At 39.5% G+C, this 121,606-nt stretch overlaps 4 protein-coding genes across 17 annotated transcripts; 3 read left to right on the top strand and 1 right to left on the bottom strand.

Annotated features, from left to right (window-relative positions):
- Positions 1-2,362: 2,362 nt before the first annotated feature.
- On the top strand, positions 2,363-20,737 carry kcng1 (potassium voltage-gated channel modifier subfamily G member 1). 2 transcript variants are annotated; one of them, XM_008115604.3, is made up of 3 exons: positions 2,363-3,009; positions 13,984-14,798; positions 16,476-20,737. In XM_008115604.3, the coding sequence occupies exons 2-3, from the start codon at positions 14,040-14,042 to the stop codon at positions 17,244-17,246; spliced, it is 1,530 nt and encodes a 509-aa protein (XP_008113811.1). In that variant the 5' UTR covers positions 2,363-3,009; positions 13,984-14,039; the 3' UTR covers positions 17,247-20,737. The 2 variants fall into 2 exon arrangements, with proteins under 2 accessions (XP_008113811.1, XP_062835819.1); XM_062979749.1 differs by having other exon boundaries at positions 2,649-2,778.
- A 19,661-nt stretch (positions 20,738-40,398) lies between these two features.
- Positions 40,399-41,808, bottom strand: mocs3 (molybdenum cofactor synthesis 3). Its single transcript, XM_003223985.4, has one exon. The coding sequence runs from the start codon at positions 41,806-41,808 to the stop codon at positions 40,531-40,533; it is 1,278 nt and encodes a 425-aa protein (XP_003224033.1). The 3' UTR covers positions 40,399-40,530.
- On the top strand, positions 41,807-61,344 carry dpm1 (dolichyl-phosphate mannosyltransferase subunit 1, catalytic). The gene is made up of 9 exons (XM_003223991.4): positions 41,807-42,033; positions 44,290-44,389; positions 46,957-46,990; positions 51,188-51,264; positions 51,359-51,384; positions 52,394-52,489; positions 54,317-54,385; positions 54,724-54,838; positions 61,023-61,344. Exons 1-9 carry the CDS (start codon positions 41,807-41,809, stop codon positions 61,125-61,127), a joined length of 849 nt encoding a protein of 282 aa, XP_003224039.4. The 3' UTR covers positions 61,128-61,344.
- Positions 61,345-75,296: 13,952 nt separating this feature from the next.
- adnp (activity dependent neuroprotector homeobox) lies at positions 75,297-120,815 on the top strand. Of its 13 annotated transcripts, none has more exons than XM_008115607.3 (9): positions 75,297-75,646; positions 80,770-80,842; positions 82,341-82,440; positions 96,782-96,882; positions 105,160-105,305; positions 105,996-106,107; positions 112,431-112,543; positions 113,798-113,890; positions 116,638-120,815. In XM_008115607.3, exons 6-9 carry the CDS (start codon positions 106,002-106,004, stop codon positions 119,770-119,772), a joined length of 3,447 nt encoding a protein of 1,148 aa, XP_008113814.1. In that variant the 5' UTR covers positions 75,297-75,646; positions 80,770-80,842; positions 82,341-82,440; positions 96,782-96,882; positions 105,160-105,305; positions 105,996-106,001; the 3' UTR covers positions 119,773-120,815. The 13 variants fall into 13 exon arrangements, with proteins under 13 accessions (XP_008113814.1, XP_062835811.1, XP_008113813.1 ...); XM_062979741.1 differs by lacking the exon at positions 96,782-96,882 and adding an exon at positions 76,806-76,932; XM_008115606.3 differs by lacking the exon at positions 96,782-96,882.
- Positions 120,816-121,606: the final 791 nt, after the last annotated feature.

Below are 121,606 nucleotides of genomic sequence, written 5' to 3'. Positions count from 1 at the left end.
CTTTCAAATACTGTATTTCAAATACCAGATTATCTTTGTGATCGCATTTCCTACTACGAGCCTGCCCGATCTCTGAGATCTGCTGAGGAGGCCCAACTTTTGCTCCCGCTGCCATCTCAAACATGGTTGGTGGGAATGAGGGAGAGGGTCTTCTTGGTGGTAGCCCCCTGGCTCTGGAACTCCCTCCCGAGAGAAATTAGACTAGCCCACATCTTGGCCACATTCCGTAAAGATCTGAAAACCTCGCTATTTCAATGTCTGTTTGACTAATTTGGGATAAATTGATGGTTGTCCCTTCCACCTATACCCAGCTACTGCACTTCTCCTGGTCCATTCAGTAGAGGTTACAAGATATTGTACAAAATTGGAGGCCTTGCCTCCAATTTTGAATATGCTCATTGCGCCTGGCTATTAGTTATCAGTTCTGAGTATGTTTTTTATGTTTTTTATATGCTCTATGATTTTATGTCCATATGTTGTGAATGTATTTATGTGGTTCTGTTTTATTGTGTATCGCTGGGGTTGGTCCCCATATGAGCCGCCCCAAGTCCCTTTGGTGAGACGGGGCGGAATGCAAGAATAAAGTTATTATTATTATTATTATTATTATTATTATTATTATTATTATTATTATCTGTGGCTATCTCCTCTCCTGCCAACCTAGCAGTTCGAAAACCTGCCAATGTGAGTAGATCAATAGGTACCACTCCAGCAGGAAGGTAACAGCGTTCCATGGAGTCATGCCGGCCCCATGACCTTGGAGGTATCTACGGACAATGCCGGCTCTTTGGCTTAGAAATGGAGATGAGCACCAACCCCCAGAGTCAGTCACGACTGGACTTATTGTCAGGGGAAAACCTTTACCTTTACCTATCTCCTCTTCACCTTCTTTTCTCCAAGCTAAACACTCCAGCTCCCTAAGCTGTTCCTCATAGGGCTTGGCTTCCAGACTCTGGATCAACTCTGGAATAGACTCTCAAGCTGGGTTGGCGGGGATGAAGGAGAGGGCTTTCTCGTTGGTGGCTCCCTACCTCTGGAATGTCCTCCTGAGGGAGATCAAGCTAGCCCCTACTCTCCAAACCTTCTGCACACAATTAAAGACCTGGCTTTTCTGTTTAGACTCTCTTATAATACATATGAGGACCATTGACTCTTTTTTAGCACTTTACAACTCTGAGATCAAATACTGCTGTTCTATCTACAGCAATTGCTGTATTTTATTGTTTTTACCAGGGGGTACTGTGAATGTAAAAGGAGCCCCGATGGCAAAGTGTGTTAAAGCACTGAGCTGCTGAACTTGCAGACCGAAAGGTCCCAGGTTCAAATCCCGGGAGTGGAGTGAGCGCTCGCTGTTGCTCCAGCTTCTGCCAACCTAGCAGTTAGAAAACATGCCAATGTGAGTAGATCAATAGGTACCGCTCCGGCGGGAAGGTAACGGTGCTCCATGCAGTCCTGCCGGCCACATGACCTTGGAGGTGTCTACGGACAATGCCGGCTCTTCGGTTTAGAAATGGAGATGAACACCAACCCCTAGAGTCAGACATGACTGGACTTAACTACAGGGGAAACCCTTACCTTTTACTATGGCCCCTACATTACCTAATATAAGTATTAATCCCAAAATAATACAAACATTGTTCATTTTTATGGGAAAATGTAGTGTTAGTGAATAACACTAAAAATAATGTCTCTTGAGAATATTTATTTATGCTTTTCTAAACTTAACGTCAGGGGAAACCTTTACCTTTACTGTGAACGTATGATGTTGTGTTGACTGTTTATTGCCTATGTTTTGTTCTGCACTTGTTGTATTTTGTGTCACACCTTAAGTGTTTTGTGAGCCGCCCCAGTCCCTTCTGGGAGATGGTGGCGGGATATAAATAAAGTTTTATTATTTATTATTATGATGATGATCATTTGGCCGCCCTTCCAGCCTGAATGGTGCTGCGCAGAACTGGACACGGTGTGATTCCAGGGGAGGTCTGACCCAAGCGGAACAACGCGGGACAGAGGGTGACTTCTAAATCCCTCCATCTAGACACTGCAGCCTTGGCTCGCATTGGCTGTGGTCCACGGGGGTGACACTTCTAGAGCTCCCCAGCCCTAGGGACGCCCTTGATGCAAAGGGGGGGGGGGGGCACGACACTGGCGCGTGGACTTGTTGCAGGAGCCCGAGGGCGGGCGGGCGCCTGTTGCATGGAGGACGCGCCCTGCAGTCCTTGCGCTGCCGAAGAGGGATCCGGGAGGGCTGTGGGCGGCCGGGGTGTGTCTCTCTTCTCCCTCTCCACCTCCTCCTCCCCTTCCCCTTCCTTCCCCGACGGCTGCCTGGCCTTGCCTCCCGGGCGGGCCATCTCGCCTGCCTCCGCTGCTGCCTTCTCCTCCTCCTCCTCCTACAATGTCCGCGGCTCCCTCCCTTCCCAAAGGGCAGCAGCAGCATCCGAGCCCCAAGCCGCCTTTGCCTGCGCCGGAGGAGCGGGGAGGGCGCGGCGTGCGTCTGCTGGGCTCCTGCCTCCCTTCTTCCTCCCTCCCTCCCTCCTTTCCTTCCTTCCTCCCTTCCATCTCTCCGGCGCTCCTCCTGCGAGTGAGTGGGTCTCTTCTCTGCCCGTCCCGCTCTTCCCTTGCCTGACTAGGACGGGGCATCCTCTGGGCCCCTGCCTTCCTTGCAAGTTCCTGACAAACTTTCCTCGCTACTGGGGTCAAGATTTGGATGAAGGGCTCGAACCGTCGGAGGCGGGTTTATCCGTCCCCTCCGTCCCCTCCTCGGCCTTCCTTTTTAGTGTGAGTCCGACTTCTTTCCTACCCCTGGGACACGCGTTCTGGTTGGAGAAATTCCCCTCCATTCCTGTTCACTGATGGCGCGATCTTGCCACCTTGAGGCATCCCTGGGCTCATTCTCGCCTTCCTTCTGAACTGCCGGGCTGCTGGTGGCGATGGTTTCCATGCCATCGAGGGAGAGAATCTGCTCCGGATTTGACTCTGAACTTCGAAGGCGCTCTCCAAGGCTACAGAGTGAGTACCGGCACCTTCAGTGACTTCGGGTACATCACTTGGCAGAATTAATGCATTTTGACACCACTTTAACTGCCATGGTTCCATGCTTATTGGAAAGGTGTTGAAGTCTGGTGTGCACCACAACCTTTGGACAGAAAAGGCTAAATACCTTGTAAAACTACAACTCCCAGGATTTCATAGCATTGAGCCTTGGCAGTTAGAGTCCAGTTACATTAATTCTAGTGTAAATAGTACACCCTTCTTTAGAGTAAAACCCAGAGCAGATAAACCATCATCATAGTGACACCACTTTGAGAGGAGTCCTGCGATGTCCTTATTGTTATTATTGTCACTGTATTGTCCAAAGCTTTCATGGCTGGAATCAACTGGGTTGCTGTAAGTCTTTCAGGCTGTATGACTATGTTCCAGAAGCATTCTCTCCTAACGTTTCACTCATATCTATGGCAGGCATCCTCAGAGGTTGTGAGGATGCCTGCCATAGGTGTGGGCGGAATGTCAGGAGAGAATGCTTCTGGAACATGGCCATACAGGCCGAAAAACTCACAGCAACCCATTACTGTCATTGTTTCTACTGTTTCTAACCAAGTAAATATGCCTTGGATTTTAGAAGTGATTTTATGCTACAGTACTCATTCCTTTTGCTTTTTCAGTTTACACCAGCAGCAAAGCATTTGTCCCAAGTTAGAGTTGGATGGGGATTCTTTGATGGAGCAGGAGTGCTTTGGAAAGAGTGGATGATAATTTTGACATTTGCCTTAACATGGTGTGTGTATTTACATATTTATTCGTGTATATAGTGCCATAACTGTCCATGGCACAGTAAAACTCCAGCGCCCACTTTATTTTCTCATTGATTAAACTGACAAAATTGCATTGATCTTCTTTGCTTGACAAAAAAGATGAAATACTTTGAAATAACTGAATATATGTCCCATTTGGCTGCCTTTGGAGCTGTCCTGTCCTGTTTGCCTTCAAATGCTCTAACTATGATTGACTGGTGGCTCTATAGCACAGTGATGCACTTGACATGCTGTTGACATCTGTTCTTGCTCCTCTGGTATTCTCCTTCCTTCTTTAGTGGAGTGTTTTCTCTCAGTTTGAGGAGTGTGGTGCATTGAAGAGAGTTTTCATCTTCCTCCAATTGTCCTTTACCTGAACAGTGGGGTGAATTTATTTTTACGGTATTGATGTCTTATTCTAGTCAAGGTTTACCGTTAATTGTGACTTCACAACTTATTTTCATCAACGATGCATTTCAATTTCCTCTGTTTAGTGCAGTATCTATTGCAATAAACATGCCCTTGAGTTGCTTCTCTTTAGATGTATCTGTGAGCAGCTGCTTAAGGGCTTAATAATAACTTTTGCAGAATATATTATATTTAAAATTAATTTACAGGGCATGTATATATGCACAGATACACACACCCCTTCTTATGTGTACACATGTACACACGTATACAGCATATATTTGCCCCTTATAACATCTATCAACTCCCCCTTTATCACTTTTGAGAGATAATAGCTAAGCAAATCCCCTTTAATTACAGAACAGTCTATAACTTGAGAAATAAAGTAGCATTCGTGTGGGATTTCTTCTGCATAACAATAGAGGTCATAATAGACTTTCTGCAAAGCTAAAACTTAGAGCGGCATTGAATTGATTTCTTTCCCTCAGGTATAGAATTGTTCAGTTGCAGTTAACAGCTGCATTATGCGATAATGAAGGCTCATTTTTATTTTCGCGATATGCCAATAATCTCATGGTGCTGTAGCTTCCGGTTCTGTTTGATAAGGCAGTGTGAAAGTTTTGAGGTGACCTTGTCTACACATAAACTAATCTGCCACATCAGAACTTGGACGATGACTTTGGGAAGAGAAAGGAAGAATGATGTCCAAGGTGTCCTTCAACTAGAGAGCAATCTACTGAACTTTCCCAGCCCCTGCTGATGTTTTAATAAAAATATATAGGTTATCCAAATAAGTAGGACTGCATATGACGAGCCCTACTGGATCGGGTCAAAGCTTTGTCTAGAGAAGCATCCTTTATCCAATTGTGGCCAGTGGGGCCCTTTAGATTTGCTCCCCAGAATATTGTCTCTGCAACTTAGAGGGGACATTTATCTATTACTACTAATAGCTATTAGTAGAATTTTCCTCTAGTTGGAAAGGTCAGTCAATAACAGAACTCTAGAGTGCCTTAATTTCTGGTAGTAATGCCACATTTTAGAAAGGCCACTGGTTATGTTGGTTCTTATGCTGCAGAGGAAAAATAATGAGTGTGGAGGAGTTCCACCGTATCAGGAGTCTGTTTAGACTCTTTTTTTACAGCTTGTTCTGTTCAGCTCTACTAGTATGTTATTACTGCTCTCATCCAGGGAACAGCTCTGAGATTGCCTGCACCACAAAATGGTAGCAAACCCTTTTTCACAGGATCTCTGATGACATCAGAGATGCATTGCAGAAATCAAAATGCTGCAGAGGAAATTTGGAAGTGGCAGGGAGAGAACTGGGATTTTAACACTAAAGTTGCTGGTCCTCTTTCCTGTTTACAGAAGGGTGAGTTTACCTGATCCATTCACCCTAACAAGGTCTTCAAGAATTCTTGCAAATAGGAAACCCATCATACGGCGCCCAAAATTTGATTTGGTGTATAGAATGAACAAGAGAGAAAAAAGTATGTCGTGTTACTATGCAAACTTATACAGAAGTAAATCTAATTGCATTCATTGGGCCTTACTCTCAAATACATGTGCATGCATTTTCTCCTTTATTAAGTTTATTTTTCAACTCAGCTACTCTTTTTGTGGTGTTTCTATTTTTTGTTTTTCTCTCTTACGGTTATAAACAGAAAAAATAAGGGAGGACTATTCAGTGATATTTTGTCTCAGTAAAACAAATATATATGCCAGCCTCTCCTAAACAGGTACCCTTCAGATGTGTTGGACGAGAAACTTTAATCACCTCACCCAGCATGCCCGTTCTGGTTGGGAATGATGGGAATTATAAAGAAATACAGAAAGAGGGCATTTGATTGAGGAAAGCTGTTACATATTACGTTTGAGTAACACCTATCCGAAGTATTTAGGATTAAAATTGTTTTGGATCAGATTTTTTTTTCAAATTTTGAAATAACTGCATTTGCATATGTGCACATGAAATATCTTGGAGATGGGACTCAAATCTAAACATAGTTTATTTTTGTTTCATATACACCTTATACACATAATCCAAAGGTAATTTTATACAATATTTTAAATAAGTTTGTGCATGAAACAAAGTTTGTATACATTGAGCCATCAGAAAGCAAAGTTGTCACTATCTCAGCCATCCATGTGGACAGTTTTAGATTTTGGGGTAACCCAAATTACAGAATTTCAGATGAGGGATTCCCAGCCTGTATTTTTAATTTATTTATATAGTGCATTTAAAACTGGTCTTTCTACTAAAAATGCTACTGAAGGCAGTTAAGAAGAAAAATGAAATGGCATTAGATTTAAAATTGTTAGCACTCTATAAAATAGATGAACAAGAAATAAATGGCAACACAAAACATATTAAAACAACTTCAAGGTCACAGAAACCCTGTTATGTGAAAACTTCAAAAATGTTTTCACTTCTCTTTCTATACTACTAATAGATCCTGTAGATATATACCCCTGCTTCCACATAGGACTCTTTCCTTCCTGTGCGTACTACTCTCTTGTAGCTTCCTACACATTATGACATTTCTTTTATCTTCAAAGATATTCATGTTATACATTTGGATTTCTTTTTTCTTTCCTAGCTTAGGTTTGTCCAACTAGGATCCAGAACAAACCTTGAAAGGCAGTAGTATTCTTCCCCTCCTTCTCCCCCCATGCATTAAGTGGCAAAGGATTTAAGAAGAAAAATAAGATAATAGGTTGTTTGGTTGATGTTATTTTTCCTCAGCCTACCGGAGGTGGAATTCCAGAAGTCAATGGGTCAGAGAATCTGTGGCCTAACTAGTCAATTTTCCTCTTCTTTATGTCAAACAGAATATTTCATAATAAGTAAATTCATTCACCATAGTTTCAAGAAAGAGATCTTCAAATCCTCCTAAGGAATATTGCAGTTAGTTATGTATTGATTTGGTTGGATTTGTATCTTGCCCTTCTTCCCAAAATGAGTGCACTCCCAGACAGTGCCAAAACGTGGGATTAATATGTGGGATAAACAAACCCAGGACCTCAGAGCAGGTCCCCACACAGACCTACCGGTCCTGGGCTTTCGTCCCTCGCTGTCTTCACAGCCCTTCTGTGTCTCGGGATAAAATGGAAGGTGGACGAGGGACATCCACCAATTTTTTAAATCACTCAATTATGAGTTGATGCTTATATGCACACATGTGAATATCTTAATACAAATATGGAGATGTTCCTATGTGCGCATATACGCATCAATGCATAGGATAGGAATTTTTTTAAATGCCACCAGATTTCCCTCTTTCCACAATTGTTTATTTAATATTATAAAGTTTAAAATGTACACTTTCATACACCTCTAATGGCTGTCCGCTTAATAGCTGGAAATCAGCTGTATCTCCGTGGGAGCCCGAACAGCTGATAAGCTGTTTCGGGGTTTTTAAAACCAGCACGGGTGGGAAGCTGTCTTCACAGGGGAGACAGACAATCATAGGAAAATCCACTTTTTTGCCTAGAACTGGGATAAAGGAGGGCCTTTTTGAATTGAGTTTTCCCTCCGTTGCTGAGATTGAGAGTGCATTTAGAACAAATGTAATCTGGCCACTCCACTTTTAACTCGTTCTTTCATAAATTATGGGTACTGTGTGGAAGCACCCTGAAGGTGTTAATACAAACAATTGAAGCTGAACTTACCATATATATATATATATATATATATATATATATATATATATTTGGGGGGGGGGAATACCCATGCCAAGTTCTTGCTGTTTTTTAATGGATTTCAGATACTCACTTCAACAATACATTCCCATGGTAGGATTTTGGTTTATGTCCCCTGTTGTGTGCCTTTAAGACATTTCCAACATATGGTGACTCTAAAGCGAATGTATTGCAGGGTTTTCTGAGTTACTGACTTGTCCATGGTCAGTATGTTCCAGCACCCAAACTGGAGCCCCCAGATGGCGTAGTGGACTAAGTGACTTGAAGGTTGGGTTGCTGACCTGAAAGCTGCCAGGTTCGAATCCCACCTGGGGAGAGTGTGGATGAGCTCCCTCTATCAGCTCCAGCTCCATGCGGGGACATGAGAGAAGCCTCCCACAAGGATGGTAAAAACATCAAAACATCCGGGCGTCCCCTGGGCAACGTCCTTGCAGACGGCCAATTCTCTCACTCCAGAAGCAACTCCGGTTGCTCCTGACACGAAAAAAAAAAATCACCCAAACTACTATTGCAAATGTCATTCACTTGTCTTGATGCCTTCTGCTATTTTGTTTTGGAGTTTTTTGTGGCCTCACTGATATGTGTTGAATAGAATGTGACTTTTGCTTCAAAAGTTTTCAGCTGCCCTCCCTCCATTACATTTCTAGTTATAAGGTTGAACATTTCAGCTTTACTGCTTTGCATCAATGGCAAGACCTTTATATTTTACCTCCTCTTGCTAGAGTTACAGTGCTATAGCATTCTATACTTTTTGCAGCTACATTTTTAAAAAAACAAACATGTAAGACAAGGAAGGTGGGTACAGAGGGAGGACCACTGAGGAAGAGGTGCTGAATTCAGGGGGGAGATGTTGAGGATGGAAGGAAACCAGGCCTCTTCCTCAGTTTAATAACACACCTCAGGTGGGTGAAAATAAGAGACAAAAAGAAGCATGAAGATCGGAAATAGCACTAAAATGTCCTACACACCAACAATAAACTAGGGCTTAAACACTGGAATATTTAAGGAGTCTAAGTATGAAAGCAACTATTTCAAAATGTGAAATCCATAACAGAATGCCCTGACATTTTCTGGAACTGTTGGGCAGCATGTGTGTTAGCTTCCTACTCAATGCTTCATTGTCTGAGGACAATGTTATTCCTACAGTGTTACGGTGAGAGGTGGCATGGGGGTGAAAAATAGTGACTTTGTTTAGACCAACTAGTGGTATTTTTAGTTGAAGTGAGATTTGGCCCAGTGACTTCAAAGGTTGAATGTTCAAATTTAGCCAGTTGCACAGTGCCATATCTCAAAGCAAGTATCTTTTGCAAAAAAAAAAAAAAGCCAAATCTGCCCATATCAGTTACGAGAGGCTGATCTGTGGTAGCCTAAGACATTTCAGGAGGATGCTTGTGAGTGCCATGAGAGTACATGGAAGCTCTGTTTATGTGAATAAAAGGTTTCGTGTAAACCAAGCTTGAAGGGGTGCCATGGGAATAAACAGTTGTAGTAATTCATGTGAAAAACTCTAGAACAAAAAGAACTTTTCATTGATGTTTTGTTTTAAAATTGATACATTCAGCTATAACTCCTGTCAAATCTTGAGATTTTCAGCCATCATGGAAGAGTTCAAAATGTGGAGCTCTCTGATTCTGGATGCTTCACTTTATTTATTGCTGTGCTTTTCATTACCTCCAGTTTCACTGTCTTTTAATACAATAATTCATGTAGTTGGGTTTCACAGTCAGCCCTCTGTGTCCGCAGATAAGATAGCCAACTTCAAATATGCAATAGGCTATCACTTAGCTGATGAATCAAATTTGTGTTCCTATGCTCCAGATGGTAATAAACCAATAGGTTCAAATGGCATGAATATTAAGAAGAGCTTCTTCAGATTACAAGGAAGGGATCAAACTCATCTTTTTGAGTGGTTTTAAAGCAGAGACCAGATGGCCATCAATCGGGGATAGCTTGTGAGTGGACTTTCTGCAAGAGAGGTTTGGCAAAAATGACTGGATCACTTGGCAGAATGCGAACTGATGAAGCAGACATTTCCTTTACCTGGTTGTTACTCACAGTTTCTCATTAGTCTCAAATATATGGCTCCATTCTTACTAACCCTGCGCCACACCAGGAGTTCTTGACTCATACCTTTAAATGGCATTTCAGTGGAACACCTGCTGTTTTCGAGAGAAGACCTCCAACATAAAAAGGTCATATCCAAGCTGGAGGCAGCTCTTTCCATTACAGGTTCTCCCACATCCCAGCTCCTGGATCTTCATCCAGAATTGTCAGTGGGACTCTTGCAGTTAATGAGAGTTAATGGAGAGTATGCATACAGGGATGACTGAAATCATTATTTTGTTCATTGCCTAGTCACTATGCAGTTTTCCAAATGATGTTGGAGAATGTAAAGAAAATATAAATGAAGAATTCAAGAAATGTGAAATCCTTTCAAATTGGCTTATAAAAATAGTAACTATTGAATAGCCCAGACATACCTGGGGGGTCATGATAGAAGTTTCACCAAAAACCATCAGAAAACACATATTTCTGATGGTCTTAGGAACCCAAATCCCTCCAATATTTTCTGTTGGTCATGGGGGGGTTGTGTGTGGGAAGTTTGGCCCAATTCTATTGTTGGTGGGGTTCAAGAGGCTCTTTGATTGTAGGTGAACTATAAATCCCAGCAAACTACAACTCCCAAATGCCAAGATCTATTTTCCCTAAACTCCACCAGTGTTCACATTTGGGCATATTGAGTATTTGTGCCAAGTTTGGTGCAGATCCATCTTGCTTGAATCCACAGTGCTCTTTGAAGGTGAACTACAACTCCAAAACTCAAGGTCAATGCCCACCAAACCCTTCCAGTATTTTCTGTTGGTCATAGGAGTTCTGTGTGCCAAGATTGGTTCAGTTCCATTGTTGGTGGAGTTCAGAATGCTCTTTGATTGTAGGTTAAATATAAATCCCAGCAACTATAACTCCTAAATGACAAAATCCAGCCCCAACCTCACCAGTATACAAATTTGGATTTATTGGGTATTTGTGCCAAATTTGCTCCAGAGAATGAAAATACATCCTGCATATTAGATACTTACAATTCAATTCACAACAGTAGCAAAATTACAGTTATGAAGTAGCAACGAAAATAATTTTATGGTTGGGGGTCACCACAACATGAGGAACCATATTTAGAGGTCGCAGCATTAGGAAGTTTGAGAACCACTGCTCTAAAAGCCCTGACAGGTTCCTGTGGGTGTAGGACTATTGCAGAGGTGTGTTTTAAATTGTGCAGGAAACACTTGATAAGATTTTGGAAAAGTTACTAAATAAAGTTACAAATGGCCCATGGATCAGGGCTTTATCATACCCGTCTATTTTCTTTTAGCAATTGTGTTTTTTAAGCAAAGAAACATCAGTATGGAAGCAATCACTTTTACACCTTATCCCCAATATTGCTATTTCAGCGATACCCAGTCCTTCACACTGCTTTGCTTGATCCCACTGTCTTACCCATGTCTGCCCTACATATACCTTAAGGTAAATGTATTCTGAGTATTCTGGGTTTTCTGAGGCATGCAGGATGTTAATTTTCTTCTTATGCTGCAATTTTACAATTGCAATTGTGCAAATAAAGGTCACTGCTGTAATTTTGTAATTGCAGCTTACCATGGCAGCGCAATTGTGAAAAAACACAGTTACAGCAAAATCAATTTTTTAAAAAAATATAATAAAACCTGGGAAACTGAGTAAAAGCTGTGTTGTGCTTGTACATCATGGTGTCCTCTTTCTGGTGTGATTGCACCTTGAGTGGGAAGAAACATGCTCATGGCCACCACATTGCATTGGCTTAGGGAGTAGCAAACTGCAGCTCTGCAGAATCTGCCAAGTACTAGTTTACAGAATACATTTTGCATCTCTTCAGGACTATTCTCTCAGCTCTTAACAAGCTCGGATTGGCAGTCTTTTTCCTCCAGAATGTGGAGGATCACAGATTTCCAACAAACTGAACAAACTCCTAGTTCTTTGTTAAAGTACAAAGTACAAATATCAACAGTATTCTGTTGATATTGTTTTTCATTCAGACTATTTGTGGGCAAGGACTAGCTCTAGGGTATTTGTACTTCCTCCCTTTAGTTCAGTAGTTCTCAACCTGTGGGCCATGCCCAGCAGTGTGCCATGAGAATGAAAATCCAGTCCGCAAACCTCCTTCCTCTTTATTTATTCATTTTATTATTATTTTTATTTCCACTCCTTTTCACAGAGCTGACCATTGCATTGGATAGACCACATCAACTTTAGATTACGGTTTTTTGTGGGCGAGCAGATGGCGAATACTGGATGGCATATGTTTGTATCACAAACTGGAGCTGATATGGTCTATCCAATGCAATTTTCTAAATCAGCACCCCAAATAACCAAACTGAATCTAAAGTTGACCAAAAACTTATTCGTAACCCTTTTGGTACTAATGTTGGAGAGTGGCCCCTGGTCAAGTAGGCCCTGGTTGTGGGCCCTGGTCAAAAACAGATTGGGAACTACTGCTTTAGCTAATATTCTCTTATAGATTTCACTTCAATAACAACCCTGATTAGGGTGAATATATCCACATTCACTCCTGTGAATCACAACTCCCCCAAACCATAACACAACATTAATAGAAACATTAATATTATGCATTCACATTCACACTTTCATAGATGAAACAAACGCAAAACTTGAAGCATGCAAATTGATTCCCTTCTGGCCTTCTCCCCCTTACAGGCTTGGAGATTTTTCAGTTTTCCACTTGTTGCTCGGCTACAATTGTCAGAGGTTCTCACCATGAGTTTTGTAGAGCAGGGGGTTTGGGAGTTTCAATTTGACAACATTTGAAGGGCTGTGCAATTCCCACCCCTATTCTACTTGACAAGACCCAATCTGTTACTGAAGCAGAATGAATAACTGCAGAAGAAATTATGCAAGAGAAGTCAAATTAGGCACAAAGTATTTACTCTCTAAAACCTATGCCATTCGTAGAATGCAGATAACCTTGCTGCAACATTGTCATGATGTGATTTGAGAACCAAGTACAAAATCCTGCTTAAATCAGATAGCATCAGTTTGCACGCCACTGCAGTAGAAATTGAAGATAAGTCATTCATATACTGTGTGTGTGTGTGTGCCTTCATGTCGCTTGTCAACTTATGGTGACAAAATGAATTTCATGGGGTTTTCTTAGGCAAGAGAAACTTAGAAGTGGTTTTGTGAGTTCTTTCCTCACAAATAAAATTGCCTATAGCATGTGATATTCATTAGTTTGTCTGGAAGTATTTACTTATTAAAAGTATTTAAATAGGCTGTCAGTAATTACTGACTGTCGTGTTTAAATTTACAGTGCTCCCTCACTACATTGCGGTTCACGTTTCGCGGATTTGCTGTTTCGCGGTTTTTCAATGAACTCTAAAATACTATTATAAATCATAAAAAATTACAATTTACAGCCTAAGGAAGGGAGGAAGGAGAAGACAAAGGGAGAGAAAAGGAGTCCAAGCGGCAAAGAGAGGAGAAGGAGGCAATTTATCAACACACGATTGGTTGATAAAGACTTAAAATAGTGTATAACTACTAAAATAAAGTATATATATTAAAATAAATATAGTGTCCCTACTTTGCGGATTTTCACTTATTGTGGGTGGTCCTGGAACCTAACCCCCACAATAAGTGAGGGAACACTGTATTGTTTTTTCTAATGTGGAATTTTTATTATAATGTGTATGTTATTGTCATTTTATACTTTTGATATTAATGAAGAGATTGTGGCATTGAATGTTTGCCATTCATATGTATTTTAACCACCCTGGGTCCCTTTGGGGAGGGAGGGAGGTCTAGAAATAAAGCATCATCATCATCATCATCATCATCATCATCATCATTATTATTATTATTATTATGACACAGCAAACAAGATAGACATGCTGGATTTCGTATCACAAAATCATCATCATCATTATTATTGTTATTGTTATTATTATTGTTATTAGGCATTTTTCCTCTCCTTCATCTTAATGAGTGAAAGAAAATGAACACACTCTAATCCCCAAATCCTTTTCCCTCTTTACAGGTGGAGAAATCTATATCTGGAGTTCCACAGTGATGTGAAGTAAGCTGGTGACCAAGATGACTCTTCTACCAGGAGAAAACTCAGACTATGATTACAGTGCATTGAGCTGTGCTTCAGATGCCTCCTTCAACCACCCTTTCTTTGCTGAAACAGAAACTCTCAAAGGTGTATTTTATCAGAGAGCAAAACTCATTCATCCGGGGGAAGACCTCTATGAATGCATTCACCCTGAAGACCGGAAACACCATATCATCATTAATGTGGGGGGCTTTAAGTATTTGCTCCCATGGACCACTCTTGATGAATTCCCCATGACCCGCTTAGGACAACTAAAATTTTGCAACAACTTTGATGACATCCTCAATATTTGTGATGATTATGACGTCACTTGCAACGAGTTCTTTTTTGACCGGAACCCAGGGGCTTTTAGGACCATCTTGACTTTCCTGCGGGCAGGAAAGCTTCGACTCCTGAGAGAGATGTGTGCACTTTCATTTCAAGAGGAGCTGCTGTACTGGGGCATTGAGGAGAACAGTCTCGAGTGGTGCTGCAAGAGGAAGTATCTGCAAAAGATGGAGGAATTTGCCGAACTGAATGAAACGGAGGATGAGTTCATTGACAGCGAAAACCAGTCTGATGCTGTGGTGGAGACCAAAGCTGGCCTTTGCATGAAAAAGCTCCAAGACATGGTAGAGAGGCCACAATCTGGGATTCCTGGCAAAGTGTTTGCCTGTTTATCGGTGATCTTTGTGACTATCACTGCAGTCAACCTGTCCATCAGCACCATGCCTGGTTTAAGAGAGGAAGAGGAGAGAGTAAGTTGATTCTAAGAGGGGCAACTTGCAGCAGGGTTGTGCTTGTGGAGAAGGAAAATCAATTTTTCCATTTCGAGTCAAAGTATTTGAAGATGAGACAATAGTTCGACAATAAAATACTAGCAATTCTCAGACCTTCAGCATTCCACTAATAAGCAATGTAAATATATGATTTACACAAGAATTTAAAAATTAACCCAGCTCGTATCATTAATTCATCTTCAAGGCTCTTCTCTTGCCACAGTTTAATCAAGAGCTGATTTCCATTACTGCGAACTTTTGTTTTATGTGACTAAAAAGCTCCATATTTCCAGATAGCATGCCCAGTGATGGGAGCTATAGTCTAGTATACTTAAAGAACACTCGGTTGGGAAAGTGCTTTCAAGCTATATATAATGGAAACGTTCTACACTTTGGTTCTTGATTTCTCACTGAATTCAAAGGAGCTGCAACCAAGCCCTACTCCCTTCTTACCTTCTCCGATCCAAATTAAAGGGTCAATTTTGACTGATTTTATAAAGTATTTTATAGAGTATTTCCTTTGACTAGTCAGATGTATTGATGTAAATGATATGTGACTTTGTAGATTAGAACCTGGATCTCATCAAATAGAATGAAGTTGAAAACTATCTTTCCTTTCTCCCCAGAAGTGTAGATTTCCAGAAATTTTGAAACCATAGGGGTCATAAATTTGTAGATATGCTAATTGTTATAATTTGGTAAATGTTTTCCCCTGACATTAAGTCTAGTCATGTCCAGCTTTGGGGGTTGGTGCTCATCTCCATTTCTAAGCCAAAGAGCCAGCGTTGTCCATAGACACCTCCAAGGTCATGTGGCTGGCATGACTGCATGGAGTGCTGTTACCTTCCCACCAGAGCAGTACCTATTGATCTACTCACATTTACTTGTTTTTGAACTGCTAGGTTGGCAGAAGCTGGGGCTAACCGTAGGAGCTCACCCCGTCCCAGGATTTGAACCACCGATGTTTCGGTCAGCGAGTCCAGCAGCTCAGTGGTTTACCCCGCTGTGCCACCAGTTATAATTAACTCAAGTCCTATAGATTTAATAGTATGAAGAACAGCTCTCTTCCTTTATGTATTGCTACCCAAACCCTACACTACAGATGTAGATTATTGAAATGCCCAAATTGTGAAACATTTCTATGTAGTCATTTGTGAATCTTGATCTAATCACTTCTGAATATGTATATCCTTTCTCTCAATTGCATATGAGTAGTATTTTTTAAAGTTTCTGTTTCTAACATTCAAGTACTGCCTACTGGTTTTGCAGGAGTTATTAATTATGATTCTAAAGGATGTGGAAATTCTAGCCTCCTAGATGATGTTGGATTTCATCTCCCAGTGAAGAATGATAGGAGTTGCCATCCCAAAACATTTCAAGAACCACAAAATAACTTCCTTGTATAAAAGAGAACCTCTTGAGTCTGAAGCAGCCTTCTTCTGACAATTGGGGGGTGGGAATAATCGATCACTTTCATGTCCATCCTGGCATTTGGGCTCCTTGGGGCTATCTGGCCTCTGCTGGAAATAGGATTGCTGAATTAAGTGTCCTTTGCACTGACCTATCTGACTGTTTTTCTGTTATCAGTGGAACTTTGCTGTATTTTTGCCAAACTAACTTTATGAGCTCATGCACTATTTTTCTCTCTTGCTCCAGGGTGAATGTTCTCAGATGTGCTACAACATTTTCATAGTGGAATCAGTCTGCGTAGGATGGTTTTCCCTGGAGTTCATTTTGAGGTTCATCCAGGCACCCAGCAAATTTGTCTTTCTGAGGAACCCCTTAACCATGATTGATATAGTTGCCATCCTGCCCTATTATATCACTCTGTTTCTAGACACTGCTTCATTGGGCAGTAATAAAAAGCCAAGCTCAGGCAACATCTACCTGGACAAGGTAGGCTTAGTGCTTCGCATACTCCGTGCCTTGAGGATTCTCTATGTCATGCGGCTGGCCAGGCACTCACTAGGCCTGCAGACTTTAGGACTCACCGCTCGAAGGTGCACTCGGGAGTTTGGGCTTTTGCTGCTGTTCCTTTGTGTGGCCATTGCATTGTTTTCACCACTCTTGTATGTGATTGAAAATGAGATGACTGGCTCTCAGGAGTTCTCCAGCATCCCTGCTTCATATTGGTGGGCTGTCATTACTATGACAACAGTCGGCTATGGCGATATGGTACCCCGAAGCATCCCAGGCCAAGTGGTGGCTCTGAGCAGTATCCTGAGTGGCATCCTTCTTATGGCCTTCCCTGTCACATCCATTTTCCACACCTTTTCTCGCTCGTACATTGAGCTGAAGCAGGAGCAGGAAAGAATTATGTACCGGAGAGCACAGTTCTTAATGAAAAGCAAATCGGAGTTAAGTCATGCCTCACAAGGGAGCGACGTATTTCCGAGTGCCTCATCAGAGACCAGGGAACATGACTGAAAACTTTCCATGTCCGCCTGTTGCTGAGCAAATAGTAACAGATTTCATCTTGGCATTCACTCCTGAAGGCATTTGGGAGATGCATTGTACAAATGACATGCAAAAGGTTTTTAGCCATTATGCCAGCTGGGGGCTTATTTATCATGAGGCGTATTAGCATTATTATTAGGGATGGGGAATTGGAGCCTTGCTTTCCAGTAGACTATGCAGTTTAGATGCAAGATCATGACATGAGATTTTTATAAAACAACGCAAGTATCATTAACTAAAAGGAGGACAACTGTGCGAAATTCCAACTCGGCAAAGTCATCTGTTGCCATTTGTAACATGAAGAGGCAAGCCATTTTCCAAGAAAACAACTGTGAATGTCAACACTTTCATCATTCATTTCTTTGACCTTTTTTGTTTATTTATATCAATACTTGTGATCTATACCACCCCAGAAAACCATATTAATCCTTGTGTACACAACTCCGTTGTTTGTATTGGAGTTAACCGTGTGCAAAGGAGTGTATTGTTTTATTTGATTGTTAATTGTTTAAAGAATAATAATAGTAATAATAGTAATAAAGAAGCCTCCTGGTCCATCTCTTTCCAAGCTTCTGAAGTATCCATTCCTTTTTCATAGATTCAAAAATAGAGATCTCCAAGCAGCTTGAGCAGGAACTTGAAAGTATTATATTTGGGGAGCATTATACCCCAATTGTAATGGCCATGCTGGTTGGAAGATTTCCATAGCGTGCAAAAACAATATTTACAAGCTCTGTCATAGATTATTTTCTCGACCTGGAGAACCAAAAGTAGCATTTCCTCCTCTTTTGAGTCATAATTTAAATAATATAAGAGCTTGATTCTAAGGCATCCTTTTACTTGAGCACCCACTTGTTTATGATGGGTGAGTAGCATTTCATTCTAGGTCATAATCTCAGTGCGACTGCATGTAATTTTCTGGGAGATCCTTTTGCTGTGAAAAAGGAATTGAGGCTTCAGTGTATTCTGTGGCAGTCTTTCTTTCTGAACAGGAGCTCACAATTTTCTCTACGGATGGTTAAAACTAGGGATGAAAAGACTATTTTTAAAATGTAATGATTAAAAAACATGCTTTTTCAAGTGTTGAGAAACCAAAATGAGAGAAATCATGGACTGATGAGAATCTTCACAGTTCAGAAATTATTCTGTACAAAATTTACACACTGTTATTTTACACAGCATTTTATAAGCGGGAAATAATATTTCTGCATTGAAATCCAGGCTAAGTATTCCTTTTCCAAAACATTTGGGATCAGATATGTGTGGATTCTGAAATACTTTTATTTGCGCATTCACCCGCACACACTGAAATGGAACCTAAGTATCAATATGTTTCATACACCTTATGTGCATAGACTGAATTTAATTTTGTACAACATTTTAAATAATTTCTTTTTTGCATGAAACAAAGTTTGGGTGCGCTGAATCATCAGAAAGCAAATATGTCATTATCTGAACTACCCATGTGAACAATTTTGGATTATGGAGTATTTCAGATTTTCCACTTATGAATAAGGAATTTTCAACCTATATTATTTTCTGTATCCAAAACAAACATGTGTAAATTTTGCACAGAGTAAATTCTGAATTGTGACTAACATTTCTGACAGCAAAAGGAAAATTGATAACTCATTCAAGAAAACAATGAAGAACTGCATCCTTAGTTAGGAGTAGGCCAAAACCTTTATGCCTATCCTCTGGTTTCTCATGTACGTTGTCTTTTTAGTGTTTACATGAACGCACAGGGTAATCATTTTCGGTCTCCTAGATACTGACTGCTAGATTGACCTGAAATGGCTGTCCTTCTGTTCTCTGTTCTCGAACATTAATAGCAAAAAGGTAGCTAACTGCAAATCAAACATAATATGCGCTGAAATATCACACCATGCCAATCATTGCTTCATGGTTCTTTCCTCTTGCATCAAATAGAAAGAAATAAAACTCATGTGATGAGCTTAATTGCCAGAATTAGTAGCGTGATCGTTTATAATATCTTGTGGACATCTGGCTCCTTGAAAGGAGCAAAAATTATCAAAATGAGTGGCCAAAAACATAGAGAAGAAATTAATGTATCAGATGAGTCATCGGAAACACAGTAAGCCTCCCATGAGCAAAATCGGGAAGGTGTAAGAGCCGTCTGTTAATTGCCTTGACTTTCCCTAGTATGGTAAGCTACATTGCAATCAATCAGAGTGCCTGCAGAATGGCAAAAAGCAACCTCAGACTTTATCCCTGTTCATTCAAATCTAATTCACTTTAATATACTAACTGAGCTTGTTTTTCTCTAAACCTATGCACGAAACAAACCACATGCTTACTGAACTTTGGTAAATGTGTTTGGCCAAGCTATGGATATATCCCCAGTGACGAAATTCACATGGCTAGATCACACAATGTTTTACCATTCAGGTTCACTACAGACAGTCAAGTAGCACAACTCCTATACTGTATCCAGGTGCTGTCAGTCTAGGCAAAGAAAGGCAAAGAACAAAGGTTGTTTTGCAAATGTGGGGTTATTCCTTTGATATCAAGATCATAGCAACACACTATTTATTATTTATTTATTTCAAATAGTTCTATCCCGCCCTTCTCACCCGGAGGGACTCAGGGCGGCGTACAATTGGCTTCTACAATAAGATCGACTCTGGCAGATGAGAGTTTGCATCCAATTTTGCTCTACTGCAGGAGCACTAGTGTGCCAATCTCTTTTTAGATGTACAAAGATAATAAGCCATGCCTTTATTTATTGTACAATCAATTATTCAAAACAATTCCTCAACTGTTGTATATTCAGTTCCACAACCCCTTGTGTAAATTCATGCACAACTGATTGTCTGACTAGATCCACAACCTCTTGTGCTTTCCACAACACCCAGACCAGCACAACTATAGAGAGGCATTGTTCAACCAATGAAGTTCTGCCCTAAAGAAAGATTATCTAAAACTACTGCTCTGTGATCCACTAGATCTCCAGCCCTTTGCAATGACAGTAGACATTGGTACAATGATGGGACACAATTTGATATCCCAGCCCAAAATATGAAGCTTTCACTAATTTCCCTTAGACAAAATACCAAAGGCTTTTATGCTAAATTAATACAGTGCAGTTCTCAACTGTTTTAGTATTTGTCTTGAATTCCCATGTCCTGTCACATTTTATTCTCTCCCCCATTCCGATATTATATAAATTTAGCAGCAGCTGAAAAGATTTTATGAAAATATGCTGTTCTTTTGTGAAGTTACAATACAACAATGGAATTACCACTGATAAAACATGACAAGTGTGAAAAAGAGTTATGCCTTGCAAAATGTTATGAAGTGACTTTTTTATCAGTGGCAATATAGAGACAGCTGTCTAGTATCATTATATTGTGTATATGTGCAACAACGTGCATAATTTCAATACAAACAGTAGCAACCATGTTCATTTTCATTAATAAAAAGAATAGATTTGCTTTTTATGTTTATTTGTTACTTGTTATGTTGATATCATATTTGTTCCTATGGACACCTTAATGTTGCACCTAATGCTCCAAGACTAGAACAATCCAGACCCAATCTTTACTAAGTTCATGTTGTTATTACTGTTTTATAATCGAAATCTAGTAAATGCTGAAATGGAAAGCTTAGGGTGCTTCTACACAGGCACTGTAATACAGTTTAGAGATGGAGTAAAAGGAATCAGTTCCACTGTGGAGCACCTACACAATCATCCAAGAACTGGTTTGAATCAGGGATGGTGGCTACAGTATTCTCTGAATGTGGATCCGAAACAGGAACCACAGTATCCACAGCTAGACAGCAGTGATAAAATGCTGCTTTTCCCCCATAACCAGTTCACAGAGATGTGCTAATGCGATTTCCATGGCCATTCAAGATAATCACAGGAAATGAGAACAATAGTATTCCCATGGGAATGATGTGCTTCCTCTCCCAAGGGAGTAATTGTTTACTTTCTAGCCAGCTGTGTTTCAGCATTTTTAAAAGTGCTTCATTGCTAGCAGCATCCTGACAAGTAATGTGCATTTTGGCCTTGGATTCTAACCTTGAATAGAATATACTCTGATTGGCTTCAGCGTAGTATCTGGCTTATTCCAGACTTTCTGGTGAGCATATTTTGATGTGTTGTTTCTAGATTAATGCTTGCTACAGAGTGAAGGGGGCCCTACTGAAAGCATTGTTTCATGACATTGTTTCATGACTTGGAAAAAACAAGTGTGAAATCATTAGTAAAATATGTTTGTTTATGCCTATGGCAAAATCTGAAGATACCATATTTATCAATATCATTTGAACAGGTCAAGGCCATTGCCACCAGTGAGATTTGTTGGAACCTTCCACTGAATAAAATTCAAATGATTCTGAGGATTTTCAGTTCAGCATTATTGCAGTAGATGAGCAATGATTTCTGGCTATCTTTTGCTTTAACATTATCAGCAGAAAAGGGTTTTCTCCATACTCTTTAATTAGGACCTAAATAATGAGGCCTGAAAGTGAAAACAGAAATGTATCTTTGTGTTGGAAATACTATTAGCTCAGTTCTAATAAGGAAAACAAGCATGTGCTCAAGAGCTCTGATTCTTATTTGTAAAGGTATGTCCTTTCCCTTGAGCTAATATTCTGCACTAGCCTTTATTTGGCAGACCTCATTATTCCATTTTCAAAGATACCTCTCAAGTCTGAAAAACTGCAACAGGAGCAGACAATTGCATTGTGTCCAAGAGTCAATTTTCTGCCTTTGGGACCCTCCAACAACTGCATAGATCCCTCCCCCAAATGCAGGGAGGGAAACAATCTAAAAGAAGTGGTGAGAAGTCCATGTCCGGTTTTTTAAAATGATTATTATTTGACATTTGAACAATCACAGGAGAGTTTTCTATAAGCTGAATTGTCCACTGGGGGTTCTAAGACAGAAAATTCATCCCATTTGGGAATCTGAAAAAGAGCAATTGTGAGAATATAGAGGAACTGAAGATTACAGAAAGTGAATTTGGGAGCCACATAAAGCCAGAAGACACAGTTTGCCCATCCTTTGGAGACGAAATAGTATCTTTTGTCCAGTGACAGTTCAGAAAGCCTCCCCTCCAGTTATTAGTTCTTGTTGAATTGTTTGTTTTTTCAGTTTTGGAAGGGTGGATGAGACAATGTTTTAACTGTATCACTAGAGCATTTGTGCAAAACTGAGTTACATTCATTCAGGATATTCAATGGTCACAACAGCAATGGAAAACTGGCATGAATTGGGTATGTAAAATCTATGTGGGCAGACTATAGAAGAGTGTTCCAGTCTGCATGAAACCAGGGATATCTGTGGAGAACAATACTTTTCTCCAGCTTTTTCCTCCTGCTGAAGAGTTTAAAAGTGTGTTAGAAATTTGTGTCAGGTTAATTTCTCAGCACTCAAATACAAACTGCTCTCTATATAATAAGCACATGTTCTTGTTCTTCATTTTCCCATTGTGCTAATGCTAGTTATATTGAAAACTCACAGGTTGACATCCAGTGACATTTTTCTTAGTCCCAATTTCTACAGAAAATTCTTCAGATGCTTCCAATTTTGTACTTTAGATTCTTCATGGTATACAAAAGAAACCAGAAACACATCTCAAGCTGCCCAAGTGATTGTATGTTTATTAATAAAACAACTGAAAGCATTTTGTGTTATGGGTACTCTTAAGGCTTTTTAAAGGAGTTATTTCAAATCATCCAAGAACAGCAAATGCATAGTACATTGCATAAAATTATTATTAAACAGTCTATAGCCTGTACATATCTATTTAGAATCGGACTTCAGAAATCTCCGAACCTGGAATCCTAAATCATTTGCTGGACAAATTAAAATGTGCAAGCCAAGTCTTTTTTAATTTTTAAAGCTTTTTAATAAATATATATTGTCAGCAGATTAAAAATATACATAACATTCAAAGGCACATGGATGCATCTGGGATGAAGGGAAAGGGACTATCCGAAAACTATGAAGTGTTTTACAGATTTAGAGGGAGCTCTAGGTCCTTGTTTAGGTTGCTTAGGAACAAAGATTTTAATTCTAAAATCCACATCTATATTCAACAAAAAGCTTCTTGTCAGTAGTGCTATGCTCTTTGGCCCCAAATCTGAAGTCTATTGTGAAATGCCCCAGGTACTGACTCACCAAGAAAGTACCTGTTTTGTTGTACTTTTTTCTCTTTTTACAAATGTGTTCCAGTAATTTCTTGAATGAGAATAAGGAAGCACACATAGAATATTAGATTCCAAAGGAATTCCAAAGGAACCAAAGATCAACTAATCCAACCTCTTGCCAATGCTGAGTCACAGTTGGGACTGGAGACAGATGGTGATCCAACATCTGTTTGAAAGCTCCTGAAAAAATGTCCATCCCCATTCTGTTCTGAGAACAATCCCTTAAGATAGGTGCAGAATTAATAATAATAAAATAATGAAACATTAAGAGATAGATAAATAAATAAATAAATAAATAAAGCATGCATATCTAAAGTCTCCCAATGAGTTTCCTAGCTGAATGTCGACTACAATTTGGATCTCCCAAATTCCATGCTCTAAACCCTTCACTACAATTCAAATTAGCTGATATGGTATGTTCAGATTCTATGGGAAGATATTGAAGGAGTTTGATATCCTCTATGCCCTTGTATCAGCATCTCATTTCCTTTAAAGTACTTAGTGCAGAATTCAAATGTAAACATGTTAATTTGTGCATTGTTGTTCTCATATTGCTCTCAAAAAAGCTGAGCCTGCTATTCAGACTGAATAGCTGCACAACTCAATATCATGTGCTGCATCCCTTGTATTTCAATTTATTTTCTCTCAAGACCTACAGGAATCTTTCACCAGCTCCAACTCTATGAAAAATAATTGATAATTATAGTTGGTCCTCCACATTTGCATGATTAAGTTTTAAATATTTGATTATTCGCAGATTTCGTTAACAGGGTCTCCATGGTGTAATAATATGAAATAGCAGCATTCTGTAAGCTGTCAGGGCTATTATCATACAACTTACCTAAGGCCATATCAATACTTCCCTAATAAACCAAAGTTAAACCACTCTGGATTTGTTATGCTGCAGCCTGGGAACACTCCAGGAGTCCTTTGGCCATCCACTGAGATGGACAGGCCAAGGGCATATTGGGGCTGCCACCATTACATCGCCATCAACAAGCAATTGCCTGACAGATACTTGTCTCAATGTCACGTTTCTGGGTCACATGGTTCTCACCCATCTGTGACCTCATCAGAAGCAATGTCACCAGCAAGCCTCTGGCAAGGAGCTGCTTGTCATCAGAAACACATTAGTGGATCTGTTGAAACTTTGGACAGTGGATTACAGTTTCTCAGCTGTCCATACCTATGAAACTCCAGGAGTGCCCCAGAGCTTCTAGAGTAAATCCTGTTTCCACTTGAACTGCATTACTGACTGGATAGAGCACATCTGCTCTGAGTCCAGCTGTGCATTCTCTGGACTCCCCGCAGTAGCTGAAAGGTAAATCCACTTTATGTTGGCCATGTAGTCATGGTTTAAGACTGCTTGATGAGTTTGTCGCAGGATCATGATTGAAAACTAGTGTCTTAGCCACCAGATTACATGCCAGAGAAACAATGGGGATGTTCTACATTGGAAAACTTCAGCCATACTTTGCCTGTAGGAAAACAATGGGATTCAATGCACATCTACCCCGAAATAACTTCCATTAAGGGCAGAGCTTAATGTCAGGTAAGTGTATTGAGGATTGCAGCCTAAAAATGGAAACTGTTATAATGCCAGATGTGATCTATTAGCAAACTAAACAACAATCTAACAAACACTCTGTGTAGTATTTGTTTTTGAAACACAGGATCTTTAGTTCTGGAAATGCATTGTATCATTACATTTTCTCCTTCTACAAGCTGTCCCAAGTGCAGCCAATTATGTGGAGCACAAAAAATAAAACTGAGATATCATCACATTACAGTTTACTTCAGGAACATCAGTGTTATTGGGAGAATTGGGGAAACAAGATGCAAGGCTTTCCATTATCAGGGGTAAGTGTTTTGGACATCAGAGTGCTTTCTGCTCCCAGGGCCATTTAGTGTATTGCAGCAGAGTGCATAAGGTAATAGGAAATGAAGAAGGTTGCATTACAGATGAATAAACTCAATCAGGGAAGCCATGACCCTGAGCCTGCAAGACCCGACCTGAGGAATTAATGATAGGGTGGCTTAGAGGTATCTCATTTATAAGGTCTCCATAAGTTCAAAGCCAACTTGAAAGCAATTTACAAAAGCAACAGTAAATGAGCAATGAAAAGCAAGTACTCCAGTATACTTGCTCTTCCACATTCTACCTGAAAGAGGGGATGCATAAAGTTTTTCTTACTTATTACAAGAAATGACGAAAGGAGTAGCAGGAGAAATACTCATAAGTGCTAAGTGGAGGGCAATGCTGTTTGTGCTGTATTTTCAAAAAAACAAAGTAGTCTTGTTCCTAGTCTGCTCTTAAATGTCAGAGGTGTTGGGGGCTGGTAGGGATGCCCTTCCCTGGTGCTTTCCGAGTGTTTTGGACCATATCGCAATTGCTTGTTGGGAATGATGGGAGTTGTAGTCCAACTTATCTGAAAACCATCACATCGTGAAAAGTAGTTTCTCAGAAGAGCAGTTTTCTCTTGACCTCAGAACATATGAAAATTAAAACATCTTCTTGCTAGTATTTCCATAGCTCTTTCCACATCTCTGTGAGATGTATTACATCTGTAAGATGCATAACATGTTGATTATGACATAATATCAAAATACAAAGAGAGAGAGAGATATCCAAGGTCTGCTCTTCCATTGGGATAGAGCAGTTGAGTCATACAACAAATGCTGGGGAAAATGGTGGCACCTCCGAGTGGCTCTCTTTTACTGGAGCACAAAGCAAAGTATGTCAGATATGTTGCTTTGGGTGCCCTTGACTATGCTTTTGAATCAGATACAATGAAGATCCCAATGCCGTCACTAGTACCAAAGTGATTTTTAACTGCTAGTCTAACCAGCTTATGTATCTGGCATAGAGAAAGAGGCAGCATATTCTCAGTGCCTGGAAAGGTTATTTTGAGAACTGTTAATAGAATCTTACATGACCTATTACGTTACGCTAGTTTACAAATAGCTACGTAGCAAAAGTGCTTGAGAATCTCATTTACTGAACTGCAAAGATTAGTACCCAATGTGCATCGGGACTGATGCAATACACATTGGTACTATTGTGCATATGTCCCATTGAACATCCCTATGCATCAGGCACATTGGTACTATTGTGCATATGTCCCATTGAACATCCCTATGCATCAGGCACTTGCAGTTGTTGGCTCTGCTACATAGTAACGTAACATCAATGCTTTACTATATATGAATGCCACACAACTGCACAGTTCTAATTCCTGCATACATAACTCCCCTTATGAAGATGTACATCCTCAAAAGGAATTTTTGTTCTACATCCTCTAACGAACCTTGCTGGCTGTCAAGTTGCTTGGAGTATTCTCGGAATCAGGGTCCAAAGAAACAACTTCCCCAGGTTCTCATTATTCTTTGCCTTGGGTAAATCTCACACTAAGAACAGCTGGGATGATGTGGGATGGGTACATAGCTACATAAAATTGTACTTAAAAGCCCTTTGAAGATGCAATCCTACATTTATCAGCCAAGGGCTTTTGGATGCAGAAGAAGTCTCTTGTTAATTATTAGAAGTGTGGGATTGCTGCCTTCCACTAAAAAAATATGTCCATAAAAGTGCTACTAAGTGCTTGAAGAAGGGCCCAGTCACAAAGTTCTGATCCCAGACCCTACAAATCGTGAAGATATTTGTTGGCAGAACTTTGGCAATACCAGAGGGATATACAGATTATCAGATTTCTAAACCTCCTCTACAACTTGGAAAAGTTACTTTTTAGATTACAGTTTCTCAAATTCTCATGCTAACAATATCAATACATGGGAATTCTGGAACTATGATGGGGGGGGGGGGCTTTCAGACTATACAATTATAGTGCCATAACTGCACTTTGAATACCATGGTTGTGTCCTCTGGAACCCTGGGACTTGTAGTTTGGGGAGTTACTAGAGCAGTGGTTCTCAACCTGTGGGTCCCCAGATGTTTTGTCCTTCAACTCCCAGAAATCCTAAAAGCTGGTAAACTAGTTGGGATTTCTAGGAGTTGTAGGCCAAAACACCTGGGGACCCAACAGATTGAGAACCACTGCACTAGAGATCTCTGGTTGGGCATGGTAAGCACTTATCCCTAAACTGTACTTCTTAAGATTCCATAGAAAGTAAACATAGCTCTTCAAAATATTGTCATAGTACTATTACTATGTAGCATGAAACATTTCTGGTCCTTCATTATAATAAAGTATTATATTACACAAATGCCAATGGGGGATGCATTCCTAAAATTACCATGGAAACAGAATAATAGCGAAGCCTACTGAAATAAAGGATTTCTACCAGTTGTTACCATAAAGTCTTGCTGGAGAACCTAGAAAGGTATAGAAACATACAATAAATTTATATGAAAGATGTAAAAAGGAGTCATATTTTGTTAGATGCAGGTAGGTGAAACCATAGGAATCAGTTACAATAACAATTATAAATTAAAACATCAACATTTCAAAGGGTGTTTCTTTTCTTGTTTTCTATTTTACCAGTGCTTGCTGTTCTTGTTTCTGGAACAGCAGTTTGTGCTGCAGGCACTCAAATTGCTTATCCCCATGCCATGAAGAGCTTTCCCAGCTGAGTTCTGGACATCACACAGTTATTACCTATTAAAAGTGCAGGAACAGATGGGATTGATTATTTCTGGCCAGTTGACAACCCAAACCCACCTCTGGCACACACTACTGCAACAACCGGACAAAATGTTTTAAGAATGTAATGGTTTCTTGTGCCCATTTTGTTTTTCTTCCTTCCCTTTCATAAAACCAGCATCCTTTACAGAAATCAGTATCAATGTCTAAACCAGAGACATACCTGCTAAGCTGTAAACCTGAAAGACAAAGTGACATGTTTCGCTCATGTGGGGCTGGTAGCAGCTGTGTCCTCTCTTTTCCTAATAGAGCTATTACTTCCTTTCTGCTTTTCAGATCTGTTCCACATAAAGAACATAATCTAAGACAAAAAATAAAGACTCCAGCCTTGCTATCTATTGTACTCACAAAACTTTCATTGCAGAACCAGGCCCAGGGCTTCCAGACCATAAGCAAATTTCAAAGCTGTGAGTTCTCTATCATACATCAATTATCCAGATTTACATAAGCTCTAACATGACTGTAAATGAACCTCGGCAAACAAATTATACCCAGGGGCCTATAAGAGCCTTCATTGTACATGCTGATGATGAACTGTCAGAGCTTCTTCTGTGCTCTTTGAAAACCTTTGTTGCTGCTGAAAGCAACCATTCTTTTCCAGCTTTGTCTTTTATGCAACCAAATAGTGGCTGCAATAATGTGACTGCACCCCTTTGTGCTTGAACTCATCCCCGACATCTTGTTTTCAGAGATGAAGGTCAAGATGACATTTTAGGGACAGCTGAATCTTACTTCAGCTCTAGATTACATTGCCACTAACGACAGCAGGGGCCACAGAGGAACTCATATGCTATATACAGCTTGACCCTTTCCATGCCACATCAACATCTCCTACCTGAGATGACAAACCCATGGTAGAGCTGGCCCTCAAATGTGTCTATGATTCTATGCCAGAGCTGAGGTCACTTTCACTACCACAATAGGACATACCTGTATGTCTAATGATAGCACTTCCAGTTTTGCTTTCATGTGGTTTGGCCCATTAAAAAATAAAATATATGTGTAATTGGGAAGCTGTTTTATCCAATGTTTTACAGGTTTGAATCAAAAATTACCTGATGGATAATATATGTGTGGGGTAGTTAGGGAGTAATTAACTAGGGAGCCCTGTGAGCTACAGCCAAACCATGGTCCACAATTTGCCCATCCCTGTTCTATCCACATGACTATCAAAAAAACCTAGAGGGTTAAAACCAGGAGGCTCCAGAACATAGAGATGCTGTAAAGATGTTTGCGAACAAAAGTATCAAACAATTTAAGTGGGTAACTTTCTAATGGTTGCAAAGTCAACAAATGTGCATCAAAGACTCCTAGGAGGATGTTTCCCTTCTATATAGTTCTACAAGGAACAATAACTTCAAGTAAAATTACTTGTTTGAGCATCCTATAGTGCCATCTACAGGTCTTCAAGTGTTTATTTAGTACTTTCATAGAATCATAGAATCATAGAATAGTAGAGTTGGAAGAGACCTCAAGGGCCATCTAGTCCAACCCCCCGCTAAGAAGCAGGAAATCGCATTCAAAGCACCCCACTATACTTTCTTATAGTCCCATTCCATTTACTTTTCTGAATGAAGTAATGGCTTGAGAAAGTTTACACATAGAGAGAATGTTCCCTAATTTTATATGTATTTAAAAGATAAAAAATTAACTGAGTGAAATAGCTACTGCTTAGAAATATGCTCAAAATGCAGTGTCATATAGCAGAAAATTTCACAATCCAAGAATATGAAGGCTACCTTTATCAGTAAGTTAAAAGATCTGAGCTGGTTACCTTATCTTATATGTAAACCTTTTTTAAAAATCAACTGCAGAGACCAATAAATGAAAGTATAGGTCAAATTCCTGCTTAAGAGTGTTCTGAACTGAAGTTTAAATTTTTTTTTTACTGATTTTATTTATAGTTATAGTGATACAATAAAAAGGCGAGAGTCGCATGTGATTACAAAATATTAACGGACAAACAATAATTGGGAAAGAAAACTGGAAAAAAAAAGGAGATAAGGAGAATATATACGACCCTGCTTTCCCTCGACCCTCCCTCCTCTCTCTGGATTCCCTTCCAGATCCCCTGCTCAACATTTTTATTCTTACTTTTCCAAATTCTTTCCCGAACCCTTTTCTAAGAACCTGAGAGTGTCATAACCTTTTCTACTTCTACATTTCCAGTTTTCTTTTCTTTTTCCTTAATATATTTATTTAATTTATCCCAATCTGTTTTTGTGTCTGTTTTTACTGAAATTATCTGTGTTAATGTATCCATATTTTTTATATCCATCAGCTTCAAAAGCCATTGTTCTAATGACGGCGTTTCTGCTGTTTTCCAAATTTTCGCAATCGAGATTCTAGCTGCACTTGTCATGTATATAAACAATCTTTCATTATTTGTATCCTTGAAAAAGTCTGTTAGCCCTAGTAGAAAGTATTCCGGTTTTAGGGCTAATTTTGTTTGTAATATAATCTCCATTTCCTTCTGTACTATTTTCCAAAACCTTTTTACTTTCTTACATCCCCACCACATGTGGAAGAAGTCTCCCTTCTCTTTCTTACATTTCCAGCACTTATCTCCATTCTTGTTTTTATTGATTTTTGCTATTTTTTCCGGCGTTATGTACCACCTGTAAAAGATTTTGTACCAGCTTTCCTTTAACTGTGTTGAGTATGTATATCTTATTTTTTTTTCCAGCACCTTTCCCATTCCTCCATACTTATGGTATGTCCAATCTCCCTAGCCCATGTGCTCATGTTTTCTTTTACATAAACCTCTTCTGTTTCCCAGATCAATAGCTGTTGATATAACATTTTAATAATTTTCCTCTCCATTTTTAATATTTTGTCCCATGTTGTGTCATTTCTCTCAAATCCTGTTTGATTATCTATTTTAAAGCCTTCCATGATCTGCCAGTAATTTAGCCAAGTTATGGATGGTTCTAGCTGTTTTACTTCCTCATATGTTTTTAGTCTTGTTCCGTAATTATCTATTTTTATTAATTGTTTATATGTTAGCCATCTTTCTCTAGGAATCTCCCTCATGTGCTCTGACTCTAAGGGAGAGAGCCATAATGGTGTCTTGCAATAGAATCTGTTTTTATATTTCTCCCATGTTGTTATTAATGCCTTTCTTAGGTAATGATTGTTGAAGTTTTTTTCTTTGTAACCTTTCCTTTTCCACAAGTATGCGTGCTATCCTTTGTTTAAGTCTTGGCCTTCTAATGCCAATATCCTTGCCTTCCGTAGGCAGGCCCACTCCTTTACCCATTCCAAGGCAGCCGCATCATAGTACAGTTGCAGATCGGGGACTCCCAGCCCTCCTCTGCGAATATCATCTTTCATATATAGATACTTAATCCTTGCTCGTTTTCTGCCCCAAATGAACTTGTTAATTTCTCTTTGCCATTCGTCCAAGATTTTTTTGTTCTTTAGAATGGGTAGATTTCTAAACAGAAATAATGCTTCAGCTAGTATCTTCATTTTTATGGCGGCAATTTTTCCTAACATGGAGAGATGTAAACCATCCCACCTTTCCATTTTTTTTTTCATTTCTCTCCATTTCTTGTCATAATTATTTTTTTGCAATTGAACATTACTCGCGGTTAACTCGATCCCTAGGTATTTAATTTTTTTTACTATTTCTATCCCTGTTTTTTGTTGCAACTCCTGTTTCTGCCCTTGTGAAATATTTTTTGTCAAGATTTTAGTTTTACCTCTGTTTATCCTTATGCCAGCTATCTCCCCAAACTTCTCAATTACTTCCAACCATGTTCTAATTTTGTCTTTGGGCTCTTCTATGATACACACAATGTCATCCGCATATGCACGTATTTTGTAGCTGTTATTTTTTGTTCTTAGCCCTTTCAGCTCCTTGTTGTTCCTAATTGCTTCCAGCAGAATTTCTGATGTTAATATAAAAAGTAGAGGTGAAAGTGGACACCCCTGTCTTGTCCCTTTCTTTATTTCTATTCCTTCTGACAGTTGTCCATTTATTATAATTCTAGCATTTTGATGGGAGTAGATATTTTTTATTGCATTTTGGAAATAGTATCCTATGTCCATTTCTGTAAGGATCTCGAACATGCAGAACCAGTTTACACTGTCGAATGCCTTCTCCGCATCCAAAAATAAGAAGGCAACTTCTTTTTGCTGGTTTTTTTCGTAATATTCAATTGCGTTCAACAGTAATCTTATATTTTCTTTTTGTTGTCTACCGGGCAGGAAGCCACATTGATCTTCATGTATTCTTTCACTCAAAACATTTTTTAGTCTTTCTGCTAGTATACTAGTGAATATTTTATAGTCAACATTTAACAGTGAAATCGGCCTGAAATTTGAGACTTTGGAGTTATCTGTATCTTTTTTTGGTAATAGTGTTATATTTGCAGTCTTCCAAGTTTGTGGAGCCGTTTTACCTTCTAGGATTCCATTCATTACCTTTTGTAGAGGTTTACTTAATATGTCTTGAAATATTTTGTAATATAGGGTGGTAAGACCGTCCGGTCCTGGAGCTTTGTTGTTGGGCATCCTTTTAATTGCACTTACTATTTCTTCTATCTCTATTTTTTAATTTAGATGTTCTCTTTGATTTTCTGTTATTTTCTTTATCTCCTGCTCTCCTAAATATTGAACTACTTTTTCCTTTGGAATATTATCTTCTGAGTATAAATTCTTATAGTATTTGACGAATTGATTTTCTATTTCTTTCTTATCAAAATATATGTTATTCTCCTCTTGAATTTTGTCAATACATTGTAGTTGCTTTCTCTTATTCAATTTCCACGCTAGCCACTTTCCCACTTTATTTGCGTTTTCAAAGTTTTGTTGTTTTATATATTTCATTTTCTTTCCTATTTCCTCCAAGTATTGTTCATCAACACGTCTTTTCAGAGCTTCCAATTTGAAGATAATATCTTTGTCTCTTGGATTCTTCTTTACTTTTTCTTCTAAATCTTTTGCTTCTTCTTCTAATTTTTCCTTTTTTGCTCTTTTATCTCTGTTCTTCCGTATGTTTTGTTGCATAAAATGCCCTCTTATGTACGCTTTGCTTGCCTCCCAAATAACAACTATATCCGTGTCTTCTTCCCTGTTTAATTGAAAATATTCTATCAATAAATCCCTGTATCTTTTTTGTTCTAAAGGACTTTTTAATAGCATTTCGTTTAGCCTCCATCTATATTCTCTATTTGAGTTCTTTTTATCCTCTATTAAGACTTCTATAGGTGCATGGTCGGAATGCAGTCTGGGTAAAATCTTGATGTTAGTTACTTGTGATGTTATAAGTTTTGTACCCCAGATCATATCGATCCGTGTCCATGATGAGTGTCTATGTGAGAAGAACGTGTAATCCCTCTCCCTAAAGTTTCTGTGTCTCCAGATATCCTGCAGACCGAGTTCCTCCTTTAGCTGCATAAATCTTAGTGGTAGCTTTCCCCATCCCCTTTTTTTTGCTTGTCCCTGTTCTGTTTGATTTGTCTATCTCAACATCCAAAACCCCATTAAAATCTCCTAACAAAATTAAATCCTCATATTCTTGTTCTACAATCTTTTGTTGTAAGTTATTTGCAAATTGTGTTTTGCAACCGTTCGGCACATATATATTACAAACTAATATTCGTCTAGCCCCTATTTTCGTCATTATACCTGAAGTTTAAATTAAAACAAGAGTTCATTAACTACACATAAGCTTGGTCTCTCTAAGGGAGGAAAGTATCAATTCCATCTAATCTGAAAATTGTGGCTGCCATATCATATTACTATCTCCCTGAATGAAAGCACTGAAGTAATCCAAGATAACTACCAGCATATGCTCAGAGGAAGAGAGCACCACACATATGTAATTTTTTGCTGATTTTTTTTCTTTAAAGAAGCAATAAGTAAAGTTAGCAATTTTATTCTTTCTGTAAGAGTCTTTGAAAATAGTGCTCTTTTCAAAAACGTTTGCAATTTGAGATGTATTTGGCACAGACAAAAATGACATGGTTGCTTTGTTCCGAAAACAACATTTTCTATGCAGGGAACAATTATGTGCAGATATAGGCTGCATTTTCTGTACACAGCAGGGTATGCAGAAAAGATTATTTCCATGCAGAAGCAAAGATTTATTGTGCAGAAAAAAATGCAATTTCAGCACTCTGCACAAATTTTGCATAGAATAAGTCCTCAGATGCAAAGATTCTTATCAATCCAGGGTTGATATCAGAAGCATTTTTCAATGTGTATTTTCTACCATTTTTCAGAATAATTTGAATATACCTACATAAAATGATCCAAGGTCTGGAGACCATGTCCTAGGAAGAGCGTCTTAAAGAGCTGGGTCTGTTTAGCCTTCAAAAGAGAAGATTGAGAGGAGACATGATAGCCATGTATAAATATGTGAGAGGATGTCATAAGGAAGAGGGAGAAGGCTTGTTTTCTGCTGCCCTGGAAACTAGGACTCAGAGCAATGGTTCCAAATTACAGGAAAGGAGATTCCACCTGAACATTAGGAAGAACTTCCTAACTGTGAGAGCTGTTCAGCGGTTGAACTCTCTGCCTCTGAGAATGGTGGAAGCTCCTTTCTTGGAAGCTTTTAAATAGGCTAGATGGCCATATGTCAGGGGCACTTTGATTATGCTTTTTCTGCATGGCAGGGGGTTGGACTAGATGCCTCATGAGGTCTCTTTAAAACTCAAGCAACAGGCAAAAAATGAAGAAAAATACTTAAATAAAAATAAAATTAATTTTAGCAGAAATGTTGCATTAAGTTTATCTCTGTCTTTATTTGCTTTTAATTACTGTATTTCAATATTAATATTAGGTCAGTATAGATTTTATGGCATGGTAAAGTATGGGTGTGGCATTAGTTCAGCTTATTTTATTAGTATCTACATTTATCCGGCATCTACCAATCCCCATGTGTGCTAGTTAACTGAAAGTCCACTGTACATAATTACATACACATATGCAAAATACGGGGTGGGGGGTGGGGTCAAAATCCAAGAATAGTCCCAAATATTTTGGACAAGGGCTACTCAACCTGTGTTATTTTTATTAATTCTTTATTTAACACATTCTACATTGTTCTTCACACCAAACATTTTCTAGAGTGAATGATAAACAGCAGAAATCACATCTATGCAAAAGGAAAAGAGATTGGGAGCAGGAGAAAGTATGTCTTGGCTGTAAATTCTTGATTACTAAATTCAGTTGGTGATATTTGAATCTAAGAACAGTGGAAGGGCTATTGCTGCTTCTCTGATTTATATCCATGTCAGTGACAAGTAGAAGCTAGACCAAGGGGGATCACAGCTGGAAATTGAGTCAGATCTGATGGAGTGCTTCTCAGTTGCTGTTCTCTTTCTGATCCCTATTTGACCTTCAGTTTGATTATGTGCTCCAATTTTCTACAATATTTCCATTTGATCTGAGGCTAGTTCCTCCACGGGGATGCTTTAAACAATGTCTGGTGAAGAGATACATATGGAAAATATAACATTGAAATGAAAGCTCTGCATAGGAGACAGACAAACCTAACCTTTTAAGTGTGTCTTCGGCTGGATTTACACTGCCCTTTATCCCAGGACCTGAACCCAGATTATCTTCTTATTCCAGATTATCTGGCAGTGCAGTCTCACATAATCCAATTCAAAGAAGATAATCTGGGATCAGCTCCTGGGATATAGGGCAGTGTAGATCCAGTCTTCATTTTGGTGATGAATAAGCAGCCACTCCAATTGCACCCACATACAGGAGGTTACCCCCATTTAGATTACTCACAAAGATTCAGTGTCTGAGAAGTTTCTACATTTTTCACTCTGATACATCAAAGAAGGTAAAACTGCTGTTTCCTAGCTTTCTTTCTATGTAACGGACATGGAAAGGGAAGGCCCCTCAAACAAAAGGGTACTTACAGTAAGCATCTTTGGTAAGATACTTCAGGATGTGGAAACTGGGTAGCCAAATACAACAGAGATATGAATCATGCAGCCATACATTTGCTGGACTGTCAGTCTGCAAAATAAGTAATGTGGAATGCTGACTTGCTGTTCAATAATAGGTCACATTATTTTTACCCCAAAATATGAGAGCTCTGCCCAGCTAGAGCCTGCATTTTCTTCATTCAGTTGATTGAAAGCCACCCAGTATGCTTTGTCCCCACCCATCTACATGACACAGAGCTACAGTAGCATCTTCACTATACCGGAAATGCCATCATCTGTATACCAGTCAAAACAGAGCACTTGCAAAGGGCAAGCAATTTCTATTTATGAATCCCACATATCTGCTTGCACAAAAAAGATGGATTATGTCAAATGGTGCCTTCTGGATACTTTGATGAAGGGCTTCTTACTTGGGTCTAGTTCTTTTCAAAATAAGTTCAGATAATGAGTCCTGGTCAGAAGCATTTATAAACTAGGTGGCAGCAGCAGATATGTATGTTCAAATTGAATTTCTAATGAATGATACAGTCTAGTGGAGAGAAAATAGTGATGTGAGTGTATTATCTTTTGTGACAAATCTGAGGAATAAAACAACCAGTCAATGAAGCCATCATGATTTAGTTTCAGATATCTTACCACAGTATTTGTTAGGAAATATAACATGCCATCAAAATGTCCATTATTGTGAATAATGGGGCAATGTTAATATTTCACTTTGATTATATGTTGTAACTAATTCTATTCAATGATCCTTAACAGGCTAAAATCACAAACATATAAGTGAATAAAATTATATTTTTAAATTCATTTCCCCCCCTTTTGTCCAATATGATTCCCATATTCCATTTCAAACTCCTCTTATAATTTATATCAATGAAAGAAGAATCCATATATGATAAAACATCATGTTGATAATTAATCTGAACTCTATCCTTTGAAAGCTTAGGAATACTCATGCATTCAACTAATTATCTGGAAAGTGCATCATTTATTACCCTACAGCGCCACCTAGTCCCTATTCATTTCACCGTATACATTTTTAAAGGGTGGATTAGCCCAATTGATTCTAGACTTATTTTATGCATTATTCCTATACTAAACTTTTGCTACTTGAAACAACATTTGTTCTGAATCCTGTTGCTAGTCCTAATTAGAGTAAACTCACTGAATTTATGGAATTGATCTATACTTTGACTCACTATTCAACAATTGATTCAATGTGCAGTCTAGCTGGGATTAACCAACAGGTTATCAGAATTTGTGTATAAGTTCCAAAGCAGTCATAATATAAAAAGAACCACCATATAGGTTTACTGAATTACTTCATAAATATCAAAGTCAGTGCTAGACATTTAAAAAAAAGTTTCTGCTGCATAGGTTTACTTACACAGTATGGACCTCGGGTCCCCAAACTAAGGCCCATGATGAATGTGGCCCTCCAAGGTCTTTTACCCACCCTACACCTTAGACTTAGGGTCACCCTGAGTCCAAAACAACTAGAAGGCACACAACAACTATCTTAATTCCCTTGACTATCTTGTCAGCCAAAAGCAGGCTCACACTTCCCATTGAAATATCAGTACAATTTATGTTGGTTAAAATAGTTCATTTTAAATATTGTACTGTTCTTTCAAGTTTTGTACGGGTTTTTTGGCACTACAAATATGTGTGTGTGCCCCCTCCCCCCCAAAAAAACAGTTTGATGCACCATGAACTTAAAAACTTTTTGAGGATCCCTGCTATGGACATTCTCTGGCATGAGCATGTTATAATTATTGTGTGACGAAACTGTCTCCACATGGCAGTCAACAAGCAATCTAATGAGTATAAAAATCTGAAGAACTATACTGAAAGCTAGAGACAAAAAACAGAGATTCAACAATTTTTTAAAGAATGTAAATCTAGTGACATAGCATCATAGAAATAGAAGGGTCCCATAAGTTGAGTCAACTCAATATAGGAACTCCAGCTACAGCATCTGGAATAGGTAACTGGCCAGCCTTTTGCTGAAGACATACCAGAGAGGATGAGAACATCAACTCTCTAGGTTATTCTATTGCCTAAATAACTCTTGCCAATATTTTTCTAATATTAATTCATTCCGTATTTTAAAGCCATTACACCTGGCACTTCTCACTGGGACACCAACATACAAACGTTCATCCTTCTTTCTGTGACATCTTTTTAGAAATATAAAGAGTGCAATAATGTGAACTGTCGTTTTTCTTCAGGCTGAACAAGATAGACTCTCTCAGCTTTTCCTTGTTTTACCCCAATATCTATTATCATCCTTGCTGCATTTTACTGAAACTGCTTCACATATTTATATCCTTCCTTCTTAAAATGAAGTGCCCAGACTGAATGAAAGATGTCTGAATAGTACAGCATATGGACAGACAGAAGTATGCTTGCAGCAGTCATTTTGGTTCTTAGGCCAATTTAGCCATACTCCTATTTATACTTTCAATACAGTAGAGTCTCGCTTATCCAACCTTCACTTATCCAGTGTTCTGTATTATCCAACGCAGTTTGCCTTTTAGTAGTCAGTTTTTGTAGTCAATTTTTTAATACATGATAAGTGAAACTCTACTGTATATGTATTTGCTTTATTTTTCTCAGACATGGGAGACCCCAGCTTCCATCCCCAATCATGAACTTCTGAGTGACTTTGGGGTAGTTTGCCTCTCTCTCTCTCTCAACTTGAACGACTTTGCACAATTGTTATAAACAGGGGAGCTGGAGAGCCAAAAATGTATGTCTACACATATATGTGTCCCCAAATGATCTGTCAATTTAAGAAAACCACATGAATTGCATAGGATTTTCTTAGGCAAGGAATACTCATACGTGGTTTTGACAGTTCCTTCCTGTGAAATATAGCCTACCTGTTACATGGGATTAAATCCAAAATTGAGCTAGGAAAATTTGCAAGGGCAAAGTGTCCTTCTCTCCTGCTAGCTTCTACCCACTAACATCTGCTCTAAAGAATCTTCCAGCCCTCTGGAACACATTCTGGAGATACATGAGAACTGTATGTGAGTGGCAGGAATTCTCTTACTGGAATGATACCATTGTATGCAACCCATTCTCTTGATAATAATTAATAGCACTCACACACCTCTATGTTCTGTCAGCATAGTTTTCAGATCAATCTGTTGTTCAAGCTTATCTGATAGTCTACTTTCCTATGCCAAAGAGATTTTTACACTGGCACAGAAAATCTAGCTAGATAAAGAATATAATGGAAGTTTACTAAGTATTGTATTATACCAGATGGTAGTAGTCTTCCAAAAAAAAAGCTGCATCATGAAAATACAAGAAACCCCCTGCATATGATATGAATCAGAAGAGTTTCCCTTCAAATTCACTGTACTTTGTTTTAATTTGTCATTTGGGGTCCTGTGCTGGGAGAAAGGTGGATTATGAAATGAATAACTTTCAATTGCCTTATGCACTTCCATATGCCTCTGCAGAACATAGCTAAACAGAGCATAAAGAAAAGATGGGTATGTCTGCTTGTGATAACAGGAAGGGATATGGTAAGGCAGTGGTTCTCAACCTGGGGTCCCCATATGTTTTTGGCCTATAACTCCCAGAAATCCCAGCCAGTTTACCAGTTGTTAGGATTTCTGGGTCTTGAAGGCCAAAAACATCTGTGGACCCCAGGTTGAGAACCACTGTGGTAAGGGATTTGAATCAATAGTGCTGTAATATAAATTCAGTGCAGATACATAGAAGACACAAATGACACATTGAAATCAGAATTACATAGCTGAAGTGTAATGCGAAAGATGGTGGTATCCATGTTGGTAGTGTAGGATGTAGTGATGAGGATAAGGAGGAAGATGACTGAAAACTGGTTAGTTCGCATCTTCAAACAGCACAAAGTAAGTGCCAAGGGCCTATAACAAGATGCAAAAGACAGTAGGGAATGAAAGGATTTTAAGCCTCCTTCCACACAGCTGAACAAAATCCCACATTTTGTGCTTTGAATTGGGGTATATGGCAGCATGGCCTCAGATAACCCACTTCAAAGCAGATATTATGGGATTTTTTGCCTTGATAATCTTGGTTATATGGCTGTGTGGAAGGGCCCTAAATCAATCATTGATTAAATGTTGAAAGGCTGTTATGACAATACTGTCTGAGAACTTGGAGTGTGTTATAGCTAAATCACTCGAATTCAGTAGTACAAAGCATATTTAAAGATGCATATAGAATGTGATACATAACTTTGGTCAGTGTTTTGAGTTAAATATTCTTAGGCTTTTGTAGTTCTAAAAGTCAAGATGTAAGCTCATCACATTGCTATGAAAATGAATGTTTTTCTGGAGCCACATGTCACTTCAAGAAGCTTAAGTGCACACACATATTTGATTTTTTATATATAAAAGAGGTTTCATTTTCAATAGAAACAAATCTCTTACATGTTGATTTCTCAAGAAGTTAATTATCAAACTAGCTTCAGATTAAGATCACATTATTACTATTAACAGAGCATTAATACTGAGGAAACTCTGGGTCAATTTTGTTAGCCCAAGCCACGAGTCCTCCTTTGATATCCTTAACAGAGATTGTGCCTAGTCCATCACAAGACAACCCTTGTAATAGTCTCACAGCCTTCTGAGAATCATTTCCTAATTTGCAAACAACATAAACTGGGAAAGACAAGCCATCATTCGTCCTCTGCTTGGCCTCAGTAATTGTCCGGCACAGAGTCTTCAAGCATTCTTCGTCTTTCCCTTCCAGTTTACTTAAGGGTACACTGAAGGAGTGTGAAAGGCGGCATATTTCCACTTCCACAGATGGGCGGACGTCAACCAGCACATGAAGAGCTTGGCCGTCGAGTATCTCTTTATACTCTTCAACAGAGATGCGCTCGTCACCATTTAAGAGATGCAATGTGCGACACTTGTCTGTCGCTGAAGACCCGCAGAAGGCTTCGTAGTCCTGGAGGGCCATCACAGAGGGATGCTCCCCACATACGGCACAATCTGGATTCCTGGGTCTTAATTTAATGTGCCGGAACCGTCCTTCGAGGGCATCGAAGAGCAGCATTGAGCGGTCAAAGGAGGTGCCCATGCCCGAGGCGATCTTGATCACCTCCAACGCCTGGAGAGACCCCAGGATGCCGGGAACAACCCCCAAGACGCCGCCATCCGCACAGTTGGTGACCGTCTCAGGCGGAGGTGGCTTGGGGAACAGGCAGCGATAACACGGGCCTCCTCGGTGGTTGTAGACCACCAACTGCCCCTCCATTTTCAAGGCACTGGCGGACACCAAAGGCTTCCCCGCCATCACACAGGCATCGTTGACTAAGTAGCGGGTGGCCACGTTGTCGGAGCAGTCGGCCACAATGTCGTAGGCCTCGACCAGCCTAGTGGCATTGGAAGGGTTGAGGGCCAAAGTGTAGGCCTCACACTCTACTGAGGAGTTCAGCTCCCTCAAGGCGGAGGCCGCAGACTCGGCTTTGGAGAGGCCCAGGCGGCTCTCCCGGTGCAGGACCTGCCTGTGGAGGTTGCTCAGCTCCACCACGTCGTGGTCCACCAGTCCCAAGCGGCCCACTCCGGCTGCGGCCAAGTACTGGGCCAGCGGGCAACCCAGGCCTCCACAGCCCACCACCAGGACAGAGCAGGCCGAGAGGCGAAGCTGGCCGCGCATGCGCAGCTCCGGCAAAACCAGCTGGCGAGAGTAGCGCTGGATGTCCACTCGGCTCAGTGTCGGCGCCTCTGTCTCCTTGGCAACAGTCGAACCTTGAGCGCTCCCTCCTTCCGCCATGGCTTCTTCTCCCTCTAAGACAGTTAGGCCGCGTTCAGCTCTGCAGCCGCCAGTGAGCAGGAAGCCCCGCCTCTTCCGGGGTCAATGTGTTTGCGTGCGCGGTTCCGCCTTCGTCGCCATCATGGCGGCCTCCAGGGTCAAGTACTCGGTCCTGTTGCCGACCTACAACGAGCGCCAGAACTTGCCGCTGATTGTGTGGCTGCTGGTGAGGAGCTTCGAGCAAAGGTGAACCGGCGGAAAAGGCGGCGCTGCCTTGCTTTATTTGTCCGACGTGGATGCCGCAAAAGCCTGTCTGCAGGGCCTCGTCGTTGTGTTCCTTCCTTGCCGTCGCTATGGGAACCCTGCCTGCCTCTCATGGGCTTTTACGCTCCCTGTTTTCTGAGGCTTGTCCAGAATCACCAACAGTGCTTCCGTGGCTGAGCCCTGATCGCCCAGGGTGCATCCACACTGTGGAACTAATGCACTTTGACGCCACTTGAACTGCTTTTGCTCAGTGCTGTGGAACTAATATGACGAGGTGCTAGCATTCTTTTGCAGAGAAGGATCAAGATCTTGGGAAACTACAGCTCCCAGGATTCCATTCTCATCCAGCCATGGCAGTTCAAGTGGGGTCAAACTGCATTTATTCTGCAGTGTGGACGACCCCTTGGTTTCCTCAGTTGGTCCAGTGTTGATACTATTGTACTTCTCATAGAGCTGCTTCCTATGGACTAGTCCAGACAAGAGCCAAACTTCGGCCTCCCAGGTGTTTTGGACTTCAGCTCCCACAATTCCTAACAGCCTCAGGCCCCTTCCTTTCCCCCCTCAGCCACTTAAGTTTCAAATTTATGAGGATGCCTGCCATATATATGGGCAAAGCACAGAGAGAATGCTTCTGGACCCTGCCTGGAAAACTCACAGCAACCCAAATTAGATGCTTCCTAGCAAAGTGACTCAGGGATGTGGGATAATATATCAGTGTCAAATTATCCTGTGTATGAAGCCTAATTTAGGTCTGTGTTGTGGTCACATACTTTTCAGGATCAGCTGTTTCTTGGTTTCAGTATTGGTATGCAGCCCTTAAATCATATTTTCAGACCAGTTTACAACAAAGTTTAAAGATTCTTTTATCAATCCGTTGTGCCCTCATAGAACATCTTTTCCTGATAAACAGGAAAGTGTAGACATGGTCTTTTAAAAATAGAGTTAAGTTTACAGTGCAGTTCTGTATAAATTTATTCAGAATCAAATGACATTCTACATCATGGTTTTTTTTAGGTACATGTGTTCAGGATTGAAACCTCAGTCTTCTTTTTCTTTAATTTAAATCAAATACTTATTTTTTAAAGATGGTCCAATTTGAATGCATGAGCCGGTTCCGTTCAGTGTCTTTATCTAGTAAAAAAAAATTCAAATCGTTCTTAGGAAAAGTGTTTCATGACAGTCTTCCCGTGGCAGTTGCAGACTCTTTGTTTTGTTAATGTGCAGACTTTGAGTGTGTTGCTTGGCACAAACAGCTGGCAATCAAACATTCATTTTGTGTATCCAGCTGCAAGCCTTTTAGTGGCTGTGATTGAGTGCCAACATCTGATCTGACAGCGTAATTTTGTCTCAGAAAACCCTATAAAATCCATGGGTAGCTATACGTCGATAGGCATCTTGATGGAACAGACAATTTTGTGAGCCATCTCCAGGGTTCTTCATAGAATCATTTTCAAATGCCTTTAGAATAGGGATAGAGGCTTGGGAGGGTTTTGATGATTTTATGTATGAAAAGTGGATGAAAATGCTGCTCACATTTTTCAGTATAAGTTAGAAGACATGCTGCTCCAGATGTTGGCAGACCACATTGTGTTGCTGCTGAATCAAATGTTCTTAACAGATGTGTAGACTGTGGGTGTTATAATTATTCTACATAAGCTTTGTACTGTACATTATCAGCCTGCCCCTCACAAATACAGATACTAAATTTATGATGTTTATATTTTTGTTTGCAAAAGGAAATATAAAAATTTGTAACAAGCATATATGTTAGCTTTCCAAACCTGGTGCATGTCAAATATATTTGATTACGACTAGAACTTATAGGGATTTTAGTTCATAATACCTACATGGCCTTTGTTAGTATTCCTAGTTTAGCTTAAAAGTAGCAATCTCTAATGCATAAAACAGTTGCTTTAATTATTACACTAATGATGATACTCTTTTTAAATAAATAATCAATTACATGCTAGCAATGGAAATGAGACTATTAAACAGGAACATATAATAGTTTCAAACCTTGGAAATGGAAATGAAAGTGATTGATCACCAGTCTGTCTCAAACAGTCTGGTCATAAATTGATAAGTTGTTTGATTGTTCTGCAATGTATGACAATTGTGGTAACATTAGTAACTGCTCATAGTGTTTGATGATCATTTGATGGGTTAATCCTCCATCCTCTTGATGTGGTAGAGCTTTTGAAACTAGATTAATAAACTAATTCCCTTTTTCTTCCCCAGTGGATATGAATTTGAAATTATAATCATAGATGATGGAAGCCCAGATGGTACGCAGGAAATTGCTGAGCAGTTGATAAAGATTTATGGATCAGATAAAATTGTAAGTCATGTTTGTTTTGGCTGCTATATTTTTGCAACACAACATATTCAAACTAATCATTGAACTAGATTGAAAATGAAGGAGCAGTATTTGTCTTAAGAAAAAGAGTTTTGATACTCTATCCTTTTAATCACAGAGATAATGGAGAAATTCAAATAAATAAATAGTATGGCCTCTATATACATGAGGAATAGGTTCCCAAACTTACCACAGAGACAGAAATCCAGGAATAATAGCAGAGCCTATTGAAATGAATGCCTTACTCCAGAAATTAGCACAGAATTCTGCTGGTGAACCTAGAAAATTTCTTGGGTCTTCTAGGGCACTACAATGGTAACTTCTGGTGGAAGCATAATGAAAAATCTTCTGGAGAACTTAGAAAATTCCTAGAATAGACATAATTTGTTATATGTGGGTAAGTGAAACTGAAGGAACTGGTTTTATGTGTTCTGTATTTGGTTCCAGTTTTGATTTCTCTTTCAAAAGTTATGTTTGATCATAAGCCTCACAAAATGTTCTAGTAGTACCCGTGGGGGGTAACTGGTAAACTGGCTGGGATTTCTGGGAGTTGTAGGCCAAAACACCTGGGGGCCCACAGGTTGAGAACCACTGGTTTAGACAGGTGTAATATGTTGCGTAATAGGATATCTTTGTGTTATTATGTTGAGAGACATTCAAGTTGACAAGATACATGCAGGTTCCCCTGCCTATGCTGCTGAAAGGAATTCTTAAAATTGGCACAAGAAGTGTGACATTCCTTGACATCAGAGATGGAGATCATGTGGCCCTTCAAATGTTGTACTACAGTTTTCTGAATCTTAGCCAGGATAGCCAGTGATGAAGAACACTAGAAATTGTGGTTCAGTATATGATTGATAGGATATGCTGCGTCAGTGACATACACGTGGCTTTCATGTTTGAGATGACACATACACACACACACACACAATTTGATTGAAAAATTATGCAACCTTCCTGTATAACCATGTATTTTTATAAGTGGCATATTTTAAAATCCATATTGTTGTAAAGCTTTACAACACATAAAGTATGGCCCCTGCCTCCATGAAGGATATGTTTCTGAACTCAGTGTGGATACAGGAAAACATGGATAATACTGAACTATATTTTAATGAACAACTTCCAATGGAAGTTACCATAGAGTCTCACTGGAAACATTCCCTAGATTTGTCTGGAGGATCTAGAAAATTCCTCACATGCATGTAGGTGAAACCATAGTTATCAGTTCCAGAAGTATGGGTGGTTGTATTGTATAGTATATAAGACCTGTGTACCTCACTGAGATGTATTAGAGCCAACTGTGCAAGATTATGAAATCCTGTGAAGGGAAACATGGAGTAACTCCCCTTGGGGGAACAGAAGTTATTCAGATAAATTTTGTGATAGGCTTTTAGATGATATTGGCATTTCCTATATGCATAGAAGTGAGAATATTTGTATGCCTTGTAATTGCCATCATAATATTATAATGCTTACACTGAATTTTTTCCTTTTGCACATAAGGCACATGCACTTTGTTGCATATGGAAAACATTTCATCCTGGCAGATAAGAATTTATTTCATTCTGTAGCATTGGTTGCAATGGAAGGGAACTGTCTGACACATCAGGAATTGGAATCTGGCCTGTTGTAGGCTCCCCAAGAGGCCTTTAACCTTATCAAAACTCTGACCTCCTATCACAGATAATGGAGGTGATTCCCCTGTGCTTGTAAATGCATTCCTGCTGTTATCTTCAATCTGTGACCCCTTTCCTGCAATCTTATATTTGTTGGACCTGGCTGGGATTCAGGCAGCTTCTGGAAATTTTGCAGACAACATATTGCTCTCTTGTCTTCTATCACTAAGTAGAGAAAGGAGGGAATGCAAACTTGTCTTTCAGCTAGTGTTTCCACGAAAATCCTGTGAATGCAAGTCTTTGATTCTTGTGCTTGGGATGGAGAATGAGTGAGCAACACCTTGTTCCTGGGCAAGGCACATAGAGGAAAATGGCCATGTTATGTGATTTAATTTGTCCCACAACTTCAACAGTAACCAACTCTTCTCAGTTTGGTCTACATCAAGATGGGTGTGGCCTAAGGGGTATATGCAGCCTCTGGTCCCTACTTTCATGACCCCCAAATTCTGCAATCAGTCTCCCAAGGTCCTCTGAACTCCATGGGGAGGGGGAAGAATTGGTCAATAACCCACTGCACAAATGCTTACCCGGGCCTCCTTCCCTGCATTCCACAATTATTTTTATTTAACTGAGTGTCTATATAGTCCAGCTGTGAATGTTACTGTATGATTATGGCTACAGCCCAGTTACTCTCTCTTGCAGAAAGGAGTAAATCAGCAGAATAGAGAGCATCTGAGTTTGTCTTTCACCAGAGCCTTCCCCATCACCACCTGCTCTAGAATTCGGGAACTTTTCGGAACGTTGGAGAGGGCATGGGATGTTAGCGAGAAGAAAAAAGTGATAAAGAGGGAATGTTAAAGAAATACATGTTTTCTGTTTACAGGCTTTTTAACACATGTATCTATTATTTTGTCTTCATATATTTTACAGCTTTTAAGACCCAGAGCAAAGAAACTTGGACTGGGTATGTGTTTGTTTGTTCGTCTATTATTTGTGTAGTGTTATGATAACTTATACATTGACCTTCAATTAATTCTCAAGTGACTTACATATTTAAGAAAGCCCATACACTTTACTGTAGATTTTATTCTGATTCTAGCTAGTTGTAGAATCATAGAATCATAGAATAGTAGAGTTGGAAGAGACCACATGGGCCATCTAGTCCAACCCCCTGCTAAGAAGCAGGAAATCGCATTCAAAGCACCCCCGACAGATGGCCATCCAGCCTCTGCTTAAAAACCTCCAAGGAAGGAGCCTCCACCACGGCCCCGGGGAGAGAGTTCCACTGTCGAACAGCTCTCACAGTGAGGAAGTTCTTCCTGATGTTCAGATGGAATCTCCTTTCCTGTAGTTTGAAGCCATTGTTCCGTGTCCTAGTCTGCAGGGCAGCAGAAAACAAGCTTGCTCCCTCTTCCCTATGACTTCCCTTCACATATTTGTACATGGCTATCATGTCTCCTCTCAGCCCTCTCTTCTGCAGGCTAAACATGCCCAGCTCTTTAAGCCGCTCCTCATAGGGCTTGTTCTCCAGACCCTTAATCATTTTAGTCGCCCTCCTCTGGACGCTTTCCAGCTTGTCAACATCTCCCTTCAACTGTGGTGCCCAAAATTGGACACAGTATTCCAGGTGTGGTCTGACCAAGGCAGAATAGAGGGGGAGCATAACTTCCCTGGATCTAGACGCTATTCCCCTATTGATGCAGGCCAGAATCCCATTGGCTTTTTTAGCAGCTGCATCACATTGTTGGCTCATGTTTAACTTGTTGTCCACGAGAACTCCAAGGTCTTTTTCGCACACACTGCTGTCAAGCCAGGCGTCCCCCATTCTGTATCTTTGATTTCCATTTTTTCTGCCGAAGTGAAGTATCTTGCATTTGTCCCTGTTGAACTTCATTTTGTTAGTTTTGGCCCATCTCTCTAGTCTGTCAAGATCGTTTTGAATTCTGCTCCTGTCTTCTGGAGTGTTAGCTATCCCTCCCAGTTTTGTGTCGTCTGCAAACTTGATGATCGTGCCTTCTAATCCTTCGTCTAAGTCGTTAATAAAGATGTTGAACAGAACCGGGCCCAGGACGGAGCCCTGCGGCACTCCACTTGTCACTTCTTTCCATGATGAAGACGACGCATTGGTGAGCACCCTTTGGGTTCGTTCGCTTAGCCAATTACAGATCCACCTAACCGTAGTTTTGTCTAGCCCACATTTTACTAGTTTGTTTGCCAGAAGGTCGTGGGGGACTTTGTCGAAGGCCTTACTGAAATCCAGGTACGCTACATCCACAGCATTCCCTGTATCGACCCAACTCGTAACTCTATCGAAAAAAGAGATCAGATTAGTCTGGCATGACTTGTTTTTGGTAAATCCGTGTTGACTATTAGCAATGACCGCATTTGTTTCTAAGTGTTCGCAGACCACTTCCTTAATGATCTTTTCCAGAATTTTGCCTGATATTGATGTGAGGCTGACCGGACGGTAATTGTTTGGGTCGTTCTTTTTTCCCTTCTTGAAGATAGGGACCACATTCGCCCTCCTCCAATCTGCTGGGACTTCTCCCGTTCTCCAAGAACTCTCGAAGATAATTGCCAGTGGTTCTGAAATAACTTCCGCTAGTTCCTTCAGTACTCTTGGGTGTAGCTGATCTGGCCCTGGGGACTTGAATTCGTTTAGAGAGGCCAAGTGTTCCTGGACAACTTGTTTCCCTATTTGGGGTTGGATTTCCCCCAATCCTTCGTCCATTCCGTGTTGCTGAGGTTGAAGATGGCTTTCTTTTTCAGAGAAGACCGAGGCAAAGAAGGCATTAAGTAGTTCTGCCTTTTCCCTGTCCCCTGTCGCCATCACCCCATCTTCTCCTTGCAATGGCCCTATCGCCTCCTTTTTCTTCCTTTTTCTACCAACGTAAGCAAAAAAGCCTTTTTTGTTGTTTTTTATGTCCCTGGCAAGCCTGAGCTCATTTTGCGCTTTAGCCTTGCAAACCTTCTCCCTACAGGTGTTGGCTATACGTTTGAATTCTTCTTTGGTGATTTCTCCCCTTTTCCACTTCTTGTGCATGTCACTTTTGAGCTTTAGCTCAGTTAGAAGTTCTTTGGACATCCATTCTGGCTTCTTTGCACTTGTCTTATTTTTCTTCTTTGTTGGCACTGTTTGCATTTGCGCCTTGAGTATTTCACTTTTGAAAAACTCCCATCCATCCTTAACTCCCTTGTTTTTTAATATCGGCGTCCATGGAATGCCGCTCAGTAATTCCTTCATTTTTTGGAAGTCAGCTCTCTTAAAGTCCAGAATGCGTGTTTGACTTGTCTTAGTTTCAGCATTCCTTTGTATTGCAAACTGCAGGAGCACATGGTCACTTGCCCCTAAGGATCCAACCACTTCAACTGTATTGATCAGGTCTTCCACATTTGTTAAGATTAGATCAAGAGTTGCTGATCCCCTTGTTGCCTCTTCTACCTTCTGGACCATAAAATTATCTGCAAGGCAAGTGAGGAATTTGTTGAACTTTGTACTCTTGGCTGAGTTTGTTTTCCAGCAGATATCGGGATAATTGAAATCGCCCATGACTACTATATCTCTTCTTTGTGCCTGTTTGGTCAGCTGTTGACAGAAGGCTTCATCAAGTCCTTCATCCTGACTCGGAGGTCTGTAGTAGACACCCACGACAAGATCTTTTTGAGTCCCGGTTCCCTTGATTCTTATCCAGATGCTTTCAAGCTGGTTTCCCGGATTACAGTCTTGCATTTCTTCTGCAACATAACTGTTTTTGACATATAAAGCTACTCCCCCTCCTCTCCCCTTTGTGTTGTACATTAGCCCCATAGCCACATGGGATATGTTCCCAGACACCCCTCACCCTCATGGATATAGGAAACCATGTATGATAGAAAACACTAGAATCAAACTGGAGGATCTAAGGAGGCCCAAACATAATTTGGGGGGAGGTAGAATACCTTTTAGAACATGAGTAGGTGAAACTTTGGGTATTGAATCCATGAGTAAACACATTTGGGGAGTTTAGAAAAGCATAAATATATATTCAAGAGACATTTTTAGTGTTATTCACTAAAATACATTTTCTCCATAAAATGAACAATTTTTGGGATTAATACTTATATTAGGTAATGTAGGGGCCATAATGTGTCAATAATTTAAAGGGGTAGGCAGTTCCTCAACAGTTTTTGTGCAGAATAACGCCCGGGTAATGGGGAAGTTATATAATTGGAACTATTGAACTATTTTTGGAAGAAACATTCAAGCCCTGCCTGTCTTATTCTTGCCAGGATAATATAAAGCATTCAGGTATTGGAAGGTGGGAGGACGGAGAAGCCCTTTTTCCATGTTAGGAGCAACTTGAGTCGCTTGAGTGAGAGAATTGGCCATCTGCAAGGGCGTTGCCCAGGGGACGCCCGGATGTTTTTGATGTTTTTACCATCCTTGTGGGAGGCTTCTCTCATGTCCCCGCATGGAGCTGGAGCTGATAGAGGGAGCTCATCCACACTCTCCCCGAGTGGGATTCGAACCTGGAAGCTTTCAGGTCAGCAACCCAACCTTCAAGTCACTAGACTTTAGTCCACTATGCCATCGGGGGCTCCTTCTCCTATGCTAATTCCTATAGGTTTAAGACCTCCCACATTTTAACCCCTATCTGATGGGGAATTGATGGTGCAGGGGATTTAACGCCATTGCCTTCTTCAGGGTTTTTTCTCTCTGCAGAGAGGGAGTTTTATAAAAATCCTAAGAGAGTCAGAAACTCTCCCAAGGGCCATAGCATTATACCCTAAAATTATAATTATGACATGAAATGTTTGAAATCCAGTTTTTTAGAATTGAAACTATTAAGGAAGAAGTGAAAAGATGACAAGAGTAGTGCTTAATCAGCGGAAGAAGTAAGAAAATGTCTGTTAAGAGATTATATATAATTAAAGTATAGGCTTTTAACTGGTGTTTTGTTTCTGTAGTGTAGATCTTACCAATTAAATACTGTTAAATGACTTCTTTTGAGATACAAATTTGAAGTGTCTCAGCATGAAAAAAAAGACTCCAGGGAATGTTGGAGGATTGTACTTATTCTCATAGGAGAGTAGAACCTTCTGAAATTAATATCTGACAAACACAGTATTATGTTGTTTGGAATATGGATGACAGAAGTGACTTTTGTATTATTGACATCAGGGACTGCTTACATTCATGGGATGAAACATGCTACAGGAAACTTCATAATCATAATGGATGCTGACCTCTCACACCATGTAAGTTTGTCCTGTGTGTTGTGTGTGTGTTTGACAAAGTTGATTTTACTGGTTTTTCCTTTTTTGCTTCTTACACCTCTCTTTTGCATTGCAGCCAAAATTCATTCCAGAGTTTATCAGGTGGGTACATTTGCTGGTCTTGTATAGCATACTTAATGTGCATAGTCTGGCTGTTTGTTTTTATTTTTTTTGGCATTTGGATGTATAGGATACCTTTCATACTAGATTTATTTGTAGCCAGAGAGTACATTCTGAAAGCAGTGGATGTATTTTTAGTCAGGATGAAACCTTTAACCTATGTTTAAATATTTTAGCATTAGTCAGTATATTCAACTCACTTGGAACCACAGCTTTATCTATTTATATAAACTTCTGACCTAGTTTATTAACGGAGATTAGATCTTTGTTAGTTTTCAAAGGTGTTGCTATGTTAATCTTTTGCAACAAAGCAAACAATAAATGTTTTGGCACCTTAATGATGCTTACATCATTGTAAACTGATTTACAACCACGGGAAAATGAATATTGATGTTGGCCAATGTTCATATTCTTGAGGAGGGAAGCAGAGGCATAGCTATATGGTAGGATTCTTTGTTTAAGTAGAGACATCAACATATTTGTTGTACTACTGGTCCTATAGGGCTATAGGTTCTGCAACATAATATTGTGTGAGATGTCTAGTAACTTCATCATAATTCACTTTTTTTTCGTGTCAGGAGCAACCGGAGTTGCTTCTGGAGTGAGAGAATTGGCCGTCTGCAAGGACGTTGCTCAGGGGACGCCCGGATGTTTTTGTTTGTTTGTTTGTTTGTTTGTTTTTTGATGTTTTACCATCCTTGTGGGAGGCTTTTCTCATGTCTCTGCATGGAGCTGGAGCTGAAAGAGGGAGCTCATCCGCGCTCTCCCCGGGTGGGATTTGAACCTGGCAGCTTTCAGGTCAGCAACCCAGCCTTCAAGTAACGAGGCTTTTATCCCCTAGGCCATCGGAGGCTCCTAATCATAATTCACTACAAGATTTGTATGGCATGTTAGGCACCTAGCAATGACACTGTAAAATTACATGTAGCCTCTATGCAGAATCTCAGCTTAAATACGATATAGCACGAGCTCTAATTTTGTTTTTCTATAGAATACAGAAAGAAGGTAATTTTGACATTGTGTCTGGAACTCGTTATAAAGGAAATGGAGGTGTTCACGGATGGGATTTGAAAAGAAAATTAATCAGGTTAGTAGGTGTGTCGTTTTTGTACTACATACCATCTTGTTTTTTTGGAGTTGGCAGTTCTCTGTCAAATCTTCAGCATCAAACTTATGTATGATGGAGGAGATATCTCAAGAAATTAAACAAGTAGCAACTCCCGTAATAAGTTGCAGAATGCAAACTTTGGGTTAGGAATACCTTTCACTTTAGCTTTCTACCTGCATTCTGGAAGAGCACATTGGTTCAATTGCCAAGTTTTTAGGCCTTCTTCAGAAATCCCTTAGAAATTATTCTGATGAAATTATTTTATGGCATGTTTCAAGTTTCAAGTCTGGATGGCGTGATTTTAATATTGAATGTGATGTTTTTAAATGTTAATATGTATTAATTTTAATTCAATCTATTTTAAGCTTAATTTTGTATGGGTTAAAGCACTGAATAATTGTCACATGTAAGCCACCTTGAGTCCCCTTCGGGGTAGAAAAAGGCGGAGTATAAATAGGGTAAATAAAATAATAAATTACGTGACTTCATTTTTAAAAATCAGAAAAATGTTTTAAAGTAGTTAACCAAATTCAAATCCTGAGATAATATTTCTAAATTGGGAGATATATTTTAAGGGGGAAATTACATTGTTCTCATATTTGCAACTCAGTAATAGGAAAACGGGCCCCTGGTGGCACAGTGTGTTAAAGCGCTGAGCTGCTGAACTTGCGGATCAAAAGGTCCCAGGTTCAAATTCCGGGAGCGGAATGAGCACCCGCTGTTAGCCCCAGCTCCTGCCAACCTAGCAATTCGAAAACATGCAAATGTGAGTAGATCAACAGGTACCACTCCGGCGGGAAGGTATTTTTTTTTCGTGTCAGGAGCAACCTGAGTTGCTTCTGGAGTGAGAGAATTGGCCGTCTGCAAGGACGTTGCCCAGGGGACGCCCAGATGTTTTGATGTTTTTACCATCCTTGTGGGAGGCTTCTCTCATGTCCCCGCATGGAGCTGGAACTGATAGAGGGAGCTCATCCGCGCTCTCCCCGAGTGGGATTCGAACCTGGCAGCCTTCAGGTCAGCAGCCCAACCTTCAAGTCACGAGGCTTTACTCCACTAGGCCACGGGGGCTCCTGGCGGGAAGGTAACGGCGCACCATGCAGTCATGCCAGTCACATGACCTGGAGATGTCTATGGACAATGCCGGCTCTTCGGCTTAGAAATGGAGATGAGCACCAACCCCCAGAGTCGGTCACGACTAGACTTGACGTCAGGGGAAACCTTTACCTAATAGGAAAACACACACTGAGTGAAATTATTGATTTTGATGTATTTTTAATGTGTCTCCTATGGGTTTCATGCCTAATGTGTCAACATCCCCTTGTTTCTTCCTCTCCGCCCATTAGCAAAAATTTGATTATTCCTTGGTTTTGTAAACCTCCTTTTTTTTCGTGTCAGGAGCAACCGGAGTTGCTTCTGGAGTGAGAGAATTGGCCGTCTACAAGGACGTTGCCCAGGGGACACACGGATGTTTTTTGATCTTTTTACATCCTTGTGGGAGGCTTCTCTCATGTCCCCGCATGGAGCTGGAGCTGATAAAGGGAGCTCATCCGCGCTCTCGCCGGGTGGGATTCGAACCTGGCAGCCTTCAGGTCAGCAACCCAACCTTCAAGTTACAAGTTACCTCCTAGCTGTGTTAGATGGTATTAAAATTATTATCTTTTATTTTCTTAGTTCTTATGCTGAGAAACCACATTTCTCTGTTACTATGACTATTTCTCTTACATTGAAATTCTACCTTAAAAACAGAATGTGCATTTTCAAAATTAGATTTTAATGTTTATTAAAATTCCCTATTTTCCTTGCTAGCCGAGGCGCCAACTTCCTAACTCAAGTTCTACTGCAGCCAGGTGCATCTGATTTAACAGGAAGCTTCAGGTATGTTGGTTTTGAAACATCATGTAATTCCCACAGTATGAACAAGAATGGATCAAGTTAAAGATCAATTTGAGATTCATATGAGAAAGTCAGCAGGGAGCTGTACTACCTAAAGGTGAAATTTGGTATTGAACATGGCATTTGAAATGTGATATTATTATTACTATTACTATTATTATTATTTCCCACTTTCTTCTCTTAATGAGAGTCAAAGTGGCTTAATGAGATTCAAAGTGGTGTTAAACATTATGTATTGACTGTCTAGACATAATTCATGAAGTGTATGTGTGTGACTGAAAAGTCATGAAAGATTTAATTTTAATATACTTAACTTGCAGATTATATAGAAAAGAGGTTTTACAAAAACTGATGGAGAAATGTGTTTCAAAAGGATACGTTTTTCAGATGGAAATGATTGTCCGAGCCAGACAACTTGGTTACTCCATTGGAGAGGTATGGGGATTTAAAAAATAAAAGCAGGACATCTCCAGTTCATTCTTTATGTTACGTGTTTACCTGATTACTGTAGAAACATAAGGTAAAAATGCTTAGGAAGCATACTTCTTGCTAAGGCCATTATTCTCAGTAGTTGCACATGCATTATGCGAAAAATCAATTTCAAGACCCGTTGCGTACTGTGATTCTTGACATAATCTGGTACCCTATATCTTTTTATTTGAATGGTGTTTCGGGATTCTGGTCAGAGCATACCTTAGAATCACTCTGGAGGACCTAGAAAATGCCTAGAGAAATGTTTTCTCAATGACTCTAATATGATTCTGTGATCACCTTCCACTAGGATGTTTGGCAGACATCGCCCATATAATTGCTATGGAGGTCTAGGCATTATTAGGTCCTTCAAAGCAATTCTATGGAATTAAAATCGCTTTATGTCTAAATGAAACAGTATTCAATGAGCTAGAATAAAAAGCAGGCCTTTTGTACACTGAAATCTCAATTGCTGGATACCTGTAAAGCAGTCATGAGAAATAATACCTCTGGTATCACTTAGAGAAATTGCAGGACAATGAGTCCAGCTGTCAGTGTCCTAAAAATGTGGGCAGGTAATGGTCAGTGTTACAGAAAGTGATCATTTAATCTTTTCTTATTTGATGTGATCCTTTGGGCAGAGGTGAGGCGGCTACCCACATGAGTTCTTGGGATTCACAGAAATAGATAAATTGAAATGGACTGGTACAATAAGCTCTACTGCCCTCTCTGCAGTCATAGACACTAAATCAAAGGAATTACAGTGGCTGTGATCTCTCTTCAACGGTTTACTTTAACCTGCGTAGTAATATGATGTAAGGGAATGTTGTAGCATCTTTGAGACTAACAGAAAAGGGCATTTCTAGAACAAACTTTCATGGAATCCAGTATACTACTTTAGTTTCATGGAGTGGAGCCAATATATACCAAGGGGTGGGAGGGGGAATGGAAATCATGATAGAAGTGAACATTCGAGGCAATGATGATGAGGGTGTTCAGTCTCAACAACACTCATTCTGTAGGCTGTTTTGGGCTTCCAAAATATTACAAAGGGAACTGGACAGAGAACTTTTGAATTAGGTCGGTGGTGATTTGAGCAGAGACAATTTCTACACTGCCAGATAACTCTTCTACATTGCCAGATAACCGAGGTTATCAAAGCAGATCATCCACATAATCTGATTTGAACTGGATTATCTTAGTCTATACTGCCATATAATCAAGTTCAAAGCAGATAATGTAAATTGTATATGGCAGTGTAGAAGGGACCTAAGACACCAAGGTTCAAATCCCTGCTTAGTCATGGAAATCCACTGGAAAGGCAACAGAAGGTATATTAGACTATCTCTACTTTGGGCCCACCACTATGAAAGGAAACTATTGCGTAAAGATTCTATAACTTTGGTTTGGCATAGATACATGGGTGTGGGATATGTCTTTTTCCATTTCTGCTTGCCAATTGATTTCTGGTTGATTGTGCCAACAGAGAACTCCTAGCCAGATTTTCTGTGGATTCCGCAATTTGAGACCTGTAGTATTCAACTTACAGTCTTACTGGAATGTTAAAGTTCCTGTTTCACTGTATTAAAAAACTGATGGTTAGAAACTCCACATAATCAACATCTAGTGAAGTTGGAACCATGTGCAACCATTTTATTGAAGTGATACTATGTTTAAAAAGAAAATGTGTGCTAAATTTATTATTTATTATCTTTAACCTTTTCAATGCAACCTTCTTCTGAACAGTTTTTACATTAGCCAAGAGTCTTTGAACACTGGCACTTAATGTTTTCTAGCCTCTTCACAAGTATGGTGGATTTCAAATACCCTCATTCTCAGTCAACATGAATTACTGCTTTCTTTTTTAAAAGCTATTTTATTTTAGTCATGTTTTAATCTATGTTTCTTCAGATGCAATATTACTTGTTTTTTGAACTGCATTACTGTAAGATGTATTGACTGCCTTTTTTGGCACAAAGGTGAAGTAATAGGTTTCTTAGGTTTGGAAGGTGCCACAATAGTAATCTTGTCCAGTCCCCTGACATGCAATTGATACACAACTAAGGCATTCTTGAAATATGCTCACCCATCCTCTATTTTAAAAGGTAATCTTAATACATGTAATAGCTTCTTGAAGACTCATTAGCTAATATGACTGTAGTCTGCTCTCCTTGATCATAACCACAGTGTCCAATAATTAGAGCTAATTTATTTATTTATTTATTTACATCACCTTTACTCCGCCCTTCTCACCCGTAGGAACTCAGGGCGGCTTACAACAGTCAGCAATTTACATTGCCCAAAACACATTCAATAAAACAATAACAAGATCAATAAACATTACAACAATACCACATTAATTAAAAACTCTGTTAAACTCTATTAAAACATGAATTATAAAATTTAAAATGCATATGTAGTTAGATTCGTCCACTGACACCTTTCGCGTATGCCTTGATTCAAGCCATATCACCTTAGATATTTACTCCTCGAATGCTTGAGCACATAGCCACGTCTTCACTGCTTTCCTAAAATCTAGGAGAGTTGTGGCTTGTCAAACACTACTGGGGAGGGCATTCCACAACCGGGGAGCCACTACCGAGAAGGCCCTGTCCCTTGTTCCCAGCAGCCGGGCCTGCGAGGCAGGTGGGATCGAGAGTAGGGCCTCTTCAGATGATCTTAACAACCTAGTTGGTTCATAGGAGGAGATATGTTCGGACAAGTAGTTTGGGCCAGAACCGTTTAGGGCTTTATAGGTCAAAACTAGCACTTTGAATTGGGCTCGGTAGCAAATCGGCAGCCAGTGGAGCTGGCTTAGCAGCGGGGTGGTAAGCTCCCTTTATGCCACTCCAGTTATTAATCTGGCTGCTGTCCGTTGTGCTAGTTGGAGCTTCCGGGCTGTCTTCAAAGGCAACCCCATGTAGAGAGTGTTGCAGTAGTCCAAACGGGATGTAACAAGAGCGTGGACCACCATGGCCAAGTCCGGCTTCCCAAGGTACAGGCGCAGCTGGCGCACAAGTCTTATTTATGCAAAGGCTCCCCTGGCCACCGCCGAGACCTGGGGTTCCAAGCTCAGCAATGAGTCCAGGAGAACCCCCAGACTGCGAACCTGTGTCTTCAGGGGAGTGTGACCCCATCCAACACAGGCTGTAACCCTATACCCTGTTCAGCCTTATGACTGACCAGGAGGACCTCTGTCTTGTCTGGATTCAGTTTCAATTTGTTCGCCCTCATCCAGTCCGACACAGTGGCCAAGCACCGGTTCAGGACCTGGACAGCCTCCTTAGTAACAGGTGGGAAGGAGTGACAGAGCTGGACATCATCTACGTACAGATGACACCAAACCCCAAAACTCCGGATGATCTCTCCCAGCGGCTTCATGCATATGTTAAACAACATAGAATCATAGGGAACAATACAGAGCCCTGCGGGACCCCACAAGACAAAGGTTGTGGGGCCAAGCAGGAGTCCCCCAGTGACACCATCTGGGACCGACCCTCCAGGAATGAGCGGACCCGCTGCAAGACAGTACCTCCAAGTCCCATTCCTGCGAGGCGTCCCAGAAGGATACCGTGATCGACGGTATCGAAGGCCGCTGAGAGGTCTGGCAGAACCAGCAGGGACACACTCCCCCTGTCCATCTCACAGCATAGATCAACGACTAAGGCGACCAAGGCTGTTTCAGTACCATGCCCTGGCCTGAAGCCAGACTGCGCCAGTTCTAGATAATCAGTGTCTACCAAGAATGCCTGGAGTTGTGTGGCCACCACACATTCCACGACCTTGCCCAGAAAGGGGAGATCGGAAATAGGCTGAAAGTTATCCAATTGAGTTGGGTCCAGTGATGGCCTTTTCAACAGTGGCTTGATCACAGCCAATTTAAGGCTCGCTGGAAGAATGCCTTCCCGAAGGGAGGCATTCACCACCACCTTCACCCACTCGGCCAATCCCCCTCTGGCTTCTCTCACCAGCCAGGATGGGCAGGAGTCTAGGATGCATGTGGTAGCCCTCACCTCTCCAAGCACCTTGTCCACATCCTCAGGCTGCACAAATTGAAATGAATCCATCAAAATTGGACAAGCGGATCCTCTAGATACATCCTCGGAGACTGCCATTAACATGTCAAAGCTAGAACAGATTAAAGTGACTTTGTCCGCAAAGAACCGAGCAAATGCTTCACAGCTGGCTGCCGAGTTGTCAGGGAGACTGTCTTTGGAGATGGGATATAACAAACTTCTGACCACTCGGAACAGCTCCGCTGGACGGTTCTTTACGGACGCAATATTAGCTGCATAGAAGGAGTTCTTTGCAGCATATATTGACACGGCATATGCCCTGAAGTAGGAACATAGCCATGTTCGGTTTGGCTCATCTGGCTCTAAACATGCTCTCTAGTTCCCTCTTCTTTTGCTTCATCACTGCCAGCATCTCAGTAAACCAAGGAGATGGTTTAGCTCGGGTACTCGAGAGGGGACGTTCCGGAGCGATCGTGTCTATTGCCCTGGTCGTCTCCTTGTTCCAGAGAGCGACCAGAGCATTGACAGAATCGCCAGCCGAGGTAGCGGGAAACTCCCCAAGAGCCGTCAGGAATTCATCTGGATCCATCAGTCTCTTGGGGCGGATCATTTTAATAAGTCCACCACCCCTACGGAGGTTAGGGGGCACAGCAAGTCTAAACCTGATCAGGTGATGATCAGTCCATGGCAACGGAGCGATGGTGAGCTCCTCCACACCGCCACCTTCCTCCCATCCCTGGCAGAAAATCAAGTCAAGTGTGTGCCCTTCTCTGTGGGTAGGGCCAGATACTAATTGGGACAGCCCCATGGTTGCCATGGTGGCCATGAAGTCCTGAGCCGCCCCAGAAAGAGTGGTCTCGGCATAGATATTGAAGTCCCCCAGCACTATTAGCCGTTGAGACTCCAATGCCAGGCCTGAGACCACCCCAGCTAGCTCAGGCAGGGGGACTGTAGTGCAGCAGGGTTGTCGGTACACTAACAGAATCCCTAAACTGTCCTGGCCACTTACCCTCAGATGGGCACACTCAAACAGGGTTGACTGCGGGATGGGGCACCTGGTCAGGAGGATGGACTCCTTATAGACTAATGCGACCCCCCTCCCCGCCCTCCAGACCTTGGTTGGTGTTGCACGGTGTAACCTGGTGGACAAAGCTGTGTGAGGTTGGCCCCCCAGCCTCATTCAACCAGGTCTCTGTTATGCACGCCAGGTCTGCCCACTTATGCAGGTTAAGATCCTGGATAATCGCTGATTTTCCGCTGACAGACCTGGCGTTCAGCAGCACCACCTTTAGATCGGAGGGACCGCTAGCCTGGGCACCCAAATTTCCTATGTCAGGAGGCCGTTTTAGATCTACAAGAACTCTCCTCCTTTCCCTTGGCTGAATTAATTATGCCTCCCTTTCCCATATCTCCCCCTCCCCTGAATTACTTCAATAGGGCCCCCCCGGCCGATGAATGCCCCCCCTTCCATGGTCCATCACAGCAGTAATACTTGTTGTTAAGTATAAGCGAGGTCTTATAATACTGCTTCCTCCTTCCACTTCTTTAGGGTCTCTCTATATAAGAGATTTTGTACCCCCCCCCTTCTATCCTTATAAGTCTAAAGTGATACGTGCCAAATAAAGGGAAGGATTCTTCTGCAACCTTTAGTAAAGTGCTCAAGTGCGCTTTAGTAAAGTCCTCAAGTCCTTTAGTAAAGTCCTCAAGTTCTGCGGTCAAAAATATACTTGCAAGATAAAACCAGTAGGAACCCACCTTTCCAACCCTCCTACCCACTTCTCTGCTCCTTAAAATTAATGCCTCAATTAATAACACAGTTCAAACTCATAACAGGTGTTAAATATAGCAGCACATATAAAACTAAAGTGCATCAGTGCTCGACCTGTAGTCTAATACTTAATTTACAAGGCAGTTTTTCAGGTCAGCAGGAGTTCAGTGGTATGTAAGATAATGTGGTTCAGTTCAGTTCCTCAAGTACATCAATCAAAGCTACCTTAGGTTCTGTGGGTAAGCTTATCTATGTCATAATTAAAGTAAAATCAAACTTTGAATTGATGTTTCTATGTACTTTTATTACAGCCTGAAGTTGTTTCTATAAATGGAATGATTTTGTAACTTGTTTCCTCCAATAGGTTCCTATATCATTTGTGGACCGAGTCTATGGAGAATCTAAATTAGGAGGCAACGAAATAGTTTCCTTTCTAAAGGGACTTCTGACTTTGTTTGCAACTACATAGTGGAACTATTTTCCCTACATTCCATATAACATTAAATTGGATTTAAGAATTTATTTTTGTACTTTGTTAAGTTTCCCTGTGACTTTAAATACCAAACCATTGCTGATTTCTGATATGATGGAAAACAGACAATACATACAACTATGGACTTATTTATTAACTGTGATCACTAGGTAGTATTTGTTCTAAAAATAATAAATTCACACATTTCCCAGTTTGATGGTGTTCATTTTTTCTTCATGGGAGGAGATGTGATTTATTGACTACTACAAACTGGGTGCATACAGCTTGAAGTGTTTATTCTTCTGATAAACTGATTTATTATGTAAAATAAAATGTAGAAATAGTAATAATATCTAAATACACTGACCACTGCAACTACACAGTGATGTTTTTCCAACCCTCCATTTTTGGTAGATTTTTGTCATTAGTAAGAGGGTTTTTTTCTGAACTGCATATGAAAAAGAATACATTAGGATCCTTGACTTCAATTATTTCAAAAATGTGCCTTATATTTCAGTTTCAATACTGTAACAGCATAAGTGCGTGCAGGAGGAAAAGAAACCATGTCAACACGTATCATGTTGTGTTTCGTGTACATAAGGAAATGGCACTTCGATTGAAGTTTTTGGACAAAGTACTAGATCTTGGCTTTTTAGTGATCTCATTCTGTCCTTTAGGAATGTGTGTGGGATAGAAATAAGTGTCTTTGATGCAATGTAGCAACTCACAAGCTTATAACTCCAAATGAAATCCAATTCTAGCTTTTCTTTTTCTGAGATTGTAGAATAAGCCAAAGCTTTTGGGATTTTATTCAGTAATTCTTGTGTGGATGGAAATTTCTTTATTGTGCCATGTTTATCATATTACAGTAGAAGTTTCTAAAACACAAGAGCATGGGTTTTCTCTTTGGCCAAATGTTTTAGATAACTTTTTTTAATTTTAAAGAAGACTGCTTTTATGATAATGTTAGAGAGAGATTACAAATGTTGCCATGCATTCTATTTTCAGCATTCAGTGTAGTTTGCCACAAGTATAACGTAAACCTTACTGAGTTCATATATGAGAAGCTGTGGATTATCTTGTATCTGTATCTTGTTTCTCTGGCCAGAATTCAAAGGTAAATATCTACTGGATTCTTCCTCTTCTGGGAAAACCAGTGAATTCTCCTCCTTTCTGTAATGCTCTGCACTCTCTAAAACTCTGGGAAGGTTTCCACAGCAGATTTGGGCACCATAAAGGACTAATCTGGGCAGAAAAGGGGCGGGGGGGGTGAGGTTCCAAGATCATTGGACTATATATCAAAAATGTATCATTGGCTTTTGACCTATTTGTTACTATATGCCTTCAGGTCATTTCCAACTTGTGGCAACTCTAAGGTGAATCTTTTATGGGGTTTTCTTGACACAATTTTGTCAGAGGTGATTTGCCATTGCCTTCCTCTGAGTTGGGATGCAAACCCAGGTGGGTTACCATGGCTGAGTGAGCATACCCAGAGACCTAATCCAACTCTCAAACTGCTACTTCATGCTGGGTTCTCCTTGGTCTACATTTATTGTGTGAAATGACACCTGGTGGAAATTACTAGCCTCTGAATCCTGCAGTCTTATGGTTTTTATAGCATTTGTTTATCTGGTTCTCCTCCATTGGTGGTGGAGGAGAGGGGCTACTGCTTCTCAAATGAAACTTGTTTGAGTAGTTTGGTTTCCTTCCTAGGCTCTCTTCCAACTTTATATGGTGTTTCCTATCTCATGAGAGTGCTGTATATACTCAACTATATGTTAATCTTGTGGGTGTTGAGGGTAGGTTTTGGGCCCATGGCTAAGTCGAGGGCACCATAAAACATAGGGGCACACAGAAAAGAATGTAAAGGAGGAAGCAAATGATGTCAAAGATTTACAGAATTCCAGCAGGTGTAACTGTTCATGTTCACCCTAAAGGCAGGACATGTGAGAAGGAAACTAACTTTTGGCTTTGGGCAGCTTGCACACATGTGCATGCATTTCTTGAATAGTGAGCTGAGAGGGTGGTAAGACACTAAGCCCTAATCAGGCCAGAAGGGATGTGCTGAGAGAACATATTGTTGAAAACCTCAATGTACTTCTCTTGGGTTGAAATGCACAGAAGTTGACCTCATCTTAGGGGAGGTGGAAGGAGGAAACTAAGCTTGCTCTAAAGGCCCTTGAGTCTGCCTGGACCTAGAGCCCAGTGGCCTGGCCTGGGACAATTATGCTGAATGCTTTTTCAAGGACCTCTGGGGAATCCATGCATCTCAAAATAAATAGTCACTGTATGTTCCCCAGCTTATTTTGCAGGTGGCTTCTTTTAGAAAGACTGGCTCTGCATCACATTTTCCTTATTTTGTTTTGACTGGCTATGCTGTGATGCAGAATTCAGAGTTAAATATGTAACATTTTCTTGCTTTTTTACTCAAATACATTTTAAGTTCTTATTTCTAAAATGTGTAGAACTCTAAATGCAACTTATTATTAACAAATCATAACAGATTTCCAGAGTTGTTACATGGGGTATCTTGAACTATAACAAGATGTAGTTGTAGTGTCTGAGATATTCAGTTACTTCAGTGTTAAGGGAGTGGCATGGTATCCAGCTGTAAATAATTACAATGCCTTGTAAAAGTATTCACTCCCTTTGACTTACAACCTAGAACTGAAATGAAGTGTACTGGTATTGCTACTGTTCAATGTACACAAATTATTCAAAACTATGAAGATGCAAACTATTTTTATTGCCATACAAAAGTACAGTAGAGTCTCACTTATCCAACACTCGCTTATCCAACGTTCTGGATTATCCAACGCATTTTTATAGTCAATGTTTTCAATACATTGTGATATTTTGGTGCTAAATTCATAAATACAGTAATTACAACATAGCATTACTGCATATTGAACTACTTTTTCTGTCAAATTGGTTGTTAAGCATCATGTTTTGGTGCTTAATTTGTAAAATCATAACTTAATTTGATGTTTAATAGGCTTTTCCTTAATCCCTCCTTATTATCCAACATATTCGCTTATCCAACATTCTGCCGGCCCGTTTATGTTGGATAAGTGAGACTCTACTGTAAATAAAAGAAAACAAGCATTTTTAGTTGCATAAATATCCACTCTGAATCAATAGCTGGTAAGAGCATTGTTGGCAGCCATTACATCTATGAGGCTTCTTGAAAAAATAAACCCTTTTAGCATCAGAATCCTGCAATTTTGCCAATTCTTGGAAAAACTGTTCTATATATTTGGATGGACAATATTGGTGGACAGCAACTTCTATAAATCTGTCAAGCCTTGCCGTAGATTCTTAGTTGAAGTGAGAGCAAAACTTTAGTCTTTTCTGCACTCTCCATTGTTACCTTGTATTTTCAGAGCAATTGTCCTGCTGAAACGCAAATCTCCAGCTAGTCCCAGGTTCCTTACAGAGTGAAACACATTTTCATCCAGGATAATACTGTATTTTTCTCTATCCATTTTGGCCTAAGTTCTGCCAGCTTTTCAGTACCTGCCAAGGGAAATCCTATCACAATATGATACTGCCACCACCATCCTTCACCATCAGGATAGTGTTCTTGGAGCAATGAGTACTATTGACCTTGCGCTACACAGCATTTTTCAACAAGATCAAGAAATTGAATTTTGATCTACACCGATTACAGAACCTTTTCCCATATATTTCATGTATTTTCCACATGCCTTTTGAAAATTCCAAACAGGCAGTGATACGAGTTTGTTTCATCACTTGCTTTCTTCTTGCCATGAAGTTTAGCTTTGTGAAGTGTCTGTATGATAGCTGTTCCATTGACATTTCGCCTCATCTCAGCTGTAGATCTCTCCCATCACCTAAGCAATTGACTTCTTGGTTGTTTCTTCGTCTGATCTGATTTTAGGACAAAGTCTGGAATTTTTTAAAGTGAGTATGTCTATGGGTTTTGCTGATTTATTGTATTCTTTGTGTGAAAATTTCTTATTTCTTGGAAAGAGAATCGCAATTGGTATAAAAGTCCCACAAATAATACATGACCTCTCCATGTCCTAAGCATAACCCTGTAAACTAGAGCACTATTTTTCCCAAAAGAAGAACTGAAACTAAGAATCGATTGGCACATTATAAGCGATTTTGACACAGAAGCATGAGTACAGGCAGCCATTATTTTCACGACTTCTTGTTAATATGCTATCCGCATCAACTGAGGTTAGCAGCTTGAAGAACCATATTTGGGATTGTATTGAAACCCTATGCAGGCATTGTACCTGAAAAGAGCCCTGCTTATTCTACATATTAGAGGTTGTATGCCATTGGTGATACTCCTATGTTCATCTCCTATTGCACTAAGGGAGCTTACACTCCTATGTGATTCAGTGTGAGGCAGAACTCTGTATGATCAGTTATAATAAAGTAGTTTGATTTGTAGCAGTCCCAATTACAGTAGAGTCTCACTTATCCAATACTCGCTTATCCAACGTTCTGGATTATCCAACACATTTTTGTAGTCAATGTTTTCAATAAATCGTGATACTTTGGTGCATTACTGAGTATTGAACTACTTTTTCTGTCAATTTTGTTGTATAACATTGATGTTTTGGTGCTTAATTTGTAAAACCATAACCTAATTTGATGTGTAATAGGCTTTTCCTTAATCCCTCCTTATTATCCAACATATTCACTTATCCAACATTCTGCCGGCCCGTTTATGTTGGATAAGTGAGACTCTACTGTATGTATAATCTATTTAAATTCCAACAGGCAGCCAGGGGTGCCCTACCTTTTGGCTTCCCTGGGTTACATTGGAAGAATTGTTTGGGGCCACACATAAAATATGCTAACACTAATAATAACTGATGAGCAAAAAAAGATCCATGCCTAATTTTGTTATATCTGCCATGAGATATAGGCAAAGAAAAATCCAGTTTTCAGTCTAGCAACCATACCTGACTATTCTTTGCCTAAGGAAGCCCCATTAAAATCATGGAATTACTTTATATTGACAGGTAACTTGAAGATTCATTGACTCACACAAAATATCCCTCTTTGCATTAAAAAGCTCTGCAAGTTCATATCTCACAACCAGTTGTCCTGATGTTCTTAGCTGCCATTCTGGTGTGTAATCTAGTCAAATAAATGTGGAACAGGCAAACACAAGGAAGGTACAGGAGCAATTATCAAGGCTGAAAATTGGGAACTAGACGTTTAGCTGCAATTTTTGTTGCAACGTGTTTAACATGATATCTGATTTGTTTCCAAGTCAGGCACTTCATCCTCACACTCTTAAGTTGACTTCCTATAATTGTCTGGTGAGGCCCTGCCTTCGGTCCCACTTTCTTCACAGGTGTGATTGGTGGGGATGCAAGACAGAGCCTTCTGAGCGGTGGCCCCTCAGTTGTGGAACTCCCTCTTCAGTGACATTAGATCAGCTCCCTCCCTCCTGATCTTTAGGAAAAATCTGAAGATGTGGATGTGGGACTAAGCCTTTGATTGATTTATTAGTGCAAGATATGAATGTGGAATGGCTTAATGATAACTGGAATGGCCTGAACTACGATATTGGATTATGTGATTTTAATAATTTTAATGTTGAAATGTTTTTAGCAATTATTTAATGTATATGTTTTATTCGCCCGATATGTGTTGTATGGCATCAAATTGTGCCTTTCTGTGCACCGCTCTGAGTCCCCTTCAGGGTGAGAAGGGCGGAATATAAATATGCCAAATAAATAAATAAATAAATAAATAAATAAATGCGATGGCAGAAAACAGTCTGTGCCATGTTAACTCCTAGAATTTATTTCAGAGTGGACTTTTCCTCAAGGGTGGCTCAAGGACTGCAAAACCAAAAAGAATTTTTAAAGGAGAAAATATGACAAAAATTAGGGATTGTTTCTTGTTAAATAGCTTCATTTAATTGAATGAACACGAACAAAACATTAGAATATTAGCATATGCATTATATTTCAGAATAATAATTTCACAGCAGAAAGTTCTTGGAAATCAAGTTCCTCCTTCTATGTGAGTAAAAATTATCTAGGCTTGTTAATCTTATGAATCCCAGTGATAATCTTACAAAAATGATATCCCAGAATGATAACATGAACAATAATATGTTTATTTAGATGGAGTCATTTCTAGAAATATTTTTTTAAAAATTATTTTCAAGCTATGTGCATAAGGTGACTACAAAACATCGAACTTGGGAAGAAGCCATTAAGAAATAAAATGTTTAGACTTGGGTCCTTCTCTAAGGCATCTCACTATGTATTTACAGCTAGATTTCCATATTCACAGTGGTTAGAAGTGCAAAGCCTCTGCAAATGGGAGAAAACCACATTTGTTTAACATGAGATAACACCTCTCTAGAAATCGCTACATCCTCCTCCAGAATAACTTCTGGTGGAAATTGACCATAGAGTTGCACTGGATGACCTGAGGATTCATCCTAGAGAGAACATTTTAATCAAATCTGCAAAAGTCAAACTTGTTATATACACAAATAAAAATATTCCAAAATTGGTGGTGGGGTGATCAAAATCCAACACTTTGATTCCAAACATGTGTGTTAACCATCACTGCATCCTCATGCAATTTATTATGTGGGGTCATTATTGTGTGATTAAGTCTCAGCTGGGGGAGAGCTTAAATTTAGGCTTACTTTATACCATAAGGAAATGACTGGCGAAACTGGGTCTACCTCACTCGAAGCCTGAGGAGTGCTGTGCAAATCTAAGTGGCACACATCAGGGCTGCACCAGCATCACCATTACTTGAGAAACTTGAGAAAGCTGGTTGATAAAAATAAATCATGGTAGCATCCTTAGTTATGCAGCCTTTAAGATTCCTTTCCAAGCATTTGATACCATTTAAGCTGTTGATCCAAGAAACATAACAAATTATCAAAAATTATGTTAGGGTGGTCACTTGCGCTTCCCAACCCAAGGCTGTAAGTTGTTTATATAAAAAAAAACTAAAATTCAGAAATAATCACTATAATTTAAAGAGGAAAAAGATCTGTCCCTTTAGTAAGGAAGACTGACTAGCAACTTGTGGCTTCTCAGGTACTGTGAATGAGGAACATCCAACTTATTTGCTCTCTTTCTCATGATTACCTTAGAAACAGATTTGAACAGGACAGCCTTTTGAACAGAGGACTGCTCCCTGTAAAATAAAACAACATGTAGCTAAACTAGATGTTGTCCTTCATAATAATAGTATAATTTAAGCATGGATTAATATTTGTTAACAAATATTTATACACTGCTTATAAACAAAATGTATAACATAGCAAAGCATAGATTATAAATGTAATACAATATTTACACATTAGTTACAATATTTACACATAAAATAGATGGTAGATTTATCTGGAGCAGAAAGGTGTGCAAAAGCAGGCAAGTCTTCAATATCGTCTAAAAATAAAAATTGTTGGCACACATCCAATATCAGATGATTGGTTCCACATAGAAGGTGCTATTGCCCTGCTTCAAAGCACGTTGAAGCTGGAGGTGATAAAATGACTAAGAAGGCAACTTGTGCAGGAATGGACAACCCATAATTTGAGGCCAGTGTTCACCACCCTCAACTACCATGACATAATCCAGCAGGGTTAGTACTACTACAAGTACAGCCAGTACTCCACAGTTACAGGTTTAACTTTTGCGGATTTGATTATTCATAGATTTAATTCATATGTTCAAATTAGGACTCTCTAGGTCCTCTATGGTCAACTTCTGTCAGTGCCCCACCTGAGGACCTAGAGATTCCAAGAGAAAACACTTCGCTGGGCATTTGTGGTGGTGGTGATATTTGTTACCCACCTCACAGCACACAGTGGGGTGCAACACAGTTAAAAATATCACCATAAAATACATAGCAAAAAATGTATACTCTAAAACACACCATCATAAAATCTATCTATATAAAAAAATGTAATGTACGTTTGTAGGATTGAGTAAACAACAAAACCACTAAACCAAATCACAACTAAATTTGGCCACAAAAGACATAGTCATCCAATCTATGTCTTTAAACAAAAAAAAACCTAGAAAAATAAAATCCAAATTAGAGGACGAGGAAGAGCCGTTTTCAACCCTGGTTGTTGGTCAGAAGGATAGGCCCTGCCCCCTTTAGGCCCCGCCCACTTCATCTCCTAGCAACCCCCTCGGCCACAATACATAGTGTCAGGATGTGGGTCGCAACCTTAAATGGGGTTGTGCTGATGAAAGATTGGGGTTACAAAATTGGTAACAATAAAAGGTTTCTGAAATTCACATATAGTGGCTGTTTTAGATATTTACATGAAACTGTTAGCAACAACCTGCAGTCTTTACAGGGGACTCTGCAGAAAATTGGTTTAAAATATTGTTTTTGTGATTATCAGTAAATGTTGTATTTTCATATCTACTGTGCATACCTATATACCTGAGGTGGCATACAATTTTCTCAAGTGGAAAGGGATTGCGGGTGTAAATTTAGGCAGCCTTGGTACAATGAACCCTCTTTCAAAAGGCAGAAGTAAAACCTACGTTTTTGTTGTTGTTCTTTTAAAAGAACAAGGCTTAATGCAGTGTTGCAGTATGGACTGTCTATGTGAAACCTAATAAGGGCAAAGACAGATTGGCTTTATTTGAGTTCCACCATCAAATTGATACTACAGAACAGCCCTATCTATGTACCTACCATCACTGCCTCTGGAGTTAGTGAGATTATAACAGGATATCTGTTACATATCTCAAAATATGAGCAGGCTCATATAGGAAGATATAGTGGCTTCAAATCATGTGTCAAAACTACATTGAATTAAGCTTGGAAACAAATGAAAAGCTAGTGAGGTTTATATAGTTTTAGCACTCTGTTGCTTTGAGATAAATGAGTTAAGAGAGTTAAGAGAAAAAGTGGCATACAAATAAATAGAAATAGTAGCAGTGGTAGGTTCAAGACCAATTAAAATAAGGCATGTATTACACAAAATAAACAAGAATCTGGACACTGCATTTTGCACTAATTTCCAAATACTTTTCAAGGACAGCCCCATCTGGAGTGCATAGCAGTAGTCTCCTTCATAAATAATGAAAGGCATAGGTCACTACAGGCATGATGACTTTCTTAGGAAGGGCCACAGCTAGTGTCCCAACAAAATTTGTCCAGTGTCATCCCTGGCATGGTAAGAGCAGTGATCTCCAAACTGTAAATCTGGGCCCACAAAGGAAGTGTTTTTCTATCTAGAAAAGATTTCAACCCTATCCTAAGTTGACTTTTTTGCTGAACAACAGAATCTTTAGACTATTGCAAAATGATACATCCAGGGCTAATATTAGGCAAACATCCAAGAACAAGAAGAATATCACAGGAAATGGTAGTAAATGCCATGTAGATGTCCAGTTCCTAGTACAGTTTAATCACCTCCCTCAATTACAAATCCCAGAATTCCATAGGATGTTATAATGACTGTTAAAGTGGAATCATAATGCTACACTGGTCATCGAACCAGAAGAAAAGGTATTGTCCCACAAGGAAGGCAATCAAAATAATGGTACAGAGAAACTCACCCATAAGGAAGGGATATACAGTCGGTCCCAGATTCTGAGTTTGGCATGTGCAGATTTGATTATTCAGAGATGGGATTACAAGATTCTCTAGAAATCCCTAGGTCCTCCATTACAATTGTAAGATTAATTTTCAATAAAAGTTGACCATAGAGACATGGAGTACTTAGAGGTTCCTATAGTATGTTCTTTTATTTGTAGTTTTCCCACTTTTGCTGAGATCCTGTGCCTCTCTAACTCCAGGAAATGTGGAGGGATGGCTGTGTTTATTTATTTATGCTATAATGTTTTGAGTTGTGTTACATGCACATACAGTCACAAAGATGAAGTGAAAAATTTGTTGAATTGTAAGAAGTGAAAAAGCTAAAATACACTGTATAGATAAATTGTGGAATTAGCTGTCACAAGAGGCAGTGGTGGTCACCAGTTTGGATGCTTTTAATAGATGGCTAAACAAGTCAAAGAACGAATGGGCGACCCGTGATGAATAAGTACCACTTCCAGTTTGAGAAGCAGTATGCCTTTGCATTTCAGCTGCTGATGTTCATGAAGACAGAGCAGGGTTGTGTCCTCCTTGTGTGATTCCCACAGGCAACTGATTAGTTACTGAATGAAAAACACTGGACTAGTGAGATCTCTTGGTGCAATTCACAGTGGTTGTTTTGATATTCTTAAGATAGATGATGAACTAATTAATATCAGAAGAGTAACCACTTAACAACTCTGTGCAATTAAATATGCCTGCAGGGCAGTTACAGTGGCATTACTAATAGCACACTTGTTTATAATTTCTGCTGTGGTCCCACAGTATTTACACAGCCCCTTTTTTGATAAGCGTTATTGTATGTGCTTGGAATATTTGTATGTACCATGCAATCAGACTGGCCCATTGCTGTGTATAGTTGCTATTATTCTATTGCCATTCAGTTCATAATAACTGCTAATTGTCTTGTTGTAGTTACACTTACTAGCTTTAGTGAATGACCACTAATACTGTAATCATTGGTGTGGTGGTTATCTTTGTTGTTACACTGAAGTAGGACTACTCCCCCCTCCATCTGCTGTTGTGACAGTTTATTTATTTATTTATTTACTTACAGTATTTATATTCCACCCTTCTCGCCCCGAAGGGGACTGAGGATGGATCACAATGTACATATACATGGCAAACATTCAATGCCATACAACACACAGAGACAGAGAGGCTATTTAACAATTTCCAGCTTCTGGCTTCATGAGAGTATGCTCGATTCTGGCCACAGGGGGAGCTGCTGCTTCATCATCCACTGTGACATTGAGTCCTTGATGGAATACTTCCTCATCTTCCGGCACACATGCTGCTGGACATTTTTATGGTGACGTAAATTAGTTAAATTAGCCTCCCTGCATAAGCGGTTCCTAAATTTCCTACTTAACAGATAAAACTGTCTTTTGGGTTCCTTAGGTAAACAACGAGCTGGGGCTATTTAATGGTTGAGCACTCAATCTGACCCGGGCTTCGAACTCATGACCTCTCGGTCAGTAGTGATTTATTGCAGCTAGCTACTAATCAGCTGCGCCACAGCCCGGCCCATAACAGTTCAACTGTTATTAGTATGTTTGGTCATAGAATCACAGAGTTGGAAGAGACCTCACAGGCCATCCAGTCCAACCCCCAGCCAAGAAGCAGGAAAATCACATTCAAAGCACCCCCGACAGATGGCCATCCAGCCTCTGCTTAAAAGCCTCCAAAGAAAGAGCCTCAACCACACTCCAGGGAAGAGATTTCCACTGCCGAACAGCTCTCACAGTGAGGAAGTTCTTACTAATGTTCAGGTGGAATCTCCTTTCCTGTAGTTTGAAGCCATTGTTCTGCGTCCTAGTCTCCAGGGCAGCAGAAAACAAGCTTCCTCCCTATGACTTCCCCTGCCATATTTATACGTGACTATCATGTCTTCTCTCAGTCTTCTCTTCTGCAGGCTAAACATTCCCAGCTCTTTCAGCCACTCCTCGTAGAGCTTGTTCTCCAGACCCTTGATCATTTTAGTCCATTTTAGAGGGGTAGCATGACTTCCCTGGATATCTGTGGAATGTTCAGGGTGGGAGAAAGAACTCTTGTCTGCCTGAGGCAAGTGTGAATGTTGAAATTGGCCAGCTTGATTAGCATTGAATAGTGAAACGTTAGGAGAGAATGCTTCTCGAATATGGCCATATAGCCCAGAAAACTCACAGCAACCCAATGATTCCAGCCATGAAAGCCTTCAACAACACATTCTTATTCCATTGCCAAATGGCTCTTATCATCAGGAAGTTCTTTCTACTATTTTGGTGGGATCCCTTTTCCTTGCAACTTGAATCTACTGCTCTGTGTCCTAGTCTCCAGAAAACAAGAAAGCTCCATCTTTGACATGGCATCCTTTGAAACATGGCTCTCATGTCCTTGTTGTTCCATATGCACGGTATACACCAGGAATGGGCAAACTTGGGTCCTCCAGGTGTTTTGGACTTCAAAACTCCCACAATTCCTAACAGCACCTGGTCCTTTCCTTTCTCCCCTCAGCAGCTTAAGCCTGGTCACTGTGATGGACTGGATGATGGCTAACAAACTGAAGATTAATCCAGACAAGAACAGAGGTCCTTCTGGTCAGTCTTGAGGTCGATTGGAGTATAGGGTGCTTGATGGGGTTACACTTCTCCTGAAGCTAGAGGTTCACAGTCTGGAGGGTCCTCCTGGACTCAATGCTGACACTTGATGCTCAGGCATTGGCAGTGGCCGGTAGGGCCTTTGCACAGTTAAAGTGTGTCCGCCAGCTGTGAGAGCCTGACTTCGCCACGGTGGTCCACACCTTAGTTACATCCAGGCTGGATTACAGCAACGCACTCTATGTGAGACTGCCTTTGAAGACGGCCCGGAAACTGCAACTGGTGCAAAGGTCGGCAGCCAGGTTGCTAACTGGAGATAATTATAGGGAGCGGATGTCACCCCTATTAAAACAGCTCCAGTTATTGCCGATAAAGTTTCTGGTTCCAATTCAAAGTGCAGGTAACCACCTACAAAGCCCTAAACGGTTCAGGCCCTGCCTATCTACGTGACCAGAGTTCCCCCCCCCAATGTACCTGCGCGAGACCCTCATCGTAGTCCCGCCATCGTCACAAGCATGGTTGGTAGGGACATCTCGGTGGTGGCCCCCTGGCTTTGGAATGCCCTCCCCAGAGAGATTAGGCAGTCCTCCTTCTGGAGGAAATTGAAGACTTGGATATTTAGCCCCAGTGGTCTACAATTCATGACACAGCACTGCATTTTCATCCCATTCCCTTGTTCCGGTTTACAGTTGGCCATGTTTTACAACCATTGTCACCATAGGTTATTGGGCGCTGTTCTGAGTTTAAATTGTTGTTTTATATGCTACTGGTTTTATTTTGTATTGTAAAAGGTAAATGTAAAGATTTCCCCTGACGTTAAGTCCAGTCATGTCTGACTCTGGGGTGTGGTGCTCATCTTCATTTCTAAGTCGAAGAGCCGGCGTTGTCCGTAGACACCTCCAAGGTCATGTGGCTGGTATGACTGCATGGAGCACCGTTACCTTCCCGCTGGAGCGGTACCTATTGATCTACTCACATTGGCATGTTTTCGAACTGCTAGGTTGGCAGGAGCTGGAGCTAACAGCGGCTGTTCACGCCACTCCCGGGGCTTGAACCTGGGACCTTTCGGTCTGCAGCTTTAACACACTTTGCCACCGGGGCTCCTCATTTTGTATTGTACCGTGTGTTTATTTTATGCGTTGTTTTAGGCACCTTTTGCCATACGCTAGCCGGCCGGAGTCCTTTTGGGGACATGGAGGCAGGGTACAAAAATAAAGTTATTTATTATTAAGCCCAAAACGCCTGGAGGACCCATGTTTGCACAGGTCTGCTTTACGCACTCAGAAGTGACCATCAAGCATGGGCAAAGTTCGGCCCTCCAGGTGTTTTGGACTTCAACTCCCACCATTCCTGGCCTCAGGCCCTTTCCTTTCCCCCCTCAGCCGCTTAAGCGGCTGAGGGGGGAAAGGAAAGGGCCTGAGGCCAGGAATGGTGGGAGTTGAAGTCCAAAACACCTGAAGGGCCGAAATTTGTCCATGCCTGGTGACCATCCATAGTGCCATTGGGAGATGACTATGGTGGCTTGGTGGTGGCTCCAGAGGCCTTCTTCCTTCCATACCCTGGGACAGGATGCTGGCCTCTTGGCTTGCATGTGATCAGGACCAGCATGGGCTGCAAGAGATGTCATCCTCCTCCTCCTCCTCCTGCCTCAGGTGGAGCCCGGGTCACGTGGTGCGCCCTCCGCCGGGTCACGTGGGGGCGACCCTTCCCTCTGGGAAGGATGTAGCGCCGGCTGGGGCGGCGGAGGGATTCTCGGGCGGTGGCGCGAATCTCTCGCGAGAATGCCTGCCCTCACACACCGGCGGGGTTATGTAACCCCATTCCCTTCTTAAAGGGCTAGGGTCAAAGCTCGCGAAAACGCCTGTTTTTATTTTTTAATTAATTACTATAACCGGGGCCTAGTGTCCCCTTTTCCTCCCTCCCGCCTCCTCCTCCTCCTCCTCTAGGCCGGACAATAAGTCCCGTATGCTAATGAGCACTCGCGTCACTTCCGCTCTTTCTCGGCCGCCATCTTGGCCAGGGCAGGTTCTGGGCAGGAGGGACCCGGCTGTATTGTCTGCAGGGCGCCGAGGAGGGAGAATCCCCCCTCCCTCCCTCCCTGCGCTTCCCGGAGACCGAGCCCTGAGGGGACGAAGGAGGACGACGACGACGCCCCTCAGCCGCCTCGTTCCCTTCCTTCCTTCCCTCCCCGCCAAGGCCGAGCCCCCGCCCTGCTCTGCCCCCTCGCAGCCCGCAGCGCCCCCTCCCTCAGAGCGACATCCGGGCCCTTTGTCTGCCTCCCCAGAAGCAGAGGAGGAGCACTGGGACTGACGGACGGACTGACTGAGGAGGGAGGGAGCCCGCCAGGTAGGTGTCCGGAGCCCGCGCGCTGCCTTCCTCCTCCCGCCTCCTCGCTCCAGAAGCCTCCCCTTCCATCCTTTCCCTTCTCCATCCATCCATCCCTCCCGTCTGCTTGCCCTCCTTCCTTCCCTCTACCGGCTTCCTTGCGCTCGCTCTTCTCCAATCACCTTCCTTCCCTCCCTCCTTTCCCGCTGGATCCTTCTTTCTGGCTTCTCTCTCCGTGTGTGTTGCATCGCCCCCTCCCTCCTTCCACCCGGTTTCCATGCAGGGAGGAGGAGGAGGCGGCAATCGATGATTGCCCGCCCTGCATCGTGGAAGGAGGGAGGGAGACAGGCCTAGATCCCAGAATATCAAGGCAGAAAACCTCACAAGATCTGCTTCGAACTGGGTTATCTGAGCCCACACTGCCATATATTCCAATTCAGAGCAGAACATGTGGGATTTCCTGCCTTGATATTCTGGGATATAGGTCTCTGTGGAAGGGCCCCGAGGCCGCCGTGCTGCTCTCCAGGGGCATGTGGCGCGGGAATAATGGGGGAAGGCGGGCCAAGAGAAGGACTGCGGAGAATGTGGATTAGGCTGCAGATCCGTGGACGGAGGAGAGCCCTCCTCTCGGCCCTTTGAGTTGGAAAAGGCGCGCTTCTCCATCCAGCTCTCTGGCTTGACAAACACCGCATCCAGCCCTTGCCTCTCTAGCTTAACAAACACCCCATCCAGCCCTTGCAGCTCTCATCATCAGCTCCAGTTCCCCATGCGGGTCCCCTCTCACAAAGATGGTAAAATATCAAACATCCGGGCGTCCCCTGGGTAACGTCCTTGCAGACGGCCAATTCTCTCACACCAGAAGCGACTTGCAGTTCCTCAAGTCTCTCCTGACACCAAAAAAATTATTCCAGGCCTAATCCACCCGTTAAATGTATGCAGTGTCTTAACAAACACTCTATCCAACCCTTGCAACTCTTCGCGGGTACAATAGTTCTCATAACCTATTTCTCAGACAAAAGAAGAGGACCAGGAGCCAACCTTGTGGGTTTCCCCCCCAACCTTGTAATAACACGCATTTTCCACCTCTCCTCTGCCTCTTTCCCAACACACTTTATTTTATTATTACCCTTCTTTGACATAGTAAAGCACCTTCAAACTCCTGCTTTTGGGTTTTTTGCAGCCCTCGGAGGAAAGGAAGGGGAAAAAATAAAATCATGCCAGCCCCCACCCAAAATGCACCGCAGCCAAGTCGGTGGAATGGAGCAATGAGCAGTAAGAGTCAGTAGGGGGCGCCTTTCCTGCACTGGGTAAGGCTGCTGCAGAGCGGTGGGGAGGGGGGAGGCAGGGCCCCAGATGCACAAAATGGAGTTGCTACACAGCGCCTTCTATAGGCCTGGGAAAATGGGCCTATCCACTGCAGGCTCGGTTGTTCTCAGGAGCTGGCAACAGCAGCAGCAACACAGGCAAAAGGTTCAGTGAGCAGAGCATTGATTGAAAAAATCTGGCCACTTTGCCTGCCTCCTGGAAACGAGTGGTCAAAAGTGCCACCTTGGTGTGGTGCCTGACATTTGTGCCATCCTTGCCAGAAGCTTTTGTTAACATCCATTAAAGTTGATTGCCAATGTACAGTATCACTAAAAATGCCTGATAGTTCAGGAGTTGATGTTGTGCGTTCCCTTCCAGACCAAAGTAGTGATTTCAGTTGAAAGTGATTGAGAGAGCTGTGATGTGCAAAGGAAGCTGATCTCTCCTTGATTAGAACATAAAACCTAATAGTTATTAAAGGACCAGTTCAGCTCATTGGTGGCCTTGATCTTATGTAGCTGCATTGCTGGTTCTGGCCCTGACAATAGAAATTGTTAAGACTTTGCAATAAAGCAGTGCTTTTAAAAAGCCAACACTATAATTTTTTTGTTTAAAGCTACATGCTGCTTGGATAACAGTATTCTTCCATGGATGGTAGCTACTCGTCATTATTACAGTTAAGATGTATGATGAAGTTATGAGTTCTTGGAACAATGAAACAATGTTTCACTGTTTAGTAGTAGGGATATATAAAAAATGCCACATGTGCAGAGCATTTAAATAGAAATGTCTAACTCCTTGGTGTTAGAGGTTTGTTGCTGTAAGGACATTAAATTACGTTTTTTTATCACCAGTTATCAGCCACAACTTCTTTCACTTGGACAGGAGTGGTTCTGTGCCAAACTGTTTGGTACTTATTTAAAACCCCAAGTTACAAACAAGATAGATTTTGTAGGTCTCTTCTTAAGTTGAATTTGTATGTAAGTCGAACAGATACATTTAAAAACACCATATATATATATATACATACATACACACACACACATCCATATGTGTGCTTTGTATAGTATAGAGAAGTATTAATACCCCTGTGGTGTTTGTTTTGCGGTCTGTGCCCATTTTCAGAAGATTTCACCTCCCTTTCTATTGGCTTGTTGTGGAAACAAGGATTGGTGATAAAGCTTCAGTGGAGACCTTTTCACCATGATACCTCTTTCAGGAGTGAATTTCCCTTCCCAGGGTCAGATTTCTCTCACTTCCTGTTGTCTCACCCCTGTTCTTAACTATGAGTCGTTTGCAAGTCAGGTGTTTGTAACTCTGGGACTACCTGTACTTGTAAAAAACAAGAACTGATATGTTGTTTTAAAGATGAAACCAAAGAAGAAGCCTACTAATATTTTGGCTTGCTCCAGAGTGTTTTGGTAGCAAGTAAAAGTCGCTAGGTTGCAATCAGTCAACACATTTTTGATAGCATCTCAAAGAAATGAAAGTAGCACAATTTCCCAAATATGATTAGCTGATCTCGTTGTAGAGTGGTTGTTTAAAAGCATGACACTACTTTCAATACACAGACTATAAACATCAGGGGAAATGTGTATTTCATAATAGTTTATGTATTTTGTGCTTAAACATCATTCAAACATCTGTCCAGACTTGTAGAGTCTATAGCAGGCATGGGCAAACTTGGGCCCTCCAGGTGTTTTGGATTTCAGATCCCACAATTCCTAGCAGCCTACTGGCTGTTTGGAATTGTGGAAATTGAAGTCCAAAACACCTGGAGGGCCCAAGTTTGCCCATGCCTGATCTATAGAAATCCATTGTGTCTTTTAAAATACTACTGGCATTTTTGCTTGTTGAAATAATTTTGAGATGTTACTTTTCTACTCTTGTAATTCAGAATACCTTTGATGGGTTCTGAAGACTATTTTTGGTTTACATATACTTGATATGATACTCAGGTATTTTCAGGCATACTTAAATTTTTTATTCTGTGAGAGATGAGGGTAGATAGTTTAATTCTGCATTGGCTAGTTCTACTGTGCTAATTGAAAAAAATAAACGTGAAAAAAGTTTAGGCATGTAATATTATCAATATTGGTATTAATTTGAAAGGCATTTTAGCTGTAGCTTATTTTAAAGTCAATAATGTGTAAAGTTGTGCCATGAAGTATGACTAAATTGTAAGTTACATGAGTAAAATTTCTAGACTGAATTTACTGTATCAAAAGTGTATGTGTGGGTATATGTAGATGATAAAGATATTGGAAGAAGAAAAAAGTCAAACACTGAGAATCTCCATGAGTTATAAGAGTGACATAAACAAGGATTAGTTGTCTGGAATCATTCTCATTCCAAACTCAAAGATCACTGAAAAATGATGGCAATATGTTTTCCTGCTAGCAAAACACTTTCAGAAAAAGCAAGCAAGCCTCCACAACATTAATCACCTGGAACGAAGTGAGGAGCATGCAGCTGCCCTTTTCAGCACTTAATAGTAATGTGATACAGGGTAGGCAGCTTCTTAATTTGCCTACAGTTTAGTACACTAACAAAAATGGATATAGTTGCATTTTAAACTTTAGATTATAGATGTATGTACTGCAACTGTTTGGGTGGTATTTTAAGTATAAATTTTGCCCTAATTTTTAACTGGAAAAGTATAATGGCAGAAATACGTTAATATAGAGAAATAAATTAAGAGTAAACATTTTGGCAGAAGGGCAAGCTTATGTTATTTGCAGGAAATATTGGTTATGACTTCATTCCATGGAAGAGGGACAAGACTAACCAGAACCCATGCTTTACATTGCACAGGTTGCAGATCCAATTTGTAGTGCCTCCAAAGAAGAAGAGTTAAGATACACCTACCTGAAATTTGGAAATCTGATATCAATTAAAGTGGATAGCAATGGGCAGGGTAGATTAGATGTCTGATTCATATCGGATAGTTTTGTATTTGACTCTTGGATGAGGACAGATTATAATTGAGCATTGATACAAAAAAGAAAAAACTCAGAAAGAAAATGTATTTCCTCTTGAATCTACTTACCTGGTGGACTCATTGAGACTTGCTGTCTGTTTTTACATACAGTATTGTACTGCAATTGATTGGGAAAGCTAAATATAAAAATAGTAGTGACTATTTCTACATACTACAATACTATTTCAAAGATTCACATTCTATCATAAAGGCAACTTGGTGTAGTTTCTAGCAGGTCTGGGTAGAATCATTCCAACGTTGATACTATAATAGTACCTTCCTTAAGCAACCAAAAAGGCACAGTTATCTCTGAATGCTTTTAAAACACATGTTTCTTCATTGTGCAAAGATGTTGACAAAGATGCATGAGGGAAAAGGTGGAGGGACATGAGGACATGCTGGTGTGAATGATGTAGTTTGAGCTAGGATGGAGAAAAAAATCTTCAGACTATCAGGGAATGACACCACACCCTTCGACGACCCTGAGTTCACTGGAACGAAAATACACACTTTAAAAACATTTGCTTCAAGAAGAAAATTGTATGCTTTGAAAGCTTGCACAGAGAATTTTGTGCCTTTTTATTTGCCCTGTAAAGGCATTAGTATAGTATAGACTTAGGCATTTCTGTTATGGTCAGTGCAGTTACTTCTGTATTTTTAGAGATAGAATCAGTTAACAGTCCATACTCAACTATCCTATATTTCTGAGTCCTATTTCAGTGAATGAGAGGCAAAAACATCCTAAGTCTTGTAAGCTGCATAAACGTATGTGCAGCAGGGGAGCTATCTCATTTTGTGAGCTATTAATACACTTGCCAGAAAAGGCTGACTACAACTGGTTAAATATTTCTTCATCTAGGTAATTCCCTTGGTGGAATTTTGGATTCTCAGGAACTTAAAGCATGCCATAGGATGTTCATCACAAATTCAAGGTAAGAGGTCCAGGTGCCATACACAAATGAAGACTGTATGTTCAAAGTGAAAATGGCAATAAGCTCCCAGTCTGTAAAACACCTAATGCCACAACAATCAGTTTTTTAAAATTATGATTTGATGCTTTAAAACAAAATTATGATGCTATTTTATAGTTAGTATTGCCATAATTGTATTACTCTGTACACAATTACTTAAATGGTGTTGAATTTAGTGAGATTTATTTATGGTTGTGTTTAAACTGCCGTATATACTCATACATAAATTGATCTCATGTATAAGTTTAGGGTAGAGTTTATAGTCAAAATGATAGATTTTGATATGAGCCATAGATAAGTCAAGGTCATTTGACAGAGGGGGGAGAACACCAATGGCACCTCGTGGGGCCAACCACCCTGGCTACTGTTATTTCCCAGGCAATCAAAAACAACAAAAATGATGTCATGGCAGAAGTGATGTCATGGGGGTGGTGTTCAGTGTTTATTTTACATTCTCCCAGGACTGACTAAGCTCATATTTTTGCCACTCTGTGCAGAGAAGAGGATAGTTTTGTTTTTGATATGAATTAAGGGTAAAGTACATACATTGAAGCAAGTTTTTGGGTTGATTTTATGGCTTAGATTTCTAGACTTCTACATGGCTATATAGGGTAGTGTATTTGAAGATTAACACTTAAGATAGTAAGTAGGACGGAGGATACTGACATTACTCAGTTAGGTTAAGAAGAAATATCTTTAGTTTTGGTTTCAGCTTTTATCTTGTTTCTGAAACATGAAAACTATTCCCTCCATCTTTAACTTACTTAGTCTATTCAACTGCAGAGTTTGTATTTCTCTGCCATTATCACAATAGGACATGAATATTTTTGTCTGATTCAACCATCCAGGATCTTTCTGTCAACAATGTATCCTTTCTGCGTACTTCGAATGAAACAGCCACAGCTTTGTACAACAGGATGTACGTACCATTGCCCTTGATCTATTCAGGAGCCCAGTTCATTTGGTCCTGTTGGATAGACGCATTCTATGGCTTGTTGTAGTTGGAAAATGTAACTCCTCCCTACTCATCTCATGTGACAGCTGTGAAAGAAAGTTTCTATTTTTTCATAAAGGCCAACCTTTCTCTGTGAATCTGGATAGATTCTAGTTTTAAAACTTTGCTTGTAGTGAGTGTTTCAACCACAGTTTCTCATCTTGGATATAATGGTTACATGGATTCACAAACCAGGAAGTATTGTTTCTTGCTTATATTATTGGCATTCCAGTAAAGTGGCTCCCAACCTTTGGTCCAGGTGTTTTGGACTTTAGCTCCCACAATTCTGGTAAGCTGGAGTTGAAGTTGAAGTCCAAAACACCTGGAGGACCAACAGTTGGGAACCACTGCTCTAGTGAATGGCAGTTTGTTGCACTATGAATGCAGCATTTGAGTAGTTTACAAGCTTAAGGATAGCAAAAGACTGCATACAGTTAATCTCTCAATTTTCTGGTTATATTTCAGAACGTAACATCAGGTAGGCCTGAAATATATTACTGACCTCTGAGACCATCATAAGTTAGCGAAAAGGATTTCATTAGGCGACTTCCAACTCTCAGAACAGGTATGAGGAACTCTGGATCTTAATGGACTATCCTTGCTGTCATCCCTCACCATTAACTATGTTCACTGGGTATATGGAGGGTAATAGTTCTCCAGCCCTGTTCTATATGCTGATTTTGTTTCTTGAGCCCATACTTAACAGTAGCAATGTTAGCGCATAATTATGATTTGGTATTTAGTAAATAATAGACTTTCTAGCACTTCTGTGCAATCTTTTTGTATCAGAATATCATCATACTTTTCTCTATCTTTTTGCTTTAAATGTACTAAATGTGGATGCCTTTTTGGGAGTATTGGATGTTTTCTGAATATTTTCTTGTTAGTAATGCTGTATTGGGTTTTAAAAGAATTACACATTAATTGGATAATGTTCTATGTTAATGCAGAGCTGGGCAGATACAGGGAAACAATGAAATCTTTGGATAAATTCTCTTTTTCATGAATGATGGGTCTACTTCAGACACTGCCTTTAAAAACCTGCATAAACCTAACAGTCATCCCTGTTGTGATTTTTGTGTGGCATTGATGTATAGCAGACAATTCTAGACAGTTTTGAACTTGCTTGATGATATACTCCTTGGCTCAAATGTATTCCTGGATAATGTGAGAATTACTCATGTGGATGAAAAATTATGTAACATTATCCAAAGTGTACTAAATTCTGAAGATGTTCACTATTTTGTATCTCCGTCTATGCCTCCCCCCCCCCCGATAACCATCATTTATCATTAGAATTCATAAAGTTGAAAGCATCCAAATTAAGAGTGTGAATCCTGTGTAAAAAGTAGTATTTTTCAACTTTATAAGAACATAATGATTCATTTTTGTTAAGAAGGTAGGCTGCATGTCCACTAGATGGCATGTCAGCTGCCAGTGGAAAATTCCAGAACTCACCATGAGTTAGAAATGTATGTGAGTCAAGAGAGTCAACTCTTTGTTAGGCTGCAGAACCAAAGGGAAGACTTAGACCAAAAATGGAATGTAGTTCTTTGTTTATGCCTAGCCTCCTTTTTCAAAATTATTATATTGATGTGGTCAGATGATACATCATAGCTGTGTCCATCCTGAGGCTTTTTTTAAAGGAATGTGCTGTAGTGGATCACATCAGTACCTGAATAGGAGGGGTGGGGTATAAAACAATTTCAGCTCAGACCATCCTGGAAAAAGCTTTTACTCGTATTACAGAAATTCCAGCATTTAAAATGTTAAAAGCTGCTTATACCTAGATTCCTTTAAACTAAATTCAATATAAAATCATTTTCATTTACAGTGTTCCCTCACTTATCACTGGAGTTAGGTTCCAGGACCACCCGCAATAAGTGAAAATCCGCGAAGTAGGGATGCTATATTTATTTTAATATTTACACATTATTTTAGTAATTATACACTATTTTAAGTCTTTATCAACCAATTGTGTGTTGATAAATTGCCTCCTTTTCCTCCCGTTGCCGCTTAAGCTCCTTTTCTCTCCCTTTGGCTTCTCCTTCCTCCCTTCCTTAGGTTGTAAATTGTAATTTTTTTATGATTTATAATAGTCTTTCAGGGTTTATTGAAAAACCGCGAAAGAGTGAATCCGCGAAAAGTGAACTGCGAAGTAGTGAGGGAACACTGTATTTCTTCTGAAACCTTCCTTGAGCTTATGTTTAGAAAGCTTTCCTAATCATAGTGGTAACTCTAGGAATTGATATAAAGAATTGTGTTAAAGGCACACAGATGTTCAGACCACTAGCCCAGAACTTGTGATTGGCAACAGTCCCAGGGGCTCAGCAGGTTTCTTTCTTAGTCTTGCCTGGTATTTCGTGAGGTATTCCAGCCAGTACTAACCAGATCTCATCCTGGTTAGCTTCCAAAATCAGACTGTGTTTAGGGCAGCATGAGAACTAATAGCTACAAGATAGAGGTATTATTTATCCTTTTTTCACTCAAGGTCAAATTTTGAAAGCATTCAGCAGCTGAAAATATTTTCATTTTTACATAGGATTGTAATTGGTGGAATTGTGACTCTTAGCTTTTTCTGAAAATTAATATTTAGACCTAAGTAAGGTTATTAATTTATTTTGAAATAGTAGGACTATGGCAGATATATCTGTTATGTTCTTGCTTGTAGTTGGTTACTCCCTTTGAGACATGCAGTTGTTGCTGAGTGAGAATGGGTTCCAAAGTAATTTACATTTGTGATGGTGCTAGTGACTTGTCCAGACACATTTAAGGTGAAATATTTACCTCTGGTGTGAATATTTGTCAGGATGAACATATGTAATCAAGCAATTTAATTGAACTATGAAATAAGATAACTTCACACTTCTAAATAAAATTATTTCCGGTAACATAGACATGGTCACTCTGATATTTCTCCTGGCCTGACAAGGATCTCTTACTTTAACACTGATTTAGATAGCCGACTTCACTATAGATCTGTGTATATATGACAAGGAAATGACCTAACATAATTGAGACACATTTTAAACTTAAATTCATATATTTTCCCTTTTAAACTTGAGCCTTCCAGGCTCACAGAAACCGATGTGCAATACTTCTGAAAGGCATCAGATTTGAGTATGGCAAATTTGTAGTAATAAAAAGTCACATCTTTGGAAATGGCAGCCAGCAAGAAATCTTAGTATATATCCTCTGACATGATAAATTATCTTAGTTACTCAAATCTAATGCTCACCCTATTTTGGCTAAATTATCTCCCCAAAATTAGGGTGCACACTAGATTCACGTAATACGGTAATCTTAGTGGTGAGCCAAAGCAAAAGGAGATGTTGCTTCAGGAGCTGCACCTGGAGCTCCTTTTTGAGGGATGCCATTTCTTATTAAATGGCCACAACTCAATGCTATGGAATCCTGGAATTTGTAGTTTGGTAAGGTATCAGCATTCTTTGGCAGAGAAAGATCTAGACTTTGTAAAACTACAGCCCCAATGATTCCATAGCATTGAACCCAGGCAATTGAAGTCGATTCATTCTACAGGATAGATGCACCCCAAGATTTCATTTGCCAGAAGCTTTGGTGTTCTAACACTTAGAATGAATTCTAAGCAGGCAACAACTGTAATGCATACATTTTTGGCCAAATGACAAAAAGTGCACTTTTTGCAGCTGCACATTACATTTGGCAAGAACATTTCTTTTTCTTTTGGTTTCAGGGTTTGAAAATTGAGCTGCCCATTAGATTCAATGGTGCATTCAACTCGGTAGATCTAGCAGGCATTTTTTGAGCATAGATATAGAAAGAGAATATTTAGGATTGCACTTTCCAGATTTTTCTTGATCTGTGTGCAACATCCGCATAACCATGAATAGGTATTTGGCCCCAAGGAGGATTTTGTCATTACTTTCCAACTATGCTCCCTTGAAGTATAGTCCCCGTTTGAAAGAGTGCTTTCAAAATAGATTGTGATGTAGTGCAAAAATCAGTTGTTGAGTAATAAAAATCTCAAGAATAGCAGAATTGCTCTGAAGAACTCTGAATTCCAGCCTATGTGTTTCACTATTACTTAAAATGTTCAATCGCTTAATAATGCAGGTTAAGTATCCGTTTATCTGGAGATCCAAAATACTCAAAATTCCAAATTGTCTACAGAGATGGCTGAGATTGTGACAACTTTGCATTCTGGTGGTTCAGTGTAGACAAAACTTGTTCCTTGTACAAAATTGTATAACGTCAGCTTTAGGTGATTGGGTATAAGATGTACTGTATATGGAACATTAATAAATCTTGTGTTTAGGCCTAGGTCCCATCACCAAGATATCTCACTATGTGTATATATGCAAATACAAGTATTCCTACATCCAAAACACCTCTGGTCCCAAGCATTTTGGATAAGGTATACTCAACCTGTACTTTGGTTCAGACCACACCTTAATAAAACCATAATGAAATATCTTCTATGTGTTTTACACTACAAAGCCCCATTATTACCAGTGCTGGTTGGAGGTGATAAGTATAATTTTCCAGTGGATTTGGAGGTCACCATACTGATAAAGTTATTGCAGGACTTTATAAATGAAATTGTAAGTAGACAGTTGCTTAAAGAAGGTAATATTCCACCATGGTTTGCTTATTGTTTACATTATTGAGCTGATATGGTACTCAATAGAAACTTGTGTCTTCCAGACAGGAATTAATTACCTCAACATTGTGAGCCATACAAAGCCCCACTCTTTAGAAGAGGCAGTGGAGTGCCTCTTTGTGAATCTGTGGGAGCCACCTCTTAGATCTACATCATTTCTGTAACTAATCATGAGTAGATGTAACTCATTATTATTTCCCCAATTACTATTTGCCTCACTTCCTGCTCCTTTTTTGTTTTTTTGGTTTTTTTTTGTAGGAACGTTTTCATCTTTTAAAGCACTGTTTACATAGATATACCTTTAAATGATGAATCTGATCCAAAGCTGACCTTGGGAAAGGTAGGGTTTATTTTGTTGATGGGAAGAATGTATCCAACAGAACTGGGGGAGAAGGGCATCAAGCAGTGACATTTCCTAGTTCTTCTACCCCAGTGCAATCCCATGATTTTCAAGCCTTTGGAGAACTGCAGGAGAGAGGGGGAAATGATGAAAAAAAAATCTCCCACTTCCATCTTTGGAATTACCTTGATCAGGCCTGCACAACCTTTGGTCCTCTGGGTGTTTGGGCCACCAACTGCCAGAAGTCCTAGCCTGCTTGTTCAGGTCTGTGGTTTGCTGAAGGGATGTGAATTGTGCAGGTCTGCTCTTGATAGTGTTGTCTTTTGTACAACTCTGGTTCAAATTTGCTGTATGGGAGCATGACAGCTGCAAATTTCACTGTAGAGATATACATAGTGGAGATTTGCTTAGTATTCCTATTGTATGAAAAAGTCATGAAGCATGCTTATTGTAATCGTACCTTAAATGAGCAAAATCGTTTTTGAATTTGTTTGGGTTTTGTTTTGCTAGCCATTATTAAGCTTTCTGGACTTTTTTTCACAAGATGTGTTGATCTTTTTAAGGCTTTGTTACTTGCTGTAGATAATGATGCTAATTTCTGCAGATACAGATCAAGTCTAAGGAAGTAGACTTGTGAATGTCTAAAAATATTTCCATAACTAGAAACACTATTGCATGAACTGTCTCTTAGCAGTCATGATATACATAAGTTCAGTGTAATGGCCTGTGGATTGTTGCCTGACTGAGCCATTGGTGGCCAGTCTGTGGCATGTTACCAAGAAATAAAAAGTTGTAGCCCAGAAGCACAACTATAGTGCCAATTCTTGGTCTATGCGGGAAGGGGCATATCTGTCCACATCAAATAATTTAGTAAACTATGATTAATAGCACCACATAGAAAGTTGCGTTTTAAGTCATAATAAAACAGAATAATGTATCAGTAAACTTTCTGAAGGTGGTTTCCTTGAGAAGAATTGGAAGCCAGTTAAGTTATACCTGTATGGAATGGAAACATTTTACAAATAGCAGTGCAGAAATTAGATCTTCATGTTCTGTTTTCATAAAATTCTGTGAACTACATGCATGGTAATATATCGATATGGTAAGGAAGTATCGTGTTTTGTTGAACAGATTAGATTCATTTTTGTAATATTGATAATGAGCATATTGACACTGCAGTTTAAAAGTGACAGTCTCTTGTTTACTTTTATGATTAAGCATTTAGAATTAGAGGTACAGAATTCTGAAGAATAGCAAAACCATAGGTTAAAGACATGTTGAAAATAGAATGATATGTCATTTTTATGCCTCACTTTTCACAGATTTAGAGTCAGTTTGTTATTTTAGCAACACAAGATGACTTATGTGCAATTTGATTGTACATAAAATGACCAAGTTAAGAGTATATTTAATCAACATGTTTAATCAGACAATAATTCACTAAATACATTTATTTATTTATTTATTTATTTATTTATTACAATATTTATATCCCGCCCTTCTCACCCAAAAGGGGACTCATTTTAAATGCTTTAAATTTTGTTACAAATTGATCTCCAAGTTGCCAAATTGTAAGAAAACTAATACCTTTTAGTTTTTGAGAAACTGTTTGCCAAATTTTGAGAAGGTTATTGAAAACAAAAGAAATCATCATTATAATAAAATAAACCTGTTCTTATGTATTTTCAGCCTAGTTACTTCTACAACCTTAAGCATTTTTATAATTGTGAAATTACCCAGTGGGGTGCAGATTTCTTAAACAGAAATCATGACGTAAACCTTAAATCTATTTAATTTTCTGAGATATGATTGTCAGTGTTTTTTCCTCTCTTTATTCTTTAGAATTCTCATTGATGTATCTAAACCAGTGGTTCTCAACCTGTGGGTCCCCAGGTGTTTTGGCCTACAACTCCCAGAAATCCCAGCCAGTTTACCAGCTGTTAGGATTTTTGGGAGTTGAAGGCCAAAAACATCTGGGGACCCACAGGTTGAGAACCACTGATCTAAACTGTCAAATTTGTTCTGATTTAGATACACGTATTTATCATTTCACACAACAGTTTATCTTGATTGGTATATTTGCCAACATGGCTCTCATTCTCTTGCATGCGGCAGAAGATAGAGAAATTTGAATCAAATGAGGATTCAGAGGCAGTGTTGTACAAGTCTTGTCATTTTGGGAGGGATAGGTTTGGCAGGATCCCATGTTGTATTCATGAACCAAATGCCTCAAAATGTTCTGTATTCTGCATAACTAAATTTATTTGCCCATACAGTGTTCCCTCACTTATCGCAGGGGTTACGTTCCAGGACCACCCACAATAAGTGAAAATTCGCGAAGTAGAGACACTATATTTATTCTGTGTGGAGGAGAGCAAACCACAGACCACTTACTACAATGTAGTCTGCACTTTATTTTGGCAGTTACAATATACAGTACACCAGCAGAGAAGAAGAATGGAAGCTAAATAAACTGTTTTTTATTTCCAACCCTTCCCTACCCACTCCCTCTCTCCCTTTATTTCTCCTTCCCCCCTTCCATACCCTTTGCACACTGCAAAAACCTGCAGAACAGCGAAAATACCGTGATAAATGTGTACATTAATATTAATTGAAAACCTGCGAAACAGCGAGGGAGCGAAAAGTGAACCATGAAGTAGCGAGGGAACACTGTATAGTGTGTGAAAAGACAGGCTTGTTTAATTGAGTTAGTATTGTTTGGTCAGTAGTGATATCTTATGTCAGTAGGTAATGTAGTCAGCACTCTTAATGGAACTAATTTCTTTTTCTGCACTTGGCTCCCATATTTGATTTCAATAAACCTAGAGAAGGACTGATTGTAAGTTCATGATGGATAGGAATTTCTTAAAACTGGGGGTATAGAAGGCAGTTCCAGTGAGGAGGAAAAATGGGAAGCGTTTAAGAAAACAGGTTAGGTGGCTGAGGAGGGATGCGTGGGAGCAAGCTCCCTCCCTTCCTCCTCAGCCAAGGGAGCATGGGAGGCTAGCTCGAAGCTCAGGCTCCCCAGCTGTTGCTAGAGAGGAGGAGTGAAGGAGCCTTTTGCCAACTTCCTTTACCAGCCTCCTTCAACTTGGCTGGGGCGGAACAGCTAGCTAGCTCCACTGCTCCCCTGCTGGCCTACAAGTTGTTCATAAGTTGGATATTCATAACTCTGGGACTGCCTGTATAAGAAATGGAAAAAGAAATGGAAAAAAATCACCAAGAAGGAATTCATGTGTGTAGAAAATGTCACAAAAAGTTCAGAATGACTCAGGCTTGCTGAAGGGGTTAAAATAATTAAATGAACTTCAGCACAGAAATACCTGGCTATTTCAAATGAATTTAAGTCTCCAGGGTGAAATGAACTACATCTAAGAGCATTAAAAGCCAGGTGTCACACATCCTGTATCTGTGTATTTAATTTTTTGTTTCAGTGTAGTACCTTACTTTTCTTCCTATTGAAATTTGCTGGAGAATTAGCTACACTTCATAACTTGGTGTTATCTGCAAATTTGATAAACATGCCATGTATTTTGTCACCAGAGTCATTGATAAAATGTTGAATAGCACTGGTCCCAAGACAACACTGGTCACACCTCTCCAGGATGAAGAGGTGCCACCCAAGATATTCTGGCAAACATGTTAATAAAATATTTTAGGTTTGGCCGGTTAACCAGTTCCCAATCTACCTAACAGGAGCATTGTCTAGCCTATATTTTACCAACATGATTGCCACAATGTCTTGGGGAACCTAGTCTTACTAAAATAAAGATATGCTACATCTACAGCATTTCCTTCATCTACCAAGCTGGTAACGCTATAAAAAGAGACATAAGATGAGCCTAGCATGACATGTTTTTGAAAAACCTATGTTGACTTTTAGTGATGGCAACAATTCTAAGTGCTTTCTTAATAGACCACAAGATGAACATGAGTCAGCAATGTAATGCAGCAACTAAAGAAACCAATGGGCTATATCAATAGATGAAGGAAAGTAATAGCGTCACTCTTTTATGCTTTGGTCAGTCCTCACCTGGAATTGTGTACCACAATTTAAGAATATTATTCATAAGCTGTCATGGGGAGCATGACCAAATGGTTGTTTTTTGTTTTTTGTTTTTTTAATGTCAGGAGCAACCGGAGTTGCTTCTGGAGTGAGAGAATTGGCCGTCTGCAAGGACGTTGCCCAGGGGACGCCCAGATGTTTTGATGTTTTACCATCCTTGTGGGAGGCTTCTCTCATGTCCCCGCATGGAGCAAATGGTAAAAGGTCTAGAAGCCATGTCCTATGAGAAGCGGCTGTGGGAGCTAAGCTAAGTATGTTTAACCTGGAGAAGAGACAGTTAGTTGTGTTAGCTATTCTGAAAGGATGTCATGTAGCAGGCCTATTTTCTGCTTCTCCAGATACTAGGACATGGAGCAATGGATTCAAACTATAGTTAAAGAATGCACCTAAACATTAAGGAGACGTTCCTGATTTTAAGAGCTGTTCAGCTGTGGAATATGTTCAAAGTGTGATGGAGTTTCCTTCTTTGCCTTGTTGGCCATCTGTCAAGAGTGCTTGGACTGTACTTTCCTGTATAGCAGGAGCATTGGATCGGATGGTTTCTCCCAGCTCTAGTTCTGTGATCTGCTTTTAAGTGTGAGAGACCCTCCAGAACAAACTTAAAATCATAGAATAATAAAGTTGGAAAAGACCACGTGGGCCATCTAGTTGAGCCTCTGCTTGGAATACCCCCTGGAATACCAGATAGGAAAAAGAAGGAAGGCCTATTTATAAGTCTGCTGATATCATACTGGTTGTCATTCATAGTCTTAGAGGAAATACCAGTACTAATTTGAAATATAATCCGATTCTGTAATTGCTTGTTTTCTGAAGGGAGAATTCAGCTTGTGTGTGTGTGAGAGAGAGAGAGAGAGAGAGCGCATGTGCGTACTTACCAAAATGAATGAAGGAAACTTTATAACATTCCCACAGAATAGTAAATTCGTTTTGCAGGTAAGCAAAAAAATTGAACTTCATTTGGTTTCATGCTTCTTAGTGAGGTTGCTCTTTACATTAGTTAAAAGTCAATTCATTTTAGAAAGATATGTACTTTTCCTTGTTTCAAAACTCAATTGATACATTTTCTAGATTGATTTCCATCATATTTATAAATGAGGCTAAAATTTGAAGTTCTGCATATTTTGCTTTTTTATGAGAGGATTCTTTTTTATTGCCTGATTCACAAAGGCAGCTTATTCCTTGTAATCAGGTTTCCCCTAGAATACTGTAGGCACCAGCTTTTTGTTGATGAAAGCTTCAGCGTATGCTTTTAACCATAAAATAATTTAGAAGGAGACTATGTGCCAAAATTGTACTCAAATGCAATAAACAAATTAATCATCTCATGCTCAAATCACTCTTGTTGCATATACGCCAGAGCAATGCACAAAATGTATCACTGGTAAAGTATTTTAAGAAATTGTTTTGCTTTTTCTAGCAATTGGAGGCTTTTTTGCACTCCACAGGCCATTTCTTCTTTTATTTATTATAAATGTTTCAGTACTGTTCTTGATTGCAAAAAGTCCTGAAACACTAAAACAATTCATCAAAAATTCAGCCGTAATCCCTATGTCCCAGACTTAGTTGGGAAAAGACAAAGGGTGAAAAACAGTCTTCAAATCTAAAATGAACAGGATTCAGGCCTGAGATATTATAGAAGAGATATGAGGATGAAGAGGATGAAGGAATGAAATCAGGAATTAAATACTCTATATTGAAGTTTTGTAGGCTATCCTACCATCCCCTTTCCAGCAGATGTTTCCAAAATATTTAAACATACAATAAATTTAGGTCTGTTGTTTGTTCTTTCAAATTGCTATATTCTAATAATTATTGGTATGTGAATGAGCCGTGTCATTGAACATGTTCCTGAATTTGAAAGTTTAATTGCTTTGCATTAAGTTTCCTGTTGATACCTCATATTTCCTTAACAGTGGTGTCAGTTAGATTTTAGACCATATTTGCAACCCATTTGATTGTTGACCGATATGCAATTTCGATGCTTTTCCTTTTTACCCACAAGGGAATGTTTTAAAAAACATTCTGATGTATTCTTATAAAAGACCGGGCAGCCTATTACCTTTCATATGTTTTTGATTCCAGGGTCCGTCATCCCTGACTATTATCTTTGCTGTCTGGGAGTGGTCATGGTTATAGTTCAAAATATAGTAGATTCTCACTCGCTTATCCAACATTCTGGATTATCCAACACATTTTTGTAGTCAATGTTTTCAATGCATTGTGATATTTTGGTGCTAAATTCGTAAATATCGTAATTACTACATAGCATTACTGTGTATTGAACTACTTTTTCTGTCAAATTTGTTGTATAACATGATTTGGTGCTTAATTTGTAAAATCATAACCTATTTTGATGTTTAATAGTCTTTTTCTTAATCTCTCCTTATTATCCAACATATTCGCTTATTCAAGCTTCTGCCGGCCCGTTTATGTTGGATAAGTGAGACTACTGTATCAGCTACTCTTAGCAACTAGAGATGAATTTGAAACTGCAGCTTCTTTTTGTACAGGGTGTTTGAAAAAGAACTCCCTATTCACCATATAAATTAAATGGTGAATAGGGAGTTCTTTTTCAAACACCCTGTATATATATATATAAGAAAAATGCAATGTAATATTAAACTAGTATTTTGAAGTGAATGTGTCAAACAGCAACCTGTGAAACAGTGTAGTCTTCATTATGACTGATGATTGAAAACAAATGGTCATGTGTACACATCAACACAATAGAGCAAAAAATGAAATTGCCAAAGCAATGTCACTGAAATCTCACTGTGTCTATCTGTGGTGAAGAAACTGGATGGAGTTTTAAACATATACTCCAACAAGTTTCTTCACCACATAACAGGCACAGGTAGATTTCTGCGACATTGTTTTGGTTTCTTGCCAGGACAAACCTCCCTTGCGTGAGTGGATATTAAAAATACTCCAGATAAATGAACTGATAAATATGGACACTATTCATTTCATCAGATGTATATGGTAACATAAACATCCTAGCCCTACTAATAAACTTCTTTTAATAGGACATTTTTGAAATTTGAGGTGATAGAAATGAAATTCTCTAAAGTTGTAGTATTTCATGTTACAGTATAATTAATCTGTTTTATGATTAAATCTTTATTTGATTCAAGCTATCCACCATGTGTGCATATATGTCCTGATTGCAGATCATGCTCATCGTACCTGATGAATGAATTTAGTTGAAAAAGATTTGTGACATATAGTTTTTAAAACCACAGTGGTCTTCACTTTAAGCAAAAGACTGCTTATGCTTCGGTAATTCCCTCTTGTTATTCATATATTTCAGGGCAATTTTTGACAGTGCTTGCTGTATTTAGATTTAAGCAACCTTCTTTGTTCATTTATGCATTTTACACTGTTAAGTGTTTCAAGATCCATCCCTTTGATAATACAGTAACTGATGTGTGTAAACTGATTTAAATTATTAGAGTTGGCTGGGGAGTATGGGTGACTTTGGTTTTGAAGATTTTTTTCTCTTTCTTTTTTGCCATTTAAAAACAGGGTGAACTCAACTGTTTTTTTCATTGCTTTTCCCTGGGAGATTGTTATAATGTTTGTTTTCAGAAAATCAGGAAATAGCATAAGGAGAATGCTTGATGTGATAAACAGTTCTTAACCAGCTAGCAATGTCTGCAGTTCAGTCTTGAGCAGTTTTCTGCTGGCAGGAACTGTTGATAGTGTTTACCTCAATAAAATACAGTTCAGTTAATAATATTCGTTAAACCTGCATGCATACCTTCTAGTTTCGTTTTCTGTGTCGATTTTTTATGTTTCCCTCCCTTCAGTTGTTTGCTAGTTGTCTGTGTTGTAATGAACATGCAAGGTATTTATTTATTATGATTGTGAGTTCCCCTGGTACTTCAGCTCTTAGGGCAGCATAGGTGATAAGAAAATCACAGAAAAACAATAGAAATAAGTAAGCATCACTTTAAACACAAATTTAAAACAAGTCACAAAATAGTATATTAAGAATGGATGATAATAATCAGAACATGGAAAATGCAGTTACAAAAATCTATCATTATACTTATTTAAAGGGAGCCAACATGGTGTAATGATTTGAGTATTGCACAAGGATTCCAAAAGAGCAGAATCATAGTAACCCACAGGGTGACTGTGGGCAAATCTTATGCTCTTTGTCTCAAAGCAAGGCATTGAAACCCTCTTTGAACAAATCATGTCAAGAAAACCAAGGTTCAGTTTGGCATCTCCATAAGTTGGGAACAACTTTGAAGGAACACAATAACTATTTAAAAGACCTTGGAGAATAAAAAGGCCTTTCCCTGGCATCTTGTTTAGGGGTGGCATTCTGCAGTTTTGAAGCCATTCACAAGTAAATAATTGTGAAACACTGTTATGTTGGCACTGGGAAATAGACCCTCAAATGATGGTCTCATGGCATGAGCAGAAACATGAGTATCCCTTATCCGAAATGTTTCAGATCAATTCTTTTGAATTCTGGAATACCTGTATCTGCATATATGTACATTGTGAAGATGGGACCCAAGTAGACAAAATTTGTGTTTCTTGTACAACTTAAACACATTGCCTAACGATAATTTTATACACAACATGTTTAATAATTTTGTTCATAAAGCACAAGAAAATAAATAAATAATCTTTAAGAAAACAAAAGAACATCAATTTTTTCATATAATGTCAGTATCATTTGTATTTCCCTCTGGTTAGTTTCTAAGTTTAATTTGTAAGGTTTCAGGCTCAAACTTAACTTATAAAACTTTCATATTTGGTGGGTTTACGTATAAGCCTGAACATCCTTTATCCAAAATTGTACACATGGGTGGCTGAGATGAAGACACCTTTGTTTATCACTGTTGAGCTGATGAAAATAGGGCATAGCTAACTTTGGTGATAAATGTGTGGGGAAAGTAGGTGGTAAATTTTCCTTCTGGAGTGTTGTGTGGTTTCCAAGCTGTATGGCCGTATTCTAGCAGCATTTTTCTCCTAACGTTTCACCTGCATCTGCAGCTGACATCTTCAGAATTTTCCTTCTGTCTTATAATATTGGAGTACAAAATCCATTGAAATTGGTGAGATATTTAACACTGAGGAAATTGCTACTTCTTGCCATGCTTTTTGAGGTGATATGTAGTGGCCCACACTAACTGATTTGCAGATATTTTTGTCCAGTTGGTGATAGATAAATCATAATTCATGCTGTTGTGACCTTCAGAGTACTCTGTCAAGACCAAAACTCCTTGCAGGCCTTTAGCCTTGGCTCTCTTACTTGAATTATCCATGTTCGTCTCCCTTGTCAAGCAATGAATCCCTGTGGGGAGGTACTGTCTGTTTCAAAGGCTAGATCCTCGAGTATGGTCAGGTAATACTTTGATAACAGTTGCATTTCTTCTTTCTTGGTATTTTTGATTTTAAGAGTTTCATCCATTTATATGATATTGTGAGTCAACTCAGGGTTCACTGCACAGTGTGCCCCCAAAATCCTTAGTGGAAGAATTGGTTAGATTATGGGAGTCTGTGATGCCTGTGGATGATATCACAGATGGATGCCACATGCTTTTGACATTACCTGGGGCATAGAATAGGCAGCAGCTGCTGTTAGGAGAGTGAAGCCTGAGGGAGAAGCAGCAGAACAAAGAATGGCCAAATTGATGAGGGAGGTAGATAGCATCAGGGAAAGGGATGCGTAAGGCCTAAGAAAGGATGGCTGGCAGGGGCCAAAAGATTAAAAATCTGGGGGAAATAGGAAGAAATACAAATAGCAAGGTAAGATTGATGAGAGATGAGGAGCCACAGAAGTGAGGGAAGAAGACAAGTGAGCCATGCCTCCCCTGCCTGTGTGCTTCTCTTCAAAGGTCCACCTGGAGGAAGACAAGCTAGCCCTTCCAGTACACACAGTTACCCTCCTACTTCAGGCTGAAAGTGACAAGATCTGGAACATGTCCTCTGGAACCAGGTAGGAGCCTTTTGCTCAGTTCCTAACTGAGGAGAGGTGAAGCTTGGGTGTATCTTGTAAGGAAAAGAAAGAAATGAAGGAGAAGATACATTGGGTCAGGAAACTCAGTTCTTACACGTCTAATGTATTCATGCAGAGGACAGACTGAATATGTATCTGAACAAATTACTTGGATCTGTCATGGGAAAAGAGATGACCTAGTTGGTAATATGTGAGCTATGCCCTCCTGTTTGGTGATGGAGAGTGTGGAACCATTAAATCATGAGTGGACTCTATTTTTTTAGTTCATCATTAACTATGCAGGGGAGGGGAGTACTGGGGGAAAAGGTTATGGAAGAAACTGCCCAGAATCCACTCTCTTCATGGTAACAATGAAGGATTAAAGTTTTTTTAAAAGATATTTCTTTCTCTGTAGATTCTTGTGTGTGTGAGAGAGAAAGATATATGTGTTAATGCATACATACATACACCTGTTTTTGAGTATAGGTTGAATAAGTTAAGATCATATCTTAATGCAAATAAAATAAAAATGCCTATTTTTCAGGAACCCGTACACATTGATTTATTAGGTATGTGGTCTTTGCTGTGTTTGGTAAAACTGGATGGTTTCTTCTGAATTATGATTCTTTTTGGGTTTCAGTTTCTTATTCATGAGGACTTGTTGATGCTCAATGTAAATACATTCTGGTTGTTAACATTCTGGAACAAAGAAAAATCCCTCCCATTTAGTGTTTGGCTTCTTTATTGAGCATATTCAGAGAATGATGTGCATCCTCGTTGCAAGGTGAAGTAATTTTCAGGCTACTTGGTTTGGAGTTATTGTCTGAGTGACCAGCTGTCACTTGATGTTGAATTTGCAAGAAGTATTGGATTACAAGGCCTCCTGTGGTTGCTGGGATAAAAGTTTTAAACCTATCCTGTGGGATCTCATAACACCCATTTTTATTCTTCAGCAATATGTAGACTTTCTGAACAAGATAAACTATACCATGTTGCAGCATATAACTGAAGAAGTAGTAAACCCCTTTAACAGTGGGCAGTGGAATTGTGAAGATCCAGTAGAAGAGATGCATGCTATTCTATGTTGTTTCTGAAGCTTTCAATACCATTCAAGGGCTGTGTATGTTAAAAATAGTAGGGGGGCTTTATTCAGTGAATTGCTGAATCTTCTTGGTCAGTACATCATCTTCTGTCCCTCAGGTGCAGGCGTTGGCATTAATATGGCCTATCTGAGCTGGTTTCAATTTTGCTTTGTGTTGCATTTAGATTGTGATTGGTGGAGTTACTTAGTAGTCTCCTATGTCCCTCTGCAAGAACTCATGAATGGAGGTTGGATTCTCCTTTTCTTGTGGTTCAGCTTTATACTGTACATAACATTGAAATAGTGAGGCTTTGGCTGGATTGGGAAGGATGGAATGTGTTTGGGAAGAACAATGCAACAAAATAATGATACCTTTATTGGCAAGCTGTAATGCAGAAAATTGGCCAATAAATATTTTGCTCTTTTGCAGATTTTGGATTTTCTTGTACAGTATGACCCCTGTATCTGTTGGAATAGGTTCCTGAACTTACCATGGAAACAAGAAACTGCTGTTAGTTGCGCAAACTGTTGAAATAAATGACTTCTGGCAGAAGTTATCAAAGGGTCACCCTTGATGACCTAGAAAACTCCTAGAGAAATATCCTCTGTAAGAATTAGTTAGGTTTTCAGGGGAGACTTATAATAACTTCCATAGCATGCCATAGAATCACCTGGAGGACCAAGAAAATTTTAGAGTGGACATACCTTGTCTGATGTTGGTAGGTGAGCTGTGCATACCATCCCCATGGGTCTATAAGTCATACCTTATTTTTCTACATGGCCAACACTGCTGCCCCTGAGTATATTTCCTTTGGATAAATAATTGATTTGCTCAGAAAGCGGACAGAAAGTGTTCCAAGGAACGCCAGACTATTTAGGGCAAAAGAGTAACACCTCCTCTACTCAGCTGCATTGAAGTTGTTAGTTTATTTCTAGGTAGTGATGATGAAAGGTGGTGATGATGGGATTGGGTGTATTTTCAATTTTTTTATTTTTATTGAGTAGTTTTTCTGGTATATATTATTATTTGGGTGTACCACAGTGAACCTCTGTGTAGTACTTCAGCGTTTTTACTGCCCACAGTGTGTCTGACAATTGAATATCATTAAGTGAAACTTTTTTTTCATAGTACACTCTCTACAGTATTTCTTCCTGTCTCGGATTTCCCCTCCCCTCCTGCTTTCACTTCCTCGCTGTGTTTTGAGAGTTTGATATGGTTGCAACTTTTAGTTTACTGACAAGATTTATATTGATAAACTAATGTCTTTCCTTATTTCCTCTCAGAAGATCTCACAGTTAAAAAGTCCAAAGTGATCAGTGATTTGTAGATAAAATGAACACACTATTCCTTAAGAACTATTAACATCATTCCTTATTCATCTTCAACAAATAAGGCGTTTAAAGTATACTGACAGGGTGTATGGGAGAAACAAGAAAGATACAGATAACTGTCAAAATGAAATTGAATACAGTAAAGTCTCACTTATCTAAGGTTCTGGATTATCCAACGCATTTTTGCAGTCAATGTTTTCAATATATCTTGATATTTTGGTGCTAAATTCGTAAATACAGTAATTACAACATAACATTACTGCGTATTGAACTACTTTTTCTGTCAAATTTGTTGTATAACATGATGTTTTGGTGCTTAATTTGTAAAATCATAACCTAATTTGATGTTTAATAGGCTTTTCCTTAATCCCACCTTATTATCCAAGATATTCGCTTATCCAAGGTTCTGCTGGCCCATTTAGCTTGGATAAGTGAGAGACTACTGTATATTGTAAGACAAGATCCCCAGCTTTCCCAAGACGTTTGACAGTCCCACTGTCCCCAGCTAGCATCTGTGTTACGGGCTTTAAAGGACATATGGAAAAACCCTAGGTTGGTGGAAAGCAAATTAAACTGACAAAGAGAGCACTTCTGATGGAGTCAATAAAATGTGCTTAAGTCAGAGGTGGTAACTTCCATGCCATTTTCTTTAAATCCTATGGCTTTTTAAAATTATTTCAGCAAAGAAATAATGATAGTGTTACCTCACAACCTCTGAGGATGCCTGCCATAGATGTGGGCGAAACGTCAGGAGAGAATACTTCTAGAACATAGCCATACAGCCTGGAAAACATACAACAACCCAAATAATGATAGTTTACAAATGAAGGAATGTATTATTGGAGTCAGTGACAATAGATTAATCTCTCAGTTTCTAACAATCAGCATTTACAATTTACGTCTATAATCTAACTTTCTAAACTCTGTTCCTGAATTAATTTTGATGCATCATTTGGGCAGGAATTAGAAAGAAACTTTGAGTTTCTGGTCATTGAAGTTTTTTTTAAAAAAGCTATATTTGGCCTAAAGTATAAGTTGAATGAATGTTGGTCCTCATTGGTTACTATTTCTACTACTGTAACATTCTATGAAATACCTTAATTAAGTATTTGAAGTTCTTCTTGGTTTCTTAGAATCACAGATATGGGTCACTTTCCACCTCCATAAGAGTTATTATTGGAAAATTCTGGAGTATAGGAGATGGTGTCAGGGAATGATAGGAACTAGAGTCCAACAATGTTCAGTCTGTTTGCAATATATCTTCTCAGTTGCTTGAGTGATTTTGACTTACCTAAATTGAAAGCCATTTTTATTTATCCTTGAAATTTGCAAATAATTATAATTTGTTGAAATGGTTCTCTGTTTCTAGACAGCGATATTTGTCTGAATATACTAATGATAGCTATATAGGCAGCTGGCATACATATTCTAAAGCAGTGGTTCTCAACCTGGGGTCCCCAGATGTTATTGGCCTTCAATTCCCAGAAATCATAACAGCTGGTAAACTGGCTGGGATTTCTGGGAGTTGTAGGCCAAAAACATCTGAGGAGCCCAGGTTGAGAACCACCGTTCTAAAGGCACCAGATTCCATTGGATCTTAGAAGCTAAGTACTGTCAGCTCTGATTAGTATTTTAATGGGGAAAAACTAGATGATGTAAGCTGTAATTCAGAGGAAGAAACTGGCAAATCTTCATCTGAATTTTCCTTGCCTGAGAAAACATTCTGAAATTAATGAGGTTGCCATAATTTGACAGATGATTTGAAAGTGCGTGCGCGCGCGCACACACACACACACACAGTCACTTTTTAAGCAAAATGCTGTTGAGTAATAGGAAGAACTGCATTCTGAAAATCTTTGCCCAACTGTATGCATGGCATAACCTAGTGCCCAGCTTTATTTATTGAGTGCTGCTCCCAAATAAAATACATTTAGAGATTGCAGCCTCAGAAATAAAGTGACAAATCGTAAACTAGGAGAAATGTTTGAATGTAATACACCTGACAACAGTGTTGATTTCCATATATAAGAGTACTTTTGTAATGATAAAAAAGTCAATGCTAAATTAGTTGGAGGTTCACTGATGCATTATTACTAATTTTACAGCAGTGAATATATTTTTTCCAGTTAGCAGGTCCACTGCCATAAGTTAGTTCCTTGGTTTCATTTTCTTCTTTAGTCAATGAAAGGGAAGATACTTTTCAAGTTGGAAATCTGTTGGTATGTGTACATTTATATATTGACAGTATTTTCGATATGTATTTTCCCTTTTTCACTCATGCATTTGTGTGGATGCATTCTTTTGTTTCTTTAGCATCAGAGACACCTATATTTCCATTTTTTCTCTTTTCCATTCATCCTACTTGATTCAAAATTTTAAAAAAATCTATAGTACTACCTCTGTGCCATTTTTTACTAAAAGACTTGCTGAAGAGGATTTATGTAGTATACTAGCTGTATCCGGCCATGCATTGCTGTGGCCCAGTTTGGTTCAATTAAAAAACTCTGGAAAGAGTTCTGTCTCCCACAGGATGGTAAAACATGCGGGTGTCCCCCAGGGATCATCCTTGTTGACGGCCAGTTCTCTCACACCAGAAGCGGCAAGGTTATTCGATGCTGATCAAGTTGGCCAATTTATCTTGCAGTAAATGAAGAACACCATTCAGAGAAGAGTGGAATACCAGACATGAAACAATCATGGACAGCTAACACCTCCCAACCAAGGTTTTCCCCAGGCAGGAAGTAGCCAGGGTTTGAAGCACAAGACTATGTAATACTAGTCAAGTTGGCCAATTGGAACATTCACACTTGCCTGTAGGAGAAAAAAGTTTTTTCTCCCACACTGGGACTTTCACAGATATATAAAGAGAAGCCTCCCACAGGATTGTAAAATATCCGAGTGTCCCCTGGGTAATATCCTTGCTGACGACCAATTGTCTCACACCAGAAGGGGCTTCTGAAGTCTCTCCTGACACCCTTTCTGTGGCTAGGCCTCAGAGCCTCGGCCTCGTGTAACTCCTCGTAAGTGGTGAGGAGGCAGGCCTAGCCTTCCCTTACGACCCCGCCCACACCGGTTGCTAAAGGTTGGAGACTGCTTGACCATTGCTTGCATCATTGCTAAGGGAGGAGGGGAGTGCTTGGCCGTTGCTAAGGGGAGGAGCCATCTATTAGGATGGTAGCTAAGGGAGAAGGAGACTGGATGTTGCTTAGGGGTATGATTTTACCTTTCTCAGGTGTTTCAGGTTTGTGAGAGTAGGCTTAAAACACAAGGCAGTTCAAATGCTATGTTGTGTCCAAATTTCATAGCATTCTGTGGAGTAGTTTGGGAGATATGAGGTCCCTCACTGACGGGCATTATATAGATTTTAGTAACTGCTATACTGTCGTTTAATGGTAAACCTAACTTTTTTTACCAGCATCCCCATCTGTTCCTTGGCCTTGTATGCTAAATTAAAGAGAGAGTGTATGGAAAAACACTAAAATTAGCCTTCTACTCACATATATCAGCATATTTGGGTAAACTTAATATGCTCTGTTAAAAAGTATAGAGAATAGGCCAAGGAGAGAATGATTACTTGCAAACAGTTTTAAAAGAGCAGTATAAAAATTAATTATATTGTCTTGAAAGTCATCTTGGCAAAAATCAACACAGTCTCTTGGTTCCCACTTTAAATGTATTGATTCCTGTTCATGGGAAGATTATACATATAAACTGTTTAGAGCGTGTTCGTTGAGTCTTCCAGGCTATATTGCTCCTTCTGATCCTTTCTCAGTGTGAAGTTGAAGAAAAATAAAATGATATATTCAGACATTTTTTACTGTACTTGTGCCCAAATAATAGCAGAGTAAACATTGCACATGACATGAGTCCTAAGGCAGTAAATCAAGACAGAAGATGGCCACAAGTTTGATGTGTGCACATTCCCATAACAAATAAGTAAAATAAAGACTAGTGCTTAGAGGTAAGTTTCCTTCTGTCCCCTCCGCTGAAATTCAAAATAAAACGGAAACAAAGAAATGTTTCTGTTTGTATTCCTAACAGAGTGGAGCTGTAGTACAAGAACTGTATGAGCACTAGTTCAAAACTAAAATTAAGGTGGCAGCAGCTTAGCAATCCATATGGGCCAGACACTAGCCTGGGCCAAAAGCCATAGCTGGCTCTCTGGGTTTCTGATAAGTCAATTATTGCAAACAAATCCTTTAACTACGGCTTGTCAGTCTTCCGTTCCACCTCCTGTTGTGCTTCCTTTTTTGTTTCTTAAATGGCAAAAACTTTGAAGAAACTATTGTGCCTTTAAAGGGCAACATCTCTGTGCCTAACAGTCTTTTTAGAGGTACTTACCTTCTGAATTTTGTAAAGACAAGACTAAGTGATCGATGAAGCTAAGAGTTAATGCCACACCATGGATTGATGTGATATTATTAGCTTAGTTTATACTGTATCTTTTTGCCAAAATGAAAAATACTGACAGCATTTTAAAATATACAACATGATGAGATTGCCAAAATGTGATTTTAAAAAATAATACCCCCTATTAAAAGCCTATTCTTTGAAAACGTTCAGTTTTCAAAAGCCTGTTGCTTGCCTTCAGAAGAGCAAGGAAAGGGGCATTCTAGCTTCGCTAAGAAAGGAAGTTCTTGGTAACGGCTGTTAGAAAGACCTATTTTTGATTTTCCAGTTAGCAGTGCTGGTATAGGTATTGGAATTGAAAGAAAGGATTATCCTAGAATCTCAGGATCTGGATAGAGTCCTATGGGGAAATAAATATATGTTTGATTGCCTGAATCTGTGCCCAAAACAGACCAGCAGTCACTGAAGCTATTTATAGTAAAGGAATTATATGTGGCCCTTTTAAGAAGTACTGAGGCAGGTAGGAATAGTTTGGCTCAGATGTGGGGGAAGGCACTGCTAGCTTTAATGGAACAACATTCTGTAAGAACTAAGAAGCTGAGCCCAGTGGCCAAAAGGGGGGTGAGATTTTGTTTTACTTAACTGAAACTAGAATGATTATAACTACTTGTTACACAGATATCAGTCAATACAACTTAATTAACCTTGGCATTTCTTTTTGCTGATTTGATCAGATTTTCTTCATTTGTGTTTGTGCGCAACTCCATAAACATTTTTGGTTTTGTTTTATACACATTTGCATTCTGCGTCAGTACCTCATTTCATGTATTTGTGAAAAGAGCACTAGTTCGTTATTTCAAGATACCTTAATTTTGAAAATAGGTATTTCAGACATTTTTTGGCATCAAAAGTCTCTAGTGTATCATATTGAAACACAACTACAGTTTCATTGGTTAATGCAAGGAACACTACAAATTGAGAGGAACTGCTTTGCCATTTCATTGGTTCATCTAGCCCAATAATGCTGCTCTGAATGCAAATTATCCAAAGTTGTTATTCTGTCTCTGTTACCTGTAATCCTGTAATTGGAGAATCTAGGGATTAAGCCTAGGTACCTTTGCATGTAAAAAATATGTCCTGTTATTGAGCCATGGCTAAGTACAAGATGGCTGAAGAAAAATGCCACTTTTCATGATAGAAATGAATATATGAAGCTGGCTTTTAATTATTCCATCTAGGTCAATATGGGTCTCCAAAGGCCTTCCTTAACCCTGCTACTTAAAGTTCTATGTAGTAGGTGCTATACAGAGGCAAATTTGTTCATAGTGAAATTTGTCCTCTTGGATTTTGGGACAGTTTGAATCCAGGAAACATAAATTAATCTTTCTGTAATGCATTTTGTATTTTAGAATTAATGGTATCACTTCAACATTATTTTAGCCTTTTCTCTAATTGAAATATGTAAATTTGTAAGTCATAATTGTGAGTCAGTCTGATATTGTCTTCTCCCGCAGCGTGGAGGACACCTGAAGAAAGAGCCTCAAGAACGGGAGGCTTGAGACACAGCAAGAAGTCACATAGAGGCTAAAACTCTGTGTGGCTCTATAATAGTTTCATCAGGGAGAACTTTCCAGAGATCTGCTTTGTACTGAGAAAAGAGGTGACTAAATTCTAGAGAACAGTAATACTGTGTCAGTTGGACACATTCTTAAAACTTCTTTGTGATTTGATGTCTTCTTCACATTTTCATTTGCCTCAATCCCATCAACCAATCATTTATTATTTTTCCTTCTCCCTGTTTTTGCTTTCTGTCATTTCTGTTCCTTTGGTCTGTTCTCTTTTCCTCCTTTATGCTTTCTTATTTCTCCAGATCTCTCATTTATTATATGTTTTTACATATTAAAAATATTTTTACATATAAAATTTGGCAATATGCTTGATAATCATAGCCCCCATATTCGGTGAAGATGAGATTTCTCCAGTTTTAAAAATTAATACCACAATGAACAGACATTGGATTAAAAAAAACAAATAATTTTTAGGAAGTACTCAGAATGACAGTTTTGATTCAGGAGCTATTATCTGTTTGTTCATGCATTCTCCTTGAAATTCTAAGGTTTCTTGGTGATAACAGGTACCAGAATGTAATATCTTTTTACATTTTAAAAAATCCAATTTTTTAAAAGAAGGCAGCCTCATCTTTTATGTATATGATCAGTTCATCTTGGGTATAATGGGTCTCAACATCTAGGCTTTTTCTCGAATCTTCTGATAGCTATCTCCTTTTCCTGGATGTCATTTAGAATTTTTTGATGGCAGACCAACATTTCATTCTGATTCATCACTGCAGGCATTAATGGTACTTCCTACCAGAAGTCATATGCTAAAGGAATTTAGCAGAAGAGGAACTTGCAGGAATAGAAAGGCTCGTGGAAGTCATTGTCTTCAGCAGCGACAAAGGGGTATGTGTCTGGTTGCTTATACATCTGGTCTAAAGGATGGTACCTCTTAAGATGGATACCTGGCAAGGCACAGAGATAATCACTTTAGAATAATACATTATTATATTTTATCTCTAAAAGAATTCTAGGGGAAATGTACTGAATGTATGATGCTTGAATGAAAGCCTTTTGTCTTTTGTTCATACAGTTCCAGAACAAAGTTCCACCTAGAGCAGCTCATTGTCTCCAACCTTCTGTATCTCTGAATTCCAGTCTTTGAGATGCTGGGAGACATTTCTTTACTTCACATCATATTTTTCCATCTCAGCGGCTGTTAGTTAAGTTCCTTCTCTCACCCATCTCACTAGCATTAATATGTCACTGATCCAGATAAATGTGATACTGTTTCTCCAGTTCAGAGGAAATGGAACCTACAGTACTTTAAATTGAGCAGTAGAATGAAGCATTCACTAAAATCTACTACATACTACTTGTGTATACATGGGTCATAGTTATTTCTTCCTGACGCCAGCATTTCAAGGTGTGATACTGTTGCAAGCATTTCGTCTCTGTTAATTACAGCATTTAATTACTTTTATTGTATTGTACTGTGGTAGTTTTAGTGTAAACTACAGAAGTCATTGAAACATTTAAATTCTTGACACCATTCAAAGTACTGGTAATGACCAATAAAGCCCTATATGGATTAGATCCGAACTGTCTGAAAGATTGTATCTCCCTATGTGAACCTGACAAGAATCCTAAGGATCTATAAGGGAGAGCTTTCTCTGTTTCACAACCATCACAGTCTTACTTGGTGAAAGGGGGGGATTCAATAGGAGACTGGCTGGCATGGAAAGACCTTTATGTTTAAGCAGGCTATAAATATTGGGGAATGTACTTCATTTTGTAAAGCCTGTGTATGTTTTCTAAATTATTCCATGCTGTGTGGTGTTCTAAAGTTGTGTTCCTGAGTTTTAGCTAGCTTCTTTTGCGAGCTACCTCTTTTGGAGAAAGGTGACATATAAATGACATAAATGTTATCACACATCAGAAATGCTTGCTATATAGAATTATTATTTCAGTACACTTGTAAAGAAAAGCCTCGTATATGCAATAGGAGGTATCTATATTGTATGGGAATTTGCTGCTTTAGAAATGGAAGTTCTGAAGAAAAATCTGGGTATTTGGATTCCTAAACTTCAATCAATCAATCAATTTATTAATGCTCCGACCAATGGTCATATGCATATACAGAAACAACATCAAACAAACATCTATACAAAACACTATGAAATCCAACACTTAAAAGTAGGGTGCAAGCAGGATAAAACAGAACATGCAAACTATACATTGTGAGGTGCAGCAGCACAAGTGCAACATGTGCTGAGAGCTGCACAATTACCGGTAAAATGCCAATGTATAAGATCAGTCATTTAAAAACATAAGTAAAAATATCAACCAAGCATCTATAGAAACCCTGTAAAATTCCACGGTTAAAAGCAGGATGCATGGAGTATAAAACAGAGCTTGCAAAATATAACCAGTAAAAAGCCAGTATAAAATATGAGTCATATTAAAAACTAGATAAAAGCATCCCCGGCGTAGTCGATTGCAATGTCCGCAATCAGTCTTGCTCTGATTTTATTTGCTGCCAAGGTAAAGAGAGAGCCCTTATACGTGATTGTGGAGTTGATGTCAGATAAAAGTTAGAAGATCTTTTCTACAACCGTGTTCGATTGTAGGTACCATAGAATAGGCCCTAAGAATTTATTTCTTGGTGCAGAGTATAGAGTGCAGGCAAACAAATAGTGGGGCAGGTCCTCAATTTCTGGGGCCCCGCATACGCATATTCGGCTAGCCAAAGGAGTGCCCAAGTATCTACCATCCAGCACTGCTGATGGCATGCTTTGGAATCGTAGAGCTGTAAAAGCTTGTCTGAGGTTAGGGAATGTAAGGTTGGTTAGATACATAGCCCTTTCATGGTCGAGTTTGTATAATTTGTACCATGTTGAGAATTTGGAGCTGTTAATAGCCTGTCTGTCCATTTGAATACCTTGGTTATAAATGTATTCATGCAACTTCTCTCTTGAACTCAAGATTGAAAGCTCATGAGACAGGGTAGGGTATATTTTCAGCAATTTCTGATGTTTTGAGCTCCAAAGTTTGCATTCAGATAGATGTTCAAAGCATAGCTTTGGGAAAACCCTAGCTGAGGAATCCTTTATGATTCTCCAATAGTTCTATATGAAGAAGTGAATGCAGGATCTTATGGAGGGTAAACCAACCTCTGCTCTTAGACTGGTCTAGGGAATTATAGCTATTTTTCAAGGCATTAGTACTTCATTTTTGCAGGAGAAACTCCCAAGGAAAACTAAATCCTAAACTAGAGATTGGGAGAAAAAAGTGTCACAGTAACAATTTGACTGTCAGATACAAAAATTTACCAGGCCATAACAAGTTGTGGAAGTGCCATTAGCACCAGTAGTGCATTAATGTTGTTTTATTGTTGGCCATGGCATCATTTTTAAAACTGTACCCTAAGCACCTTGTTTCTGTGGTTGCTGAATAATTTTTATACCACAAAATACTATTGGTAAATAACATATTAAAACATTTCTTGAGTAGACTTATTCCTTTGATAACATTCTAATCAGATACTATTCACGTGTCTTCCTGAGACATGTGGCTTCTTAATTGATGTTGCATATTATAGGACTATATTTTCATAGTCTGTTTGAGCCACTGTATGCTAGAAACCTAATTCAGAGTGTTTGCCTTTGTAGAAGTTTGCTTTCTCTTTATTTTATTAGTGCACAAAAATGTATTTGATTCTTTGGCAGTATTCTAAGTATTATTTTACATATGGAAACGTTTCTGCCTAGTGTATATTTGCCTGCATATTGATACTTAGGAATTATTCACACACTCTTTAAAAAAAGAATTATTTTGAACATCAGGAACACCCTCAGTAATGGGATTGCTCTACAAAAAGATTAGATAGAACCAGAGACTCAGAAAGAAAGTTGATCACGCGAACTAGCTATTGTTGACAAGCAAACAGTGCACTCTGCTGAGTTGTTTGGGAAGAGAAGTCTTAATAGCAATTAAGACAAGAGCGCATCCATTAATTCTGCTTAGCAAACAGGCTTGAGTCACCTGCTTTCAGAAAAAGCAGAACTTCCTCACTTGAATCCCACTAATTCTGTAGATGCATAAAGGAGGACTTATTGTTTGCAAACTAGCATAAAACCTTTCCTATTTGTCTCTGGCAAAATCTTTGACCCGCAACTGTGAACATAAAATTAAAGGACAATATTTAAAAATAACGCATTAATAAAATCATACAAGCAAGCACATACTTGATAGAAAATTTTTCTTATGTATCCACTTTATTTATTTTGAAAATTATATGCATAAATTATCTGATCTGATGTTTTTAAATGAAGGCATTTTATAAAGAGAATAGTTCATGGAGGATTATGTAGAAATGTGACCAGTTAGTAAGAATTATCTGTGTGCTACACTGGTGCAGTATAGTGATGACATGCCAAAGAACTCATGCAGTCTTATATTTCTGAAATATAATTTATTTTATAGGAGACTTTAGAAAATACACATTTTCTTCAGTAAGATTTATGTAACATTTTAATTGTGATTACATGATGATCATTGATGAAGAGCACTATCTCAGTTACAATGAAGTTATCTTGTGTACTAGGTATTTGAAAAACTGGTATTTCCCTTGTCATCTCTCTAACTGAACAATTTTTTTAGCAGCATCACAATGGTAGGATAGTGAAGGAAGGCTAGAGAAATACAGACATTATATGTCAGGTTGCAGCTGTGTGTCTGCAGTGAACAATGCCAGAAAGTTTGAGTTGGGAAAGAATGGGACTCTACTCCAACCAATCTCATTGTAGTTATATGAGCCTGACTGATACAAAGTAAATAGTAGTTCCTTCAAAAATTTACCTGAACCTGCAGAGATGGCAAAAGAGAAAAAAGGGGGACGTTAAAAAAATTATATATTTGGACACCAAAATAGAAATTATTTGAAAAGTGGGAGCTGATAAAAGAAAAACTCATCCCTGGGTGCATTTGTGAAAGAAGTTATCTAAACTTTTCAGTAACAGTTTTAAACAGCTATTCTTGTTTGTTATGTCATGTTTGGTATGTTATGGAACTAGGATGAGAAATCCAGAAAGGTGTAATTACAGTATGTTCATGTTGCAGCATTTTAAAAAGTTTCGATAAACTGTAATGATTACAACTTTGAATTTTAGCAAACAATAATTTTATTTTTCAAAACGTTTTCCTGAAATGTTACTTGATTAGATTTTTTTTTCTGTATGTAAGTCTTGAAGAGTTCTGTTAACTATTTGAACTTTTCATTTTGTTGCAAACCCATAACACTGTTCATACTGAATAAACTGACCTATGGAAAAAGAAAGTCATAGCATCATAGAACTAATGTAGCTTCTTAGGGAATGACAACCAGTTCATGTTTCTTTTGTGGAAATGGAAATAATGCTAAGGAAAATGTTCAAAATGTAGCATTTATAGTATCTGTGGTGTTTTCCCTTTAATAGTAATGACAACCAACCAGCCTTTTTCCAACATTGAAGCTGCCAATGTGGCAAGAAATTGACCTGGTAGTTGGGCAGGACTGAACAACATTCTCTGCCATCTTTGCCAGACAACCACCGTCAGCCCTCCATTTCTTTCATAGGGTTAACGTGTTTAAATGTGAAATGTTGCCTTCTCCTGAAATTGGAGCTGTCATGTGAACATTCACATTGCGACTCCATCCTCAGAAGTTGTGAAATATTTGAAATCACTGTTCTGCTTGTTATCTCCTTGTCTTTGCCTGTGGAAACAGACGTAAGAGGAGAGGCTGGATCCTAATGGCATTTCATTTACCCCATAAATCTGGCTCCTCTTCATAAACTCTATGAATCCCTGTTCTGCCTATGAGTACCAGAGAGAATAGGAAAAAAGGCACACAGGAAAAGAAAGAGAAACCAGTTCTGCAAGATAAGTGTTGGCGTGGGTGTGGATTGAGCTGGTTCCTCCTCTTTATCTTGTTTGCTGCAAGTCTGTTTCTCCCAATATCTCCCTTTCTTTCATGGACAAATACAGATTTGTGGTACACAGGTAAGGAGCCAGCCCCATACCACTTCACTTCCCTCTCCAATCCGTCCCGTCTTCCTTTTCCTGTGTTCTGCAAATCTCTGTTCCACCTGTGCAAAATAAGAGGAATACCTGGTCATGACAGAAGCAAGCAGCACACAGGAAGAGAAGAAGGAACCAGATCCGCCAATAAACAATGGTGCAGGCAGGGCTAGTTCTTCTTTTTCATCATGCTTGCCGTGAGTCTGTTCTTCCTCAGTAGCTTTTGTTTCCCAGATGTAACAGATTCATGGCATGCATGTAAAAAGAACAGCTAGCCCCGTGCTGCTTCCCTCACCCCTTGGATCCAGCTCCTCTTCCTTCATACCACAAATCTGTGTTCCATCTGTGGAAAGGAAAGAAGTACTCGGGGAACCGGAACACACGGCATACAGAAGGAGAAAGAAGAACCAGATCCACCAGGGCTGTTTCCTCCTTCTCTTCTGGTTTGTCGTGTGTTAGTGGTCCCCTCATCCTCATTCCTTTCTCTGAATTAGAGAGTCTCACCACACAGGAAGAGAAAAGGCAGTGGTTTTTCAGGATAAGTGAAGTGGTATTCAGAACTGCCCCCCCCCCCTTTTCTGGTCCACAATTTATCCCCCTTCCCAAAGATATTTGTGATTTTTCCACTTTTGCGGAAGGAGTCTGATCTCTAACCCTTGTGAATGTAGTTCAGAGCAGAGATTTCCAAACTGTTGCGATACATCAGTATGTCAGCTGCAGTGTACATGTGTATTGTAGGAACATAACAAGAAATGAGTCTGTGAAAAAAGCAATAAATCATATATCTGTAAAAAATATAAATGAAAGATTTTTATGAGATATGTTGTGTCCCCATACATTTTGTTGTTACAGTTTACGTATGTGTCCATATCTCTAAATGGATAAGATAACCATGCGTCTTTTAAGTTAAAAATGTAATAATAAATAAATACATTTTATTGATTAGCCCTCATGTCACCATACCAAACCAAACAACAAAGCTTGATACAACTTAATAAAACTCTATGTAATAAATCAAATAGGACACTTATAACAATACAGTAAATAAGTGTGATAAAACTGAATAAATACTTCATATTTCCCTAACTTCTCTACAATGTAAAATGTAATACTAAAGTTGAACAGACCATCGATTTTCACCTAATTACTTTCTCTTTTTGCCCCAATAGAAACTATGTTCCAACTTCCTGTCAACAACCTTGGCAGTTTAAGAAAAGCACGGAAAACTGTGAAAAAGATATTAAGTGACATTGGTTTGGAATACTGTAAAGAGCATATAGAAGTAAGTATAATTGTTTATTGAGCTTTTTAATTAGTTATATTGAAGGGTTTTATTTTCACTGGGGATATATTTCATTTGAACTGTTTGAATTTTTCTATACTATGCAGTTGTGGAAGCCTTTCTGCAATTTGGGAATAATCCTAATAGTACTCAAATTTTGCATATGGTTGTATTGTGCAGGAAACAAAAATCTAAGAAGGCTTTAGAGCTCCAGTCAGGTAGCTAGCAATTGTGCACCTATCCATTAGTGTGGAGCTTTCTCCCCATTTTGAAAACACCTTTCCACTCCTTTACTTGACTGCTTTGATGGTAGTATGTTAATAAGCTTACCTTTTTATGATTTCTTTTTTACTTTTCATTTCTTGTCACCTAGATCATTCCTCACTTACAATTTGATCGTTTGTGGATTTGCCATTGCCTTGTCCTGGCCAATATCCTTCTGCTTTCCAGGACAGAAGCAGCAGTCAGCTGAGGTTCTTTAGCCCACAGATAGAAATGTAGACCATGTTAATGCCCTCCAAACCTTGACTCAACCTGTTTCCTGTCTTTATAGGCTAAGGAACAAGAGGAGTAAGTGCTTGGCACCTGGGCACCACACACATCCCTGAGTTGAAAGAAGCACACCCTCCTCTATTTTCTCACTTTGACAGTGAAGCTAACGTGCACCTGAGAGAGAGCAGAGTGGGCATTGCTTCTTTTAGATTCTTTCAATATGGACTAAGCTCCTATGGAACACTGGGAGCATAATCCATTCCAAGAGAGACGGGAAGGTTGGCAGGTGATTGCCACCATCCTCCTGCACACAGCAGCTCCAGCTTCTGGAGGCAGGCAGATGTGGAAATGCCCCTTCCTGAAGCCAGACTATTATGTAAATGTGTTCATGACCCTGGATTTGGGAGGGGTTCGATGGCAGTGGGGGTCAGCAACCAGGCACACATTTTTTGTGCTTGTTGCCATTTGGGGAATTTCCCAGCTCCTCACTTGGCAATCCTGGGGAGCACTTAGGAATCTTGCCCCCCCCCCCCATCTCCACTGTATTCACACACCCCCCCCCCCCACTTTTGTAGGGGTTTTGTGCTTCTAACTGCTTTGAATGTGAAGTGTGCATTTTTGTTATATTCTGTGGAGAGCTGTTTCTGAAACACTACTAGCAATTGTTGGTTGAACTTTCAGGAACTTAGAAAATTAAAAGTCAGTCATCCTCTGGTATATTATTTCAACTTAGGCTTGTACAAATCTTTTCTGCCTTCACAGGATTTTAAACAGTTTGAACCCAATGACTTCTATTTGAAAAACACTACATGGGAGGATGTTGGATTATGGGACCCTTCACTTACAAAAAATCAGGTTAGTAATAATGTTGCATAAAATCGCTTTTTACAGTTGCTGTTAAATTACATTCCATGCCCAGCCTGTATACACGAATTGTTGTGACTAATTTCAGTAGGATGTATTTCAATAGAATTTGCATAATGGTAATGGCTTTAAGATTAGGTGAAGAAAGAGAACGTGTTGTAGACAGTGAGCATACATACATCATTTGTTTTACAGTGCCTTGTAACTTAAGAAAAAAGCTAAATATGTTTTAAAAATATGTACAAACTTTGGGGTCCTTTTAAAATTTATTTCACCATTCCTATATTGTCAGAAAAGAATAGTGCATAGTTTTACTGTTTATTTTAGATATTTTTGAATTGTCTCCCAATCCGCAATGACTCAAGGAACTAAAGAAATAACTATTTGAGAAACAATGATGAAATATTTTTGAAACACATTAGCATACTACTTTGAATCTTCAAAAGCAATTAGGCTTATGCACTCATTCACTAGAGCTTTCAGCAGTTTGATCCTGTTGCGTACCAGATCTGAGAGTAAAATTATTGGTAAGGCAGGTATTTCATCCTGTGCTCAAGACAGATGGGATTGTAAAATTCAATACTCAACATGGCTGATACTTGTAATAGAAAACTGAATTCCAAGTAGGTATAAAAGGTTATTGTTTAGGTTTATATTATTTGATTTGCTGTGAAGAAATAATCCAGATGTAAAAAGAACGTATTTTCCATAAATTTCCTGCTACTATCATGGAAACAGACAATTTGAATTATTTTTGTTACCCAAATACAGTATTCATAATTTACTACGTAATACAGTGTATGAGAAAGGAATTGATTGCTTACCCCTTTAGTATGTGAAGACCTTTCACAGCTGCAAGTAATATAATTCCTTTCCTTGTTTATCTTTAAATTGTTTTGTGATTTTGAGAAAAAGCAGAGCAGTATGTTTATTGAGTAATAGTAGTAAATGACCCATGGCCTGATTATTTGATTCTGGTTAGCAAAGGATGAGTTTCTTATGTATTAAATACTCAAGTCATGAAGAATTTTGAGACATTTGCAGGTTCATTTGCATTTTCAAGTCTGGTTTTGGACTTTTAAGTTTACAGTGATTGTGTTTAATATATTTATAAATCCCCCTGTCTAAGATGTGCTTAAGCTGATATGCAAATATGTAACTTGTAATCAGTATAAAAGACACCTGTCCACAACCTTAAGCAGTCACACTCCACTATGGTGAAGAACAAAGAGGTGCTGAAGGACACCAGAAACAAAATTGTAGCCATGCACCAGACTGGGAAGACTGAATCTGCAATAGGCAAACAGCTTGGTGTGAAGAAATCAACTGTGGGAGCAATAATTAGAAAATGGAAGAGATACGAGACCATCGATAATCTCCCTCGATCTGGGGCTCCACGCAAGATCTCGCCCTGTGGGGTCAAAACGATCACAAGAACAGTAAACAAAAATCCCAGAACCACATGGGGGTGGGGGGTGGGGTTAGTGAATGGCCTGCAGAGAGCTGGGACCAATGTAACAAAGGTTACCATCAGTAACACACTACGCCACCTGCAGATCCTGCAGTGCCAGACGTGTCCCTGCTTAAGCCAGTACATGTCTGGGCCCAACTGAAGTTTGCTAGAGAGCATTTGGATGATCCAGAAGAGTATTGGGAGAATGTCATATGGTCAGGTGAAACCAAAGTAAAACTGTTTGGCAGAAACACAACTTGTATTTGGAGGAGAAAGAATGCTGAGTTGCATCCAAAGAACACCATACCTACTGTGAAGCATGGGGTGGGGTGGCAACATCATGCTTTGGGACTGTTTCTCTGCAAAGGGACCAGGGCGTATACATGAAAGAATGAATGGGGTCATGTATCGTGAGTTTTTGAGTGCAAACCTCCTTCCATCAGCAAGGGCAGTGAAGAGGAAATGTGACTAGGTCTTTCAGCATGACATTGATCCCAAGCACACGGCCAGGGCAACGAAGGAGTGGTTTCATAAGAAGCATTTCAAGGTCCTGGAGTGGCCTAGCCAGTCTCCAGATCTCAACCCTATAGAAAACCTTTGGAGGGAGTTAAAAGTCTGTGTTGCCCAGCGACAGCCCCAAAACATCACTGCTCTTGTGGAGATCTGCATGGAGGAATGGGCCAACATACCAGCAACAGTGTGTGCCGACCTTGTGAGGATTTACAGAAAACATTTACCAATAAAGTATATATAACAAAGTATTGAGATGAACTTTTGTTCTGGACCAAATACTTATTTTCCACCATAATTTGAAAAGAAATGTGTGAAAAATCAGACAATGTGGTTTTCTGGATGTGTTTTCTCATGTTGTCTCTCATAGTTGAGGTTTACCTATGATGTCAATTACAGGCCTCTCTCATTTCTTAAGTGGGAGAACTTGCACAATTGGTATCTGACTAAATACTTTTTTCCCTACTGTAACACTAAGCCTTTTTAAGACATAAAATAAACATTACTTAATTATGGTTTATATGCAGTCATTTAAATTCCTTTCATTTAATTTTAAAATTGGCTAGCTAGTATTTGTTACAGAGCAAAATAATTCATTTTTTGCTCTGAAAATAATATTATCAAGGCAAATAATATTTGCTTTGATAAGGAGCAGAACTACAAAACTGATTCTTCCACCTTAAAAATGCTAAATTGATGTCATTTCTATAAATATTGAGATTTTATTCATTGAATGTTGGTGATATTTAAGTTTTCTCTTTTGTTTTTGTTTAAGGACTATCGGACAAAACCCTTTTGCTGCAGCGCATGTCCATTTTCTTCAAAGTTCTTTTCCGCCTACAAAAGTCATTTCCGAAATGTTCATAACGAAGACTTTGAAAACAGGATCCTTCTTAATTGTCCCTACTGTACGTTCAATGCAGACAAAAAAACTTTGGAAACGCACATTAAAATATTTCATGCCCCAAATGCCAACACACCAAGTAGCGGCATCAGCACTTTTAAAGAGAAAAACAAGCATGATAGCCTTAAACCTAAGCAGGCTGACAGTGTGGAACAAGCTGTTTATTACTGTAAGAAGTGCACTTACCGAGATCCTCTCTATGAAATAGTTAGAAAGCACATTTACAGGGAACATTTTCAGCATGTTGCTGCACCTTATATAGCAAAGGCAAGTGAAAAGTCACTTAATGGGGCTGTATCCTTAAGTTCCAGTTCCCGAGAGGAGGGCATGATTCACTGCAAACGATGCCTTTTTATGCCGAAATCATATGAAGCTTTAGTGCAGCATGTTATTGAAGACCATGAGCGTATAGGATATCAGGTGACAGCAATGATAGGGCACACTAATGTTGTGGTCCCAAGATCCAAACCTTTGATGCTAATTGCTCCAAAACCACAGGATAAAAAGCCTATGGGACTTCCTCAGCGGATGGGTCCACTGTCCTCTGGAAATGTCCGCTCTCTTCCATCACAGCAAATGATGAATCGACTCAACATACCAAAGCCTACATTAAATTCTGGCGGAGTGAATATGATGTCCAGTGTTCACTTACAGCAGAACAACTATGGGGTGAAATCGGTACCACCCAGTTATGTTAGTCACACAGGAGGAAGGCTCAGCCTGACTGGTAGCTCTCCCATTTCCCTGTCCCAGCAGTCTCAATCAATGAAACAGTATCCTCCAAGTGGGAATGGAAGACACTACCCTCTTGGAGGAGAAGCAAGATCGCAGGCTACAGCAAGGTACTCTCTTCAGTCTGCCAACTCATCTTCACTTTCATCAGGCCCATTGAAATCAACATCACTGGCTCAGTCTCAGGCGGCATCCAGAGTACTAGCCCAGTCTACGCCCAAGCCTCTTGGAGCCGGGCCGGCAGGTGCTGCTACTGTCAATACTTCATCAACTCAAAAATGGAAAATCTGCACAATCTGTAATGAGCTTTTCCCAGAAAATGTGTACAGTGTTCATTTTGAGAAAGAGCACAAGGCTGAAAAGGTGCCTGCAGTAGCAAACTACATAATGAAGATACATAATTTTACTAGCAAATGTTTATACTGTAATCGCTACTTGCCTACTGACACGCTGCTTAACCACATGCTAATCCATGGTTTGTCTTGTCCTTACTGCCGTTCGACTTTCAATGATGTTGAAAAGATGGCTGCTCATATGCGAATGGTTCATGTTGATGAAGAAATGGGACCTAAAACTGATTCCACTTTAACCTTTGACTTAACATTGCAGCAGGGTAGTCACACCAATATACATTTACTTGTAACTACCTACAACTTGAGAGATGCCCCTGCTGAATCTGTAGCTTACCATGCTCAGAATACCCCAGTTCCAAAACCACAGCCAAAAATCCCAGAGAAGACAGATATACCTGTAAAAAGTTCTCCTCAAGCAGCAGTTCCCTATAAAAAAGATGTGGGAAAAACACTTTGTCCTTTGTGCTTTTCCATCCTGAAAGGACCCATCTCCGATGCACTGGCACATCACTTAAGGGAGAGACATCAAGTTATTCAAACAGTTCATCCTGTAGAGAAGAAGCTTACTTACAAATGTATTCATTGCCTTGGAGTATATACTAGTAACATGACTGCCTCAACTATAACGCTGCACCTTGTCCATTGTAGGGGTGTAGGGAAAACTCAGAATGGTCAAGATAAATCTAATGTTCCTTCCCGGCTAAATCAGTCTCCAGGTGCAGGACCTGTGAAACGTACTTATGAACACATGGAGTTCTCTCTGTTGAAGAAACGGAAAATTGATGATGATGATTCCCCTTCTGTCTTTGAGGAGAAGCCTGAAGAACCTGTAGTATTGGCTTTAGATCCTAAGGGTCATGAAGATGATTCCTATGAAGCCAGAAAAACATTTCTTACGAAGTATTTCAACAAGCAACCATATCCTAGTCGGAGGGAGATTGAAAAGCTAGCTGCCAGTCTTTGGCTATGGAAATCTGACATTGCTTCACACTTCAGTAACAAAAGGAAGAAATGTGTTAAAGATTGTGAAAAGTTTAAACTGGGTGTCCTGTTAGGATTTAACATGAAAGAATTAAATAAAGTAAAACATGAAATGGATTTTGATGAAGAGTGGCTGTTTGAAAACCATGATGAAGAGAACTCTAGAGTCAATGCTAGCAAAACTGTTGATAAAAAGATAAACCTAGATAAAGACAATGAAAATTCTTCTGATAGTTATGAGAATATAGAAGAATTCATTGAAAGCAATAGTCCATTTGCAGAATCTGTTTCTAACTCTGATCATAAAACACCTGTTAATAGCATAAATGAAAACCCAGATGAAAGCATATCTAAGGAGACTCTTGAGGAAGCTACCTTGGCATCTCCAGAAGAAAAAGACCAAAAAGAAGAAGACCCAGAAAAATATGATGGAAGTTGTTCTGCGGAAGAACCACCAAAGCCGGTAGCTGAGGGTTCAGAGAGTGAAGGTGACCAAGAAGATCACGATGAAGCTGTTGAATGGAAAGATGAAGCATCGCCATCTGAAAGTGGACCTGGTTCTCAGCAAGCATCTGACTTTGAAGATAATGCATTAGAAGTAAAACCAGAAACGTGGACAGATGAATCCTCCCAAAGTGAAGATACTAATAGCAGAAAACCAGTTCCGGAACCTAAAGTTGTTGCCTCTGAGAGTGATGAAGAACAGTCAAAATGGAAGAATAGTTCCTATGGAAAAGTGGGTGAATTTTGGTCTAAGGACCAGTCACAGTGGAAAAATGCAACACAAATAGAAGAAAACCTGTCTAATCAGCAGATGGAGTGGCAAAATAGCACAATCGACAGTGAGGATGGAGACCAGTTTGACAGTGTGACTGATGGGGTTACAGAATCAATGCATAGTAGCCTAACTGGGGTTGAGCTGAGCAGCCAGCAAGCATAGGCTGTTCAGTTTGCTAGCCTCATATCCTCCACTTGACAACTGTCTACACACTTTCATTTCAGAATGACTGCTAGAATTTGTTGGAACTGGTACTGCGTAAGGTCACCTGGCCACTGGCTGCAAGACCACCAATTCCAGTTATTTCAAGGTATGCTCCTGGCAAATCTCACTTCAGAGTACCTGCTGTGACTGAGCACAGTAACTTAATGTGAAAACTGATATGCTGGTGGCTCCCAGTTGTTCACTGAAGACAAAAAAAAGTTTATTTTATCGGCATTTTCAACATTGATTTTACTCTGTATATGTTCAGCTGTATGTCTTTTTAAACATTACCCTTTTCCACATGGTAGTTATAGGGCCAACATATGAGCTACCAGTTCAATGTGTATAGTAGACTCTGGGAAAATTGTTTTTTCATGTATCATTCTGAATAGTTGAAATGTATATTTGTACAGTCTTTTAGACCTATTCAAGTGATGCTTATGCTATTGTTCTTGTGTATCCATCATAGATTTGGTTCTTTTTTTAGTGTTGCCCTGCTGTGTAATAAATGCTGTATCTAGTTTACCTAGCAAAAAGCTTGAAACTGCTATAGTATGACTTTTGACAGAGTTAGTTTTTGCACATAACCTTGTACAATCTCAAACAGAGGCCAGCAACATAAAATATATCTGGACTCTATTGTATTATAGAATTTTCTTGTTCTTGAATATCCTTGACATTACAACTGATGACTATGTATTTCAGAGCCATTTTCTGAAATCTTTTAAGCTAAAAAATCACATGCAAGAAACAAGTTTGCAGCTACTAATTTTGACACCTTTTAGATCTGTATAAAAGTGTACTGTGTTAAAGCAGCATACAGAAATGAGTGCTGCAATTTTTGGATATTTAGTTTTATCTTTAGTTAACACCAACATGGTGTTGTATTCATTTATACCATCTAATATATGACACATTGTTGTAGTATGGATAATTTTGTGATCTTTATTTCCCCTTTGTATTCATTTAAGCATCTAAATAAATTGCTGTATTGTGCTTAATGTAAACATCTGCTTTATTACAAGGTGTGCATCCCTATTTCTCAAGACTGTTTCCTTACGCTGACTTTTGTGGAAAGAAATCACACATGGATGCTCCAGGTTGATGCCTTGAAAAAATGATAGGTTTCCACTGTAGTAACATGCTGATTAAAAAGTCAACTACCTGTATAAAAACAACTACATGGAACTTAATCAGGCAAGCAGATAGATAGATGTGAATGTAAAAAGCTGTATGGATTAAGTAATGCACACATTTGTATATCCAAAGTAGGTATTTTATATTATTATTTGCTTTCTTATAGGGATGTTAAGTATGTGCTTAACTCTCCTGTTGAAATCAAGTGAATTGAAAAGCACTAGATCATGCTGTTGTCTGTTTTTTCCAATTTCTTTAAGCAGGCTGTTTGAAAGATTGGCTCTTTTCAACAAATTAATCCAGGCATTGAGCTGTGTTTTGTATGCATGGCAGGATAACCTTGCAGAGGTGTTATTTCAGCTTCTCATACAGGAGCACTGGTTTAATGTTTGAGAGGGAAGAGACAGGGCAGATGATTAGCATGGAGAGAAGGCACACTTAGTAACTTCCAAGGGTGTTGGGATATCTTCCACTTTTAATACAATTAACACATGTGCATATGCACCTTCAGATCACCTGGGAACTTATGGTGATCTCATGAATTACATAGCATTTTCTTTGGCAAAGAAAACTCACAAATGGTTCTGCTAGTTCCTTCCTCTGAAATATAGCCTGCAGCACCTGGTATTCATTGGTGTCTCCCATCCAAGTACTC

This window comes from Anolis carolinensis, chromosome 4, assembly GCF_035594765.1.
Source record: "Anolis carolinensis isolate JA03-04 chromosome 4, rAnoCar3.1.pri, whole genome shotgun sequence".
Classification (NCBI taxonomy): domain Eukaryota; kingdom Metazoa; phylum Chordata; class Lepidosauria; order Squamata; family Dactyloidae; genus Anolis; species Anolis carolinensis.
The sequence above is the reverse complement of the archived record's forward strand: the minus strand, read 5'-3'. Positions and strand labels throughout refer to the sequence as shown.

What these genes read in the sequence shown, in the direction of transcription:
- kcng1 (XM_008115604.3), top strand. Translation starts at nt 14,040, where the DNA reads ATGACTCTTCTACCAGGAGAAAACTCAGACTATGATTACAGTGCATTG. An exon ending in TAAGAGAGGAAGAGGAGAGA is followed by an intron (nt 14,799 to 16,475) that starts GTAAGTTGATTC and finishes CTCTTGCTCCAG; the next exon opens with GGTGAATGTTCTCAGATGTG.
- dpm1 (XM_003223991.4), top strand. Translation starts at nt 41,807, where the DNA reads ATGGCTTCTTCTCCCTCTAAGACAGTTAGGCCGCGTTCAGCTCTGCAG. An exon ending in TTTATGGATCAGATAAAATT is followed by an intron (nt 44,390 to 46,956) that starts GTAAGTCATGTT and finishes TATATTTTACAG; the next exon opens with CTTTTAAGACCCAGAGCAAA. An exon ending in TTCATTCCAGAGTTTATCAG is followed by an intron (nt 51,385 to 52,393) that starts GTGGGTACATTT and finishes GTTTTTCTATAG; the next exon opens with AATACAGAAAGAAGGTAATT.
- mocs3 (XM_003223985.4), bottom strand. Translation starts at nt 41,808, where the DNA reads ATGGCGGAAGGAGGGAGCGCTCAAGGTTCGACTGTTGCCAAGGAGACA.
- adnp (XM_062979745.1), top strand. Translation starts at nt 106,002, where the DNA reads ATGGTACTTCCTACCAGAAGTCATATGCTAAAGGAATTTAGCAGAAGA. An exon ending in ACTGTAAAGAGCATATAGAA is followed by an intron (nt 112,544 to 113,797) that starts GTAAGTATAATT and finishes CTGCCTTCACAG; the next exon opens with GATTTTAAACAGTTTGAACC. An exon ending in CTTCACTTACAAAAAATCAG is followed by an intron (nt 113,891 to 116,637) that starts GTTAGTAATAAT and finishes TTTTTGTTTAAG; the next exon opens with GACTATCGGACAAAACCCTT.